At 41.7% G+C, this 140000-nt stretch overlaps 10 protein-coding genes across 23 annotated transcripts in view; 1 reads left to right on the forward strand and 9 right to left on the reverse strand.

Moving 5' to 3' along the window:
- Positions 1 to 10993, reverse strand: part of LOC123511793 (septin-7-like) — a 94593-nt gene extending 83600 nt beyond the window's left edge. Inside the window, exons 1-3 of one of the 3 annotated variants that reach the window (XM_045267800.1) lie at positions 10966 to 10993; positions 6378 to 6401; positions 3753 to 3754 (exon numbers count right to left, since the gene is read on the reverse strand). In XM_045267800.1, coding sequence (XP_045123735.1) covers positions 3753 to 3754; positions 6378 to 6401; positions 10966 to 10978 — 39 coding nt within the window. In that variant the 5' untranslated portion in view covers positions 10979 to 10993. Of the gene's footprint in view, positions 1 to 3752; positions 3755 to 6377; positions 6402 to 9288; positions 9326 to 10888; positions 10920 to 10965 lie in introns of those variants that run through there. The other 2 variants (XM_045267802.1, XM_045267799.1) reach the window with 2 other exon arrangements.
- A 685-nt stretch (positions 10994 to 11678) lies between these two features.
- Positions 11679 to 27251, reverse strand: LOC123511796 (solute carrier family 40 member 1-like). 2 transcript variants are annotated; one of them, XM_045267812.1, is made up of 12 exons: positions 27058 to 27251; positions 25584 to 25698; positions 22622 to 22877; positions 21675 to 21817; positions 21239 to 21478; positions 20272 to 20386; positions 19937 to 20139; positions 19496 to 19751; positions 17246 to 17355; positions 16586 to 16973; positions 15846 to 16044; positions 11679 to 14264 (listed from the first exon to the last, which is right to left on the reverse strand). In XM_045267812.1, the coding sequence occupies exons 3-12, from the start codon at positions 22845 to 22847 to the stop codon at positions 14171 to 14173; spliced, it is 1974 nt and encodes a 657-aa protein (XP_045123747.1). In that variant the 5' UTR covers positions 22848 to 22877; positions 25584 to 25698; positions 27058 to 27251; the 3' UTR covers positions 11679 to 14170. The 2 variants fall into 2 exon arrangements, with proteins under 2 accessions (XP_045123747.1, XP_045123746.1); XM_045267811.1 differs by lacking the exons at positions 25584 to 25698; positions 27058 to 27251 and adding an exon at positions 23392 to 23583.
- A 1932-nt stretch (positions 27252 to 29183) lies between these two features.
- Positions 29184 to 39695, reverse strand: LOC123511979 (F-box/WD repeat-containing protein 7-like). The gene is made up of 12 exons (XM_045268087.1): positions 39550 to 39695; positions 38659 to 38775; positions 37776 to 38458; positions 37551 to 37728; positions 37055 to 37138; positions 36791 to 36949; positions 36063 to 36332; positions 35717 to 35896; positions 35281 to 35462; positions 34872 to 35097; positions 33985 to 34195; positions 29184 to 32475 (listed from the first exon to the last, which is right to left on the reverse strand). Exons 1-12 carry the CDS (start codon positions 39553 to 39555, stop codon positions 32201 to 32203), a joined length of 2571 nt encoding a protein of 856 aa, XP_045124022.1. The 5' UTR covers positions 39556 to 39695; the 3' UTR covers positions 29184 to 32200.
- Positions 39696 to 44623: 4928 nt separating this feature from the next.
- LOC123511797 lies at positions 44624 to 51057 on the reverse strand. Its single transcript, XM_045267813.1, has 3 exons — positions 50086 to 51057; positions 48045 to 48131; positions 44624 to 47495 (listed from the first exon to the last, which is right to left on the reverse strand). Exons 1-3 carry the CDS (start codon positions 50995 to 50997, stop codon positions 47382 to 47384), a joined length of 1113 nt encoding a protein of 370 aa, XP_045123748.1. The 5' UTR covers positions 50998 to 51057; the 3' UTR covers positions 44624 to 47381.
- A 686-nt stretch (positions 51058 to 51743) lies between these two features.
- Positions 51744 to 52739, reverse strand: LOC123511798 (probable protein S-acyltransferase 16). The gene has a single exon (XM_045267814.1). It carries the CDS (start codon positions 52459 to 52461, stop codon positions 51751 to 51753), a length of 711 nt encoding a protein of 236 aa, XP_045123749.1. The 5' UTR covers positions 52462 to 52739; the 3' UTR covers positions 51744 to 51750.
- A 5390-nt stretch (positions 52740 to 58129) lies between these two features.
- Positions 58130 to 79844, reverse strand: LOC123511800 (ubiquitin carboxyl-terminal hydrolase 19-like). 9 transcript variants are annotated; one of them, XM_045267824.1, is made up of 19 exons: positions 79768 to 79844; positions 76174 to 76494; positions 75370 to 75644; positions 74470 to 74849; positions 72851 to 73041; positions 71851 to 71957; positions 71412 to 71691; positions 70735 to 70961; positions 69404 to 69643; positions 69021 to 69161; positions 68329 to 68442; positions 67749 to 67931; positions 67405 to 67626; positions 66664 to 66961; positions 66255 to 66352; positions 65501 to 65625; positions 64925 to 65065; positions 63948 to 64108; positions 58130 to 62973 (listed from the first exon to the last, which is right to left on the reverse strand). In XM_045267824.1, exons 2-19 carry the CDS (start codon positions 76412 to 76414, stop codon positions 62666 to 62668), a joined length of 3732 nt encoding a protein of 1243 aa, XP_045123759.1. In that variant the 5' UTR covers positions 76415 to 76494; positions 79768 to 79844; the 3' UTR covers positions 58130 to 62665. The 9 variants fall into 9 exon arrangements, with proteins under 9 accessions (XP_045123759.1, XP_045123755.1, XP_045123758.1 ...); XM_045267820.1 differs by having other exon boundaries at positions 67381 to 67626; XM_045267823.1 differs by having other exon boundaries at positions 71412 to 71694.
- Positions 79845 to 80428: 584 nt separating this feature from the next.
- Positions 80429 to 97161, forward strand: LOC123511802 (E3 ubiquitin-protein ligase RNF19B-like). 3 transcript variants are annotated; one of them, XM_045267826.1, is made up of 11 exons: positions 80429 to 80546; positions 83061 to 83312; positions 86896 to 87116; positions 87418 to 88030; positions 88587 to 88731; positions 90409 to 90545; positions 91416 to 91513; positions 92585 to 92780; positions 94474 to 94657; positions 95109 to 95259; positions 95396 to 97161. In XM_045267826.1, exons 2-11 carry the CDS (start codon positions 83087 to 83089, stop codon positions 95975 to 95977), a joined length of 2553 nt encoding a protein of 850 aa, XP_045123761.1. In that variant the 5' UTR covers positions 80429 to 80546; positions 83061 to 83086; the 3' UTR covers positions 95978 to 97161. The 3 variants fall into 3 exon arrangements, with proteins under 3 accessions (XP_045123761.1, XP_045123762.1, XP_045123763.1); XM_045267827.1 differs by having other exon boundaries at positions 80438 to 80539; XM_045267828.1 differs by having other exon boundaries at positions 80473 to 80593.
- Positions 97162 to 102647: 5486 nt separating this feature from the next.
- LOC123511801 (molybdenum cofactor sulfurase-like) lies at positions 102648 to 114296 on the reverse strand. The gene is made up of 12 exons (XM_045267825.1): positions 114086 to 114296; positions 112355 to 112511; positions 111248 to 111942; positions 110506 to 110646; positions 109720 to 109920; positions 108934 to 109136; positions 108345 to 108461; positions 106675 to 107311; positions 105636 to 105854; positions 104911 to 105029; positions 104215 to 104319; positions 102648 to 103718 (listed from the first exon to the last, which is right to left on the reverse strand). Exons 1-12 carry the CDS (start codon positions 114183 to 114185, stop codon positions 103518 to 103520), a joined length of 2895 nt encoding a protein of 964 aa, XP_045123760.1. The 5' UTR covers positions 114186 to 114296; the 3' UTR covers positions 102648 to 103517.
- Positions 114297 to 115436: 1140 nt separating this feature from the next.
- Positions 115437 to 126731, reverse strand: LOC123511980 (ionotropic receptor 21a-like; the record flags this gene model as incomplete). The annotated part of the gene is made up of 8 exons (XM_045268089.1): positions 115437 to 116121; positions 117239 to 117635; positions 121304 to 121491; positions 122285 to 122492; positions 124541 to 124688; positions 125451 to 125814; positions 125911 to 126072; positions 126504 to 126731. Coding segments are annotated over 8 exons (1830 nt in total), but the record flags the coding sequence as incomplete, so codon positions are not given.
- A 9810-nt stretch (positions 126732 to 136541) lies between these two features.
- Positions 136542 to 140000, reverse strand: part of LOC123511804 (serine/arginine repetitive matrix protein 2-like) — a 20180-nt gene continuing 16721 nt past the window's right edge. Inside the window, exon 5 of the mRNA XM_045267829.1 lies at positions 136542 to 140000. This exon is cut by the window's right edge and continues 389 nt beyond it. Coding sequence (XP_045123764.1) covers positions 137264 to 140000 — 2737 coding nt within the window. The 3' untranslated portion in view covers positions 136542 to 137263.

Consider the following 140000-nt stretch of genomic DNA (forward strand, 5'->3'; position numbering starts at 1 on the left):
GAGTTTTTTTTTCTTCTTCTAATTTTCTATAACTTTTTTCTACTTTATTTTTCCACGATTCGACTTTTTCTTATATATATTTATTTACTGTTTTAATACAATATGGGTTTTTTTTACAGGAATTTACGAGCTAATCATTAACTTTGTTCTATTATCCATTCCTTTTACATATACAGAAAAGTTGTACTACTTATGCTTATTCAGTTGTCAAGTATTTTTTTCTCTTTTCCTTTCAAGAAAAAAAATAAATAAAAAATAAATACATGATACACTTTTAGTATTCATCCATCAATCAAAGTACGATATATTTTTTTTTTTTATTCTCGTATCCTATTCATTATTTTTTCCTTTCCCCTATTCAAGTCCTTACCATAATCAATTTAATTCTCGCATTCCTCTCATTCCGACACGGTTTAGTTCATTCATTATATTTTTTGTTATAAAGTCTTTTCTCCCTTTAAAAATATCTATCAACTCAAAGCATGAGTTTCTTCTTATATATCATTTGTTATTCATCATTTCCTTCTTTACCATAATCAATTTAATTCTCGCATTCCTCTCATTCCGACACGATTTAGCTCATCTTTCTCTCCAGTGTGAGTGCATTGCTTGGCTACGTGACTCCTGCTCCCCCTTGCTGTAATTACGGCAATGATACGGCTTGTTTACATTGTGATAGCCTTGCATTGCGCCTTTCCAACGGGATAAGGGGAAATTATGTAGTAGTAGTAGTAGTAGTAGTAGTAGTAGTAGTAGTAGTAGTAGTAGTAGTAGTAGTAGTAGTAGTAGTAGTAGTAGTGGTGGTGGTGGTGGTAGTGGTAGTGGTGGTAGTGGTAGTGGTAGTGGTAGTGGTGGTGGTGGTGGTGGTGGTGAAGAAAGGGAAAAAAGGAAAAGGAAAAGAAGAAAAGGAAGATGAAGATGAATTAGAACAAGAACAAGAACAAGAACTAAAAGAACAAGAACAAGAACAAGAACTAAAGAACAAGAACAAGAACTACAACAAAAACAAATAATAATAATAATAATAATAATAATAATAATAATAATAATGACGCACGGCTTTCAAAAGGTCATCGTGATCTAACAACGTAAGTCATAATTCGCCAAGCCAAGCAAAAAGAGTGAAGGAACCTTACCTGACATCTTTTCAGGAGGAGGAGGAGGAGGAGGAGGAGGAGGAGGAGGAGGAGGAGGTGGTGGTGGTGGTGGTGGTGTTGAGGTAGTGGTATGCAAAATCAGCTAAACTCTCTCTCTCTCTCTCTCTCTCTCTCTCTTACTCAGAACTTACACTCGAATTTTTTGTCTGTCTGGAGCTGAATGTACACACACACACACACACACACACACACACACACACACACACTCTCTCTCTCTCTCTCTCTCTCTCTCTCTCATACACACAAAGCAGGTATATTTACCAGTATATAAGTAGTAGTAGTAGTAGTAGTAGTAGTAGTAGTAGTAGTAGTAGTAGTGATGATGGTGATGATAGAGACGAGGAGAGGCGAAAGGAAGGAGGGAATGGAGGGAGGGAGGAAGGGGTGTGGTGTGTGGCACAAACCAACGTGTACTGAGTGAGCACGGCACACACACACACACACACACACACACACACACACACACACACACACACACACACACACACACACACACACAGACAGACATTAAACAGAGACTCTTCACATAACCACGCCCACCACCACCACCACCATCACCACTACTCATTCACCACTATATTGAAATTTATCCCTTTAGCACTTAATCCCGCACGCACGCACGCACGCACGCAAACACGCAAGGAATCAAACACACACACACACACACACACAAATTACGCCATCAACTTAACGAAAACACCGTGAAAACTTAATATCCCACATGACGTCATTCGCAAGGCTACGCGGGAATACTCCAATTTTCCCGCCACTTTCCGTCGTCATGGCAACCCGAGATGTCTGTAGTGTGTTCCCTTCCCTTTGTTTACATTAGGCGGCCCTTCCAACCTACTTCCCTCGCTCACAATTCTTCGTTATGCACTTCAAGTCGTTCTCTCTCTCTCTCTCTCTCTCTCTCTCTCTCGCTATGACTGAAGTAGGCGAATAATAAAGGCTTGCTATTTTAACAGGCAGGGAGGGAAGGAGGGAGGGAAAGTGTGTGTGTGTGTGTGTGTGTGTGTGTGTGTGTGTGTGTGTGTGTGTTATTCACCACGGTCGTCTTCTGCTTGTCACCCAGCCAGTCTTTCCCCTACGGAAAGAGCTCAGAGCTCGTAGTGACCGATCATCAGGTAGGGTGTGTGTGTGTGTGTGTGTTTCACGGATATTTCGTTGCCGCATTGCTTTTTTTTTGGAGAGAGAGAGAGAGAGAGAGAGAGAGAGAGAGAGAGAGAGAGAGAGAGAGAGAGAGAGAGAGAGACTCCCCTTTTGCACAATTCTTCGTTATGCTCTTAAACACACACACACACACACACACGGCCCGGTAGCTCAGTGGTTAGAGCGCTGGCTTCACAAGCCAGAGGACCGGGGTTCGATTCCCCGGCCGGGTGGAGATATTTGTGTGTGTCTCCTTTCACGTGTAGGTGCTGTTCACCTAGCAGTGAGTAGGTACGGGATGTAAATCGAGGCGTTGTGACCTTGTTGTCCCGGTGTGTGGTGTGTGCCTGGTCTCAGGCCTATCCGAAGATCGGAAATAATGAGCTCTGAGCTCGTTCCGTAGGGTAACGTCTGGCTGTCTCGTCAGAGACTGCAGCAGATCAAACAGTGAATCACACACACACACACACTTTGATCTTGCTTCGTTACCAATTACAAACAAGACACTCCATATTAACACTAAAAAAATATTAAAAAAAAAAAAAATACAAAAGCTAAGTAAATCCCAAAACGCTATTCAATTGTCCACTATAATCGAGAACATAAATAAATTAATAAATAAATGAAGGCAGAATAGTAACTTGATTTCTCCTTACGCTCGTTCTTAAGACTCGTGTAAGTGAGACTCGCGCACTGAACACCGATAGCGAGAAAGGGAATGGCAGAAAATGTAAACAGATGAAAGCAAAGTCAAACACACAAGGACAGTATGAAGCGTCCCTTGGTTTGGTAAGTTCGGTAAATATACAAACACTTGACATACAAAAATATACACCAACACATATTGAGTAAAAAAAAAAAACTTATTGAATACAGTAATAATAAAACTCACCTTCAGGTTAATTAGTCATATATATATACACCTGATAACACACAATAGTTAAAGTACACAGATTTAATAATAGCATGTAGTCATTTGTTTTACATTTCCCCTCTCAAGTCTGTTAATCCTTTCACTGCACCAAATGCAATGTATGACCAATGAAATATCTATGAAATTTCTTATAAGCATTTACAAAAAAGAGAGAGAGAGAGAGAGAGAGAGAGAGAGAGAGAGAGAGAGAGAGAGAGAGAGAGAGAGAGAGAGAGAGAGAGAGAGAGAGAAAACAGCAACAGAGAAAAACAGCGACAGAGAAAAACAGACAGAGAAAAACAGAGACAGAGAGAAACAGAGACAGACACACAGAAAGACAGAGACACACAGGACCCATTAGTTTCACCTCTGCAAAGTTTGAGAAATGCATCTTTAAAACTACCATAAAAGAAATAAGCCTTTTTAAAAACTGCAGATGGTTATGTAAAATAGTAACCAGCACTGAAAGGATTAAAGGAAGATATCACATGGCAATAGAAGGAATTAATTTACTTATCTTAACACCTGACAGCTTTATACATGATGGAAAACAAAAGGCAAAGAGTGTTAGAGTGTGTTACTTAACTGAACTTAGACTACTAACCAAGGCTGCACAGGTGTTGGCAAGAGTTAATGAGAGGAGTTACCTTACCTGCCTATACCTCAAGTCTGGCAGGTAAACAACAAACACCTGCTACACACACACACACACACACACACACACACACACACACACACACACACACACACACACACACACACACACACACACACACACTACCAAGACTCATTTACTTTCCCAAACACAGCCTTGCAAAAGTTTCTGTCACACCTCACACTCTCTTTTCATCTTGACATACCTCCTTTAAAATGTTCCTTAATGCTTGAATGCAGTCTCTCTCTCTCTCTCTCTCTCTCTCTCTCTCTCTCTCTCTCTCTCTCTCTCTCTCTCTCTCTCTCCTTTAAAACTGACAACAATCCTCATTTTTAATTCATACTAAGCAAAAAACATGTTTATATATTACAAGACCAAATACTAAATATAACACTAAAACAAAGATAAATTTCCCGCTACCTTTCCACCTCTAAAAGCACACACACACACACACACACACACACACACACACACACACACACACACACACACTTCTAATCAAACCTTCAATCTTTTCCCCTTACAGCAAATACAAACTACAGACACAGACCTTCAATAAACACACCTAATGAATAGATACCCACAAACCCACCTAAGACCAATTTACACCTGGAAAAGCAAAGCAGGGGTAAAGAATAGATTAAAACACTACACAGCCCTACCATAGTGTTACCTTAGGGGCTGAAACATTAGGCTAAGCTCTCAGTCCCCACCAGAAGGCAGAGAATGAAAGATAAGCACAGAAAAAAAATGTATAATGAGGGCTGATGGTGAGGAGATATGCAAAGTGGTGTTTTTACATGCGTATTTGCAGTAGTGGAGGGATGAGAGAGAGAGGGATGAGAGAGAGAGGGATGAGAGAGAGAGAGAGAGAGAGAGAGAGAGAGAGAGAGAGAGAGAGAGAGAGAGAGAGAGAGAGAGAGAGAGAGAGAGAGAGAGAGAGAGAGAGTAAAACCAACCCCACAACATAAGTAAATGCATAATAAATATTTTGAAAGATAAGAGAGAGAGAGAGAGAGAGAGAGAGAGAGAGAGAGAGAGAGAGAGAGAGAGAGAGAGAGAGAGAGAGAGAGAGAGAGAGAGAGAGAGAGAGAGAGAGAGAGAGAGAGAGAGAGAGAGAGAGAGAGAGAGAGAGATACACAAACACACAAAGACAGATAAAGAAACAGAAGGCACAGTAAAGAGAGCAAATAATGAGCTGAAAGACAAGGAGAGGAGAGGCAGAAAGTAAAATAAGATGCTGGGAGGCAAAGAACAACATCATAACTCAGGAGAGAAAAAAAAAAGAGAGAGAGAGAGAGAGAGAGAGAGAGAGAGAGAGAGAGAGAGAGAGAGAGAGAGAGAGAGAGAGAGAGAGAGAGAGAGAGAGAGAGAGAGAGAGAGAGAGAGAGAGAGAGAGAGAGAATCATTACTAGCACCAAGCATTTACAAGTCAGCAGAGGGAGTGAGAGAGAGAGAGAGAGGGAGTGAGGGTGTAACATAGAGGGTCCTTGTCTTTCATTTCCTTCCTTCTAATCTTACACTACTTTCTGTAATCCAAGGCACAGATGTTGCACCACTGCCCACCCAAAAAAGACTCCGCTACACATGACACATTGACACACCCTGGCTATGTGGAATGGTGATGTGATGGCAACAGAAAGATACGTATGTGAAGACTATTATTATTGTTTATTTATTTATGAGGGAGGTAAAGTGTTCAGGCAAATTGTAACTGAAATATACTTGATTTGTGAAGGGTTTTGTAAATTACTGAATGGTAAAATGTTGTTCTTTGTTGTAATATATAAAGGTAACATTCTCCTATTCTATTTGACTTGTCTCTATAAGGAAAGTAAAGTGTTCAGGCAAATTTTAACTGAAAATGTTTGATTCATGAAAGTTTTGTAAAATATTGAATGGTAAAAATTTCTTCTTTGCTATAATATATAAAAGGTAGCATTCCCCCTATTCTTTTTGTCTATCAGGAAGGTAAAGTGTTCAGGCAAAGTTTAACTGAAAAAAATGTTTGACTCATGAAGGTTTTGTAAAATATTGAACAGCATAATTTTGTTCTTTGTCCTAATGTACAAAGCCAGCATTCATATTCATAAAGAAACTAAAAAAAAAAAAAAAAAAAAAAAAAGAAAACTAATCAAACACTGACTCAATATCAACACTTAATTTTGATTCAAGAATTTACAAAGTTATGAACTGTATAATTTTGCTCTGTCCTAATATATAAAGCCAGCATTCATATTCATTAAAAAAAAAGCTAGAAAATAAGAAAACCCATCAAAAATACAAATCAAGTTAATTACACTCTACAATTCCTTCCTAAAAACAAACTAACCAATCAACACATACCTGAACACACCTTACCCCAAAGCATGCCAAATGAAAAGAGCAACAAGAACCCACCACAGAGCACCAGAGGAGACCAAAATAAATGCAGCAAGTACAAAAAATATGCCCCAAAGAAGAAAACAGAACAAAAAAACATATCAGGCAGCAAACTTACCAGCACGGGCACTAGCGTACGTCCCTGCAAAGAAAAGACAGGATGGAGGTGTGAGTGAGGGAGCAGGGGACAGCCGCCTCAGGGAAACCCACAAGAGGGGCACTCGCCACCTCTAGGGCCCGGCTAAGTCTATGGTGCAGTGCCTTGTGCGGTGGTGCGGCACTGTTGTTCCTCGGTGCTCCTGGCTGGTGTGGTGTGGTGTGGTGTTTGGTGGTGTGAAGGGTGTGGTGTGGTATAGTGTGGTTGAAATGGTGTTGTAGTGTGGTGTGGTGCCTGCAGTGTGTTAGTAGGTGTGTGTGGTTGATATGGTGTTGCAGTATGTGAGTAAGTGTGTCTGGTTGAGTGTAGTGTCCATATAGTGTTGCGGTGTGATGTGTGGTATAGTGTCTGCAGTGTGTTAGTAAGTGTGGGTGGTTGATATGGTGTATGTGGTGATGGTTATAATGTGTTAATAAGTGTGGCTAATATAGTGTGCTTATGGTGTTGCAGTATGGTGTGTGGTGTGGTGTCTGCAGTGTGTTAGTAAGCATGGCTAGTTGGATGTGGATGATAGGGTGTTGTAGTGTGGTGTGTGGTGTCTACAGTGTTTCTAAGTGTGTTTGGTATGATGTGCATGACAGTGTTGAAGTGTGGTGTGTGGTGTGTTGGCCAGTGTGATGGTTTCCTATGTGTCAGGATGAAACTGCAATTTGTTTTTCATGCTGCTGATGTGTGATATAGTTCCGAGGATAAAAATTTAGGGTTTCTTAGTGCTGGGATGAACATGTGATCTGATGATGTGAATATGATGATCTTATGCTTTTTTGCATGTGTGTGTGTGTGTGTGTGTGTGTGTGTGTGTGTGTGTGTGTGTGTGTGTGTGTGTGTGTGTGTGTGTGTGTTTCACTGTTTGATCTGTTGCAGTCTCTGACAAGACAGCCAGACATTACCCTACGGAGCGAGCTCAGAGCTCATTATTTCCAATCTTCGGATAGGCCTGAGACCAGGCACACACCACACACCGGGACAACAAGGTCACAACTCCTCGATTTACATCCCGTATCTACTCACTGCTAGGTGAACAGGGGCTACACATGAAAGGAGACACACCCAAATATCTCCACCCGGCCGGGAATCGAACCCCGGTCCTCTGGCTTGTGAAGCCAGCGCTCTAACCACTGAGCTACCGGGCGTGTATTCACCTAGTTGTAATTTTACAGGGCCTGGGTATCATACTCGTGTGGCCCCATCTCCTTATCTACACACATCCAACTTTCCTTTAAAACTATGCACATTCCTCACTGACACCACCCCCTCACTCAAACTATTCCACACCTCCACACATCTCTGTGGGAAACTATATTTCTTCACATCCTTCAAGCATATTCCCTTGGCTATCTTTTTACTATGCAATCTCGTAGTTCTATTTAAATTTTCCTCTCTCAACATCATTTGTTCATTATCCACTTCATCCAAACCGTTCAACAGTTTATAAACCTGTATTAAATCTCCTCTTTCTCTTCTTTGTTCCAAGGTAAGCAAATTCATTTCTTTTAATCTCTCCTCATAGGTCATTTCTGCCAATTCCGGAACCATTTTTGTTGCCATTCTCTGCAATCTCTCCAACTTCCTTATATGCTTCTTTTTATAAGGGGACCAAACCACCCCAGCATATTCCAATCTTGGTCTAATTACCGTACTAATTAATTTCTTCATCATATCTTTATCCATATAATGAAAGGCTAATCCAATATTTCTAATCAAATTATGTTTCTCCAAACATCTTGTCAATATGAGCCTCAAACTGCCCATGGTCTTGTATTATCACTCCCAAATCCTTTTCCTTTTCCACCTTTTTCAACACTACTCCTTCACCCATCTTATATGACCCTCTTGGCCGTCTTCCACTCTTCCCCATCTCCATTACATGACTTTTGCTCAGATTAAATTCCATCTCCCACCTCTTGCTCCACTCCCAAATCCTATCCAGATCTGCCTGTAAAATTTCACAATCTTCTTCACTCTTCACACACCTACACAACTTCGCATCATCTGCAAACAAATTAATATAACTGTTTACTCCCTCTGGCATATCATTAATATGTGTGTGTGTGTGTGTGTGTGTGTGTGTGTGTGTGTGTGTGTGTGTGTGTGTGTGTGTGTGTGTGTGTGTGTGTGTGTGTGTGTGTGTGTGTGTGTGTGTGTGTGTGTGTGTGTGTGTCCATGCTTGAGTGTATGTGCATGCATGTGTGTCTTTTTCAAGAACAATCACCCGGAAGGCACCGAGGAACAACATGCTTAGCATTCAGCACAATGTTTACTTGCTGAGAACATGGGCAAAACAAAACAACCAAATAAAAGAGGCTTGCACAATATTAAAATAAACAAACAAACACATATCTAGTTATCTCTGCATAAGCTCACAAATATAATTAATGCTAAAACACGTGAGGGTTAGAAATAAACAGACAAATGCCAAACCTAAATGCAGTCATTCATACACTGGCCTTACATCTTAACCCTAGTGGTCCGCAGTGCAAGGTTCCTGCTTAACACTGGCCGGGGCACAGTGCTCTGTGACCTCACCATGCAGGGACGCAACACCCTGGAGCCTGCACAGGCAGGTCAGGGCAATATTGGAAGCCTTCAATACCATTTAGTTGTGCTTTGAAATATTTTTTAAACTGTACAGCACAGCAAAGGAAACATTTCCTTGTCATGTTCATCTGTTCTGTCCTTTATTGGAAACTGCTTGATAAATCATGGCAAAGCAAGAACTTCAAGTCATGATGTCACTGTGTGTGTTAATAATCAAGCATCAGAGTTAAAGCATTCCTTGCATTTACCTTGTTAGTTAGTTCATGTAGTCTGCTAGAACCATCTCACACCTGCTCCTTGGAGCAACAAGGCTAAGTGTATAGAGTCAACTTACTTTCACAACTATCTTCTTCCATTTCCAGTGCATTGGGAAAAAAAAGGGATATGTAAAATAAAACAGCATATATAAGTTTGCATAAAATGAGACCTCCTCTTATAGAAAGACCAAACAATAATGACCCTAACTTATAATTCATTAGTGGTCAAATTTATCCATGCAGATAACAAGAGATGGAGGAGACTGGGTCAAGGTACAGGGTATTACCATGATTAGTAATGGATCTTACTGGTTGCTCAAATATGTCACAGATATTCAATGAAAATAATAAGTACGTCCAATGTAAGTGCATTTATTTGTGACATACACTACGGGAGGTGCAATAATGGTATGGAGAGATTACTTAGCTGGTCCTGGTAAGGTAAAGTTAGGTTCTCAGACTATTTTGCTACGCTGGGTGGTTGTTTGACCTGATGACGTACTGCAGCCAGTAACAGCAATGCAACAGATAAATTTGTAACTTCACTTCTTAATGACAGATATCAAAGACACTAAGCCTCTGCTCAGAGGTTGGTCAGGTTAGGCTGTGTTGTGCTGACAGTCCTGTTCAGGGATTACACTGATGTTAAGAATTTTAGTTTCTTGAAAATTAAGTATGTGTGCTCGTATTACATTCAATTCAGCAAAACGCAAATGTACAACACACAGCATATTGCACGAATGAACGAGACCAACCAGTGAGTGCGTGAACACTCAGAACTTATTTTACCGTGACCAGATGACTATCAATTGCCTCAGTGTTACCAGCACTCAGACGTGTTGCTGTCCACGGTGCACCAAACCCTCGCCTCCACACTCCACAAGGGAGAGGTTTGCTGCTCACACAGCCGCTACATTACAGTGAAATGATGAAGTTAGTTATACCAAACATGAAGCATTGAGTGTTACAACAGCATTTTACTTCCTGGCTTTGTTTAATCTAATTGTAGCCCAGCTAGTGTTGTGATGCCATGACTGACCCATCCTGACCTTTGGCTGGTACAATCTTAGCTACTAGCAACTCCAAAGGTTATATCAAATTTGTCTGGGCTTGCAGTAAGTTAAGTTCCACAGTGACATGGCTAGTATTTCTGCCATGCAAACATCTATTCAGAAGGAAGGAGACCCGCGCTGCTGGGTGCACAATACCCGCCATTACACCCCTCAGCACTTGTTCCTCACAGCGGCAGTGGAGAGTGAATGCCATGTGGACTGTGACCTCAATACACACAGATCCTTTGTGTTGGTTAGCTGGCCAAACAAAGAAATGCCACACATCTTGAACCACACTGAGCTCCTTCGTGCGGCATTTCATAGCCAGTCTTCCCCTGGGCTGCCCCTCACTGCCTGCCTAAGCCACAGGTGAGGCCTAAGCTGCCGAGGCACGTTTATTACACCTGGGCATCACACCTCACCTGCTACACCTTCATTAAAACGCCTCACCTGACACCAAGCACGCGCGTCACATCAGGGGAAGGAAATAAAGGCAGTGGGGAATGATTCAGACACAAAACACAATCCAGGACAGCGTCAAAATAATAAGATAAGGCTGACCCCTCCCTCCACCCTCGCCTTTCTACTTTAAAATCCTCTTTTTTCACTCATATCCACAGCTTACCCACGCCTTTCCTCCACACCTTCCACATCTCCTGCACTCCACTCCTCGGAAACACTAGAAGGAAAGTGCTCAATTACCTGGTTTGCTCATTTTCTGGTGTTTTTTGGTGATTTGGCCGCCAACGATCGAACGCTCCACTTGTTTGTTGACACTGAGAAGATGAGGCGCGGGCTGCGTGACTTTAAAACTGTATCTCATTAACACCTTATTTTATGCTTCCTTGCTCCTATACTGTCTCGCAATGGTGCTCTTTTATGGTTTCCTGTTCATTTGTGTGTGTTTCATGCATATGGATCGTGTTTTGTTAGTGCTTTTAGGTATTTTTGTGTGTGTTCTCATTTCTCCTGTTACCGTTCCCTCAGGTGGTTGGCAAGAAATGTTCTAAGTTGCCTGATCACCTTATTAACACTGTATTTCAGGGTTCCATACTCTGTTGATGCATTGCAACAGGGCTCTTTTGAATTTTATTGTTCACTAGTTTTTTTTTTTTTTTCAAACTAAGATTATTGCGATTTTTTTTCCATGTCAGCTTCTCTCATAGTCCAAGAAAAAAAAATATGTTTAGCTTTAGGCAATGACAGCTACCATAGAAAAAAAAAAAAAAGTCTTTTGTTAGAATGATGGATAGGAAAACTACTCCAAGTAGTCTAGTGACAACTGTAAATGCCTCAAGGGAGATTGCAAATACATGAACATTGGCAGCAGTCAGTATTACCTACATAAGTAACATGAAATGCTAATGATAAGCAGCCTCCCATTATTTGAAGGAAAACTACAAAAAACCCTTCTATTTCACAAATAACATGTTTACTCTTTATTAGAAATTTTGTATTAATTTTATGGTGGTACAAAAGTGATAAAAGGACACACATGCTATACTTCACAAAGCACCATTAGAGCTGCAACACAGCCATCTGATACTGTAACCAGTTATGTATGAAAGACACGTACATTGAAGATGTATATACTGTTATGTTGTGAGTACAGTGATGTGTTATAGTACAAGACTTCAATCAATACAAATGGCTACAACTTAGCACAGCTTACATTCATAATAATTCTCCCTTTATGAAACATTATACATGAAAATATACTTATAGAACAGCATGTTTCTCTCATAAACTTTTAATCACATCATTCTTCCTGACAAAGAAAAAACAGTAAATAGGTTAAAATTTTCTTTCTAAATAACAAAAAAATAATGAATCCTGTGATAATTTGAAATACTACTAGAGTGGTTTCCTCCCTCAGCATAGGGGTGGCAGCAGAGGTGCACAGGATGCTGGATACAGACTGTGTTCTCATCACCCATGTCAACATTCTAAATACTGCAACACTTAAACACACATGAAATTCTAAGTTCTAAAAATAATAATATTTTCTTATATCCCTACATGTCTTTTTGTATACTAATAATAAAGAATAAATATTTACCAGCAGAAATAAGCAACAAGTATATTCCTGCCTGAGCAGCTTGCACTTCTGGAGGTTGTGGCACTTACATAATATTACATAGCACAAGGGATTCACAGCTCTGGTATGGCACATTATTGATACAGAATTGAACCATGGAGAACAACCTTGTATGGGCTTCCTCCTTCATAATGGGTACATATACTGATAATCACATTTCTAACAGTATTCATCATTACCTGATTAAAGTGACAATACTATACAGCTTACCACTATACTTTTCATCTTATAAAAGTAAAAATACAGCAGTACAGTGTTCACCTTCTAAAATCACACTAATAGGGGCAGACACCATCTGTGAATCCTCAAGCACACCCTGGCTTAGTTATTGCACACACATCACTAGGTTCTATTGCATCTTTGTTGTGGTATAAAAACATTAAAGCAGAAATTATTAAAACTGGCACTACACATAATTCATGTAATTATGGAGTAAATATCTTGATAGATTTTTTTTTGTATACATGATAAAAAGTATTACCTGTGAGAAATATTGCACACAATTCTCCTGTTGTGAATGACTGGTGACTATGAAATATAACTAATACCTATGACAAACATGCTCTCTTTCTCTCTCTCTCTCTCTCTCTCTCTCTCTCTCTCTCTCTCTCACACACACACACACACACACACACACACACACACACACACACACACAGATGGAGCTACAGATGTATATCATGCTATTTTAGTGTGGAATATTCAATGAATGTCACAAGCACAGAATACATAGAATTCACCAGAATATTTTTGGAAGACATAAAATAGGAACAATTTTATATTTACTAAACTAATTCAAAGTAAACTGACTTAAATAATTATTAAGTGATTTAACCCTTTCATTGCTAGGCAATCTTTTCACAATTACAAACAACTTATGAAAAACTAACTCACATACTAAAATTCTTAAAATAATTCTATAACCTTTAAGGTATAATTTACCTCTATTCTCTCTTTTCTGTGGCCATACAAACATTTCCTGCAATGCACTCTCTCTTAGAAGGCCAACAGTGACAGTTAAGGAGGTATGGAACACAACATTACATCCTCAGAGCTACTCAATGTCTTTCAGTCACACCAGCTTGCCTGCACCTGACTTGTGTGTGAGGCCCAGTAATGCCCTGCAGTGTGTGTGTGGGGGCAGGTTTCTTTGGATTAGATTCAAATAGCACATAACACACATGTGAAGGCAAGTTAATCAATACTTTCAAGGCTACAGTGGGTACTAAGACTTGACAACAGTATATGTCTGTAACTGTTTTCTTTCCTTCTGTGGCTAAGTTAGTGTGTTTTTAGGTCTTTTTCAGCCTTAATTGTTTTACCTGACAGCTCAGTACTGGTCCACATACTCTCTCTGTATCACAAGTCATGCAGTGAACCTTGTTGCTTTATATACTGTGTGATTTTTCTTCACCACTATAGCTACACAATGAATGCTATTACTTTGGAGTGGCATATAGACCATTCTTAATCATTTGTAAGGTAAGAATTAAGCTGCTCAACACTCAGAGCTCCTGCTCCATGCCTTCACTTCACATCCTAACCTATCATTTGGAATTACTTAGACCTTTTACATAATGGTAATTGCAATATATAATTCTACCATTAAAACTCATAAAAAATTACCATATAGGCACTTATCAGGTTCTCTCTCTCTCTCTCTCTCTCTCTCTCTCTCTCTCTCTCTCATACATCACCAGTACCTTTTCTTATTTGGTTCAGCTTCACACCAGCAAGGCTGGGCTATGGCGTGGTGCTGCAGGGACAGTCACTTCCACCACACACACCTGCCTTCCTTCACACCAGGCTTCACACAGGCTTCAGCTGGTGGCCTTCAGGTGTTGCCGCTGGCTTGGTGCTGTTGATCAGGAAGGTCCGGGCATAGGTGGCAAACATGAGGAGCCTGAAATGGATAACAAGATTGATTTTTTTTTTTTTTTTATGTAAGAGAGGAAACTGGCAGAAAAAAAGGCCCACTTATTTACCAGTTCCCTTAGAGATAAGAAAAATAAATAAATAAATAAATGAATAATAAGATGCAAAAATATACAATAATGAATAGCAGGGTATGAAAATGAACTGAGAAAAACGTATCTGATTCTGATGTCACACTAATCATTTCTGTAAAAAATACCTACTGTTACAATCTCACTGCCACAATAGAAATGGTAAGCACTCACAATAATTCTGTACTTTATGTCATGTGCTTGTTCTAAGGAGAGATGTAGCCAAGACAATGTTTCATGTGGGCTGATGGACTTATACTATTTGATCTAAGAGACTTTTTGACTCTGCCTGTGAGTGACAATGTGTGGATGGCTTCTTTTTATTATGCACAAGAGAGACAGACAGAATGGTTTATTTAGAGGAGGAGGAAGAGGAAGAGGAAGAGGAAGAGGAAGAGAAAGAGAAAGAGAAAGAAAGAGGAGGAGGAGGAGGAGGAGGAGGAGGAGGAGGAGGAGGAGGAGGAGGAGGAGGAGGAGGAGGAGGAGGAGGAGGAGGAGGAGGAGGAAGAGGAAGAGGAAGAGGAAGAGGAGGAGGAGGAGGAGGAGGAGAACAAAGAGGACACAGCCACATAGAAAAAGGAGTAGAAGGTAATGGTGATGGCAGAAGATAACAAAAGAGAGTAACACCTAAAACTAAATAAAAATCAAGAAAATCAAGAAAAACTAATATTATGAATGGAGTGCTTGCTAACTGCCTCTTCCAGTAAAGAAAAGAAAACCATGTGCATGGGTGTGGCATCTTGTTTGAGCTGCCCTGGCAATATGCACAAGAGAGACAGACAAGCTATATATGTGTATCAATTTGCCCAATACAACACTTAATGCAAGAGTTACCCAATGTTCTTAATGATTCGTCCCTTATTCTAGTAGTCTCCGAAACTCCCTGCCTGCTTCAAGAGGGAGGTTTTATGACAGTTTATTATTGTTCTTGCTCTCTGTTCAGGGGACCAGTGCCTCAGTTTTGTCTCTTGTTCCTAATCTTTTGTTTTACTTAATCCATACCTAAATTCCACAAAGAATAAGTAAATACATAAACAAATTCATTCATTCACAAGTAATACAAATAAGAAGAATAATCTGTATCACCCAGAAGGAATAAACATCCACTGTTATGATACTACTACCACCACTACCACCATGGAACCTAACCTAACCTAACCTAACCTAACGTAATGTAAACCCAACCTCACCTAACCTAATGAGAGAGAGAGAGAGAGAGAGAGAGAGAGAGAGAGAGAGAGAGAGAGAGAGAGAGAGAGAGAGAGAGAGAGAGAGAGAGAGAGAGAGAGTGCAACACATAAATAAATAAATACACAAATAAATAAATAAATAAATAAATAAATAAATAAATAAATAAATAACCTAACCTAACCAAACCTTAACCTAGCCTAACCCAAACCATCTTAACCTACCACTACCACCTAACCTAACCTACTAACACCACCACCACCACCACCACCACCACCACCACCACTCACGCCATGGACACGAAGAGGAACGAGAGCAGGATGAGGAAGCCAAAGGTCTCTCTCCGTGGCAGGATGATGAGCAGGATAGAGCGCAGCAGGTCAAGACTCTGGTTGAGGGAAGACTGCACCCCGTTGATGGCCCCACGCTGCCCATCCTCCACCCCCTCCTGCAGGATCTGGGTCACTGTCAGGTCAGCCAGCCACAGTCCTGCAAGGTTTGGGGTACTTTAGATTAGTATTTGGTGTACTTACTACTATTATTACTACAACAACAACAACAAAAACTACTACTACTACTACTACTGCTGCTGAATAAAAGAAAATTACCTCACAATATCTACAAGGATACATACTAGCATATCCAAACAATTATAGCTACATTTGCCTGCAGAGTTAGCTTGCACTCCCGCAATCATTACAACAAAGTATAACCAATCTTTAAGCAGGCAAGAAGTAGCAAAGAATAATGATTTTATGACTGAAGTGCTGTGGTGGTGAATTGTACAGTGTGGAGTATATCAGTGTGTTGTTTTGCGTGTCAGTATCGGTAGCTGTCAGGGTATAACTTACGTCTTGGGAAATAAAATTAAAGGATACAATTCATTAACTTCAATAATTCATCATAACAATTACTTTATTACCACAATACTACAACAACAACAACTACAAGTACAACTACTACAATAACTACAGCTACTACTACAACTACCACCACTACCACAACCATTTCACCAACACAAACCACTCACCAAAACGAGACGTGATAACTCCAGTCATGAAGAGGATGACGAACGTGAAATCCTGTTGCTCTTCCTCCTCCTGCGCACCACCAACAGACTCCAGCTGCTCCATTTGCTTCTCTAGGGTTGAGTTGAAGTCCACCACTAGGCTGCGGGAATCACCAAGCATTGAGGAGGCATTGAAGGCGTACTGTGGTGTGGGTGGTGTGGGTGGTGGGGATGGTGAGACAGATGAGGCTGTGGCATTGAGCATAGGTGTCTTTCCAGCATTTTTAACGCCATATATGATTGCAGAGGCATCAAAGGGACTCCCAGGGGCAAAGACAGACGCCACGCACAATATCAGGCACAGAGTCTCACAGCAAAACCCCACCAGGCCTGTTTTTACCAAGCCAACCTGCCAAGGGATTAGGAGTCTTGTCACCAATCACCTATCCTTTCCTCTCTTACACTCTGTATTTAAAAATGTGAGAGAGAGAGAGAGAGAGAGAGAGAGAGAGAGAGAGAGAGAGAGAGAGAGAGAGAGAGAGAGAGAGAGAGAGAGAGAGAGAGAGAGAGAGAGAGAGAGAGAGAGAGAGAGAACCTTAATAAGTAAACATGCTAAGAAAAGAAAAAAAGGAAAATCTGTACAATATTTCATTCAGAAGTGAGCAGCACGACAGCACTGACCTTCTTCCTCAGCAAAGGGAAGGCGAGGGAGCCAAAGATTCCAAACAGAGAAGCCACGGCCGTCAGCAGACCCAGTACAGTCTCTGACACTCCAGAGTCATACACAAAGGCTGTGTGTGTGTGTGTGTGTGTGTGTGTGTGTGTGTGTGTGTGTGTGTGTGTGTGTGTGTGTGTGTGTGTGTGTGTGTGTGTAGACAGATACTTAAGTGAGTGACATAATACTAGCTCATATTTTACAGATATTCAAGCAATGCATACGGACAGTTCTATACAAATCAGGGACATCCTTGCAGGCCATTCCTCAAAAAGAGCAATATCAAAGATGGGGATACTGATGATGACAATCTATACTGACCAATGCAGTATATAGAGCCATTACATTAAGAAGAACCCTACAGAGATGAGTACCTAAGAGACATTTACATACATACAATACATTCATGAGATCCCCTCACACTGTAACCTCCAGAACTCAGTAGGGGAGAAAGGTCCAAACTTCATTGGCTGCACACATACTTACATACATAGCTCTGGGCTACTTGACTATATGAGAAGTTTAAGAATGAAATCTGTTTATGTACAATCTTACAATGTCATGCAAACATTCTCAACTCTTGCACCACACACCATGCAATGAAGCCACTTTTGGGATGTACAAATGGCAGCATGTAGCATCTCTTCACACTACCACATCCTTCAGCTACATTTGTTTGTTTGTAGTGTGCCAGCATCAGGACAAACAAACGATAACAGGACTAAAAGTTGAACACCCTTGCAACCAAAGCACATTATAGGCATGGCACTGTTACACTGAAGTAAATACATACACACACAATTATAGATGTTATGCATATATATATATATATATATATATATATATATATATATATATATATATATATATATATATATATATATATATATATATATGCAACTAAGTATATAAACAAGTCATATCAAAGAGACAATTTGGGTTCAGGACAGGATGGTCATGTATGTTGAACTTATTAAGCTTCTACTCGAGAGTAATAAAAGGACTGGAAAACAGAGATGGATGGGTGGACACAGTATACCTGGACATAAAAAAAGGTTTTTGATAAAGTCCCTCATGGAAGACTACTTTGGAAACTAGAGAACAAAGGAGGACTGCAAGGAACTTTGTTAGAATGGACAAGGGATTATTTGAAGGACAAGGAGATGAAAAGTGTGATCAGAGATTCATACTCATCTTAGGATAAAGTAGCAAGCGGAGTGCCACAAGGGTCAGTGATAGCCTCCACTATGTTTCAGATTTATGTAAACGACATTTACAATGGGATAAATAGTTACATTAATTTATTTGCTGATGATGCAAAGTTGTTAAGAGTTATCAAAATAAGGGAGGATTGTTTACTGTTACAGGAAGATATAAACAAGATCTATGAGTGGAGTAAGAAGTGGAAGAGATGTCACATAATGGAACTAGAATAAAGCAAAAGAAGACCTGTATAGAATTATATGATGGGAGAGGAACAAATAAAGAGGAAAGATCTGGGAGTGATTATACAGGAAAATCTAAACCCTCAAAAAACACATAAGCAAGATATTTAGATAAGCATATAAAATGTTGACTAATATAAGAATGGCATTTCAATTCATAGACAAAGATATGATGAAAAAAATCATTACAAGCATGATATGTCCAAAGTTGGAATATGCAGCTGTGGTATGGTCTCCGAGCTCTACAAAAGATGTAAGTAGATCAGAACGGATACAGACGATTACTACAAAGGTGGTGCCGGCACTAAAGGACCTAACATATGAAGAACGGCTGAAGGAAATGGGACTACCAACCTTACAAGATAGAAGAGAACGAGGAGACCTAATAACAATATACAAGATAGTCAATGCCTGCATTGAAAAGATACTCATAGACAAGGAAGACCTGGTGCTGGTGACAAAAGTTAGAAGGACAAGAGGTCATGTAAAGAAGATCAGGATGAGGCAGTATGTGAAGGATATTGGAAAATACAGTTTTCCACACAGAGCAGTGGAGAAGTGGAATGCATTGAATAATGAAGTTGTTACGGCACATAATGTGCATAACTTTAAGAAAAAATTGGATAAATAGAGTCATGAAGACAGGACACTATGAGCCCCGCTCAAACCCTGTACAACACAACTAGGTAATACACACACACACACACACACACACACACACACACACACACACACACACACACACACACACACACACACACACTTACTCACCTCTAGAGTAGTTATCAAAGGCAAGGACGGTCATGAAGAGCAGTGCCAGACCCAGACCAGCATTCCTTACAGGGTGGTACATGTAGGCCCTCCAGGCACTCCAGGCAACTGCAAGGCGCTCCATGGCCCGGCTCATGCCCTGCCCCTCCCGCCGCCTCTGACGCTCCACCCCCACATCAGGTAACTCTTGGCTGCTTCTATCTCCTTCAGTCCCTTTGTTCTCTTCTCCTTCTCCACTCCTCCCCTCATTGCTTACCTGTGTGTGTGTGTGTGTGTGTGTGTGTGTGTGTGTGTGTGTGTGTGTGTGTGTGTGTGTGTGTGTGTGTGTGTGTGTGTGTGTGTGTGCAGGAAGAACGGCACAATTTCAATTACAATCTCTCTTTGAACAGACACATAGTCAACACACAAGCAGTAATCACCACATTGGCACATTTCACACACCTCTCCCTTGGACTTCTGCAGGTGTGGATTGGAGTAGAAGAGGTGGTGGAGGAGGCCATACTCCACCAGGAGGGAGCCCACATTCCAGGCGGCAATGACAATGCCACCCACCATCAGACCGAAGGAAGTCATCACTGCACCCACGATGACCGGCGCCAGCACCTCGGTACTCAGGTCTACAGTTCTCAGCACACTGTTCATTCCTGAGGGAGAAGACACAGAAAAATTTTAATTCATTTCATTAGGAAGGAAGGGAAAGGCAGCATCAACTGTTCCTACCACAACAAAGAAGTGACACATATTCCATTACATTACAGAAATTTGTGGAGACTCACTTGCCAGTTGAGTTTTATCTCGACCACAGATGACAAGGATCCAGTCCTTCTCAATGGCCAGCTTGGAGCCCAGCGTGCCAATCTGTGCCACACACGCTGTGAGGATCACCCCAGCCTGTGGTGGTTCATAAACATACACACATCATACAGCCCCATCATCTGTTCTGCTCTATAGTAATGTTGTTATCTAAGAACAACCAACTTTCATAAAAAGATTCACTATTTCAATATTACCTAAGACTCTTCATACCTATTATATGAGTCACATTATATTCAGAGGAGCTTCAGTGCTTTTAATTTAGCTTTTCATTTTCAAATGCTCATGACAATGGTCTACAGACTACCTAGATTCTAGATCAAGGGCTCTCAATATTTTTCTCACTAAGAACCAAGTGAGTTATAAGACCATTTACCTGAGCCCCCAGTAATCTGACATCAAACAGAATGCTAATCTAGTGACTGACATTAACTCAAAATGCAATGGTATATAGCAAAGAATACTATATGATCAGCCTTCTAAGTGCCCCTGGAAATCTTGTGAACCCTGGGGGTTTGCAAACCCCAGGATAAGAATCCCTGATCTAGAAAGATGCTGGAAATTTAACATCCTACAAAAATAATAATAATAATAAAAAATTGCTTTACATCCCACAAAAAGCTGTTTTTCCTTTTCTTCATTATCTCAACTTTTCTTCCTCAACCTGTCTGTCTTCCTTCCCATCCTTCATGTAGGTAATCTTTATGACCAACACTGTTGCAGCACTTGTCGCTGCAAATGATGCACTATTCAGGTTGTTCTTACATTTGCTTGTGAATAATTGAAATGAAATTTACCCAGGAGCAGCTGGGACATCAGCAAGATGCAGCTTCCCATCTTCATGAAATCTTTGCTTTTTCATTATCAATTACTGGGCCTGGGAAACACAACAGGTAAGAATACCAGCTAATGTTTTGCTCACAGGCTTACCTCACCCAGCACCAGTGCCCATCCATCCCATGCTCTGAAGAGGTCTGGAGAGGAGGTGATGAGCACCAGAAGTGCAGCACACAAGCACACCATCAGGTTCTGCACACTCAGACTCAGTTGCGCCGCTCGGAGCCGTGACGTACGATCTACCCAGCGGCCGACGGGAGCCCCCAGGACAATGACTGTGAGTGCCAGCGCTGCTCCATAGATAGCGGCAAGACGCAGTGACCCTGGAGTGACCTGTAAGAAAAAAAAGTACTTTGATGGTTGTATTTTACTGTTTTAACATCTTTCTGTGGACTATAAGCATATATTTATATAGAATTAAGCCATATTTCATAAAGTTATTTTTGTTAATAACTCTGTAATAGATTCTGTTATAAAACCAAGCTAAAGAAAACCAAAAGAAAGAAGCAGCAAAGGAAGCATACCACACCTCAAGCAGAAAGATTCCTCCCGCAAACATCCACATCCGGTCACCCCACGAGGAGAGGAAGTGTGAAGCGTACACCTGCAGCCGCTCATTGAAGCAGTGGCAGCACCACCACCGTTCCTCCTCCTCCCCCTCCCCCTCCACACCTGCACCACAAAACACACAGTTACAACCTAAGCGTTCACGGAGAAAACGTCGTGATGACACAATGTTACGGTGGCAGGTTGTGGTGGCTGTGTCAGTGCAGTGGTAACTTGAGTGTTGAGAATTTTTGGTGGAGGCCACTACTAATGAGGAAGTGATGCTCAGACAGCCTTGAGAGAAGATGACAATGACTGGTAAGAGTTTTACTGGTTGCTGGGCAGCTGTGGGCAAAGGTGTAGGTGGTGGGTGTGCAATAAAATCTTGGCAAATTTAGTAATATCTTTTAGAATATCATTCATATTGGCAAGAATCAGATAGTTAAATATTACAGGTACAGAACATTGATCTGTTTTACAAATAACTGAGTCACTTCTACCAGGGTTTTTCAAGAGTAATCTCACTATATTGCTAAGATAAAAAAAAAAATACATTAAGAGATACCACTAAATTTGACATGTAATGTTATGACAGCCTGTACTTCCATGATTTCCATTTTAGAGTTTGTCACTTCCCTCTTGGGCTATATACCCACCAAAGCACAGAAAAATAGATCTAAGTTGGACAAATTCTTAGCTAATGGAAGGCTTTGCCAGGCTGGGAACAAAGCCTTTCACCAGATTAGAGGGTAGTGCCTTAAACATCAGGATGGTAATGATTGCCCAAGGTCACTTTAATTGTGGCTTTTGAAGTCCCAGTCACTAAACTAACATATATAACATATCAACAATAAAACGGTAGTCTCTTCTTTCATAAACTACAAAGCAATCAAGGCTGTGATCTATTGACAGTCCCAAGTCAGCACTCACCCTTCCCTGTGGCTCCTCCACTACCCCCAGCATCATCACAAACTGTCGAATTGCCTTTCTCTTCTGTGTCCAAGCCACCACCTCCCTCCCCCTCCCCTAGACCACTAGAGGGGCATGGTGCCACAGCTGCCACCCTGCTCCTGGAGGTATCACCAGACGTGTCTTCAGTTCCTGCCACATTCACCTTGGGGCACTCCATCACTGCTTCACCTGATGTAGCTGTCATCCCTCATCATATGACCAAAGCCTCAGTCACCTGTAATTTTTAAGGAAAAATTATTCTTTTTGCAAATATTTTGGTATTTGTCTAGTACCAGTACTAATTCACTCCTACCTTCATAACTTGTCTCAGCGTCTAGTATTCCTTGTGCTGAGCATTTTGAGCCCCATGCATGTGTCGTAAGTTAATACTTTATAATAACACTGTCCTATAATTACAGAGTATAGAACCTTGGAGCACACTCTTGAAAAGCTCTGAAACCCAGACATGAGTTACATCTTGGCTCATGTAGCCAGTGCACATCGGTTGCATGCCTTAATACAGCATTTGTATTAACCACGAGATTTCTTAAAGAAACCGGTTTTCCAATAGTTATCCTTCAATACTCTTGTCCATTTGGGCCCTTCTTTTATGAGACGCAATGACATTATTTTACATTACATCCACTCTCCTTCCATAGTTCTGTTCTCTTGTTATTCTTCATAACAGTGATGTGGTCCTAAAATTCTTAACACAAATATCTTCTTGATGATCACGTGTTATAACTTACTTATCCACCAAAGCGGGCACCCAGTAGACCCAGCAGTCTCTAATCTAGCACTACACTAGACTGGTTGAGCTTGTCACTCCCACGGGACACAAATGTTGGGCAGTGAAGGTCATGGCGGCTTGCACAATGCGAACCATGGGCCTCCCCTTGCCTCACGCATTGGAGGCGGCACGGGTACCCAAGACGTGTTTACTGTTTACTGTTGTGTTCGATTCCTCTGCTCGGACCTAAAGGTTTATAACAAATTTACCACGGATCTTGTTGAAGATTAAGATGATTATTTTTTTTTTTAGTCCCTACAAGACCGCTGTATTATCCAAATAGCCGATGTATATCATGTCACAATACAACCAGTGAGAACAGATAACATTCTCCTTGATTATCTCTCGACTTTTCATGGTCACGGCCAACTTTCATAATCTGACATTATTCTTGAGCGCATCACAGATAAATACCAAGGTAAACATGAATAGTTAGATAGATACATACATACATATACATATAGTATTCCTCATTCGCTCACTTTAAGGAACACAAGAGAGCTATGAAAAGGTTGCACACATATGTATGGCTAGCATACAGGTGACCATTCTCGCGATGATATCGCCATAATTTATCTCGATAACGATATCATGCCACTCTGTACCTCACCACAGCTGTACTGTACGTCAGTATGCTGTGTGTATGAAGAGAACTTTGTGTAAAACTTTATTAAACAATGTTCATGGCCAGTTGTTGCATACCTGATGGTCCCTGTATATGAGTTGTCTATATAATTCTATCGCATGTGGGTCTATATATCATTATCTTTCACTAGTAAGTCGTTTATATAATTCTCTTTCGCTAGTAAGTCGTTTATATAATTCTCTTTCGCACGTGTTCTATACAATCTCTCGCATGTAGTCTTCGTAATTCACTTCAAGGTTTGTCATGGGGGCGGGTGCCGGGTGGCGCGGGTCATTAGGCCATGGCATGAAGGGCGTGGCCCGCGAGTAGGGCTGGCTAGGAACTGGTTCTGCTTTAATGATTCCACATGAATACAGATGGTACAGATACGCATGAGTTACAAATCACAAATAGTGTACTATAATATAGTGCTTATCTATAAGAATATTATTTAGGAATCCTTGCAAATGCCAGAATTTACAGATGAACGAAGTAAAGTATAATACAATCATGTGTACTGCAGGCAGTCTTGTCTACATTATTCAAAGAAATTACACGAATAATATATAAAAGTTCGTTCATACTGGTCATTGGCCAATAGCAGGCACCGATTTAGTGTTGCCATATCACCATAATTTCTTTGTGCTTTGATTGGTAGATATCCTATGACATCACAACATAGGGTATTGGTGCACACCCAAACCACTTAAAACACTCAAAACTAACCCAAAACACACTCACAACACCACGCGACACCTCAAAACGTCCCCAATTATACTTAAAACTCACTAAAAACACCCATTATACAGCAAATTCACCCAAAACCACCCAAATACACTCACAAACCGCTTAGAACAATCAAAACTAACCAACAACACACTCAATAAACAAAGGAACACCTCAAAAGGCACCAAACCCACACACGTACAATATTCTCTAGAAAAACCACTATACGCTAAAATCACACCCACACACAAAAACCATTTAAAACACTTAAAACTAACATAAAACATACTCAAAACACCATGCAACACCTCAAAATGCACCAAGACACACCTAGAACTCCCTAGAAACACCCAATATAAACCAAAATCACCTCCACACACCAAAACCACTTACAACACTCACCATCATCCCTTACCACACTCAAAAAGCCATGCAACACCTCACAATGCCCCAAAACAAACCTAAAACTCGGTAGAAACCCAAATCACACCCCTCCCCCAAACACACAGCTTAAAACACTAAAAAATAACCGCCCCCCCAAAAAAAAAAAAAAAAAAACACTCAAAACACCAAAGAACCCCTCAAAGTGCTCCCCAAACACACTCAAGACATGCAAATACTGAAACACATCTCAATCCACATACTCAAGGTACGTAAAATATAACTAAAAGGCCTAAACCACACAAAATGCACCAAAAACATACCCTGTAGCACTACTGAACACTCTTAAAACACCCCAAATATATCCCAAAACCAGAAGTATGTATTATAAAGAAATTAAGATTAGATGGGACACTTACCTAAATATTACACTTTGGCTCCTTCTCCTATTACGCCTCTATTTCTCATTTCCTTTTCATCCTCCTCCATTGTTTCTCCTTTTTCCTTCTATTGCTTCCATCTACACGCCTGAGCCTAGAAACACATAAAAACACTAGATGTTAGACAAAGTATTGAGGAAATGACGGGGTGACTTAAGTATTGTGATTTGGCTGCTGCTCCACTTCCTCTTCCCTTTCTCTTTCCTTCTTCCTTATCTTCCTTTATTTCTCCTTTGTTCCTCCTTCTGCTACCAATATCTACACACCTGAACCTAGAAACAGACGAAAACACGTAGAAATCACTAAATATTAGGCAAAATATTGATGAACTGTGGTGTTGGAAAAGAGGCGCCAGCCTGGGGCTATGATTAGTCACTCACTACCTGGGGCTGTGGCCATCAGAGAAAACGGGAACGGGGGTGACTCGGCTAAATTACGTAAATAATTTGATTTAAAAAATGACTTTTAGAAATAACGAAGCCACGGCCGAATGCATAACATTTTATGACGTGATAAATATTTAAACAAATTTTCAAAATATCAAAATATCCCCAGCTCAATTAGTTTAAAAAATATGTCTAAATTAATTACGTTAGAAGTATAAAACATTTTCAACAACAACTTTCCTAATACGTCCTAGAAAGTCAAGCCATTTTCACTTGGAGAGTGTTTTAACACATTTCACGGAGTCTGAGCTATCTTTTAAGGCATTCTACAGCGAGTTAGACCTAGATGCAGAAACGTGAGCAAATAAGTTAAAGAAAAATAAGACTTTTGTTCAACAGCAACAAACAACATTTCAAAGTCCATATATTTCATTGAATAGATTGATTTCACACTTAAAAGAGCATAGACAATTCTCTGATACCATAAAGGCCTACTTATAGCTTTAAATAAAAAAGCTCAAAATGGGAAATTGAAATTTTTGAGCGTTAAAAGCCTTTAACATACGCCACAAAACACCACTAAACGCTACATATTTGCCCAGTACAGGCGCGAAAAACACTTCAAATGCAACGAAACATTTATAGAAACCATAAAAATATACTGTGGAAGCGTAATATTACCGTTAGGAAATATTTGAAAAAAAGTATTTGACCCCGCAGGCTGCCGGAGAGAGGGTGATGGCTGGGGGGACCACGGGGGGAGGCAGCCCGGAGGCAATACCGGGAACAGCGGTGGCGGGAATCCATATGTTGCCTTTATCCTTTCACCAAGCCCAAATTAAGCCATATAGGGAACTTTTGACCATGGGATATGAAATGATAGACTGGTGGCTGCATTCTGACACATGTTTGGCTTACGATAAGTGAAGGAAACAAATATCAGCTCTTAATACTGACGCCTTGTATTTATAATACTCGTTATATCTTTCACCTTTTAATATATGCATACTGTTTTCACTCTCATATGTAAAGGAAACCTAAAAATAAGTGAATGGCCTTATAAATACCTTTAATTGATGAAAATAAGGCAGTGTGGAGGGTTGTGGCGAAGGCTTGATGCTGCTTGAAAACTCGGTAATATATACAGCAACACTTCACTTCACTTCACTTCCCTTGTGTGTGTGGGTGGGGGAAGTGTGTTTACGAGTGTTTTCGGTAAATAAAAGTGTTTCTTTTTTTTTTTTAGTCTTTATAACTGTGTGTGGGTTTGTGTTGGTCAGTATAGCCCACCGCCACCACCACTGCCACCACAAGACTGCCGTTTTAACCAGTAGCAGAAGGTTATGTCTGTGAAGGCACTACGTGTCTAAAATAGTATGAATGTCTACGATAACTATCTATTATTAAATCTATTATCAATGAGATACTTTACTTGTAAAAATATCACATAATAATTTACTGGTTATTGTGAGATGTTTCTCTTGTTATCGTGTCCAGCTTTGGTTATTTGTAAAAGCAGTATATATATAAAATTGTATCTAGTTGTGCAGCGAGTGTTGGCAACTCCTGCAGGACAAGAAACGAGGTGCTTAATAGGCAGACTATTTCATTTTTCTCAGTGGTCGATAGACTGCTGATTTACCTGACTGAGACCAATTTAATCAGAGAATTGTGATTTATGTGCATATATTTATTTTGTACTGTAAATATTTCAACAATATTATGTATGTAAATAAAAGTATGAAAGTGTGTATGATTTCAGTCTTGCGTGATCTGATGAGAATGCTTTCCCTATTCATGTGTATGTGCAATGCGTAGTGATGCCACCCTATGTGCTTGTGAGTTATCCCTCCCTCCCCCATGCCCTGACAAAGGACTATAGTTTTGAGATAGGAGTAGGATCCCTGTGTGAATGAAGCGTGTATGAAATTGAGTGTGTACATAATGTTATTCAAGGGAGGAAGAGGAATAAACGCTTTTTCGTGCATATTTACGAATTTATCTACTTATCTATCTGCCGACTTATCCATCTGTCTGTTTATCTATCAATCTGTCCATTTAACTATCAACCTATCAAATTACCTGCTTGTTTATCTAAATATATTCACCTTATCTACCTATCTTCACATAAGCATGCTAATGTTAACAAACTGGCATGGATGGGTGGTGGCAAGAGTGCTTGGTGTCAGGGTGTGGGTGCTGAGGGTGGGGAGTATTAATGAGTTGAGTGCAAGAGTTGATCTGAGTATTCTAAAGCTTTCTTTGCTTTCTCTGGTACACTCATGAACTCCCTGCCTGCTTCTGCATTTCCTTTAGAGTTTTACTGAAGTAAGCTAGTCATCCTTTTACATTAGGAAAATGTAATAATAATAGTAATAGTAAGCTTCAGAATCAGCTCTTTCTCTCTCTCTCTCTCTCTCTTGTAAAACCAGTTCACTGATATAATTGAGTAAACACTTTTTACCTTTGTTTTACTAGTTGTGTTGCTCCATCCTGCATAAGACATTTCATCTGGACACAAAAGAATGCAACATTCTCATAAGCTAAATCACACACACACACACACACACATATACATATTGCATAATGTATTGGGATAAATTAGCCATGTTAATACTTCTATCATATATCATGAGCAAGTTTACAACTAACATACTTACAATGAAAAAATATTATGAGAAAAAATGCTTTCTATACATACACATGCATAAACTCAGTGTTTAAGGCACATCAAGTATAGTTTACCATGTGGAACTGTGGATATTTGGGATGACTTCAGTGAGGATATTATTATAACAACCAGCCTGCATACTTAGAAGGAAACATTGGACTGACATAGATATGAAGACAAGACACTTTCATGTAAGTGCTCATTTGAACCTTCACTTACAAACTTTGTAGACATTTAAGTGGAAGTGTATTTCAGAACCTAATTATCAAGGAAATCTCCTCTTCAATTTGAGGAAATCTAAGGAAATCTAGCAACCAATAGAACACCTGCCTTGGCAGTCTGTTCACTATATACTTAACTATTGGCATCACAATAAGGGAGTCATCAGAGGTCAACCCTAAACAGTTCTAATCAATAAATTCTCTCAATACACATGCAATTTTAATTAGACTACATCACAACACAGACCAGCTAGGAGCCCCATCCTGCCCTGCCCTGCTAGGGTGAATCACAGACAAGTCATAAAAAAAAGGAGTAATTTTATTACCACAAGGACCAAGAGTTATGACTCATTTTCTTGTATGCATCTAAGTGGTGAAACATAATTACACAGTAATGACCACATATTCCCAAGTCAAACATTAAGGTTAAGTATGTTCATGTAAATATAAGAAATTGCTTCAGCCCAGTGTTGTGTGGCGCTCACGGCATACAGTGGCGGGACGTGCGACGGCCCTTCCTGTTGCCATGGTGTTCAGTATTATGCATCAAGATGTGTTCTCTGTGTGTTGGTGGGCGTGAGGGTTGTGTTCTTCAGTGTGTGGCGATGAATTGTCTGTTCTCATGCACTTCTTGTATAAATATACAAATATTTATACACATACATGCACATTTTCAAAATAAAGGAATAAAAAAACTTGAGCAATCTCATTTCTCTTCCAAAAGAAAAGAAAAATACTAAACTATTTCTTATCCAGGTTTACAAATGCCCAGCCCTGACGAGGCGTGGCAGGCGAGGCCACGCACCCCTCACTCCTCGGCGCAGATGGGAAAAATAACACATTTTTATATTCTAAACAATGGACGGCTGAGTAAGTGACAAAATGTTTATGAATATTCAGCAGCAGGTAAAGTATGTATATATATACAATATATATACCCACGACTAAGAGACTACGGGTGGTCTTGCAGGCAATATAAAAATGTTTACTCTCTCTCTTTTCTCTCCTTCAGTGACACTTGCAGTATGGAATCACCCAGTAAGTCTGCACAGTTACCCTTGAATGTTACTTCCTCTCACTGGTTGGGTGGCTGTGTGTCAGCCACACACTCCAGGCCCTTAGCAAAACAACCATGCTCCAGGTCACTGTTCATTAACATTCCTCTCAAAAGCGAGGAAGGAACCAATACTACATGGCAACAATTCGTGCTAGTTTCAAGACAGGGACTGGCTTCCAGGGACTGGCTGAGTGACACTACAGTGGAGCAGGAACTCAGTTTAGGCTTACAAGTAGTATTCACTGCAACCCTTCTTATGCTTCACTCCAAAGTATAAACTGAACACAAAGAGCCTCTGCAACCCAACACTGGTTCCATCTAAAAGAGAACAAAAATTATTTCCTGAACAATCAAAACTTTTCAACACAAAATGGAACTGACAAAATATTCAGAATGCACTTTGTCATTTAATAAGCAAAAATGAGTATAATGGAAAGAAAGTGTCAAGCCTCGAGGTAATGACACGAAAACCTGCCACTTCATCCTGGTGAACAAAATCAGTAATGTTTGCAAGTTGCTGCCTAGTTGCTGCACAAACATGCCAGCAGAAGCAAGTACCCATACTGATGAGTGCATGCTTAGCTGCACCACGCCTTCATTCAGCCCAGGGGTACACCAGGCAGTGCAATGCCTCATGTGCCATATGGCTGCCACCACCATCACCACTCTTGCTGCAGAGAGAAGAGGTCCTGAGGAAATGCAATGCTTCCCCTGCAGCCAACATTTCCTTACAGCCTGCAAGCCACGCTGCTGGCATCTCTTCTCACTGTTCCTGTTTTCTAAACCAAAAATTCTCATGAAAAAAATAAAAATAAAATAAAATAATAATAATAATAAGAAGAAAAAAATAATAAAAAGTAACACAGAAATGGCAGACTAGACCTCTATGTATGCTCCATCATAGCTAAATCCTTCCTATAACATAATACAGAACACTGTTCTTTCTGAGAGGGCACAAGACCCTTATAAAAAATAATCTGAGGCATAAAAGAACAGAACATAGAACGAGAACTACAGGAGAGGAAGGTGACAGGGCTCTGGCAACACTGCCACTCATGAATCAATATAAAGGCATCACAGATAAAATTCTGGAATAATTTGCTTCCTGAAACACACCCCAGCGGGTAAGTGTCTCCTAAACATACGCAACATAAAGCCTCTGTATTTCACAAGCTTTGAAAACCATCCTACTACACTACTATATAAACCAAACAAAATGGCATCAGTATGGCCCATGAGTGTGTCAAATAAAAAGTGCTTGATCAAATGATAAACTAATAAAATTGTACATATAAAAATATATATACAACTCGGTTTTTATGCTGACCTTTCATTATCGCTTCTGTGAACTACATCTGACCTGACACGCTGAGCAAGACATTTGGTGATATGTACTTGAGGTGAGAACACTGGTGTGCCTTGAGGTGACTGGCTGAGGCTCCTCCCTGGTCTGGCTAGGGCTTGCTTTTCGTGTTGGGCCCCAGCCATCCTCACCACCAGCCAGACTCTGCCCAAGCAAACATGCCCTCCCTCACACTCTTCCCTTGCTCATCACACAAGCAATCATGCTCTTCCTTCACTCCTCTGCTCATTAGACTTTGGCGCATTAGACTGTTATTGCTGATGATCCGGCAACCAAGCAGTGGCCCAGATAACTGCTCTAGCTTCTCACTCCCTCTCTTACACACACACACACACACACACACACACACACACACACACACACACACACACACACACACACTTGTCTAGGCATCACTAGCTTGGTCTACAAATCTAATCCATCCATTTGCCTCCTTCAAAGAAAAACATGTAAAAACAAAAAAACAATTTCCTTACCAAACCAGAACTCAATCTTCAACTAAGCTTAAAAATACACAAACTAATAAAACACTCAATGAGTTTTGAAGACAAGAGACTCTGTTAAGACCTGAATGCAGGTTTGCCGAAGAACGTACTGCAACAAAGAAAAGCAAGATCAGATGACACTTTACAACACAAGGAAATGACGATGATCTGCTAACTAAACCCGCCCAGTCGAGGTGAACGATGACGATGATGACGGTGAGTGTCTGATGACGACCTTGTGTGTACAGTATTAGCACCAGGGAAATGTTAGTCACCACAAACACTGTCCAACTGACAACCAGAGAAACTATGACCACGAGGTTACTTGGCAGCACAGTCAATATAACATCACTTTGAACTTTGTAAGTATACATGGAGGACAGCACACTGCCTGACACTAGCCTCCCCATGTATCACTTGACGTTGTCGTACACATCAAAGTCCAACACAAGCAGCTTGGTCTCCTCGGTCCCGTTCCTGCTGCCCACCGCACACACCAGCTTAGTGTCTGAAGCTCTGATGCGCCACACCACTCCCCCCGACCCCCCCGACTCCAGGGCCACCAGATTCCTGAGGAACTCCCCGGTCCGCACGTCCCACAGCTTCACTGTCCCATCGTCTGAAGACGTCACCACAAACATGTTGTTGAACTGGAGGCAAGTGACTGCGGACCGATGCTTATTGGGCCCTGTGGGGTGAACACACAAATGAGTATGGCAGTATACACACACACACACACACACACACACACACACACACACACACACACACACACACACACACACACAAAAAAAAAAAAAAAAAAAAAAAAAAAGAACCTGCAAACAAGCATCACACTTACATGTACATAGCTTTCCTCTATAAAACATACAAATACTCTCAATCATGCCCATCCATCCAATCTTCCTTTAAAGCTCCCATGATGATTAAATCTACTATCCTACACCTTGACCCTCAAATTCTGAGGATCTTGTCAACATGATCCTTGTTGTATCTCTACTGCCACTGAAATACATCATGTACTAAGCAATGATCGATGCACTACATGGACCATTTCAACTGTTAGTGGTAATAGGCATGAAAAAAAAAAAAAAAAAAAAAAAAAAAACTTGGATTACTCAGATGTTTCAGATAAATCATACTGGCTTCCCCCCACAATTAGTCTGACATGTGGGGGTTACTCTGGTCTAAAAAACAAATAGGTAAAGTAACTCAATTATCCCATTCCCACTGACATAAAAATTCCAGTAACTCACCTGTGTGTGACCTGAGAGATTACTAGCAAGACTTACAAGTTACAACCATAGCAGGACACACTTACATAGGAGTGCAGCGTTAAACTAGAACACAACAATATCAGAGACAAGTCACTGGAAACACAACACAAGAAGGACAGGCTGTCACAAACCTGAGCATCTTTAACAACACATGACAGACTTGAGGAAAATAAATATACACAACAGCGTACCCATGAGAAGAAAGTGCAAGTAATCACATATGTTTTACCATTCTTTTCCCCTAAACATACATAGCAGTAAGATATAATAATAACAATAATACACACATACATACATACAAAGGTTGTAAGGGAGGTAGCCAAGATAAAGAACACAACTAACATATTCACACTCATTCCACAGCTCTGTCTTGCCCCTTGGCCCATGATGGATAAGAGAAAGTACTCCTGCCCTCACTTTACCATGATCAATCCCTAAGCTTCAACAGTTTAATCCAGAGTATAACCCATTCACACCAAGTACTCCTCCCTACTACACCAAGATTAACAGCAAGCACTCTCTCCTATCACACCAAGTACTCCCCTTACCACACCAAGATCCACAACAAAACTTTCCTACCACATCAAGATTCATAGCAAATCTCTCCTACCACACCAAGCTTCACAGCAAAACTCTCCTACCGCACCAAGATCCACAGTAAAACTCTCCTACCACACCAAGATTCACAGCAAAACTCTCATACCACACCAAGAATCACAACAAAACTCTCCTACCACACCAAGAATCACAGCACCACATCCTACCACACCAAGAATCACACCAACACATCCTACCACACCAAAAATCATACCACTACACCCTACTACACCCAAAATCACACCACCACACCCTACCACACCAATAATCACACCGCCACACTCTACCACACTAGATATCACCAATAACAAGAGGACATTTACCTGAGAGAGTCTGCAGACACCGGCCGGTCACAATGTCCCACACCTTGACAGTGGAGTCAGCATTGCCGGATATAAGGATGTTGTTTTTGAGTTCCATGCCTGATGTGAGGCTCTGGTGTCCCATTAGGGTGTGGCGGCACTGTCCAGTCTCCACATCCCACACTCGGATACTGGTGTCCAGCGAGCCACTCACCACGTGGACACCATCAAACTGTGGGTGTGAGCAAGTGTCTCAGAGAATGTTTGTTTGGGAGGATGGGTAGACTGTGTTAAAATGTCTGTCCTTGGTTTGTTAGTGTAGCTGGGAGGGTATCAAGAGTGAGAATGTGTGATGAGTGAATGTTTATGAATCTGGTGTGTGTGTGAATGTGTATATGAGTAACTGGGAGGATACTAAAAGTGGGAATGTGTGATGAGTGGATGTTTATGAATCTGGCATGTGTGATTGTCTATATGAGTAACTGGGAGGGTACTAGGAGTGATAATGTGTGATGAGTGGATATTTGTGATTAATTTGTGTTTTTTGTATGTTAGAGTAACTGGGGAGGTATTAAGAGTAATAATAATAATAATAATAATAATAATAATAATAATAATAATAATAATAATAATAATAATAATAATAATAATAGTAATAAGCACAATAGCACTATTTGTTGTAGTAGAAGTAACACCAACAAAAACAGAAAAGTAACAGTTCTTGTAATACTAGTAGTAGTAGCAGCAAAATAACAATAACAATACCAAACATTTTGAAGCCCTTAATAGCACCACAAAACCAGCAAAGCAGCAATAATTCTTCCAGCAGCACCAGCACCCATAAGAGTAATAGAAGTCACACCAGCACACTGACTCAACAAGCTCGGCAGAGAATGTAGTGGTGGTACCTGGAGAGAGTAGACCCTGTTGGTGTGTCCCTGCAGGGTGTGGAGACATTCCTGACGCTCAGCATTCCACACCTTCACCATGTAGTCGTACGCCCCGCTCACCACCAGCCTCCCATTGTACTGCACACACCGCACCGCTGCCACATGGCCCACCAGCACACGCTCACAGGCACCGGTGCGCACGTCCCAAACCCGCAGTGTGGCATCCCTGGACCCACTCACCACCCTGAGGGTAAGGCAAGACATGTTCAGAGAGAAAAAATAAATTAATGAATAAAAAAAAGGGAATTGCATCTGGCTGAGCAAGACAAACGTTGAAGTGACTTGTGGTGCTGACATGAATCCTGACAGCACCAGAGAGAGAAAGCAAGATGTGTGTAAATGCTGAGTGAGTGACTTCTGTACTTACTTGTTCCCGTGAAGGTGGAGGCATCTGACGGTGGAGGTGTGGCCGTACAGGATGTGGTAGCACTCACCAGTGTCAGCGTCCCACACCCTCAGCATCCGATCAGTGCTGCCACTCACTATCAAGTTGCCAGACATCTGGGATGACCAGACGCCGCCCGTGTGTCCCGTCAAGGTCCGCATGCACTGGAAAGGTTGCCGTGTGAATGGGTGGTGTGGTGGCATGGTGGACAAGGTGCAGCTGCATTGTGTTGCAAATGAGTTGTGTTCCTCAAGGATCATACCTACCTTGAAACACTGCACTATTACACTGCCTGGTGGTCAGATGAGACAGTGACACACTGGCAAGGCTCAGTGCAGAGACATGAGAGAGTGTGTGAAGGATAGGATAGTATTGCCTCCTGATCAGCACCAAGAAGCATTAACTTTGCCTCTCTTACCTTGCCAGAAGTGGCATTCCAGACTTTGAGGGTGTTGTCATCAGAGCCGGATACGATGGTGTTCCCCGAGAATTGTAGGCAGGTGATGACATGATCATCATGCCCTTTGAGGACCCGTGGGGGCCGCAGGCTGGCCATGCGCCAGTTCATCTCTATCTTGTGTTGCCGCATGAAGGCAGTCTGTGGGAACGAGCAGAAGATTGTGTTTGGCAATGGCAGGAGAGGATAGGAGAGGTTAGCATTAATCTGCAGGAAGGATAGCAGTAACATAACCTCCATACTGGCTGGGACTTAGAACACTGAAAGATGAGCCAGAGGAGAAAAGGCCTTGGAGATACCGACTCACCTTGTATGGAGACACGTGGCTCATGCTGGTGCCCTTGCGGCGGCGGCGGTCCATCACCACCATGTGGTCCTCTATGCCAGCCTCCCGGCATTTCTCTCTCCACAGGAGATTATCAGCTGCCAGGATGTTCCAGTATTTGCAGGTCTGAGCTGCCCTCAGGAGATCCTTCGGGGGGAGGAAGCTTAAAACGTAGAGAGCGAGTTCTTTTGGCAGCAAGGAGATGAAGTCCCGCTGGAACTGGGGCAGGATGATTTGGTGGAGGTGACGCACCTGCAATGGCAACACTGAGGTGAGACAACACTCACCACTGGCACCAACACACTGTCTGTCTGCACCAACACACTACCCATCAACACTTTCAGCACCACTGCTCCATATCAACATGACAGAGATTGACAGGGAAAAAAAAAAAAAATAAATAAAAATGAATAAATAAGAAAATAAATAAATAAAAAGCTAAATAAAAAAAAAAAAATAAATAAATAAATAAAAATAAGCTTAAACTTGTCCTCTGAATAGGCAGGTTTGATTAGATTCTTAACAGATACCTTAACTTCAACTTCAATGACAATATAAGGGAGTTTAATAAGACAGACAGTGACAGTGCCTGATCATCACCACACTACAGGAGTGTGGCACTGCAAATACTTAGTTGTAGTTGTCCTGTGAGTGTGTCTCCAACACAACTCAGCAATAGCCAGCTCCTGCAGCCACCACCCACACCTCACCTCATTAAGATCACAGACGTCGATGAGAGAGTCGAGGGCATAGCGCTTCTGGGCGGGCGACCACGTCTGGTACTTGGCCAGCCAGGACTTGAGGCCGGCCGGGGGCGGCGACACCTTGTGGCCTGCCAGACCACTCACCTTCCTGCGGCTGTTCTCCCACTGTAGAGGAGAGGCATGGCAGTGGTGAGAGAGGCGCATTGGTAGAAGGATGTGTGGCTATAAAACTAACTGACTAGCAAAGATACGCAGGCTCATTGCATACACCCACCTGTGCTCCACTGCCTTGCATGACTTCTTCACAGGACACACACCCTTGGAGTCAGAACAAACCTCTGACTTGCGTTTGATCTGCAGGACAGGAGGATTCATAATAAGATGTAGTGCAAACACACCATAAAACTACTCATTCTTCAAAGAGAAGGAATTGGAAAAAATTTGTCAAATGTTGTTCAATAATTGTTCTTTGAATAATAATAAATAGAAAAAAAATAAATCTACAATATTGTTTGGCACTGAACTGATACTGATGACTGTAGTAAAGCAATTAATGTTGTCTGATAATACTGGTCCTGTGAAAGTACCTACAATGTTGCATAACATTCACAACACACAGATGAAGCATTACAAGGAGACAACAGACCGGCAAGTTGGTCCTCCTTAATTAACACTGAAAGAATAAATAAATGAATAAAGATAAAGTAAATAAATCAGTCCAGGTGTGTGTGTGTGTGTGGCAAGGAAAGGCAGGCCAGGGACTGACCTGCTTCTTGTCCCCTGAGGGTGAGCATGGCAGGTCAACAGTCATGCAGTGGTCACTCTCCTCCTCCAGGCCATCCTCGTCCATGTGGCCCTCCTCGTCCTCCTCATCCTCCTCATCCTCATTGTCCTCGTCCTGCCCCTCGCCCGGCTCCTCCCCGTCAGAGGAGGAGGATGACGAGGAGGAAGAAGAGGAGGAGTCTCCATCAGCAAGTGTGTGTGGGGGGGCTAGGGGAGGCACCTGGAGGGGCAGGTCCGGGGGGGTGTGTCCTCGTGGGGGGTATCAGTACCCAGTCCCCCACTCCCCCCACCACTGCCACCAACACCACCGCCACCACCACCACCACCACCACTCAAAGCTTCACTACACCCACAGTGAAGTTCACGCCGCACAGGTTGTCCCACACAGCTCCCCAGGCCCTCTTCCCCCTCCTGCTCCCCTTCCTCCCCAGGGCCTGTGTTGCTGGGGTCCTGCTGCCCCACTGCTCCTCCTCCCCCACAGCAATCACAGCAGTCACTCCCCTCCTCCTCTGGCACTAAGCTCCTTCCCTCCCCCTCTACTCCCTCCTGGGGAGAGTCTTCCCGGGGGCGGGGGTCTGCCCGGCGGCCGGATCCCGGCAGCCTGGTGGGGCAGGAGTGTTCCCCAGCCTGCTCCCTGGTGGCCCCACGGGACAGCCGGCCACCAGTGACGGGTCCCTCCGCCTGGGGCTCATGCTGGGGCTCCGGGCGTGGCCGGGTGTCATGGGAGGCCCGGCGCAGGCTGCGGCGGGCAGCGGCATGTCGGGTGAGCGGTGCCGTGCCAGCCCCGGACAGCGGCCGGCACACCAGACACACACGGTTTTGTTCAATCAGACTCCGTCCGATGCCCGGCACTGCCAGCAAGTCCTCCACACTGCCGAACTCCACCATTGACTGTAGGCACAGGAGGAAAGGGTCAGCCTCACTATGGGACTCTGTGACTCATACTCTGCCACTCATACTTCATGACTCAAGGAGTGAACATCTGCTGGTCATACAGAGACTACACCAGGAGGCAAGACTAAACTTTCAAATAACCAGTAATCTCTCTTTTGTCTCACACACACACACAACACACACATGCAGGGACTCACAGTGCGGGTGTTAACAATGGCCTCGGCCTTGGCTCGGCCCACACCCACCAAGGTCTCCAGGTCCTCCACTGTAGCAACATTGATGTCCACCACTTGGTCACCCATCATAACACCATACTGTGGAGCAAACAACACCTGCTGTACACCACCTGTCCATCAACACAGTGACCCTAACACCCATCACCACAACACAACACCAATCAAAGAATAATGATAATAATAAGAAAATAAAAAAATGCCAATCAACAGAACCAGTCACTTAGATAAAAAAAAAAAAAAAAAAAAAAGGTGAAGAGATGAAGTAAACAGAGAAAGCACAAAACAACAACCAGAAGAGTGATAAGAGAATGAGAACACCTAACAAACTGGAGAAAAAAAAAAAAAAAAATAAATAAAAAAAAAAAATAAATAAAAAAAAAAAATAAATAAATAAATGAATAAATAAATAAATAAAAAATAAACAAAATAAATAAAAGTGAATAAAACATATAAACAAACAAATGAATAAAAAAAGCCTTTGCCTAAGAAGAGGAGGTGGCAGTGTCAGTGTCAGTGGATATGTCACCATGATTTGCAGTTTCTTTTCTTGAAGGCAAAGCAACTGAATATGACACAAGGATAAGCAAGACTGTTTGTCCTGAGTTCCAAGCAGCTGAGGCCTCACTAACCTTTTCACTTGGCCTTTCTCCTTAGTCTTTTTGTTGCCTTTCCCCAGATCTCACCTCACATGAAAAAAATAAACAAAAATAAAAAAAAAATAAATACAAATGAATAATAAAATACTTCAGAGAGAGTGGTCAGCAAGCACAACTAGATAATTCCTGCCTCTACAGTGTCACCACCACCTGAACTGTCCCTGTCCTGCCATGAGTGTTCTGGATGCCCCATTACCTCCATACAGTGGTGGAGTGTCCCCCATACACTGATACATTGATAGGGACAAGTCAGTGGTGGTGTGCCTCCCAGTGAGTGAGTCAATGACCTGCACTGCTTGCTATGTCTCGGTAGCTCAAACACCCTGCTGCCTGCCCCGTGTCACTGCTGCTTATCTCTCTCCTTCAGATACTACCTATACTATCAAGGCTTGTAGTGAATCATTCATCAGGAGGAAGTTAATCAGTGTTTTTCAAGAGGAACGACAATTATGATGTATTATCTGTGAGGAAAAGAAGTCCACATGATACCAAGACTTGCACAACAACCATGTGGGAAAACAAACCATGAAGATGACAATGGTGATAATGATGATGATTGTGCTGAATTTTTGTAATGATTTCAGGATTAACTTCTAAATGGCAATAAACTACTTCCAAACACTGCATTTTTCAAACATTCTTTCCTATAATAAAGAGACAGTATCTGAAACTTTTCTATGACATATTTCCCTTCAGGTTGAACATGTGTATTGCTACTTGAGCTTGTCTGACATGTAAATACAAGAGTAAGTTGGAAAAAAAAAAAAGACCTATTCTGATAAGTATATAAAAAGGAAAGCAGAAAAAAAAAACAAGACTTGCTCTGATAAGTAAATAAAAAGAATAAGCAGAAAAGAACTCCGGGTTTTTGCTCTGATTAATAAATAAACAGAATAAACAAAATCAATTCAATATTTCTTAGTATATGAACAAATAATCCTGCCAATTCTCAGACAACCCATTCACACACACTACACACCATCCTTTCACTTCCTCAATCCAATTTTATAACACACATTAGTCCACAGTCACAATCTCTCAATCTATAAACCCAAAGGATGAACATGATGCACACTATCCTTTCTGCTTTCCTGTGAACTAAATCTTTATACCATACTTATCAGCCAATCTATCACTTCCCTTGCTTCTTCACAATATGACAGAGTGTGCTGTGCGGTAAGGAGCCTTGAGTTTTGCTGGTCATGAATGGTGCACACACACACACACACACACACACACACACACACACACACACACACACACACACACACACACACTTCCATTCTTTCCTTCTTAAATGTGTGTCCTAGTTTTCCTTTTTTATACACAATGCACTGCTTGTTTCATCATAGCTTCCCTCTGTTTGTTAAGTTGCATCTTTTTTTTGTCAGAGGTGCATTGCTCAAGAGCACCAAAAACACTGAAAAAAGCCAACATTGAGTGCCAGTCCCCAATGAGAAGTCAAAAGAATCAAGTATTGGTGGATGTGTCTTTAAATAAGCTACTGAGTTTGTGAAAAGGCTAATCTGTTTTCAATTTGTCCTATTTTTATCTTTGTCCAAATCTCCCCTTTATTATTCTCTATGTATCTATTGTTTCATCACTGCCTTCCTCCTCTCAATAAGCTGCATCATACAAAGTAGTTTTTACGAACAAGATCAGTGAATTTTCAATAATTTATCTCCTCAAATATTTACCCAAACATCCTCTCACTGTTCTCTACTCCAAGCAGCATTGCTTACACTATCTTTTGTTGTATCATAAGAAGCTGCCAATTTCCAATCTTTTCTCTTTTAATCCCCATCAAAATTTTGCTCTTATTGTTCTCTGCTTCTCTTGCTTTAGGTTTAGTGGCAATAAATAAACTAAATTTTGTCATAAGAATACAAGACAGTGAGAAAACCACTCATTTTACAACCCTTCCTCTTTCCATGTTTCTCTCAAATTTTCCTTTCACTGGTCTGTACGGTTTTCTTGGTTTTAAGTAGCAATGAGTGAACTAGATTTCGTCATAAGAATACAAGAAAGTGAGAACAGCATAGAACCTTTCTTTAAATCTTCGTACAATTTTTTTTCTTACTTTTTTCTTATACATCCCTTGATTCCTCATTTGCTAAGCTGCACTGAGTAAATGAGCCACTAAAAAGATTCAGTGGTGGAAAAACAAAACAGTAATCTCTTTGTATAATTTGTGAAGTAATGTTTTTCCTACTACTGTAGTTTGTGCCTACGTGTATCTTAACATGGATATACATATATCACTAGAATACATTGTGATGAGTCTTTATTTCTGTTATCATCCTATTAGTTTATGGCTGTGTCCTAAACCTTGCATATATTAAAAGCTGCTGTCTGTCCTAGTTTGTGTGTGGTGAGACCCAGAGAGCAAGTCATTCAGCAAAAGTATTCAGTTAGTCATGTGCTGTCAATCATCATCTACATAATGTTTAGAATCTCATCCCTCACTTTGTTGTAGCTTATCCTTACACACACACACACACATTCTCTCTCTCTCTCTCTCTCCTAATTCTGCCTAGGTTTAATGTCCCTTGCATCTACAAATAATTATTCAACATATGTCTTCTTTTAAAGCAGAGAATGACATTGCATAAAAGTCCAACACATAAGAATAATAAACTAAAACTAGGAACAAATAAGACATATTGCATATAAAGGGAAAGTAAAAGAACACAAACAAAAAAAGAAATGAGAAAATAAAATAACAAACAAAACAAGAACAAAGGAAGAGAATGAAAAAAACAGCATAATGACATAAACAAAATGAGGGAACACAGGATAAGGGAAAACAACATAATAACAAAATTAATTAATGGATGGAAATTAAAGAGTAAAGAAATGAAAATATGAATTATAAATGGTAGAAGAATGATTAGAAAGAAAGACAAGTAAATTTTAAAGGAGAGTTGAACAAACAGTGTTATAGCAAAGTTGTAATTTGATAACAGGAAAAAAAAAGTAGGAATATTGGATGTCTTGATAGAAATTAAAGAAATGTTACAAAATTATGAGGTGATTCAGGATAAGGTTGAATTAATGAAAAGTTTTAATATGTTAATGAAAAGAAATTAGTGAGTGTGAGGAATGAAAAGATAACATGATAAACTAAACATTGCTATAGTGACAGATGTACTTAATAAATAATGAAAAAAACTCATTATAACAAAAAAAAATCTCATTCTAAGCTAAAAATTTATTGAGAATATCACAAAGGTTTAGAAATAATTAAAGGTAAGATGAACTACCAAATCTGAAACAAATATATCAATACCACATATATTTCTCCTCTCTCTCTCTCTCTCTTTCTTCACTGCTCCTCCTCCTCTAACCTTTATCTTTCCTTCTTCACCTTATTCTCTCATACAATTTTTTCTTTCCTAAATCTCTCCCACTCACTTTTTGTTCCTAATTACCACTAACTAGCCCCACACTTGTCCCACTCCACCCTAGCCTCACCCAGCCCTGCCTAAACCCTTTCCAGCCCTCAACTAACCAGCCTAGCCCGTCACCTACCTAATTTAACCTAATATAGTCCTTCAGTCTAGGCCTCACCTACCCTGGCCAGCCCCTCCCGTAACCTGCCCAGCCCTAATCTATCTTACTCAGCCCTACCTATGCATTCTCCTTACTATTGTAGCTCCTAAACTAAACAGCCCAGACCCTAATTTGCCTAACCAAACCCACACAGTCCCTCAGTCTAGCCCTCACCTATCCTGGCCAGCCCCTCACCCCAATCCTGCTTACACCCTTTCCAGCCCTCAACTAACTTACCTAGCCCATAATCTGCCTAACCTAACCCAAAATAGTCCCTCAGTCTACCCCTAACCTATCCTGGTCAGCCCCTCCCATAGCCTTCACCTGCCCAGCCCTACTCAGTCCTCCAGCCCCTCACCTGTGCCCTTTCCTAACCAGCCCAGCCCCTCAACTACCTAACCTAACCAAAAATAGCCCCTCAGTCTAGCCCTAACTTGCCTTGCCCAGCCCCTCCCGTAGCCTTCACCTGCCCAGCCCTGCCCAGTCCCCCAGCCCCTCACCTGTGCGGTCTCTCAGAGGGTAGCGGGGGCGGCCGAGCTGAGGAGGGCAGGGCGGCCCCTCCACCCCACCACAGCCTCCACCATCACCCACCACCACACACCACCACAGCTCGCCACAGTTCGCCACAACACAGCCTTGCCCTCGCCTGGTCCCAGTTGCCTAGTATCCTTCGCCTCCTGGTTTCTGTGGCGCCTTTTCCTCCCTCCTGCGCCCCTGGTAGGATGTCCCGGTGGTGTCCTGTGCGGCTGGGGACTCAAGGGCGCGGTAGTGGTGTCCCCGGGCAGCGCTGAGCTCGTGAAGCAAAGAAAGGCTCGCCTGGTGAGAGCAATCACAACAAAGGCGCCATCTTGGATTTCCGGTTACGTTCGAGGACCAGCTGGCGGCGCGGTATTTAAATGGCCACGGAGTCACCCGCGTGTATTCTCGCCTTATTACGCTGGTTTTGCCGATAGGTAACTTACAGAGAGACTTGATAGATATAAGAGAGGCTTAGAATAGATAATATATATACGTTACACTTAGTTTTGAGACATTAGCATCACCACTGTGTCACTTACTTGTGATAACACTTAAATCTGAGACATTATTATAAACATGGCTGTAAAGTCTATCTTCTTTCTAGCATTAAGCCCTCCAGTAATGGGACGTATTTTTACCTTGAGATTTGTGTACGATCAGATCATTTTATTGATATTAGGAAAATTCGAGTCTATGGAGGTCAGAAGATTAATGGCCAGTCTTCACTATTTTAATCCCCCCACATGAGTTTCTGAAACTGTATAAAATCATCATATAGTAAGCAGAATGAATATGGAAACGCGTCAAGGTACTGAAGAGGTTAAGCATAATATATACTGTTTGCAGGAATAAAGCTACTTATCTTGTCCTGTAACACTGTATTCTAGACAATGATTACCATAAGAAATATAAAAAAACCAAATACTGAGAATGCTATCTTTACATTTTTACCATAGTGTGCAATATAACATCATGCAACTGTATATTTTGCATGTGTAACTTATTTATGGTTGGAATTGAATCTGAGACATTATATAAACACCATTATCATCATCAGAGATATAAGCTAATTATATTTACCTAGCTATTTATTCTATATTATAAGTCTTCATTCAAAGGAAGTTGACAAAGGAAGTTGACGAGTGCTATCAGGACTAGACGAAGATTGCATATGTCAGTGGAGGATTTAAATGTCTGGGTGATAATCCCTTTTATTCACTTATCATACAACTAGTTCAGTATAAAAAATAATTGATACAGAAACTTAACTAATATCAATGATGCTTAACACAAGGAAATACATAAACATCACAGTTGCACTAAATCACGAACACTGTCAGTATTGGCCGCTATAAGAGTGGTTCGGTATAAGAAATTAACAGATATGTAACACTTATAGACAACGTAAAAAAAGTGCATGGTGGTTGTTTGTGTAAAAAGTGCAATGGAAGGGAAAAAGATGCATAAAGTTAGATGCAAACACACACACACACACACACACACACACACACACACACACACACACACACACACACACTACCTCTTTACAATACCAACACTATGCCGTGAATGTTTGCCACGCCCCACCTATACAAACACTGCCAGAACTGTCCTCTCACACGTAACAGAGAGTTCAGATAAATATTCTCACATCATCCTTTCATTAACAGCTTCACTTGTGCTCTCTTTAACCCCTTTAGTACCACGACGCGTTTTCATATTCCTTCTGCTTACTATTCAGCGATTTTATACAACTTCAGAAACTTATGTGGGAGATTAAGATAGTGAAGACTGTAGCCATTAATTTTCTGACCTCCATAGACCCTTCCTAATGTATACAAAATCGTTTAATCTCACCCAAAAGTCAAGATAAAAATGAGTATCAGTATTGAAGTGGTTAACTCCTGAAGAAAAGTGAGCTTCTTCCGTCCAACCTCCTGAAGTAGGCGCGGGAAAAAGTCGGGTATGTATATCGCACTCTTTCAACTTTAAATTCTTTCTTCTTGTCTACCAACGCCATTAGTTCTCTAGTTTGAAGGATGCCAGAAAGTAAGAAAATAACCATATCAGCCTTTTTCTCTTAGTACCTCCGATCTATCAATGATGTATAAGTTTTCTAGTTTTAAGAGAAATAAGAGCGCGAGAAAATATAGTAAGAGGTAAGAGATTGTTGTAAGATCATTAACAAAGAAGATAGTAAGAAAATAACCATATCAGCCTTCTTTTACTGCCTTCAATCTACCAACAATATAATATCTAGTTTTAAGAGTTATAAGAGAAGGAGAAAATAAGGTAAGATCTAAGAGTTTTTTGTACGATCATTGACAGAGGAGATCGTAAGAAAACAAACATATCAGCCTTCTTGTACTACCTCCAATCTACCAACAATGTAGCCTATTGGTTCTTTAGTTTTAAGAGTGATAAGAGCGCGAGAAAATATGGTAAGATGCAAAAGTCTTTTGTACGATCATTGACAGAGATCGTAAGAAAATAACCATATCAGCCTTTTATTATTTTTTTTAGTACCTCTGATCTACCAACCATGTATTAGTTATCTAGTTTTAAGAGTGATTAGAGCGTGAGAGAATATGATAAGATGTAAGAGCTTTTGTAAGATCATTGACAGAGGAAATCGATAGATTGGTTAATGAGAAAAGTCGGGTTATATCGCCCACTTTTAGCCTTTTTCTTTCAATAACCTCCGATCTATGTTGTATTAGTTCGTTAGTTTTAAGAATATAAGAACGTGGGAAAATAATGGAGGATGTAAGAGTTTTTTTGTAAGATTACTGACACAAGAGATAAGGAGAAAAACAGGGTTATATCACAAACATTTAGCTTTTTCTTTCAGTACCTCCGATCTATTTTATATTAGTTCACTAGTTTTAAGAATATAAGAGCTGAGAAAAAAAAATCAGAAAATATAGTTAGATGTAAGAGTTTTTTGTAAGATTACTGACAAAAGAGATGAGAAAAATGGGGTTATATTTCAAACTTTTAGCTTTTTCTTTCAGTACCTCCGATCTTTGTTGTATTAGTTCACTAGTTTTAGGAACATAAGAACTGGGGAAATCAGAAAATATAGTTAGATGTAAGAGTGTTTTGTAAGATCACTGACACAAGAGATGAGGAAAAAATAAGGTTATATCGTAACCTTTTAGCTTTATTTCTTTCAGTACCTCCGATCTATGCTGTATTAGTTCGCTAGTTTTCAGAATATAAGAGCTGAGAAAATAATGAAAAATGTAAGAGTTTTGTATAAGATAATTGACGCAGAAGATCGGTATATTAATAAGGAAAACAATAGACGTGAGCACAAAATGATACTGTACTTCTGAAGGAAACGATCGAGACAAGTGCCTGTCCGGTTGTGTTGGGGCGCAGTGGTCACGATGTTGTACTTTCGTCGCCCATCCATAAATGCAAATGAAAACCCAATTTGCAATCTCTTCATTTGACACAAAAAATGAGTACTTACCTGTGATATATGAGATGAAAATACAAATATATAGAAACACTTCATATAAACAGAGGAACACGGGTCACGGAACAACAAAAGCAAGCATAATAATCTGTATGAAGTCAATGGGAGTGTAAATAAGTTGCTTCTTAAAATGGATTATGGCATATAAGATTTTCCCTCTCGTCTGACCTCGAGAGTTAATCCCATGCCATAGTGGTGTGCCAGAGGGTATAGGATATTCTTCTTACCCAACAGTAAACACATTATTGTACCTCGGCCTTCATGAGTGATCCTCGTACCCAAACTGAGTAAACTATTGTGCCTTACCTCGGGAATATTCTTAATGGGGGATCTTCGCATGATAAACAAAGAGATACCTCAAGAATACTGCATCCCCAAAGTAAATAGGTTATAATTGCACCTCTGGAATACTCTCTGTGGGGGATCCTTGTGTCGCAGGTAAACAGATAAGTTGACCTCTCTCTGGGAACACTTTATCTTCCTTGCTCGTACCGCACCACTGACCGGAAGCCTCGCTCGCCATCCGCAGTGTACGTCACCACCTGCAGGCGACCGTCAGGCAGCTGCACGCGGTACTCCCCTTGCACCTGAGAAGGGAAGAACTACTGGGTGGGTGGGTGGGTGGGTGGGTTTGTGGGTCTTCCTCTTGTGCAGCATTTTGACATGAGTGATCAGAGCAAACATTTCGCAAACGATCTTAATAGTATAGAAAAAAAGATGAATAAGTAAATGAATGAATAAGTAGATAAATACACTACAGTTTAATGCACTTTCTTTTAATGCAGCTTTTCTTTCTTTTTCTTCTTTTTCTCTTTCTTTTAAGGTTCAAAGAGAGTACAAATATTGTCTTGAAAGTTGTTAAGGAAAGGAAAGTGGGAATAGTGCCTTGAGGAGAGCGGGAAGAGTGACTTGAAGGTTTTAGGTGGGAATAGCATGCTTTGAAGAGAGTGGGAATAGCAACAAGCAGGTTTAAGGTTCAAGGAGAGTGGAAATAGTGCTTTGAGGAGAGTGGGAACATTGACACGCAGGTATAAGGTTCGAGGAGACTGGAATAGTGTTTTGAGGAGAAAGGGAACAGTGACCGGCAGGTTTAAGGTGGAAGTAGTGCCTTGAGTAGAGTGGGAATCGTGCCTCACCGTGTTCCCGTCGCTGCGTTCGTGGTGGCCGAAGGAAGTGCCGTGGTGCTGGGAGTTCACCTCATATCCGTACCGATAACCACGGCTCTGGGGAAACACAGGAAACACACTTTTTGTTTCCAGCCTCAGCTCATTTTAGAAACGCTCACATGAAGACAAAACGTTACGGAGATTATTAAGTTTGGGTCTCCTTATCTATTTTTTTCATTGATGTTGTAGTATATTAGTTAAACTATTACTACAATCGTGAAAATACACTTCACTATATAGTCTGCTATTAACCCGTTCAATGCTTTGGCGCGTTTTCATATTCATTCAGCTTACTATTTAGCAATTTTATACAGCTTCAGCTTATGTTAGGATTAGAATAGTGAAAACTCTGGCCATTAATCTTCTGACCTTCATAGACCCTTCCTAATGTAAATAAAATCGTCTAATCACATCCAAAAAAAATATGGTAAAAATGCGTCCCATTACAGAAAGGGTTAAAGGTTGCTGAGAAATATACTTTTATCTCCAACAAGTACTAGCATTTTGAAACGTTTTGATATCACGACAACTATTTCCAAAGGCCACAAAGATGATTACAAGGCTTCTCGTTAACGGTTTCTGTTGATAATGTGGTGTTTTTGTCAGACTATCATTAAAATCACAAAAGAGTCCTTGAAAACCTAACTAACTTCCACCGCAACCTGTTCGAAGCAGAAAAGATAAGATTACACTGTAGCCTACAACAATACGCGTTTGTATTTCGTTGCTACATACATACCTTAACGATATCAGAAAATTATCAGTTAGTTATCAAAATAAAAAGAAAAAAGTAAATAACGATTCATTTCAACACTGACGTCTAGTGACTTTAAACAACAGATACGCGTTAATTAATTACCTTGTTGTCTCAAAAAAGCAGAATAAAATAGAATAAATGAAAGAGTTAAACGCACCGCCCTTTTAAACACAAATTTCCTGTTACATGAATTATTAACAGTGCACGTGCGTTAGTTAATTGCCATAATGAATAAACAAAACAAATAAAATGCATCTCTCTCTTAACTCAAATTCTCCATCACATTAATTAACAGATACACTTCCGTTAATTGCTTCAGTGAAAACAAATGAACTAATGAATAAAATGCGCCTTCCTTTTTTAACACACATTTCCTATCACACTAATTAACAGGTGTACACGTTTGCTAATTCCACAAGCAAAATAAATAAATAAAATAGATATTAATAAATAACCAAATAAACAAATGAATATAGATAGTAATGAACCTTCCTTTTAGCAACTACTTCCATTAACCAAAGACGTCTAACCTGAATCGAATGTCATGGCCTCGAGTAATCCTTTCACTGCTATTTGGCTCATTTTTCTTCCGTCACTCGCTACTCTAAAACATTTATTATACTACGCCCACCTCCAAACGGTATGCGAAAAAAAAAAAAAATAAAATAAAAAAAAAAAAAAAAAGATAAAGACATAAAAAGAAAAAGAAAAATACAAGATCCATTACTTTTCATCCCCTCTTCTCTTTTGTGGTTGTTTATAAAGATTTGATACATTATTCTTGGGACCTTACTCTCCCAGAAACTCGAATATTAAAAAAAAAAAGTTTCTAGTTGAGATAAAGACGACATTTTAACCTCTTCAATACTGGGACACATTTTTACCTTGAGATTTGTATACGATTAGACCATTTTATTGACGTTACGAAGGGTCTATGGAGGTGAGAAGATTAATGACCAGAGTCTTCTCTATCTTAATATCTCACATAAGTTTTTGAAGCTGTATACAATCACCAAATAGTAAGCAGAATGAATATAGAAACGCGTCATGGTATACTTAAGGGGTTAAGGATGTTTTAGTGATTCCAGTGATAGATTAACACTAGCTCTACATTACTGACATGAGAAACACCCTTGGAAACCCGGTTAATAATCTATGTGGCCTTGGAAAATAGTCATGGGGAGAGAGAGCAAAGCATTTCTGAATACGAATCTCATGCTGTGATAGAATTAATACACGTATCTAAAGAGTTACCTGTCTCTGAGGCTTGGAGGTGCTGGCGGCGTGATGGTGGTTGTGGTGGTCGCGGTGAGGTAAGTTTTGCTGGATGCTGGTGCTGATCTGTCTGTGCACGGTGCTGGTTGGCTTGTATTTGTCAGGTAACTCATAGGATATCTGGTTGTGACTACTTGGGGGTTTGAAGGTGGTGGTGGTGGTGGTGGTGGTGGTTGGTTTGTAAGGAGGGTTAGTAGTGACGTAGTTACTGTTGTGCGTTGGCGTGCTAGTTGTGATGAGGTTAACGAAGGAGTTGTAAGCTTGGGGTGCAGCTGTAGTGGAATAGGAGAGAGGAGGCTGAGTTAAGTCATCCACATAAATATATTCTGGCTTTTGAGTTGTGATGATAGAATTGAAAACTGGTCTGTAGATATTGATGGCGTTGATTGTATGTAAGGGCTTGTGTGTGGTTGTGGTGGTTATGGCGTGCTTGTATGGCGCCGCACCCCCAAGGCCGTTAGCTGGGGAGAGCAGATACGTGCTGGGCTTGAAACCTGACCCAGTGCAGCAACTCTGAGAACTCGGCGAGGGCTTGAACTGCAGGGGGAGCAGACTACCGTGGTGGACGGTGACACCCGAGGGAGGGCTGAGCGAGGGCGTGTGAGCGTCCAGGCTCCGCGGCACCTTGTTGTTGTTGTTCTTGGCGTGCAGCAGGTGGCGGAGCAGCGCGAGGCCATCATGTGCTGCTGCAGGCGGTGACTGGCCTGACACAAGGGTGAGCAGGTTGAGGTCTGCGCTCACACCCTCCGTGTCCCTACTGCTGGGCGCCGCTTGCTTCTGGTCAGGGAATATCCACGATGCTGCCGCCGGGGCTGATGCCACCAGCACCACCAGGAAGACGCCCGCCTGCACCTGTAGATGATGAAATGTTATTGAAAACCCATGACTCATCCACACTTGTAGAGAAATTCATGCATGGTACTTACATACCCTGGCCATGCGGTAGGAACATCGCGGCGGTCCTAACTCCAGTCCTAACAGACGCAGCCCTCACACCCACCCTGTAATGCAGGCAGCCTCAGGCTCAGACATAAATACCTGTAGACGTACAAGACGAGTATGGCTACTTGTGGACTGAAGTACTACTCTATATAAGTGAAATGATCCGTATATAATATACATTTGCTGAAGAGTGAAGAGTCTGTGTTGCAAGAAAGGCATGGATGGGTCTGGCACAGGACGGCGCGATCGATGGTCTCTCCCTCCTGCCTCGCCGGCAACACAGATGAAGGATTGAAGGAGCTAGGGCTTCCTTCGCTTTCTTGGCAGTTCCAGTCAGGAACACTAGTGGGACATCTATGGCAGACTGCCGCCCTAGGTCTTGGTGAGGACCCTGCATCTTGATGGCGCGTCTCAGCTCACTCTTTATGTCCCTGTCCTTCATGTGTCCCTTGTTGGCCTCCATCGACTCAAACACCTGGTGGTAGTGGTGGTGGTGGCGCTCGTGTTCCTGCCGGCACAGTTGAGTCCGGCTCTCGGCACCGCCGAGATCTTTCACTGAGGCAGTACTGTGGCCAACAAGATACCGAGGCGCGGATATAGTCATCACATTCCTTACGATGAAGCAAATCACATTCCCCCAGGGATAATTTTACGATGCTCTTCCCTGACCTCACCGATCACCGCTATGGAAAGAGTGTTCCGTCACTCAAAGAATATGGGGAACCTCTGCACCATACGTGTGCGGCGATTCCTTACGTAGAGGTACATGTGGGTGCATCCTAAAAGAAGACTCAGACAAATGAAGCCAAGAATCCAGTCAGCATGCTGCAGCTCCCTTTCGCGCAGCACCGCCCCTCCCATCACCACAGCCAGGTACAGGAAGCCGCACGCCGCCGTCAGAATACACAGGAGGTTGAAGGCGTTGATGTTGTCCCTGCCCACACAGTTCCCAATGAAGAAGCAGTGGTGGTCGCGCTCCCAGATACACATCCTGCATACCTGACAGTGGCGAGCGATGGGAGGCACGTCATGTCTGCAAAGCTTACAGGCACGCCAGGTGTTGGGTGCCCTTCTGCCTCCCTGCTCCCTCTCCGACACTCGGCCGGGAGGGATCCAGCTCGAGGCATAGAAACAGAATGAGGTCACGGTCATGGAGACCCAAAGAAGAACTTGAACAGGGAACGCAGACTCGTTATATATACGCGGAATCGCAGTCTTGTGTAAATCCACAAGGAAAAAGATAGCTATCACTGGTGGTAGGAACTGCATGAAGCCCCAGTTCAGCCACATGATGCACCGTAGTGGGTGCGGTGGAGGGCGTGCAGTGTTCTCCCACCGTGTCGCGGCCTGGCTGGAGAGTGTGTCGTATTGCCTTAACATTTCCACAGACACAGAACCTGAGTCGGTAAACATGGTGATGCGAGAGCGTGGGGCGTTGTCCACGTGTTGCTTGTCATCATCGGCCAGTTTGTAGCTTGTTGATTGCGTTATAATGTGGTTCTCCCTGCGAGCCAAGACAGGACAGAGAAGGAAGGTTGGTTGCGCTGTTCTGGAATGCACTGAGCGATATAGGTGAGAAGTACTGTATTGTAGTGGACCTTTATTTCTACAGAGACCTAATAAAAAAAGGAGAAACGAGGAGTGACAACCAGAAGAGGCTGGAAGTGGTTAGTTAGATGTTGGAGGTGAGGACAAGATGCGAGGAGGGTGTGCCGGGCGGGTATTGGGCAAAAAAACCTCAATGGCTATCTATTACAATTATTTGCGATTGTCGTGTGGCATTCATTCTTCTGATACATGTTCGTAGTCTGAAATGCTTTTGGATCTCACCAGTAATATATCTAAATTCCCCAGACGTGAGTGACTATGGGTGGGGTTCATAAGAGTTTTTTTTTCTATTGGAGACGGAAAAAAAAAATTATATATATATATATATATATATATATATATATATATATATATATATATATATATATATATATATATATATATATATATATATCAAGAATCATAAAAAAAAAAAAAATCTTAAACACTAACAATTTTATTTACACTATAATATGAAAATGTCGAACAATACATATTACCCAAGAACGTTATTGTTACGTCCGATGTATTATATGATATGAATAACGCAAAGACTTCCCACACACTACGTCGCTATTCTCTGTTCCAATATCAACTGTTCACACATTATAGAATCTCACTTATCATGCCAAGCGACGAGTAAAGCTTAATGACTTTTGTTCAACCACTCATCCTTCACATCATCCAATCACCTGTTGCTGCTGCCAATATACAAATGAATTCACAATCACACCTCGTCCATCACACCATCACCGCCATCCTTCTTTCCTTTCTTACTACTCATGGGAAAATAAGCCAAGGAAATCTCACGTTTCTCTGCTAAATTGCTCGGGATTAGATTAACGTCATCAAACTCCCTCGTAAAAATGTCGTCGTAGATGAATGAAATGAATGAAATTAATAACGCCCACCGACGCTACACAAGCAGGCAGAGTTCGCGTATCTGCGACATAGCGATAGCGCGCCATAAGGAGGGTTGGTGTGGCGAAGGCGAGGTGGATAGAGAGGGTGAGACAGAGAGGGGTGGACTGGAAGGAGGTAGACGGGGGCTGGCTATATAGAAAGTGGAGGGAATGTGATGAGAGAAGATAATATGCTCACATTGTACGCATCATGACGCAGACAGGTTTGAATCATTAGAGGTAATGGAGCAAAAACTAGGATGGACTTTCACTTCTTGGCTGTGTTGTGTTGTGTTGTGTTCTCTCTTTAACCCCTTCAGTACCATGACGCGCGTTTCTATATTCATTCTGTTTACTATTTGGTGATTTAACACAACTTCAGAAACTTATGTGGGAATTAAAATAGTGAAGACTGTGGCCATTAACCTCTTCAGTATCATATGACGCGTTTCCATATTCATTCTGCTTACTATTTGGTGATTTTATACAGCTTCAGAAACTTATGTAGGGACTATAATAGTGAAGATTGTGGCCATTAATCTACTGACCTTCATTGATCCTTCCTAATGTAGGCTATATAAAAATCGTCTAATCATACCCAAAACTCAAGGTGAAATATATCCCAGTACTGAAGGGGTTAATTGTCTCCTTTCCTCTCTCATACTCCTTCATTGAACAGTATGCATACACTCAAAAGGATATACTATTTTAGAATCTTTATAATTTTCGTGGGTTTGTATGTAGATAAATCTCTCCTTTATTTCACAGGTTATGAACGTATTCTCAGGTTATGCTATTATTCATCCTCTCTCTTGAACTTTCTGGGATTTCTTTATTCTGTAACTTTCGATCAGTTTCTCAAGACACAATTATTCCTCTATAATTTCGTGTAATTCGTATAGCACTTGAATAAATCTCTCCTCCTTTATTTATTTTATTTTTTTATTCAGTTTCTGTTTTACCACTGCATTCTCAGACTGTATTGTATTATTTTTTATGGCTATGCACGTTATGTGCTGCAACAACTTCATCATTCAAAGCACTTCACTTTGCTACCGTTCTATGTGGAAAACGTATTTTCCACTATCCTTTACCCACTGCCTCTCCCTGATCATTTTTGCATGTCCTCTTGTCCTACCAGCTTCTTCTGTCACCAGCTTGTTTATCTTTTCAATGCCATTAACTACTTTATATATTGTTATTAGACCCCCTCTTTCTCTTATATCTTGTAAGTGTGTGTGTGTGTGTGTGTGTGTGTGTGTGTGTGTGTGTGTGTGTGTGTTTAGGAATTTCCTTCTTAAATCTATTTTCTTTTCTAGCTTCTCCCTTCAAATCCCATTATATGTTTGATCCTTTATTTCCTCAGCCTCTTTATTTATTCATTGTAATTTCAAATCAAACATTAATCCTTCCACAATTTCACTTTTATCTTTTTACGTAAGGGTTTTTGTGAGTCGAGGCACTCTCTTCTTTAGTATTCAGAGCAAGACAAACCTTCAACAAACACTGAAAACAAACATTTCCTCACTGTCCATTTAGCAAATCCCTTCATACATATTCGTCACTTTCGTGTATTTTTCTTCTTTTCCCGTTTTGACATTACTCTCCCAGCTTTCACATCAATTTTGTGCTATTTTCATTTTTTTTCATTAATTTTCCTAGTTATGATTTACGTTTTTTGTGGATTACTTTCTTCTTTTCTTTGTTTATTTATTCTATTTTATTCTCTCTCTCTCTCTCTCTCTGCTTTTCCAGATTTCCTCCAGAGATTTTTGAGGATAACTTTCGAATTTTCATCCCATTTCACTCAAACTGATAACCTCCTCTTCATTACACCCCAATAAAACCATACGCCAAAATAAATAAATCCATAACGCCATATATTTACTTTGCTCTACTTCCCAACTTCCATTTATCACAAAGAGGGCCAGAAAATAAGCACCCTGGCACGTTCGGGAGAGGAGTACCTGTGGGAATTTCTCTGCCTGCGTGGTTACAGGGGAAAGTAGAAGAGTAAAAGCGAGAGTTGTATTCCCTGGACTTAATGAGCAGTGATGACAGGTATTGACAATCTGGACCCGCGGGAGGACTGATTCACATAACAAAATCGATGTGGTTTATTTCTCAGCCTTGTGGTCACGTGGTAGCCTGTATGAGATGGCCAGTGTGTGTGTGTGTGTGTGAGGGGAAGGCAGTCGTATATAACAGGTGCGTGAAGGAAATGCAGACGTATAATGAGTTAGATTGTCTTGATACACGCGTGATGCTTAAATTGTCGTGTGAATTAGTGTTAGATTGGGAAGAATGAGGTAATAGGTTGTCTGTCTGTGTCTCTCTCGTTTCCTGCTGCATAATGGATGAAAGTGTCTTGTGATTAGTGAGAGTAGGGAAAAAAAGACTAAACAAAACAACATAATGTATCGTCTGTCTCCACCACCACCACTACTACTACTACTACTACTACTACTACTACTAGTACATGATTAATGAAACTGTCATGATTAGTGAGATTAGGAAAAAGCAACGTAATATATTAAATTTGTCTTTCCTCCTCCTCCTCCTCCTCCTCCTCCTCCTCCTACTACTACTACTGCTACTACGACTACTGAACAAAAGTGAGTGGATGGGGAGGGGAGTTGCTAGAGGTGATTGGGGGGTGGATGGGAGGGAGAGTAGTAGCAACAGGTGGCAATGCTTAGGCGTGGCTGTGCTGGGAAGAACCGAAGCAAATTACAAGCCAGACCTTACGTTTACGAATATATGTAGATGCCACCTGCTACTGTGTCCTTTTCACCACCACCACCACCACCACCGTTACCACCAAACTCTCACGTACTGTAACCTACCACTACCATCGCTACCATTCCCACCACCACCACCACCATCCCCACCAACTCATCATAAGTGACAGTATTTCGATGACAATTAATTATTTTGTGTAATTGTTTCTTCTGGTTCTTCTTTCTGTGTGTTCTTGGTTGGCAAAATACAGTGATCGTGAGTTTGTCTGTTTTCGCAACCCCTGCTTCACCAATTAATTAACTTTATTTATCAAGTGTTTGTGATAATTCGCGTCTATGAGTGTGTTAACTGGCCAATATCAGAGTTTTCCCTTCGTTTTTCTTTTTTCTTTTTATTTATCTATTTATTTATTTATTTATTTATTTATTTTTTTTGCTTGATCAGCGCATTTCACAGTCAACACATTATATCTTCGAGTAGGATGATCAGATATTGTTGAGGATCCACGTCTAGGTTCTCAGGTGAGTTACTATTCACCTTTGTTATGTGCCTCCTGGTCAGCGGTGGTGTTGGAGGCTGTGATGACGAGAGGGCGGCGATGTAACACTATCGTTTAAAGAGATACAGGTGAAGACACACTGCAGGAATCTATTCACGGTGCGTAGTTCTCTTCGCGTAAGGATAAAAAAAAAATAAATAAAAAAAATAAATAAAATAAATAAAGATAAGCTCACTTTCAAGTAATCGCAAGCTTTTTACAACATATTTAAATTCTAAGGCATAAAAAAAACTACCATTAATTTATCTACGACATGTACAATCTTCTTGCACGGATAAAAAGAGCTTCCTGAATTCTGAGTCACGTCCTTTCACGGTTGGTTATTCAGATTTGAGATTTCACGTATAGACACGAGAATGCATGCAGTGCTTCTAAATACACACAGAACCTCACACACACACACACACACACACTCCTTCCATATAGTACACACGAAACCATCCATACAGTACTTCCAAATACACGCAAAACCATCCACAGTCCTTCCTAATACACACGAAATGATCCACACACACACACACACCATCCAAATACACACGCACACACATCTTTCAAATGCAAATGGACACACTCCATCCAAATAATACACACGCACACACACCTTCCAAATGCACATCGACATACTCCATCCAAGTATACACGCACATACATCTTCCAAACGCACATACACACACACTCTATCCAAATACACACACACACCTGTCATATACACATACACTCCATCCAAATACACATGCACATACACCTTCCAAATCCACATAGACACACACCCCAGGCAAATACACACACACACACGTCCGTACATGTTGTAGTAGTAGTAGTACCTGCATGATGAAGGTGCGTCTGTGGTCGGTCACGTGTTGCGGGAAAGTATCATGAAGTGCTCGTTTCTCTCGGCTTTAAATGTGTCTTGGCGCTCGGTGGGTTGGCTAGTCTTTTTTTTTTTTTTACTTTTTTTTTCGTCATTACTTTTTTTCTATTCCACTCCTTCATACCCTATTGTTTGCAGATTTTTTAATTTTTTATTTGTATTAAATTATCATTAGTTTTTTTTTTCATTCTTCCATTCATTGCATCATTCATGGGGTGTTGTAAGTCATTATACATACTAAGTTCTTGTATAAGCTCTCAATTGTTTCAAGTGTGTGTGTGTGTGTGTGAGAGAGAGAGAGAGAGAGAGAGAGAGAGAGAGAGAGAGAGAGAGAGAGAGAGAGAGAACCACTTAATCACCAAATAAGATAGACAATTACTCACTCACACCAACATTACAGTGGTGAAGGAAACACATTGCTCAGGTTGCTAAGTTTAATCATAAATTACTACAGCTTTAATAATAAGTAGATAAAAATAAAACCAAAAGATGCAGTAATGTACAACAGGGGGCCAAGCACTGTGAGGTCTGGTGGTAGCCGGGACAATATACAAAAAAGGCAGTTTCTACCCCAAAACTATCTTTTGTACTTTTTGCTCAGTGCATTGGCAGTAATCAGAGCTTGACATGTTCTTTGGTGTAGAGACGAACGAACCAGCGAGGCAGAAATGTGGGTCTTTGGGTTGGCGGCAGACCTCACGTATGGCTGGCCAGGTATAATTGACACGACCAAGCAGCGGCAGCAGCAGCAGCAGCAGCAGCAACAGCGGCAGCAGCAGCAGCAGCAGCGACAACACACTGATGCGGAAAATTAAAGGACTGAGAATATTATTATTATTATTATCTTGTCATTTCTCTTCCTCTTCTTCCTCCGACACTTGAGATGATTACACAGAATGCCTGGGTATTATCATTATTATCTTGCTATTCTTCTTCCTCCGGCACACACGTGATTATGCAAAACCAAACTAATTGTAATAAATGTCTTGCCGTTGTCTCATCATTCTTCCATCTCTTCCTCTAATATCATTATGCAAAGGTGTAAACACAATCATAGAATTCTTAATGTCCCTTGCAACACTGAGGGAACAGGAATGCTGCCCATGACAGACTCATTGCAGGGAACCTCACTGACACAAATCAGCGGGGTGAGAAAGCAGGGACAGACATAAAAGCCAACTGATGTCCCAAAAGATGTCAACCCAAAGGAGATCTCTGTGACTGACAAGCTCCATTTTTGTGCAATGAAGGTGTGTCAATTAGTGCATGATAATGAATGACAGGAGCTTTGAACCTTAATTCAAAACTGTCCAAGATAATAAATTTTGTTTTAACTTTACATTTTTTTTTTTTATCACACATTGTTCTCTTCAAATTTTTCTTGTAGGATTTCCATTCTCATCCCTTTGTAAGCTTTCACCCTCAACTGGTCCATGTAAAGAAGGTTCCCTCCACCACCTCCACTAACAAGGTTCACACACGCACTGCACGTACACACACACACACACACCTCACTAGGAATGCTACAGCCAACCGGCATTACGACACAGGTGTAGAGATTGCTGCGTGTCATGTTACGACCCAAAGTAAACGACACAGAAGAGAACTTTGTACCAAAATTTACAAGGAGAGTTTATATGCCAAAGACTCACTTCTAAAATGTACATGCTGACGAACTGTAATTTACACATGTTCAAATTAACAATGTACAAACTTGTGAATAAAAACATTTTGTCTTTTCCCACCATTTATAAACATGAAACATAATGGCTAGTGTCACAATCACTTCAAATTATGTGACTTTACTAACAGTACGTATCTTATAATTCTCTGATAATTTTATGCATAACACATACTACATTATCATGTTTCTGACACCAAATCTCACAAATGCATTATATTACATAAAAAGTACTTAACTTAATTTTTAACAAGTGCATCTTGTCTAACAAAAGTGTATTGGAAAACTATTTTATTATACAAATTACATAAAAAAAAAGAGAGAAAAAAAACTATCACTTGTAAACTGCAGTTCGCCTAAACATGCTTATGCTGAACTTCTGCATGCAGAGGAGGAAACAAAGCTTTCTACGACTCAACTGTACCTGCAAAAATGTTCATACATCTGGTGCTTCAAATAAAGTATCCAAGTATCTAAGGGGAGAAAATATATGTATACTGTTTATGTATATATACGTACATATATAAAGCCAAACCACCTTATCTATGGATAACCATAATATTTAGACAAGACACTGCAAGGCATGTTTTTTCCAAATAACATTTACTGAGCTAGAATTTTGTTCAAGGCAGTATTGTATGTAGGCTTGCAAGTCTCCACAACTCTGTGCACTTGTAACTGCCTCCCTGCAGCACACCACAGATAAAGCTTTGCCATCAGCACTGTGTTCCTTGGGTGAGGGTGAGCACTGAGCATGGTCAGCATGAGTGGCTACAATGGTCCTTTAGTGAGGTGTACAAAGTACACGTTATTATGAAGCATCTGTGAAAGAGCACAATGTGGCAATAAAACCTCATAATTATGAGTCACTTGAGAAGCAGTGTGAGGTTTTACTGATCTTTACTCTATTCCATTATCTGGAAAGACAGGAAGAGGTGCTGACTGTGATAAGACAATACTGTCCTACATTATTCTTCATTGTGGATGAATCCCTCAGTGAAACCAGAAACACCCAGAGTTGAATTTTGCTTTAAAAAGATTATATTATCTATGTTATCTATGACAGTGGTGAAGTGAGTGACCATAGTACCAGGTATGGCTCCTCTAGGCACAACACTACACTGCATGATGGATGTCACTCTCGGCACACAGCAAAAGACAACCTCCCAACATAAAGAATACCAATGTGGAGACATGCAAGCATTGGTGGTGCCAACATCGTTATTAAGATTCACTTTCCTAAATACATATAAAGAACATAAATGTGAGCCCAGTCAAATCAACATGTGAATAAAGGAGTCATTTAAAATTATAAATGAATATCTGGTTCTCTTTCCTTGCTTCCTGCTTTTTTAAGGATGCTTCCCTGGAGCAGACATTGGTCAGTAAACATTGTCTAGAACCTCTAAATGCGCGGTGTCCAGTAACTATACACCTTTGTACATCTTCGGGTGTGTTGCATTTGGGAAAAATAAGACCATGGCAAATGTTCCTCTCCTTGTGACTGCTTTCTGTACCCACAAAAACTAAGAATTGATTCATCATTCTGAATGTTATCTCTTCCTCGTGTCACTTTTCAGATGACATGGCAAAAAATGCAAATTTTAACCAATTAAAGAACTTGTTGAAACCCTGAACTGAATGCACTTGTGGCGCACAGCAACCCTTGTCAACTAGGTAAAAATGACGGCCACATTCAGAAGATAGCATTAGTGCCATCCTCACTTGCTTCAGTCATCTGTGAATGAGCACAGGTGTCACACAACTTCCAGACTGTGCTGTGAATATCAAGAAGTGTCTTGACATCCTTATGTCTGTCTGTCTATCTATTTATCTTTCTGTTTCCCCCACGAATGTGAAATCCGTGAGGCCTGAGGTACGCCCTTCCCCTCCCGCTTGCCTGCCAGCCATACTCTGCCTCCAGGCTGTGACGGCCACTACTGCACCACATGCACGACATAAGTCTTATGAAACTAGTATAAAATGAGGTAAAATCCTGGGCGATGGCAGCAGCAGCATCAATATTATTATCGTCACAAGCAGCAAAGTTGATTACAGCCCGAAGGCAGCGGTGCTGGAGGAGGGCAGGAGGGGACATAGGGGTGTGACTGACTCCTGCAAGAGGCCACACACCCCAAGGCAGCCTGTGTTGACGCCCTGAGCAGTCAAGGGCTCGTGAGGAACTGTACTAAGGGGTGCCGAGTGCTGAGGGACCACGGCGGGTGTTGGCGGCGAGAGATTCCAGGCCGAGTGGATGTGACACATACATATACACTATGTTTACAATAAATAAGAGTGGTCGAGGTGGGTGAGAGGTCTGTACCACCTGAAAACTGAGGTATAAAGATCAGCAGGTGTTATGTGAGATGGAGGTGAGAGGTGGAGGTTTGGTTCCTTAGCACACTATAATAAGATCTTGGGGTGAAGGAAGTAACGAATGAGATTAAACTACTTCACACATTTCTTTCCACTCTGATTTACCTTAACTAAAAAGAAAAATACACGCATAAAACCTTTACAAAGACACCATGGGGACTGCAGCAATGTCAGTCATTCATCTACACACTCCATTCAAATTACAGTACTAAAAAATGAACATCTAGAAACGGAAATGATTGCTAAGGTGGAGAAGTTCTTCAGGACAAGATGGAAACTTGTGATGGGTGAGGCCTCAGAGAGCTTGTGGAATGGAAACTATGCAAGCTGAGGAAAAGACAGTACTGGAGAGCACATAACAGAAAATTACACACACACACACACAGAGAGAGAGAGAGAGAGAGAGAGAGAGAGAGAGAGAGAGAGAGAGAGAGAGAGAGAGAGAGAGAGAGAGAGAGAGAGAGAGAGAGAGAGAGAGAGAGAGAGTCATAAGATACAAAAATGGCAAAAAAAACAACATTGAATACAGGCCCCCAAAAAACATGAAAAAAGGTATAATAATTTCACACAATCTAAACAGAAAGTGGGAGATGAAATAGAAAAGGGGGCTCAACTTGCAGAGTCATCACTGAGGTGTGCAAGAGACAACAAGACAGCAGGCTGACTGGGGAGGAGTGAGAGAACAGAACCATCATCAAACATAGTTCAGGAAAGCTTCACTAACCTGTGGTGTGGCCAATGAACGTTAGCAGGCCACGAGAACCGGGAAATGGGGGAGAACTTGGGAGTAACGACATGTGAGAATCAGAAATAAACACAGAACAGATGGATGAGGAGGAAGAGGCAATGGTGATGAACAAGATGAGGAGAAGAGGATGAGAAGACATTGGTGGTAAATGCTAGTCTAGTTCTTCCTGAGTGGTGCTAAGTTGCTCCTCTCCTTCCAAGCTGGAGGAGGAGGGCTGGGAGGAGGAGGACTGCTGAGAGGCAGAGGAGATGGACATAGGTGTGATCTCCTCTGTCTCTAAATGCTCCATGCCATTCTCCTCCTGGGTCACATTGGGGGGCATGGGTGGGGGAGGAGGGGGAAGCCGGTGCAAGGTGAAAGGGGTGTCTCTCCTACGGTAGAGGAGAAGGTACGCTTGTTCATTGACGACGCGAGACTCGGGGCAGAAACTGACTCGGCTGTCGTCAAAGAGTCTCCAATCTGTGGGTGGGAGAAAGAAGGATTTACAAGACTCTTCTCTCTTCTACTCTTTTTCCCTACTTCAAATAATGTAACCCTGATTCAGACTGTTCAAGGACGGAGAAGGAACGATTTACAAGTCTCTTCTCTCTCTCTTCCACCTTCCCTCACTGCTTCAAGGCAACACTCAAGTAATGTAACCCAGATTCTCACTGTTCAAGGTGGAAAAAAAAAAAGCATTTACAAGTCTCTTCTCTCTCTCTCTCTCTCTTCCACCTTCTCTCACTGCTTCAAAGCAACACTCAGATAACATAACACTGACTCACACTGTTCAAGGCAGACACACTTTCCACACAAATGATAAACAGAATACATGTAATCTCTTTGTCTTTTCACAACAAGCACACTCACACACTCAGCTATCCCTCTATACCACTCATCTTTACTCATCATAGTATTCAGTCACACTTTCCTCATATAAAGACACACAATTCAAATACCTACTTTCCTCATCAATATACCACCTGACCACATCTTTTCACCACAAACAAAACCACAAAACACACTGATCTATCTACAGTATTCAGTCACACTTTCCTCATACAAAGACAAACAGTTCAGACACCCACTTTCCTCACCAATAATATACAAACTGACACCATCTTCTCACCACAAACAAAACCACAAACACAGTAACCTATCTACAGTATTCAGTCACACTTTTCTCACACAAAGACAAACAATTCAAACACCTACTTTCCTCACCATCTTTTCACCACAAACACACTAATCCATCTCCAGTATTCAAACAGTTACACTTTCCCATACAAAAACAAAGTTCAAACACCCACTTCCTCACCACAGATACAAAACCTGACCTCACCATCTCACCACAAACACCACACACACATACTAATCTACCTCCCAAACCCATCACCCTTATCCACCACCCACACATACATTCCCGAGCCTACTGCCACCACACCACCACTCACCAAGCTCAGACTGCCTTGTGTCAGCCTTAGAGAAGAGCCTTGCGTAGGAGGTGTAGTGTCCCCCAAGGAGGCGTCCCATATGGTTTATCACACCATAAAGATCGTAAATGGCAGGTCCGTCCTCTGGTTCACAAGACATGTATGGCTGAAGATTGAGGCCTCTGTTTGTGGGGATAAGGATGAGTATGAGTGATTTCATTTTTCTCTTTTTAATGTAAGAGGGGAAAACTGGCCAAGGGTACCAAAAATGATTGAACAAAATGGCCCATGATGCCAGTCCCCGAGCAGGGTTGAGAGTTAGCCAAAAGAATGGAATAAATGCCTTGCTGTATTGAGGTAAGATAGAAAAAAATTAAGGAGGATAAGGAGAAAGAAAACACTGAAAAGTTGGAAAAAGAAAGCTCTGGAAATTAAAAAAGTAATGAATGTGAATATAGTAAGAAGGGATAGCTATAAAAATGAAAGCTGAAAAGGAAGAGGAAGAGGATGTGTATGAGTGATTACTGTAGACATCAGATAAAAAAGTTTAGGAGCAGGAGGAAGAGAAAGAAAAGAGAGGAAAGTTGGAAAAGAAAGTCTGGAAAATAAGAGAAATAATGAATGTGAATACAGTAAAGAGGAACATCAAAATAAAAGTTGAAGAAGAGGAAAAGGAAGAAAGGAAGGAGGAGGACAAGGAGAAAGATCAGTGGGCATGTAGTCAGGGCTGAGTCAATAGGGAGCTTTAAAAGAAGGTTAGATAAATTCATGGATAGAGAAGATAGATGGAATTAGGTAGATTAAGCACACTGAGACTGCCTCGTATACGCTTGGCAGCCTCTTGCAGCTTCCCTCCTTTCTTATGTTCTTATGTAAGATAATTGTTAAGAGGAGGATAATGATGTGGAATGCAAGAAAAAGAAAGTTCTGAAGACAATATATGGAAACAAAAGAACAAAAAGCTGTAAAAGTGAAGGATGAAGGAAGGAGGGACTCACCTGATGGGATACTGCACAAACTTGTCGATCTTGTCTGAGCACAACACATACTTGAAGGAGAAGCGCTTAAGTTGGATGATGAGGATGTGAGGAAGACGCCACACACTCATCTGCTTGGTTGCTTCCACAGGTTTCTTGCATCTGTGGCGGCCGGAGGGTGGTTATGTTAACTCTCTCACAATTATATCATTCCTCTTGTTTTTTTTTTTAATCTCTTATTGTTTTTGCTCCTATTCTTTCGGAGGGTGGTCATGTTAACTCTCTCACAATTACATCATTCCTCTTTTTTTCTTATCTTTTATTTTGTCGTTTTGTTCCTATTCTTTCGGAGGGTGGTCAAGTTAACTCTCTTCCTTCCTATTTCGTTATTCTCTCCATTATCTATCTCTTATTATTCTTACTCTATTACTTTCATAAACACATCATTCTCTTTTTTATTCATCTATCATTATTCTTTGCTTTGTTGCTAGTCCATTACTCCCATAAAAATGTACCTAATTCTCTTCATCATTCTTTACTTTGTTGCTATTCCATCACTTTCACAAACACAATCAGCATTCCTCCTCCTTCTCTTACCTTGGGCACCTCCAGGAGTCCCCTTCAGACAGGTTCTCAGGCTGGGTGAAGAGCTCAATGCACGCCTCAAGAGTGGTGGGCTGGTTCCTCTGTATCGAGTATGAGCCCTCCACTTCACACTCCACCTGTAAATGTGGATAAAGTGATAGAGTTTGATTGGTAAACTGTCGTTTTTCCCTGATTGTGGATGTGGTGTGGTGTGGTGTTGCTAATGTGTCTTCCTCCACCTTACCTCCTTATTCTTGTGTACCTGTAAGTGTAGATAGAGTAAAGTTTGATAGATTAGTTCTTGCATCTTTTCCCTGACTGTGGGTGTTAGTGTGTGGTGTCTTGTGGCTGATGTGTCTCTTTGCTGCTCACCTCCTTGTTCTTGTGTACCTGTAAATGTTGATAAAGTAAAGTTTGATAGATTAGTTCTTCCTTCTTTTCACTGACTGTGGGTGTTAGGGTGTTGTGTGATGTGGTGTGGCATGACTAATGTGTCTCCCTCCAGCAAACCTCCTTGTCTTGTGTACTTGTAAACGTAAATAAAGTATAGTTTGATTGGTTAGTTCTCGCTTTTCCCTGCTGACTGTGGGTGTTAGTGTGTGGTGTGGCATGGCTGATGTATCTCCTTCCAGCTCATCTTGTTCTTGTGTACCTGTAAATGTAGATAAGGTAAAGTTTGATAGGTTAGTTCTGCTTCTTTTACATAAATGTGGGTGTTTGGAGGTGGTGTGGTGTGCTGCTGCTGATGTGTCTCCCTCCAGCTCACCTCCTTGTCCTGGATGAGGCAGTGTCCCCGCAGTGCTTCGCTAGTCTTCCAGTCCATTGCCAGGTACCGCTTGTCACTCAGGTCCAGAGGCTCGTCACCTGTGAGAAGAAAGAGTAAGAAGTGTTAGAAAGGATGATACTTTTGTATTGATGTGTATACAAATTCCATGGCTGTACTTGTTTTCACTACTATTGCTACTATTACTCCCACCACTACTTCACTACTTTCACTAATAGAACTAATGCTATTTTTACCTCTAACAACAGTAAAATGGCTAGAATGAGTGATGGTTTTGTATGATCAGTGCACATTACATTTGCTATTATCACTATCCCTTCTACCAACACTACTTCACTATTTCTACTTCTAATGTCACTTCTACCTCTAACAACAAGGGCAGAAGTCTCACCCTTATCTTCCAGAGGCTCCCCAGCAGGCGGCACCAGACTCTGAGCCCGACTGTTGACAGGCCGGATGACAAACAGCTGCGTGGCGGAGGGTAGCTGCATGGTTCGCTGAGGCTGCACCGCCCGCACGCTGGGGGACGAGGACAGCTGAGGGGGCTCATCATATCCCCTGCTGGTGTCGTTACCCACAGCACCTTCCTTGTTATCCCAGGGGCCAGGAGACTCACCCTGGGAGGACCCATCGCCTGTCATGGGTTCGTCTCTTGCCTCATCTCTCTCCTGGCTCTCCCCGTCCTCTACCTGTGATGGAGGAATGTGGAAGTTGAGGTACAGTCCCACAACATCAAGGCATATGGTGCTGGGGTTATAAGAGATTGGTATGTGCAAGTAAAGGCGTCTTCTTAGTTTTTAAATGTTACCTGAATGTTAGGGTGAGTCATGTGGCGTTTAGTGTACTCTGGCACTGGTTATACTGATGAGGTTTGTACAAATAAGGGTGTTTTTTTTTAGTTTGAGATGTGTTAAAGGACTGTGATTAAATATTAGGATGAGTTCTAGAAGTATTAGGAAAGTTTGCTTAATGGCAGAAGCTTTATTTATATGAGAATGAATTGTTTGCAATGTGTAAAGGAAAGTTAATCAGAAGTTAGGACACTGCTCAGGTATTAGGGACATTTGTTTGATGGAAAGGAAAGGTGTTGCCCGACAGCCACACTCACCGCGTCCCCATCACCACTCCTCACCTCCATCTCATCATTCTCCTCCCCGGACAGGTCTATGCTGGAGGTGCTGCTGCGGTGGGAAGAGGTGGAGGAGCTGTGGTAGACAGGTGGCTGGAAGATGTCCACTGAGTAGCGAGCATAGGCCTCCATGACTCTGGCCAGGCGGGAGTATGTGGCATGGCTCTCCGGCAGGGACAGGATGAAGGGACAACCCACCTGCTCTGGCACCAGCTTGCAGTTCACCTGAGGAGCAGCGGCAGTGCATGAGTGTGTTATTGTTAGGCGAGGTGAACAAGTATGTTAGCTTCACCTTCCTCATCATGATACTGTGCTTCACCTGCCAGCAGAGCAGCACCACCTCTCACCTTGTGACTGTGCCAGTGGTTCCTCTGGCAGTTTTGGTCACAGTAGCCGGCGCGGTAACACTTGGTGCATCGCCGCAGGTTGGAGCCGGGTGCTGCGCTGCGGGAACAGTAGGCACAGCGGGTCGGGGGGCAGGGAATCATCATGCGCTGCACCACCGCCACCTCCACCACCGGCTCTCCCACCTGTCATCACCAACACAGTCCTCATTATCCTTACTCAGCCTCTCTCTCATTACATTCTACATTTCTTACACATACCAGTGAATCATGATTTGTAGATGAGTTGTGTTTCGCAAAGACTATTTGTAAAGTAAATATCAAATAGAGATCAGCTGAAGATCTCAAATTCTTTTCCTTTGATATATTTTCAGTATTCCTACAGCCTAGATTCTTAGAAGCTGTTTTAGCAAGAGATGAGATATGAAGATTCCAGTTTAGATTTATAACTAAAGGACAGACTGAGGATGTTTGGTGTAGAATGAAGTACACAGTGAGGCCAGTCCCAGCCCTGTTCAGCAGCCATAGCCAAAGCCACTGCCACAGCCCACAGTAAGGTCTTCATCCATCCCCCCACACTCACCTTGATGGGGTTGTACACTTCAAAGGCCATGAGTGGATCGTTTGGGCCACCAGAGGACAACATGGACCCCTTCTCATATATCTTGTGGATCTTGGATTTGAGTCGCTCGAAGATCTGCAGGAAGAGACGGAAAATAATGTGGGGGTTAGGACAATGATAAACTGGCCACAATACATGAATATAGGACGAAAAAACAGAATGTCAGAATGTGGGAAAGACTATAACTCTATGAAAAATATCACACAAAAATTTGATGGAAGTAAATAAAGAACAATAAAATGCAAAAAAGATCATGTTGTAATAAATCAATTTCTCAAAAGAAAAAAGTGTAAATTGAAGATAAGGAACCATGGGATGAGTAATTAAAAGGAAATGTAATGCCCAGGAAACACAACTATCAAAAAAACATCAAGTTCATAGAATAAAAATGTGAACTGGAGACAAGGAACTTTGGTATGAATGAAGGGAAAAGAAAATTAAGTAAACATAATGTGGGAAACACTGTAAGTAAGACAAAAACACTGATTTCCACACCAAAGAAGAATAAATAAGAGAGAAGAAATAAGCAAAAACAAATAAAGTATAATTAGTAAATATGAAAAAAAGTAAATAAACAATAATAAATAAATAAGGAAAAAAGAAACAAGAAAAAGAGAAAAAAAGTGTGTGTGTGTGTGTGCGTGTGTACCAACCTGTATGCAGCACGCCTGTACACCAGTGCGCTCACACAGTTCCTGCCGCAAGTCCTCAGCCATGGCACTCGCCGGCACACGAATAAAGAACTTCTTAGGCTTCTGGTACGGGTCCTTCCAGAAGAACACCACTGGGATGACCTGAAGGTGAAGGTGGTGGTGCTCTTATCAATGTGATGCTATTAACTGTTGCTGGAGTTGTAGAAATTGCAGTAGTAGTAGTAGTAAAATAATATAGTAAATTACAATTGAAGAAAATAATATTCCTTCAAAATATCCCTCAGCCTTCATCCATTACCCCCAGCCATCACTCCCTCACCCCAAACACTAGTTATCACCCCCTCAAACCTCATCTCAGCAAGCACTTCCTCACCCCCACCCACCTTCTGGTCCTTGGGGATGGGCACAGACAGACAGCAAAACTCATCAAACTTGACAGAGATCTTTCCGCACTCGTGACACTTGAGCGTTGATTTGAACTGTCCCTTGAAGAGGTCGTCGATGATGCTGTCGTTCCTCATCTTGTGCAGCTTCCACGACTCCTGTGCAGCCTTGCGGTCTGGCCACCCGTCCAGGTCTGGGGGCTCAGCGACGTATGGCTTCTTCTTCACCCGGTTCAGGTCCTGTGGGTGAATGGGTGTGGTAATTAGCAAAGCACTAGTGATGATGGTGATATGATTCCGTATTTAGAAATGCCTTGTCATGTCTATTTTCTAAGGCCATAGAGATGATAAGCAGGGTTTTCAAGAGTGTTTCTCCAGTTAATAACAGAAACCTTGTCAATTTGCCTATAGAACTGTAAAAACACCTTAAAAGCTTGAGTAAATTTAAATAAAGCCTTTTGAAATAAAGGTGAAGCACAAAAGTGCTTGAGAATATGAGCCATGTACTGTGGTGATTATGACTATTAATTCTCTTACTATTATACTATTATGGATGTCTTTCAAATACCAAGGCGCTAAAAATACTTGCATGGCTACAGAATAAAGGGAATGGATTAATTTTCTTTGTTATTGATGGTGATATGACTACAAGTGACATTTAAAATTGGACTGTTTCACATATCTTATTGGTGCTTGCATGAATGATAACCACATACCATTACCCTTTAAAAACTATCCTCTTTCCTCTTTTATGTATAACCAAACCCAACATCAGAGAAGAGATTGAGAAAGAGAGAAAGTACCATCTCCTTTTTTTTCCATATCTAAACTCTAAATCAGAGAGAGAGAGAGAGAGAGAGAGAGAGAGAGAGAGAGAGAGAGAGAGAGAGAGAGAGAGAGAGAGAGAGAGAGAGAGTCCTCATTTCAAGCATGCCATTAAATAACAATATAAATATTTTTCTGCATATCCAAACTATATAAAAAAAAGAAGAGGAGAGTCTGCCACCAATAAAAACTTGAACTCACTAATGAAACACAGCTTTCTCTTTCTTCTCCTCAACTCAATCATACCATCAAGAAGCAACAACATGAACTCTCTGCATATCCAAACCCTAAATGAAACCAAGATGAGAAAGTGTTACAAATAAAACTTGCAACTCTTAATAAATCAAACACAACCTTCTCCTTACCTCATTTCACGAAAATCATCAAGAAGCTCCACCATAAACTTTTCTACATATCCAAACCACACATCAAAAAAAGCAAAAGAGAGTCTGTCACCAATAAAACTTTAACTCACTAATCAAACACAGCCTTCTCTTCCTTCTCACCTCATGCATGCCATCGAGCAGCTCCACCATGAACTCCTGGGCATCGTGCTGAGCAAATCCTGAGAACTGATTGGCTTTGAGGGACATGGTGGCCTTCAGTTTGGTGGGGGCGTGTGAGGGCAGTGAGCCAGACCACAGTAGCTTCATGAGACAGGCAAAGGACACAGCCAGCTTGCCTCCCATGCCCAGCGGGTTGTCCTTGTTGATTTCCTCGTGGTAGTTGTAATCTGAAGGAGGTGGAAGTGTTATGATGTGGAATGTGGGTGAATGTGCTGGTTCTGTGTGTTTGAGAATAGTTTATTTGTGTTTGTGGCTATGGAATGAAGGCCATGATGTTGCTGTTCAATTACTACTGAGTGAATGAGACATGTTAAAGAGTGTATAAATAATGTTATCTTATTGTAGCACATAATGTATATACAAGAGGTGATAGCAGTGAGAGCAGCACTTCAACTGCAGAAGAAACTCAAATATCTATCTACCTATACACTAAATTAGCAACCCATCACAAGATGACCAAGACAAAGCATCAAACATTTGCACACTCACACAATTTGAACTTACAATCTTAATCCTGTCATGCCTTGGTGGAAAGGAACAAACATACATAACCTATCTAAAATAAAAGACAGAACCAGTGTGAATCCAACAAAAGCCTAGAAACTAAACACACTCACCCAAGAAATATTCCTTGAGTTCCTGTGTGTTTATCAGGCACTGCAACACACTGTTCATGAAACAAGTGTTGCCAATGTTGTCTAGGCCTGTGGTGCCCCGCGGAACAACACTGCCTGTTGCCCCATCACACCCACTGGCGGAGTAGGACGGGGAGTAGGAGGAGGTGGAGGATAAGGATGAGGAAGATGAGGTGGAAGAGAAGGAGTTTGAGGAGGCTGGGATACCACTGGTGATGCCTCTCATTCCCTTACTTACTGGAGACACCAGACACATGGGCTTCTGCTAGGGAGAGAGTGAATGTAAGTTAGAGTGATGTATTATACTGTAGCAAGAGGCACTGGGTTAAACATATGTGTAAAAAAACTACGCTAAAACTGTGGGAGTAAGGAACACAAGGAACACTCATAACTCATAACACGGCAATACACTCACACGTGCCTTGTTCTCCAGCACAGGGGGAACAGGAGGGGCAGGGGGAATGCTGGTAGGGGAGTCCATCTTGCTTGCCGCCACCCACGTGTTCTTGGCTATTGTGCCGGTCGGTGCTGGAACAAAGACAAGAGCAATGTTTATCTATCCTCTTATACTGACATTCATATTCACCATTATACTTCCTCATTATGTTTTTTTTATCTTGTTTTTCCCAGTTTCTATTCTTTTTCCTCTTTCATCTGTTATTTCAGTTTTTCTGTCATAATGAATGTTTTCCTTTCTCCTACAAAGACAAGAGCAATGTTTATCTACCCTCTTATACTCACATTTATATTCATTATTATATTCTTCCTCATTATGTCTTACTTTTTATCTTGTTTTTTTCCATTTCTATTCTTATTCCTCTTTCATCTGTACATTTTCTTTTTTTTTTTCCATGCCATAGCAAATATTTTCCTTTGTCTACTATAACCATAACACTTCTCTGCCTCTTCTCAGTCTTCAATATTCAATGATGATAAAAGTAACAAGGCTATCTACTTTCTCTCCTACAAAGACAAGATAAATGTTTATCTGTCCTCTTGTACTTACCTCCATATTCATCATTATATTTTTCTTTCCTTTCTGTCTTTCTATCTCATTTTCCTCAGTTTCTATTCCTTTTCCTCTTTCATCTGTATGTTTTTTTCTCCTGCCTTAGTGAATGTTTTCCTTTGTCTAATACAACCATAAAGCTTCTCCGCCTCTTCTCATCTTCAATATTCAATGATAAAAGTAACTAGGCCCTTCTACTTTCTCTCCTACTGCCTACCTCTCTAATACAAGAGTTAATCAGAATTCTCAACTTTGCATCACATTTTATAAGTAAACTCTGACTTCTGATTACACTTGTTTGAGGACTGGCACTTTTTTCAGCCTTTCTGTTCCCTTAGTCCAATCTTAACAAAAAAAGTAAAGAAAGAAAGAAAAACAAGAAAGCACAACCCTCCCTCTCCCTCTCTCTTACAAGACTCAGCAGGGATGGCAGTGAGGGAGCCCCACTTCTTGTTGGCTTGCTTCCTCAGCTTCATCTCAATGTTGTTGGGCATCACCTTGTACTTGCACTCCTCCAGGACCACCTTGTCCTTCAGGGTCAGTTGCCACTTAAACATTGAGTCCTCACTGGTGCCAGGGTACTGCTGCAGGAACCGGGCATCGCTGGACATTGAAAGATAGGAAGTTAGGATTTTCATAGGATTAACTGAGTGTAAAATCAGTTAATTGTAGGTAATATGTATGTAAAAGTAATTGCATAACCCTGTATTTACAGTGAGACTCAATACTCGAATTTAATTAGTTCCAAATGCCTGTTCGATTATTAAAAAGTTTGACTATTGATACCTATAAATCAGGTAATTCGTTCCAGCCATTGCCAAACCCAAGTTTTGAAAAAAGTAGCAGTTTAATTTTACAGTCACCGCTAGCACTGATGCACAGAAGCAGGATTGGCCTGCCTTTGATTGGCTTGTGTCCTGGCAAACACTTCTCTTCCTTTGCTATATAGGTCCTGTTTGGTATTTTTTTTTTTTTCCAAAACAGGCCAGTTTCATCACAATTAAAGATCTGTTGTGGGTTTAAGCACTCCTTATCCATAGATTTCTTAAATTTAGGCACAAATTTCTCAGCAGCAACTCTGTCAGCACTTGCGGCCTCGCCGTGCCTGACAACAGAATGAATTCCAGTTCTTTTCTTGAAATTCCCAAACTGCCCCTTACTTGCTTTAAAATCATCATTGGAGTCAGATGTAGTATCAGAAATAAGATCAAGATGTAGCAGCCTAGCCTTCACACAAATTATGCCCTCTGACAAAGAATCACCAGCCATCTGCTTTTCGTTTATCCACAAAATTGACAATTTAATTTCTTCCACTGCCGCAGGTTGCTTAAATTGCCTTTTCACACCGATTGCCACATCAGCTCTTTTAATGAGCTCTGTCTTCTTCAGTATTGTGGCTACTGTAGATATAGCCATACAGTACTCAGCTGGAATATCGGTTATTCTTCCTCCTTTCTCGTATTTATCAATAATCTCCTTTTACCTTTCGATGGTTGTCACTACATTCTTTCTTGTAGGGTTATTCTCACCACTAACAAGCCTCTTCGGTGCCATTGTAAGTTTCTAAAAAAAAAAAAAAAAAAAAAAAATCGGAGAGAAAGCGCAGGACAATGTTATTTTTACGATTGCGGAGAATCCACTGGCTGCAGTGGCCAGCTGATGGGGCGTGTGGGGCGACAGGAAGATAAACATCCTTTGTTTACAACCACATGAACGGATGTTTGACTAATAGATATTTTTTTGCGTCTTAAGTTGAACTTTTGCGTTCGACGATTTAGACGTTAAAGTATTGAGTCTCCACTGTAAAAGGAAATATTTATATATACATTTATTTCAGTGGATTTGTACTGAACATGATCAATTGCATTGCGATAAAAGGAAAAGTTTGTATAATGTTTATTCAGATGGGTGTAGATAAGGATTGCATCATATGATTAGTAAATGGTATTGTGATAAGAGGAAATCTTTTTATAATTTTCTTGAGATGGGGATGAATTAAGATTGTCACATGATTAACTGCATTTCTCTTACCTGGTGGAGAAATGCGCAGAGATGGCATCCTCGGAAAATTCCACACAGGCAGTCTCCTTCTTAATCCCCTTCACATAGAGGTAAACCACAAGCAAATTCTCCGCATCTCTCTCCACAAAGTCACTCTTTGCATTGACAACTGGGATCACCTCCACATTATTGTCTGTGGAGGTGGAGGTGGAGGTGAGGGTAGGGGTGGTGGGGGTAGGAGCGGGTGTGGTAGTGATGGTGCTGGCATTGGTGGTGTTGGTGGCGGTGTTAGTGGTAGTTGGAGGTTGTTTCTTCTCCGGTGTTCTGCCTGGAGATGTGGAGGTGGACTTTTTGGAGGGAAGGATGCGGTCTTGTGCCGGGCTTGATGGAGGAGGCAGCTTCTTGATGGCCTGTGTGGAAGATGAAGGGAGTGATGAGGTGGTGATGGTGGTGTTGTATTATGTAAAAAGGCACACACACACACACACACACACACACACACACACACACACACACACACACACAAACACACACACATTATTATTATTATTATTTTGTTGTAAGAGGGTGTGTGTGTGTGTAATTCACCACGGTCGTCTGCTGGTCACCCAGCCAGTCTTCCCCATTACGGAGCGAGCTCAGAGCTCATAGACCGATCTTCGGGTAGGATTGAGACCACATCACACACAACACACACCGGGAAAGCGAGACCACAACCCCTCGAGTTACATCCCGTACCTATTTACTGTTAGGTGAACAGGGGCCACACATTAAGAGGCTTGCCCATTTGCCTCATCCCGGAAGCGAGGCAAATGGGCAAGCCTCTTAACGTGCGGCCCATCTTACATCAAAAGAAGAAGAAGAAGAAGAGGAAGGACACACACAAACCCTCTTACATAAAAAAAAAAAAAAAAAAAAAAAAAAACACACCTCAAGCTGGGGCCACTGCAAGCTGGTATCCCTCTTCTGCAGCCTCACTATGCACCTCTGGCCCTTGTACACAACAGAAGTGGCTCCAGGAACCACCTCGGCGTACAGTTGCGTCGAGAACCTTCGGCCATCAGTCAGGTAAAGGCCCAGTGATGTCTCGTCAGTTCGGATGTCCACTGTCCTGTTGTCCTGGTTCGGTCCCACCACCACAGACACCGACACCCCGTCCCCCTTCTGGCTCCAGTCGTATGAGAGGTCCTGGGAGATGGAGTTCCCTGTGGAGGATATATGGAGAGTGGAGATGTGATGGAGTTTGAGTGTTTTATTTTTTTTTTTATTATCGTGTAGCGTTCCTTTTTTCTTTTTCTTTTATTATTGGGATTGGAGAGAAAGAGGATTTAGTCTTTTCTATAGCTCGATTATTTTATTCTTCATTTGTTTTTCTATTACTGTGCAGCTTTTCCTTTTTCCTTTTTTTTTATTATGACTGAAGAATAAGAGAATTTAGCCTTTTCTTTCCTTTCTTATATGATGAGTGGACACTAAGAGGATGTTTATGTAGCTTGATATTTTTGTTTTCTTATCATCATGAGAGGAAAACATGATGATGTAACTCTCTCTCTCTCCTCATTTCTTATTATTGTTATCAGAAAATAAGATGTATTTTTCTTCTTCTTTCTTTTATCATTGTGACTGAGAATAAGATGATACAGTTTTCTTTTTATTCATTTAATTTGTTTTTTATCATGAATAGAGAATAACATGTAGCTTTTGCAATCTCTCTCGTCTCTCTTTCTTACTTACTGTTCTCTCTGTCCTTCTTTTTCTTGGCTGAAGTCCCCACATCCTGCTTATTCTGCTGCTGCTGAGGTGAATGTGGTGGTACAGGAGTAGTACCAGCAGCAGGAGAGGTGGTGGTGGTGGTGGTGGTCGCAGGAACGGTGGCGGTGGAGACAGAGTTAGTGTTGGCATTGGTGTTGTTCTGTCCCTGGTGGTGGTGGTTGTGGTGGTTGTGGTGGTGGTGGTTCTTCCGGGAAGGTTCCATGGCGCTGGTGGTGCCGTCCTCGCCTGACGAACACCGTCGCTTACGTTCACCACTGATGTGCACGGTGAATCAAACCTGGCCTGGCGGAGGACACACATATGAACAAACACACACACACACATTAGTACTGCCAGGCATGTATTTATGAAGTTCTTGGCTGTTTATGTGTGATTTTTCGGGGAATTATTACACACACACCCACACCTACACACAATGTTAGTACTGCCAAGTGTCTATTCATGAAGTCCTTGGGTGATTATGTGTGTTTTAGGAATATTTTGGTGTTTTTGAGGAATTATTAAACCAAGATGTCAGAGTTGAGATCAGATATACAAGAAAGGACTCAGGACTACTTTCAACCATTTTTGTGCCTTATTTCAATCAAACTTTCAGGCTATTTTGCAGCATTCTTGAAACAGTCAACAAACTATAAATGCAGTAAAAGCAGGTGTTAAGGTCAAAGGATAAAAAATAATAAGACTCAATTTCAAAGCTATTTTGCACCATTCTTGAGATACAGAGTCAATGAACCATAAATGCAAAAAAAGGAGATGAGTATTAAGTTATGTTAAGGTAGAAGGAGAAAGAAAGAAAGAAAGAGAGAGAGAGAGAGAGAGAGAGAGAGAGAGAGAGAGAGAGAGAGAGAGCGAGAGAGAGAATAAGACTCAATTTTGCAGCATCCTTGAGACAATTAACAAATAATAAATGCAATAAATAGAGGTGAGTATTAAGTTAAGGTGGGAGGATAAAAAAAAAAAAAAAAAAAAAAAAAAAAAAAAAAGCTTACAGTACAGTAGAGAGGACCTGCCTGATGTGAAATGGTCTGAACTTCCTACATCCTTATATTCTGACTGTGGAAACTCTAAATGCTGCAGCAATAGGAGGTGAGGGGTGGGGAGGTTATGTAAGAGTTGAGGGGTGACAGAGGGGAGTGAAGGGATGGAATATCAACTAAACCAGTGCAAAAGGATTATAGTACTGGGAAAGGAGACTTAAGGTGGAATGTATTAAAGTAGGATTGAATGCTATGGTGTGTGTGTGTGTGTGTGTGTGTGTGTGTGTGTGTGTGTGTGTGTGTGTGTGTGTGTGTGTGTGTGTGTGTGTGTGTGTTAGGTTAAAAATGAATAAATGAATAGATAAATAGATAAGTAAAATAAAATAAACAAGTAAATGAGGAATAAAGCATAATATAGATACATATAATATACCCCAGAAGATAAAATTAATACAACAATGAATACAAACACTTTCACTTCCCCATCTCTCTCTCTCTCTCTCTCTCTCTCTCTTAAAATATATAATAAATAGATGAGTGAAGCAATGCATATATATATTAAAATAAATAAAACCATAAATAACACACAGAAACAAACATTATGATTTCATTTCCCAAGTAACAAATTATATCTTCTCAGTTCTCTTCTTATTGTTACGTTTGAGCAGCACTTTCTTTCTTACTATCTGCTCCTTGCCTACTTCACTTCAGAATATGACAAAAATAGATGATTGTTGTGTTGTATAGTTTTCTGTTGCATCTTTTCCTTGTGGTGAATCATGTCCCACAAAGAATGTCAGGGAGCTGCTTCTTCCCTTAGCAGGCACCTCGGGAAGCCAAACCAGTGCCACATGACAAATCAAAGCAGGCACGGACACTTAGACGCACACACACACACACACACACATTAACAAACTGTATAATTTTCCTATGTACAATGTTAAGACTCCCCCCAATCTGTTGCATATTTTTGGTACTTATATAATACAAATTTAATAAATCATCAATTATCATTATCTATTATTATTACTATTATCATTATTATTACACACATTAACTACAGAGTTAACAAGAAGGGAAGAGTGTGAATTTTAACTCAACTGCTTACAGAAAAACATATAAAAATAAACCTATCCAAAAATAGTAAATAAATGCATGAACACATATATTGGGAACACACACACACACACACACACTAACTGCAAATTTAACAGGAAAGGGAGTGGGAATTGCTTGCCCGCCCCCCCCAAAAAAAAAAATAAAATAAAAAAATAAATAAATAAATAATAATAATAATAAATAAATAAATAAAAAATAAAAATATAAAAAATAATAAACAAACAGGTAAAACTTTATATATATATATATATATATATATATATATATATATATATATATATATATATATATATATAAAGCCACATCACAAACGAGGACCTCACTCATATCAAGCAGAAGGGTCGGTGGCATTGCTGTTAAGAGAGAGAAGGTGTGGTAGGTGTGTAGTGTGTCCGTAGTACCACTAGGAAATGTGGTAGAAATTCCACGTTTTCGTACATGTAATGTTGTAATTTTTGAGGGGTTTGGCTAGGCTAGGTTGTTTTTAAAAATTAGGTTAGGTTTATATTTTGATTACATTGAGTTAAGTTTTAGTGGGGTTTGATTAGTTTTTTTTTGGGGGGAGGGGGGTGCAGGAGGGGGAAAGGAATGAGGTTCAGTTTATATTGGGTTAGGTTAGTGTCCCAGTCACCAGGAATGCCGACGTATTATTAACAATTAACGATAAATTTATTAATCTGCCTATTGGAGGAATAATGGATGTGCAATGATGATGATAAAAATAACAACAATAATAATGATATTACTACTACTATTACATATGATAACAATTATACACATCAATTTGATCAATTAATGAAGTAAATATTGTCCAATGTAACAAAATATACAAACAAAAATAAATAATAATAGACGTAGTTAATATTAATATTAATAATAATAATAATAACAATAATAATAATGATGATAATAATAATAATAATGGTAAGAAAAATAACGATGATAATAATAATAATAATAATAATAGTAATAACAATGGTATAAAAAATGACGATAATAATAATAATAATAATAATGACATACTAATAGTGTTAAATTTAAAGTGAAGACAAAAATACCAGGATAAAAAAAACACAAAACAAAATCAAGCAACACCAGAAATACAAAACAAAAGAAAAAAAAAAAAAAAATAAAAATCGCATTTACAAACATTTCACTTCTCCCGCCTCTCTCTCCCTCTCTTTTTCGCCTCACCCTCCCTCCCCTCCCTACTCAATTCCCACTACCTCCCACCTGAACTCCCACCACGAGGCAGAGGAAGGAAAAGGAGCAACACTGGGAGGAAAAATGAGACGCAGGGGAGAAAATGTGACAGCAAATGTAGGTCTCTGAACACAACGAAAGACGGTCACCTGTTTCTCTCCACATTTACTCCTCTCCCGGTACTAAATTTACATGTACGTGGAGCTAATGAGCCTGGGAGTTCGTATATGTGTGGTGCAGGGTCATCTTTACTCACCAACTACAAAAAAAAAGGCGGTATTGTGTATCCTCACTGCTGCTCATCCGCCATCAGCCACCGCCGGGTTAGCACTGAGTCAGCCCTATTTATTTTATACACATGTACTTTTTCTTAGTTTATTTGGTGCTTTGTGGTTGTTTTAGTGATAATTTATTATATAAAAATTACGATGTAACTTTTTTCATGGTGTTTAGAACTTAGAAATTGAGATAAATAGTAAATTAAAATGTTAGCAGTTTTATTTACTTTATTAATTTTAGTATATTGGTCTTACTTATGCTCTAGGGAAATAAATGTTATGCATATAAAATGTGGAATAGATTTTTCAGCCTGAAGTCTTTTAAGAGGACTGAAAATAAGGCGGCTTTATTTTGCTTTAGGTGCTTTAAACGAAAATTTCAATAAATTTTTGAAATGAAAATTAGTGCCCTAAAGTACTCAGAAAAAAAATAGTTAAATTAAACACATCAGTAAATAAATGTTTGGAAACAAAGTCACTGTGTGCGTAGGTATAATAAATGGCTCAAAATTTATCTCTTGAAATATCGAGATGAAGATTAATGCAATGTGAGATTTTAGAAACTCTAGATGAAGTAAATACGAAATGAGAAATAATTAGAAATACGAAACCGCTTTGACCGTAGATGAAGTCGATGCCTCGAAATTTTCTTCTATCAAAATAGAGAAGAGCAATGGCGGCCGGAGTGGGAGGTAGAGGAGTGCAGTGACACATTTTCGCCATTTGCTCACCAGTGGAAGCACATACGAGGTTAAATGTGAGAGTGATAATTAACCCCAAGACACTCAGTTCGCAGGAGCAGAGGTGTGAATGTCGAGAGAGTAGCGAGTGAGATGTAAGCGAGTGCGGAGTGACGGGAGGAGAGAGGGACTGGTCTGGCCTTGACTGACACATGTCTAAATATCCTGATAAACCTTCTCTCTGACGTCCCTTAGTCGAGTCAGTGAACCAGGGACAAGGGAACGAAGCCCCTGACATGAACCAGTGCCAACAACCCCCGCTTTACCTGTGAAACGTGAAAAGTACATAGCCATTTAAATCTTTCAAGGCCAAGAAGTGACCTAATATTCACCTGCCACTCGTATTTTCACCTCCTCCTGACCTTAGAGCACCAGGTCAGGTCAGCAGGGGGTGGCAATGGGTCAGGTGAAGTCAGGGGGACAGGTGAGGGGAGAAGTGCATAACAGGTGCTCAGCCAAGGCCAAGAAATTAGGTCAAAGATGTGAAGTGGTGTTCAGGAAGTAGCATTTAAGTGGGTTAGTGTGCGTGGAAGTGGGATCAGTGGGTTGTGGGGTGGGAAAGGGATTATTAGATCTAGTTGTGGGATTAATGGGTTAAGATTGTGTGTGGGTTTAAAGGGATGGGTTCAATAGGTTTTAGGGGAATTCAGTGGGGTCTTGAGTGGGTTTGTGGTTGTAAATGCATTTGTAGGGTGGGAAACGGGATTAATGGGTCTTGTTGTGGGTTTAAAGGGATGGGTTCGATGTGTGTGTGTGTGTATATGTTTGTTTGTTTGCTTGCTTGTTTGTCAGTGAGTAATTAAGTACTTGATCTTTTTCTCCCTTTTATTCTCTCTCTCTCTCTCTCTCTTCTCTCTCATTCTTATTGTTTTCCTCTCGATCTCTGATCTTTTCTCTCACTTTCATTCTCTCTCTCTCTCTCTCTCTCTCTCTCATTTTTATTTTCTCATTCTTATTGTTTTCCTCTCGATCTCTGATCTTTTCTCTCACTTTCATTCTCTCTCTCTCTCTCTCTCTCTCTCTGATCTTTTGCTTACTTTTGTTCTCACTGGTTTCTCTCTCTCTCTCTCTCTCTCTCTCTCTCTCTCTCTCTCTCTCTCTCTCTCTCTCTCTCTCTTTCTCATTTTTATTTTCTCATTCTTATTGTTTTCCTCTCGATCTCTGATCTTTTCTCTCACTTTCATTCTCTCTTTCTTCTTCAGTCTCCAGTACTTTCATTATTCTTTACTCAATAATTCTTCATTCATTGACTCTTATTTTGATTATGATTCAGTTGATTAATGATTTTTATAACAATAGATGTGTGAAGTTTTTCTATTTTGTGATCTATTGACTGACTTCACAAAACTCTTTCATATAATGACTGGCATTTTTATTCAATTTATATATTTTTTTCCATGCATTGTGTGTATTTTTATCTCTATAATGTTTAGGTTCTTTCATAAATACAAAGAACAGATATTATTTATTTTTTTATTTGTGTACATATTTAGTCTTTTTATATTAGATAGGAAAACTGGCCAAGGGCAACAAAATATATCCCTTTCTTTTGGCTAGCTCTTAGACCTGTGAAGGGACTAGCAACTAAGTGGGCCTCTTTTTATTCCTTTCTTTTCCCTTAGCCAACTTTCCCCTCTTACATAAAAGAAAAAAATCTTAAACCAAAAGGTCCACTTGGGTGTCAGTCCCTGAACTTGAAACATTGTATAGATTGAACAATTATGATTTGGTTTTGTCTTTGTTTGGGTCTGGCAACTTAGTGGGCCTTATCTTATTGCAATATTTGTTGCCCTTGCTGATGCTGTTACTACATAAAAAAATCTAGGAACATTTGTGGACAATATAGATCAATTTATAAATCTTTACAGGTGTGGCAATCCTTTTATTTCCATTGTCACTGCAAGTCTTCCAGTAATTTTTTACTATCTTTGTAGTATACTTTTAGTTGCCCTCGCTGGTACCCTTACTACATAAAAAAGAACATTTGTGGACAGAATATAGATCAGTTATAAATCTTTAGAAGTGTGGTAGCCTTTTTATGTAGGAGGGGAAATCTGGCCAAGGGCAATGAAGAAGGCTAAATGAAAAGGCACACTTAGATGCCCGTTCCCGAGCAGGTCCAAGAGAGTTGGCTAAAAGAATGGGATCCTTTGCTATCATGTGTGTAGTAGTGGTGCATGATGGAGGGTAGGATTAACTTACCACCACAAACAGTGACACTAAATTCTTTACAGACGTGGCAGCTTTTGTAGTCAATAGGGAACTGGCACCTTTTTTTTTTTTTTTCCCAATTACAGTTTTTGTTGCCCTTGATTAGTTTAGTTAGATTGTTAGGTTAGGTTATGTGAGGTTTGTGGCTCCAATAATGTTAGGTTAGGTTAGAGACTGGAATATTCTGTGAGACGAGGTTACTTTACGTTAGGTTAGTGACTGAAATATGTACTGCTATGTGAAGCAAGTTGGGTTAGGTTAGTGAGTGCAGTAGAGTCATGTGAGGTGAGGGTGTCAATAAATCATGGGTGTCATTACAGGCTGAGGCGTCACAGTGCACAACACCATGAGTGAGCCATGCGGCGGCGGTGGTGGTGGGGTCAGAACGCGGACCTATCCCTCCGTCAATAGCATGGAGAGAGGCGGCGGTGGCGGCAGTGTGGTGGGTGGCGGCGGTGGTTCCTCGTCCTCCACATCAGGGTTTCCAAGGATGTCGCTCCGCTCGCTGATATTCAACAGTCCATTTTCTATTCGAACGAGGCCCAAAAGAGTCCGCACACCACCGTCCTCATGTGAGTGTGGTGGTGGTGTAGTGTGTTGGGGTGGTGTGGTGGTGTGGTGGTAGTGTGTTGGTATGTTAGAGTGAGTGGTTTGTTGGTGTGCTGGTGGTGGTGGTGTGTGTTGGTGTGATACTAGTATGTTGGTTAGTTAGAGTGATGAGGTGTGGTGTAGTGTGGTTGTTTGGTGGGGTTTGGTGGTGTGTTACTGATGTGATGTGGTGTGTGGTGGTGTGGTGTAATGTTTGTTGTGTAATGGTGGTGTGGTAGTAGTGTGTTGGTGTGTTGGAGTGATGTGGTGTGGTGGTAGTGTATTGGTATGCTAGAATGATGTGGTGTGGTGGTGGTGTGGTGTTCTAATGTGTGTTGTGTTGTGGTGTGGTGTATGTGTTACTTTGTTTGTTTGCTCTTACTATTATTTTATTTATTTCTTTTAGTTTTCTTTATTATTGCTATTGCTCTTGTTTTTATTATCTTCTTCTGTTACTGCTAATATTTTTTGTTACCATGACTTGCTTTTTATATTTTTCTTCTTCATGTATCTTCTTTTTTATCCCAAATTTCATGTATTTTTATTTGTTTAATGATTTGTTACACTATTGCTTTCAGGAATTTTTTTTTTTATTCTATTTTTATTTATTTATTTATTTATTCTTTTTATCAGGAGAACTTTATATATAGGCATGTTTACTTTCACCTGCTTACACATGTACCTTTTATATGACATTTTGTTTGTATTTGATTTAGTACTATATTATTGCTTTCATGTTTCCAGCTTTCCATAGAGGTCATATTTAGTGAAAGTTTTCCTTGTACATATACTTTCACCTTCTCTCTCTGGTCCCTGTCTCAAATATTTCCTTCACTGGAGATGCACAGACAATTCCTGACCTACTGGGTGTTGATATTGTGCCAGGGTGAAGGTTAATGGTTGATAATATTCATCACTTGAGCGTTGAGTCACTTGTTTTTGTATTCCTGTCTCATCCCCTTTGTGTGTTGAGAAAGCTAAGACATGAGTGAGCCAGCACCAACACTGTTGCTCATGTTGTGTTGTTTGGCTTGCTGTGTTGTGTTGGGAAGGGTGGTGCTTTCTTTGTGTTTGTTAGGGACAGCAACTCCTCAGGGTCAGTAATCAGGGCAGGACAAGAAATAATGAGTTCAAAGCTTGATAAAGGTTGAGTAAGGAAAGAGATATGAAGGAATAAGTTTTCTAATATTAATTGATAGGATAGACTCTTTGATTAGGTTATTAGTGCAGAGTCATGGGGAAAGATTAAAAAAATTTATGAATGATAGATGTGTTTAGTATAGAGACTGCCACATGAGAGCCTAATGGTGATGTTTCTAAATTCTGTATTATGTTCAGATCTCCCTATAGATATTCAGATCCTGGGAATTTTAAAGATTAAACATATTTATGAATGATGATTGAAAAATGTGAGTTTGGTATAGAGACTGCAACATGAAGGCCTAATGGTTCCTTGTAGCTCTCCTTATTTTATGCAAAGTTGGTTTTATTTCAATGATTCTAGATATGCTCAGATATTAGGAACTATATAAATCAGACAAATGCATGAATGATTGGTAGAAATAAGTGTGTTGTAGAGACTCGTGTGCAGGCCTGATGGTTTCGTGTAATCTTCCTTATGTTATCTTCAATTTTATTCCAATAATTCTAGATATGTTCAGATACCCCCTATAGATAATTGGGGCGTAGGAAAAAAAAGTATTTCTGAACTATAATAAATATAAAAGACTCTATGATTTGAAGTGAAGTCATAGGCAGCTTTTAAAAAGTAGGCAAGTTTATGAATGATAGGTGAAAATATATGTTTGTGAATAGAGACTACCACATGAAGGCCTTGTAGCATTCCTTATTAAAAAAAAAGAATTTTGTAAGGTTAATCCTATTTCAATGGTTCTAGATATATTCAGATACCCAGTCAATCCTGTTTCAATGGTTCTAGATATAATCAGATCCCCAGTTATTCTTATTTCAGTGATTTTATATATATTCAAATACCCAGTTATCCTATTTCAATGAATCTAGATATATTCAAATCCCCAGTTAATCCCATTTCAATGAATCTATATAAAATCACATACTCCTAAAAATATCAAAATCCTATGAAACTCAAAAAACACATGGGCAGAATATTCCAGAAGCCTAAAGTCCGATACAGCCTGACAGCCTTCCCTCCATGATTCATAGTTATAAAGATTTGTAAACTGGAGATAAGAGTGATAGCTATCTGGGAAAACAACAAGCCGTGATGACAGGCACTACTTATCAGATAGAGAGATAACCATTTGTTAGTCTGGGGTGAGAAATGTTGCTGGAGCTGCTGAAGTGTTTCCCCACCCTGATAATTCTCCTCTAAAGGTGTTAATGGCGGGAATATTGATGACGGGAATGTTGATCGGTTCAGGAATAGGTTTTAATGAGTACTGGTTTAATGGGAATTTTTTAGGAATATATGTTTTTATTTATTTATTTATTTATTTTTGTCTATTTATTTTTTGGGTTTAGTTGCTTTTTATGTTGATTTATTTTCTTGTGGTTTCTGTTTGTTATTCTTATGGTTTATCTAGTACTCTCTCTCTCTCTCTCTCTCTCTCTCTCTCTCTCTCTCTCTCTCTCTCTCTCTCTCTCTCTCTCTCTCTCTCTCTCATATCAAATTAAGTGTTTTGTACTAATTTTCACTTTTGACTAATGTATTATGGTCTTTCTCTTACACCTATGCTTTCTTTATTTCTTTTGTGTCATTTTAGTCTCTATGTTTATTATTTCATTGGTTATTTCAGTGGTTATTTGGTCTATAGATATTGCTTTGTTTATTTATGTCATTTGCATTGATAAGATTTGATGCAATAGTCAGTGAGGAATGTTTACTGCAAAGAGGAGGAGGAATGGCAATACTGTAATGAGAGAATCTTGATAATGAATGATCTTCTTATCTCTGACTCTCTCTTATCTTTATGGAATAATTGTTGACCTTTTTTTTCTGAAGCTGTTTACATTCTGTGGCGAGGATGATGATAGGGATGACACAGATTACGGAGATGACGGCACTGGCACGGCACTGGCACGGAATGTTCAGTTGTTCATCTCTCGCTAAAACTTACAAGCAACATGCATAGCTGAGGTGTTGCTTGCTGTACTTAGTGTTGATGTTTTAGTCTTTCTTTTGCTGCTCAGTCATTGAATTGATGATAAGTTGGTAATGATAATGATGGGGAGGGTAGTGGTATCAGTTGCAATGATAGTATGATAGTTATTGGTGTTACTAAGAGTTCTAGGTCACTTGTTGTTCTCTTTATATCTTTTTTTTTCTTTTTTTTAACCCCTTCTTTGGTAAACTTTCATGCTGGTCTCAGATATTTCTGAAGTGTAGAAAGGCAAAATTGATCTTCATTTTCCTTCTTTTCTGTCCTGTATCTCCATGCAAACCATCTATACAGTCTTAGGAAGGTTAGTGAAAGACAGCCACTAAAAGATCCTTATATTAATTTTTTTTTCCCACACAGGGCTTGATTATTAAAAAAGCATAGTAATTGAATACTCAGAGCACATTTCTACCTTTTTGATCCACAGACAAATTAACGATAGAGTCTGAAGGGGTCAGTGGCGGCGGTGCTGGTAGTGGTGGTGAGTCGTTTGGTGGCGGAGCGAGTGATGGGAGTGTGCCAGGTGACCCTCCCAGCTGGAGCTCCATCCGGCGCCATCATGCAGGGGGAAGGAGTCTGGTGGGGAGCAGGCGGGGGTCTGTGGGATCCCGGGCCGCTGTGAGGGGGGAATCCTGCTCCTCAGAAAGGGTGAGTGTGTGTGTGTGTATTTACCTAGTTGTAGTTTTACAGGGCCTGGGCTTTATGCTCGTGTGGCTCCGTCTCCATATCTACACTTATCCAATTTCTCTTTAAAACTATGCACACTCATTGCTGACACCACTTCCTCACTCAAACTGTTCCAAGTGTGTGTGTGTGTATATGTGTGTGTGTGTGTGTGTGTATGTAATGTAATGTAATGTAATGTGTCCTTTACTATATGACACAGGGAATCATAATGTAACATTAACCAGAACAAGATAATAATTTGTTAACATATGGTGTGTCTCAGGGTGCGTGTGGTGGTGCGACACTGGGCAGTGGTGAGGCTGTGGCAACCCCTGCAGCGGCAAGCGGTGGTGGCCCACACGTCACAGATCCCCCCACTGGTGCGACAACAGCGACAGGAGGGGGAGAGGCAGGCCGGAGGGAGTGCCCGCTGTGCCTGCAAGAGGTGCCTGGGGATGCCTTCCCCACGCTGCTGTCGTGCCCACATTCGGCCTGCCTGGCCTGCCTGCGTCAGTACCTGCGGGTGGAGATCACAGAATCCAGAGTGAACATCAGCTGTCCACAGTGCAGCGAACTCATGCATCCGTCAGACATCCACGACATCGTCGACAATGCACTTCTCTCCTTCAAGTTTGAGGACTTCATGCTGCGCCGTGTCCTCTCCACAGACCCTGACACACGTTGGTGTCCCGCCCCGGACTGCGGGTACGCAGTGGTGGCCTCTGGGTGTGCCGGGTGCCCCAAGCTGAAGTGTGAGCGGCCGGGTTGTGGCAGCTATTTCTGCTATCACTGCAAGGCGGAGTGGCATCCCAACCAGACCTGCGACATGGCCCGGGCACAGCGGTCACCCAACATGCTGCTCTCCTCATTCAGCTACCTGCACGACATCCAGACCAGTGAGTGTGAGGCAGTGGCACCCGGCAGTCTTGTCATTGTCACTCTGTCATGCTGTACTGGCACACTTATTGATAGCTGCAGGAGAGGGAAGCAAGCTCTCTGGACATGTGTATTTTACCTAGTTGTTTACTTAGTTGTGGTTTATGGGACAGGAGCAATCTCATTTTATCCCGTCTCTGTGTCCATTATCCAGTTTTTTCTTAACAGTATGAACAGTTTTTGCATTCACAATTTCCTCACTGAGCTCATTCCATTTGTTTACAATTCTATGAGGAAAACTGTACTTTGTAATGTCTCTTCTACACTTTTCTTTTTCTTTTTGTGTGTGTGTGGCTGTCATCTCTCATCTCTCTTTTTTTCATCTACTTTCTTTTTTATTCTAGGTCTGTAGCATCAAATTGAATACATGCCCAATCCTTAACTACCTCAACACACAACACCTAACTATCCTCCAACCACACACTCCATGACTCGCTCACTCATCTACACAAAGCCAATCCCTATCCACCTTTACCCAATCATAATTCCTCACCCCGTCAATACCTGCCTCTCTAGGTGATGACGTGAAGGCGTGTCCCCGTTGCCAAGTATTGATAGTGAAGATGGATGACGGCTCGTGCAACCACATGACCTGCAGTGTGTGTGGTGCGGAGTTCTGCTGGCTGTGCATGAAGGAAATTTCAGACCTTCACTATCTCAGGCAAGTTGTGGAAAGGTTGTAGTTTGGTTGTGTAATTAACCTCGGTCATCTGCTTGTCACTCAGCCAGTCTTCCCCATTATGGAGTGAGCTTAGAGCTCATAGACCGATCTTCGGGTAGGACTGAGACCACAACACACTCCACACACTGGGAAAGCGAGGCCACAACCCCTCGAGTTACATCCCTTATCTATTTACTGCTAGGTGAACAGGGGCCACACATTAAGAGGCTTGCCCATTTGCCTCGCTACTTACCGGGACTCGAACCCAGGCCTCTTGATTGTGAGTCAAGCATGCTAACCACTACACTATGTGGTGTAGTATGTGTGTGTAGATTGTTGGGGAGAGGGTGTAGAGGTGTGTGTGTGCAGGTTGTAGGTTGTTTTTGTAAGGTGTAGGTAGACTAGCAGTGTGTAGTGTGGTGTATGTGCAGGATGTTGTGGAGAGGTTGTAGGTAGGCTAGGTGTGGGCATAGGTGTATATGCAGGTTGTAGGTTGTGTTTGTAAGATGTAGGCAGGCTAGGTGTGTGTAGAGGGGTGTGTGTATGCAGGTTGTAGTGGAATGGTTGTAGGTAGACTGGGTGTGTGTAGAGTGTGTGTGTGTGTGTGTGTGTGTGTGCAAGTTTTTGTAAGGTGTAGGTAGGCTTGGTGTGTTTGCAGGTCTGAGTGTGGCTGTGGTAAATGAATGCAAATGGGTGGTGTTACTTTTGAGTTTGTTGTTTGTATAGTGACATTGGAAGAGGTGCAATGTTGGGAAGGGAAAGAGGTTTGTGTTATTTGATGTATGTGTGAAACAATGTGTCTTCTCTTATAGTACTAATTCATGGAGCTTGGTTGAATTTTCAGGATTATTATTTTTTTTTTCTATTTATTTATTATTTTTTTTCAATGCTTGAATGTATAATCATGTGTAGCTTTGTGGTGTTTGGTGTTATGGTGGGTTTCTGGATCTTTTGTCAGTGTTAGTGTCTTTTTTTCCTCCCCTTCTTTTGTGGTGGGAGAAAGAAGCAATATGTGTGAAGTGTCTCTGCTTGTGTATGTCTGTACCACATAGCAACTATATCATACTGAGGTTTGATTATTGTCTTTGTATTTTTACTGTGCTTTGAAGTGCTGTTGCTGATGCCACTCTGCATCTAGGAAAAATCATGTTTTAAAGAGCTTTATAGGTTGTACACTGTATTCATGTCTGTGCCACATTGCAACTATATCATGCTGATGAATTATTGTCGTTATATTTTTACTGTGTTTTGAAGTGCTCTTCCTGATGCCACTCTGCATTCAGGAAAAACCACCTTGTTTTAGAAAGATATGTATATGTTGTTCACTGTCTATTTATCTTTCCCTTATCATCAGTGGTCTTTCCTTGATGCTACGTTGCTGAGGGGAAGCCCAGACAAGGGAAATAATGCTTAACCCCTTCAGTAGCATGACCTGTTTTCATATTCATTCTGCTTATTATTTGGCAATTTTACACAGCTTCAAAAGGACATCTTGGGATTATATTAGTAAAGACTCTGGCCACTATTCCTTTGACCTCCACAATTGCTTCTTATTGCAAATAGAATAGTCTAATCTTACCCAAAAATCAAGGTAAAAATTCATCTCAGTATTGAAGGGTTTAAATTATGTTACCTCATCACTATCACGTGAGTCTTGACTTTTTCCTTCACCGGCAGTCCGTCTGGGTGCACCTTCTGGGGCAAGAAGCCATGGTCCAGGAAGAAGAAGATCCTGTGGCAGCTGGGCACCCTGGTGGGAGCTCCCCTGGGCATTGGCCTAGTGGCGGGCCTTGCTGTGCCAGCCATGATCATAGGTAAGCCACCCAACCACCACTAACACACTAATACCTACTACTTCTTACTACTTATCCTGCTGCTGGTGATGATGATGATGATGATACTGGTGGTGGTGGTGGTGGTGGTGCTAGTGCTGCTGCTGCTGCTGCTGCTGCTGCTGCTGCTACTGCTACTGCTACTATAAATGTTAATGGTGTTCTGTGAAGGAAAAATAGTACCAATATAACCTAAGTGAAATGTATAGTCATGATGTCTTCTCCTCCAACTCCTCCTCCTCCTCCTTTTGCTTTTCCTTCTTTTCCTCCTCCTCCTCCTTGTAATTCTATTTAGCATGTATTTTCATTTATATTCATATTCCTCCATGTCCTCTTTCTCCTTTGTGTAATTCTATCAAGTACATATTGATACCTCCTTTCTCCCTCCTTGTAACTCTTGAAGGTGTATGTTCACCCACAAATCAAATATGGAAGAAAAAAAAAAAAATTAAAGTGGTCAGGTGATGAAATCATTAGATTTCTTGATATTTATAAAAATTATGAAAGTTTGTGGGACACAAATAATATAAACTATATGAAGAAAAATGTAAGGGAGCACAGTTTTAAATGTTGGATTAATGAACTGATTAAAGGCTGGTTTTGAGATACATAGTGAAGAGAATTTGAAAAAGAAAATAAAGAACTTAAGGATGCATACAGAAATTAAATTAATAGTAGTAGTGGCGAGTGAAATCGTCTCGTGTGACCAGCTCAGTCGCAGCGACTGTCATCTGGCGGGTACTTGCTGCTACAAGTAGCGGCGAACGAAGTCGCGTCGTGTGACTGAGGCTTTACACTCCTGTCACCCTACATGATCCTCACCATTGACCCTTTCTTTTCTCTCGTCCACAGGCATTCCCATCTGGGTGGGAAGGAAACTCCACGCACGGTACTCCATGAGCAATCCACATCGACGTAACCTAGCTGTGGTGGGCGGAGTGACAGCCTCGGTTAGTGATGGTGGTGGTGGTGATGTGACAGTTTCTTTAGTGGTGGTGGTGGTGGTGATGTGAGTTTCTAGTTTCTTTAGTGGTGGTGGTGATGTGTGTTTCTAGTTTCTTTAGTTGTGGTGGTTGTGGTGATGTGAGTTTCTAGTTTCTTTAGTGGTGGTGGTGATGGTGATGTGACAGTTTTTAGTTTCTTTAGTTGTGGTGGTTGTGGTGATGTGAGTTTCTAGTTTCTTTAGTGGTGGTGGTGGTGGTGATGTGAGTTTCTAGTTTCTTTAGTTGTGGTGGTTGTGGTGGTGTGACAGTTTCTTTAGATGCTGTGATGGTGACAAGTTTGAGTGGTGGTAGGGGTGATGTGACAGTTTCTTTAGTTGTGGTGATGGTGTGTGTTGTGGTGGTGGTGGTGTGTGTTGTTGGTGTGTGTTGTATTGGTAAATGTTACAAGTTTGAGTGTTGGGTGATGGTGATGTGACAGTTTCTAGTTTCTTTAGTTATGGTGATGTTGTGTTTTTATCTTTGTGTGTGTTTGAGAGGCTTCAGGGTTACTGGTTCACAAATGTCAAAATCCTATTCTTTGATGAACATTTGATATAGTCAGTTAATGTATTCATCTTCTAAATATACTTAATTTTTGGTTTGGATCCTCATAGATGCTCATTTTGCTTGATTAACTCTTAAAACACCATTAACAAAACCATTCCCCTTTACTCCTTACTATGATTAACAATTTTAACACTGTAATTCATCAAACCTACAATAAGAGGATGCAGTAAATAGAAACAGATAGAAGTTAACTTGAGTGGCTGATCCTAATACACAGTGGGAATAAATTTGTAAGTTTGTATGAAGAATTTAACAAGCTTTTTTTTTTTTTTTATGGAATAGGGAAAACTGGCTAAGGGCAACAAAAAATAAAAAGAAAAGGCCCACTTGATTGCCAGTTCCCTGAAAGATTAAGAGAGTTAGCCAAAAAGTCTGGGACAAATGTCTTGAAACCTCCCTCTTAAAAGAAGTCAAGTCCCCATTTCCTTCACAAACCCACATACACCTCACAGCATCCATGTCTCCCTGCAGGCTGTCATCTCCCCTGTGCTGGCGGGACTGGCGGTGAGCATAGGGGTGCCCATCCTGCTGGCCTACGTGTATGGTGTGGTGCCCGTGTCTCTGTGTCGCTCAGGGGGCTGCGGTGTCACCACGTCCGCCTCGGGGGTGAGGATAGCCTTCGACGACGAGAACGGGATGGTCTTTGGCCTTCCCGGGAGACAGTCAGGTAAACGGATGACAGACGGAGTGATGCAGATAACTGTCCATTAACAAGTCACACGGAAAACATGCATTGATGTTGAGAAAAAGACAGACATGTACTCAAGAATAGATCATGGACAGGAAACAGAACAATACTAAAAAAAAAGGACAGACAGACATGTACTTAAAAAAAGAAATAGATCATTATGTAAGAAACATTTAAAGATGGTAGACAAATTAATATCTAAAGGAAGACAGGTAGACATGTACTAAAAATAGATCATGAACAGGAAAAGCTTGTAAATAAACTAAACAGTATGTAGAAAAGAGTTTGATAAACAGGTGACAGACTGAATAAATGAGAAAGCAGACTAAGCAATGAGGACTAAAGTGGACTGAGAGAGAGAGAGAGAGAGAGAGAGAGAGAGAGAGAGAGAGAGAGAGAGAGAGAGAGAGAGAGAAGGAAGAGAGAGAGAGATGGAAGAGTACATATGAAAGTGATTGTACCTACTTTCCTCACAGGTAAAAAAATGTAATCTGATATAATAATCAAACTTGTATAAACAGTAAGAGATAACAATACTGGCAGGAGAGGTGGAGTGGCCAGGAAGATAACTGAAGTCATTAACAAATAATGACCCATGAATCCATCTACACGACCTTCCCATTATCACTCCTTATCCATTATTCATTCACATAATTCACTCATTTCTTGTCATTAGCCTAAAAAGTGATCTATGTATTAGCCAATGGTCTTTTTTCCTATCACCTTTCACTCATTTGGCTTTGTTATTGTCTCTCAAATCACCAAATATATTCTCAGTTATGTGTGGTTGTGTATTTGATGTTTTGTCTCTGCCACCCCATATAGAATTGCTTGACAGGTATATAGACAAATCTTCTTATTCCTTTACATTACTTCCTTAGCATTATTCATTCACACTCAGTGTATTCATTAGCCATTCTTGTTTGTTGTCACTTGTCAAGATAATTGATGTGATAGTGCAGATCTTTCCCTTCTCTCCTGACCACCCTTCAGTCTTCAAGATGTGCCTTCTGAATCTGATAGTTTCATATTGACCATATTATTTCCTTTCCTCTATGTCCTTGCCTCCTCCATCTCCTTTGAACACGCTTGGTCATTCAAATGTCACACACGCTGTTTCTTTGCCTTTCTCTCTCTCTCTCTCTTACCTTCATCTTGGTCTGTCAGCTTTTTTTTCACATAATAGGAAATAATATACAAGTGCAAAGCAAAAATAGAATTGTAAACAAAACACTAAATGTAGGTGATGAAGAAAAGAAGTATATATACATAAACATATTAATTTCATATTCCATTCTGTGTAATCAAGCCTCATTCTGCATGATACATTTAAGATAGTGTACAATTGAATTATAATGTTAGATATAAAACACTGGGAAGGAAAATAACAGTAAGAATCTGTCCATCTATCTGTATACCAAACCAGCATTACCTTATGAGTTGGGCCAGGCAAGGCACCACACACTGACACACACAGCATACACACTCGTAGCCCTGTCAGACACTGGTGGAAAGGGACAGTCTTGTGGACCACTCTACTACACTCCAGGAGAAAGTGACTTGATATCCCCAGCATAACAAAAATCAAGCCTCACTTCTCACTCCTCACTGTTCTTTGCTAGTCTGTTCAGTAACCAAGCCTCACTCCAATCTGTTTTCTGCTCCCCTTCAGAGTCAAGTCATGTAGGAGGAGGAACAGCCAGCATCGGGGAGGTGTCGTGTGGAGCGTCCCTCTCGGCTGACTCGGCTGCCCATGCCCTGGCAGAGAGTGATAGAGAGAGTGCCAGTAATACAGCCATTGCCCCTGCTTCCCTGACAGGCTCCATTGCCTCTTCCTGCATTTCTCGAACGAATAGGTAAGTCTCCCTTGTTAATGTGTTGTTTTCTTTGGTGTCTGTTCCTCTCTGATGCTTGGATTGCTTCTTGTGTTTATCAGAGTTTATTGAAGGGATTTTCTTCATTCTGTTTAATAATTTGTTTCAAAGCTCTTTTTGCAGTCTATGGTTTACAGTGCTGTCAGTTTCATTTTACTCTGTTTGTGGCTTGAAACTTGACATGAATTCTTTCTTAGTTAGCCATTGTATTTCCTCACCAGTAACTCAGGATATTTCTCCTGTTATAATGTAGTTCCTCCCTTTTATGTCATCACTTACTAGTAGTCACTGTTTTTCTTACTATGATTTATTTCCTCTCTCATCCATGTTTCCACTTATTAGTATGCTCATAATTTTTCTCTTACTATAATTTACTTCCTGTTCCTCCTTATCCCCACTCACCACCACATGCACTCCTCTCTCCCCATGCCAGGCTGGAGGTTCATGTAGACATAGCACAAGGGACTCGGTCAACAGCCAGTGGAGAGACGGCCTCGCTGGCCATCTCAGAGCGGTCCACTCACACCCTGGACACTGAGAACGCCTCACTGCGTGGCCTGGCTGGGTCACTCCTGCAGTATAAGGTGGGTGGTGGTGCCTCCCCTATCCTGCCAGAGGGTTGGCATCATGGCAGTGTGTGGGCTTTGTTTAGTGTGTGTGTTAGTGTTGTGGATGTTTGTTTGACTTACCTTGTGCAGCGCAACAATGTTTGTGTTGCAGGTGTGTGAGAGTGAGGCAGAGGGAGACCTTGGTGGTGCAGCAGACAGTGCCAGCGGTGTGTTGGAGGGCCTGGGTCCCCACCCTGCCGGCCTGGGTCTGCACTCCTCACTGCCGCCGGCCAGTGACTCTGGCTCGGCTGATCTGCGGCTGGACAGCGTGAGTGCCATCATCACAGCGCGGCAGTTCTCGCGCCGGCACAGTGCCTCCGGCGGCCGGGGTGTCACATTCCAGGGAGACGGGCCAGAGGCGGTGGACCACGTGGCCCTCACCCTGGATGATGACGGGGAGGAAGCCGAGGCACCAGACAGCCCCTTCAGCTTTGAGGAGGGCCAGGCAGCTCCCTCTGCTGGCCCCGCTTCCCTGAGCAGCCAGCCTGAGGTGGAGAGCCAGTCCCCAGCGGCGGCTGCAACGCCACAGAGTGGCTCTCCAGTGTTGGCGGCTGTCCACCACCCCCATGGCCCAAGCGCCCCACACCCGCACCGCCGGGGGCGGCGGCGGCGGGCCTCCAGTGCAGAGGGGAAGTCCAGCCGGAGCTTTGAGCGGCCGGCCCGGTGCGAGTCCTTCCCTAAGGTGGATACGTAGTTCATCTGTGATAACTGTTTCTTCCCTCTTTTGTACACCTCAGCCGGACGGTGAGATGTGGTGCCCTGCCATGCAATGCTCCACATACGGTCTTGCTGGCTCAGGGGCAGGGGGAGGCAGCCGGGGCAGGGCAAATATTGGGGGGAGGCTCTGGGAAGCTTGGGGTGGGGCCCTTTGGGGGGTGGCAGTGACCTGGGACACGACCCTCTGTGGCAGTGTATGGGGGCAGGAGGGAGGGAGTAAGGGGGTGAACACAGCCACACATGGTGCCTGCCCCGCCCTGCCCCGCCGTGGCCTGGTGGGAAGGGCTGCTACTCACCGCACTGGGACACAATTAGTTACCTATTTGACAAGTGAGCCATTGCTTCCACTTTCTGTCCTGATTCTGCTCAGATCAGCAAACCCTTACTGGCTCGGTCAGTATGTTTGCATCTATTCCACACTTTTCTTTTAGTTCTTTATTCACAAAAGATGGTTTTATTTCAAATTAATCTCTTAGGATCTCCAGTGTTCCTATAAAGTTGTTGTTTTTAGTATTGGTATTAATGAGGTTTTATGTCCTGTGATGCTTCAAAGAATCGTCTCTTACAAGAAATATTGATTCCTCAACTTGTGTTGAATTTTCAGATTTTTTATTTTTATTTCATTGTATTTTTTGCTGGTCTGATGGGAACATACAGAAATATTGAATGGGTGGTCTTTCCACCCTCTCAAATATCACATTTTAAAACATCCTGTAGGCTATGGCTTATTTCTCATGCAAGAGGAGTGGCTGAGGGCCAATAAAAAGATAAATGATAATAATAATAATAAAAAGGCCCACTGATAATGCCATTCCCAATTAGTAACCAATTAATAACACTTAGCTCAAAATTCCTTCTTTAAACAACCCAGTGTGTTTGTGTGTGCATGTGTGTGTCCCTCCTTCCCTCCCTCCCCCTGTCCCTTCCATGCCACAACAAAACATTCCAGCCCTGACACAGGGACACCAGGGGCATGACAGACCACTGGGGAAGCAAAGTGATAAAGAAAATAAGTGTGGAGTCTAAGAGAAATTATGGTGCATATTATGATAGTGCCTCCTCCTTCTCTTCCTCCTCCTCCTCCTCCTCCTCCTCCTCCTCCTCCTCCTCCTCCTCCTCTTCCTCTTCCTCTTCCTTTTCCTCCTCCTCCTCCTCCTCCTCCTCCTCCTCCTCCTCCTCCTCCTCCTCCTCCTCCTCCTCCTCTTCCTCCTCCTCCTCCTCCTCCTCCTCCTCCTCCTCCTCCTCCTCCTCCTCCTCCTCCTCCTCCTCCTCCTCCTCCTCCTCCTCCTCCTCCTCCTCCTCCTCCTCCTGCCTCCCCGTGCTGCCTGCTTTGTCCAAGTGTCATGTCTTGTCATCTCAACGATTGCTCACCTCTTCACTTGGCACAAAGAAATGAACTGCCCCAGAATGCACACTCCTGCCCCAACCAATACACCAATACTTAATACCCAATACATCCACATACTCCAATACACACACCTACCCCACCCACCCACCCTCCACTACCCATAAACCTACAATACTCACACTTGTAATACCCACACTTCCTTAAATATGTACCCGAATACCCACACACTATTTATTCACCTTCCTCTTCTTCTGTCCTCCCCTCAAGGCCACATCTCCACAAATACCACCATTACCAACACATACCCTCAATATCCACGCACATATACCTCAATTAATACCACACTGACTACTTTTCCCCATCCCCCTCTTCTTCCTCTTCTCTTCTCTCCACAAGACCACACCACAAATACCATCATGACCAACACACACCCTCAATACTGACACATATACCTCAAATAATGCCACACTAACTCTTTTTCCCTCCTCTTTCTTTTCTTCATCTTCCTCTCCTGACCACATAAGAGGGCAGTAAATGGGCAGTTTCCTTGCCATAAGTGTCTACCATTGGGTATTAATAAGTGGGGATTAGTGTGGTGACTCCCCCTGGATGTTACTGTTTTGTTTTTCTCCTCTTCTTCCAACTTCTAAGTATGTACTTTAGTATACATTACAAGTGTGGCCAGAGGTCGTTCTTTTTTATTTTCTGTCTTTCTTTCTATTGTGGTTTTTCGCTCAAGATGTTTATTTTTCTTTACATGTATCTTTTTTTTTTTTTATTTGTGTTGTCTCTCGTTTTCTCTCTTGTTCTCTTGATCATTATTTTTTTTATATATAAGTATTTTATTTTTTTCATGGAGTGACTGGTTATAGGAAAAGTGTCGTAGGAATTCACTTCATTATTTTGTGATGTGAGTGTCGTCATTGCTACATTCATACAAGCTGCGGAAATATTCTGTCCAAAGAACCCAAAGTTTCATACATTTGTACTGCGTAGTCTCAAAAAAAATTAATAATAATGATAGGAACGTAATTTTACATATAGGCCATGGAGAACTGCTTGCTTCTATGTACAGTGTGTGTGTGTGTGTGTGTGTGTGTGAGAGAGAATTGAGCATACAGGCATACCGGCATTGCAGCAGCTATATTTGCTCCTTGTATTCACCATGTTCTTGTTACAATCTCCATTCTTTTCCTCTTTTCTTTCTATTTAATTGCATTGGTTGTACTATTTTATTTATCATCCCTATCCTTCTCTTTTCCTTACCTCTTGTCTTTTTATATATATTTTTACTTGTGTTCTCTTTGTTACCTCCAGTCTCCCTCATTTTATAATAACCTTCTCCTTCTCTTCCTTTCCTTTTGTTTTTCTTTAATTCTTTTCCTTTCATTCATTCTTCCCTTATATATGTTCTTCTAATCTTCTCTTCTCCTCCATTCCTTCCTTTTGTATTTACATACATTCTCTTCCTCTCCTCCATTCCTTCTTTCTGTATTTATCTTCACTGTTTTTCATCTATTCTTTCACTCCTCCCTTTGTCTTCCTCTATTTCCCTCTCTCCTCACAACTGCTCAATGTAGTAGTGAGCGAGGGACAAATCTTATCCCTCAGTAACCAGGTCCTCTCTATCCCCTCCATTCTGGGCTGATTTCCTGCAGTTTTTCACCCAGGCCAGAATAGGAAAGGTGCAGCTCTGAGGGATTGTTTCAGTGGTGCATTCTTTTGTAGTCTTGGTTTGGTGAGAAGTGACTCGGTGGTGTGCAAGTCAAGTGGAGTGCATGATACCAGGAGGACTGACAGTGTTGTAGCATTTAGTTAAGACGGCAGTGAGTGGCAGTTTTGTCCTGTGTGTGTGCGAGTGTGTTGAAGCCAGGTATGTTTGTATGTATGTGTGTATGTATGTTTTGTGTGTCTGAGTGTGAGTGAGGAAGTAAGCAGATGAGAAGATAAATTAGGAAGTTGATTATAGTGAGTGTGTCAGCCATATTCTCAACCAGACTGTGTAAAACATCAAATCCTGATCATTCCCTCTTATCTTGGAATGTAGAATGGATGTCTTGCCCAAGCAGACTTTCTTATTCCTTGTTTATCACTAATGCTCAAACTTCCTTTTTTGTTTATTTTAGTCTCATGTTAGTTATGTACAAAAGCACAAACAGATTTGAAGACTCATACTATTAGGAACTTCACCATAGTTTTATTTTTCTAGACAAGCAAAGTTTCTCTCATGCAAGGCAGGCCGTCACACACAAGGGTCGGAGCTTGCCACTTTTTTATTGACCTCGCACAATAGTTTCATATTTATTATAGTTAGATTTATTATATATAGAAAATTTTTTGTAGATATATTTATTTTTTTAAGAAGAGGAGTGTTCTCTTGTCACAGGCCTTTCACTGCCAGACTCCAGGGACTTGTGACTCCCAGTTAGTGGCAGCTCCAGCAGCTAATGCTTCCCTTAGCACACTAGGGTTAAAATAGATGACATAGATATTATTACACATTGATTGATAGGTAACATAGATAGTATTACACCTGGACATTGATTCATATCCCAGTTTGTGGCAGTACCATCTGATTTTTGCTTTATTTGCACACTAGGGTTGAAATAGATGATTATACCTGCACATTTATTTATTGCAATCAAAATTACTCGCCACTGAATGGGTCAACTTGCCCACCCTGACTTGCAACACAGGCTGAGAATACGGCTGAGAGAGAGAGAGAGAGAGAGAGAGAGAGAGAGAGAGTGAGTGGTTTAAAGAGACAAGCAGAGCAAACAGTTAACTTTATTCCATTGCCTTTCTGGATTGTCCTTCCTCTGAAACCTTTATTTTTCATCCTCGTCCTTCGAAGGGGTGATGGTCTGGCAGGTGCAGGTGCAGGTTTGGATTGCTGCCTTCTGTCGTTCAGCCACTCCTGTTGTGCTCAAAATAGGAAGCCATCTGTATTGGGTCTTCATTTTCCACTCTTCATTCCTCACAGTGCCCAGTTATATACTTCATGTTATGCAAATGAATGAGTGATGTAATTTTTTTATGTGCGTATGTGTGTTTGTGTGTTATCAATGTGCTCTCTCTCTCTTCCCTTTGTGTCCCTTCTTTTCGTGTTATGCAAATGTTGTCCTTGTTTTTTTACACTTTTTTTTTTCTTTTGTCACGGAAATAAGAGGACAGTGCATATCCTTCTCTTCATGGTGGTTATTATTTGTCACTTCTTTGTGGTGAGCTTGTGTATATAATATTATATTCATGTGTGGAGAAAAAAAAAAACATAAAAAAAACAGAGTATATTTATGTTTGCTAAAAAGTCTGTACCAGTTTCAATATTTCCTGTGATGATGCCTTGACTTGTTGTGTCACTGCCTACTCCACCCAGCCATCCACCCAGCCACTGTGTCCCCTGTCAGCTCTGGTGGTGGTGATGGTGGTGGTGGTGGTGGTGGTGGTGATAGAAATTGGCAAGGTTTGATATTTGTCTTCACTTTTTCTATCACTCATTTTTCTATTGTATTTTGTCACATTCTTTTGTATACTCTCTCTCTCTCTCTCTCTCTCTCTCTCTCTCTCTCTCTCTCTCTCTCTCTCTCTCTCTCTCTCTCTCTCTCTCTCTCTCTCTCTCTCTCTCTCTCAGATATGGTGTCTAGACATAGGTACTGGATTGGACAGTCTTCTCTACCAAAGCAATACTTAAATACCTAAGGGTCAAGTTTCCGTCACTCCTTACGAACACGTCATTGTAAATAGCATTAAATTACTATCACTATGTTTTGTAGCTTTTGAAAGTGTCATCATCAACCCTGCCCTTAGTCTTAGTCCACTGGCTGGAGTGTTTTGCATCTCATATTTCAGGTGAGGTGCAGGAAAATGTGTGTGTGTGTGTGTGTGTGTGTGTGTCTGTGTGTCTGTGTCAGGAAAGCCAGTGTGATTCAGTCCTTGAGTTAAGAGAAGGCCAGGGTTCATACGATTTTCAAAAATCTGGATGAAAAAAAGGCTGTACATTCTATGTCTCCTGAAGCACAAATAATATATAGTTTCCTTTGTATGATTCCTGCCAATATAAGTTTTTGAAGTGATAACCGTGTGACTGCAAGTGAGATCCAGTAAGGCAAATTACCACTGAAAAATATCCATGTGCGCAGAAAGAAAGGCATTTTTTCCATGAATCGCTTACTTATGACTTCCTCAGCGGTGTTGATGATGTATATTTGTGGTTTTTATAGAACTGTGGTGCATCGTTATTTTACCAAGATGTGAATCTATGCTGTGTCTATGTTTAGAGTGGACTTGAGAGAGGGATGACCCGTGTCCCGGCTCTCAGGACAAACCTTGCTCAGCCTCTTAGTGCACCGCCTTGCTTGCATCGACTGTCCCGCCGCGTGAGGCACATTGCGGGGCAGTAGAGGCGTTGGGGTCCAGTGGAGGTGGCCTGCACGCGTCCATTGGCTCTCCTTGCATCTCTGCCGGCGATGCAATGTTGTCACGTCTGTGTTATCCCGAAGGAAAAGTGTGTGTTTCCTCCAGTGTTTAGAGTAACAACCCAGTACTGCCTCTGTTTGTCCTGGGTCGGTCAGCGTGGTGGAAGCCTCGCACCAACTCATTTAGTTATTTGTCTTTTTGTATTATTTCCTCTCAAATTGTGACTTTAAAACATGCCCCTGAATGGATGTATCCTTCATTTTTTTTAGAATATATTCCTGGGAAGACATTTTTTAGGTTATGGTTTGTGGATGAAATGTACATAGCATAAATTGAAGGCACAAATATACGACTGGCTGTGCATGCACTTTTTCTGCAGCTCCAGGCACAAAGCTACCCACCCTCAGGGGTTCCCAGGGAAGCCCCTGCCCTAGTCCAGTGCTGCTATGGGCTGCTGGGCCTCCCGGCCACTCTGTGGAGGGTGGCCGCCGGACCAGGTTGATTTTATACTTGTATGTTGACAGGGAAGGTTTTAATGTGCTGTGGGGTGTGGCAGTGTCATGTGGCCCTGCTCACCCCGTGTGTTGGATGCTTGTTTCATGTTGTGCCCGGGTGAGGCCGTCCTGGGCCTTGGGGCGTCAGTTGCTGTGTTATGTGTAAGGCTGATACTACTGCCATCCTGTGTGTGTGTGTGTGTGTGTGTGTGTGTGTGTGTGTGTGTGTGTGTGTGTGTGTGTGTGTGTGTGTGCATGCATGCATGCATGCATGCTTGTGTGAGTGCATTGGTGGCAGGAGCTACACACAGGAGGAGAGTTAGGAAGGTCCAACATTTACTAAATGTCATGAAACTGGAAGAGTATTATTATTAAAGTGAAACTACATGTCATTGTAAAATAGATTATATTGTCAATAACATGTAAATAACCAGATGTAATGTAAATTTGTCACAATAAATATTGTATAAATTGCACGGGTTTGTATTCTCTGTATATATTTCAAACAACAGGTACAATTTATCACAGAATTATCTTGTACAGGAATGAAACATTGTGGCACATCAATGTGACCTTCAAACTTGATAATAGCTTAAATACAACTTACAAATACAATGAATAGCATCATAAAGAAAAGAAAATATGTCCAAGATGTACTAATATGCACTCTTCTCCACTCAGACCTCTCTCTCATGCTTCTTGTGTAACCTTTCCACCTTTTCTCTGTTCTGCTTCAGCTGCTTCCATACACATTCATACCCATCTCTTGTCTTTCCTTGCTGCATTCCCTAAAAGTTAATATGGACTTGAAATCTTGAGGTAATTGCCATATCTCTTAAGACACACAAGGCATTGTACCTCCTTTCACCTCATGACCACAACTACTACTGCTTCTCTTTCTCAGGCTTGCACTTAACTCTTATTTTATGATCTCTTCTACTGCTACAGCTTCTTTTACTTGGGACTTCTTCAGCTGTCCCTTCATTTCATCTTCTCTTTCTCAGAACTGTACATCTTTCTTATTTCATCACCACTTCTATTATAGCTTCATCTTTTCCATGGACGACATATCTCTATTACAAGGTCATTTCTGTAGCTGGTCCTAAATACAATTCTTTTTTTTTTTTTAGTAATCTTGTACTTCGTTCTTTTACTTGTACTAATGCTTCTCCACACCTTCCTTCTATTTCCTCAAGGCAGCACATCGTTACTTCATCATCACTTTTACCACAATAACTTCATCATCACAGCAATCTCTTTTACTTCATGGTCACTTTTATTGATGCTCCCATGCACAGCTCCCTTTTCTCTTTGGCAGGTGCTGGTGAGGCTGAAGCATGAACCCCAAACAGCATGGAAGACCCACGTGCTGCAGACAGACTCAGCATGGGTTCTCTTGTGCGCTGCCCTGACCCTGACACCACACACACCATCTGGCACCTCCGACAGCATCCCTGAACCTGAAAGTGCCAATGGTGTCAGTTTGTTGGAGATGAGAGGTTTGTAACTGTGTATGTAAATTTTGTGATATAGTATGACAAGTAGATAATTTTTAATGGGAGTACCAGTGAGTAAATACAAAGAAGGAAATTTGTATGTAATGATGATATATATTTAATGCTTTTTTTTAACCAATCACAGTTTCCACTAGCAAAGCACAGTCATTGAAAAGAAAATAGAGTAAATAATGACTAAAAATCTATATACACTAACAAGAAGCAGGGAACTTGTATGTCATGATCACGTAATAAAGATTTGACTATCTTTTAAGCAATCACAGTTTCCATTAGCAAAGCCCAGTCATTGAAAAGAAAACCAAGAAAATAACAAAAATCTTTATCTATAATCATCACTTCATGTATAACGTTATCATATATTTCTTTATCTTTCACACCATTCCCACAAATAAATTCAATCAAGCAAAGCAGAGATTGACATCCATAGTGACTGTCCTACCTGCAAAGTTGTCCCATTTATCGTCAAAGTATCCCAAGAGTCCTCCTCATACGCCTCCCCTCCATCCGTCACCAAGTTGCCTCTAAACCGCTTCACCAATTCATCCTGCAACAAGAACAAGGTGTGGTGGTGAGAGAGAATGATAACAGAGGTGTTTTTATTTACTCTCCTGACATTCATTTGGTTATCACTGCTTCTCTTGTTACTTATTGTCATTGCCCCACCACTTCACCAGTTCAACCCATATCAAGAGTAAGGTGCAGTGGTGAGAGAATGAAGGACAGAGGAGTTTTTATATACTCTTGTCTTTCAATAGGTTGTCACTGTTACTTATTTAGGTGTCACTGCCTCTCCTGTTACTTTATTAGGTGTTATTGTCTCTTCTGTCATTCATTTTGTTGTCACTGCCTCTCCTTCGACTTGTTTAGGTGTCACTGCCTCTACTGTTACTTGTTTGTGTCACTGTCTCTCCTGTTACTTTAGGTGTCACTGCCTCTCCTGAAGCTCATTTGGTTGTCATTTTGTTCTTGTTTATGCATCATTGTTCTGTGTCACTGCCTCTTCTAGTAATTATTCAGGTGTTACTGCTTCTTCTGTCATTCATTCAGGTGTCACTGCCTTTCCTATCATTCATTTAGGTGTGACTCTATTACCCTTGGCACTCTTGTTACTCTCCCATCTAGGCATCAATGTTACCTCAGTCAGCTCCTCTAGTCCCCTGCTCTTGATTTCCCTCAGCAGACTGCGAACACTTGGCCGGTGGATGATGAGGTACTGTGACTCATTGGCCAGTGAAAGGCTCTCCCCTGATGCACCTGGAGCAAGATGGGTATTTCATAGTCTCCTTCACTGTTGTTCCTATTCACTAGTCACTACATGGCATTATGTGGAGGGGTGTGTGAGTGTATCATTTCTCAGCAATCAGGGATCAGTTTGTTTAATGGATTTGTTTTACTTGGTTTTGATTTCTTAAGCTCTGCATTGGATCATTTAAGGAATGCTAGGATGTCTCTACTGCTGCAAAAAGTTAAACAAGGATAATCTAAACCAAAACTGTTGTTTATCTAATAACACTGTATTCATTATTATTATTATTATCATTGTTATCTTATTGCAATATAAAACCAGGCCACAAAAACACTAATTACCTAAACTATACATTATAAATACTGCAGTACAAAACAAAATAGATAATGTGGACTCAAAAGCATTTAGTACTAATGCCTCTCCTCTAATTGACTGTCTTCAACCTCTCTCTCTCTCTCTTAGTCACAATCTCTTGCCATTTTTTACTACTTTTCTCATGCTAGCTCCTCTTCTGGTCTTGCAAGCTTTTTTTTTTTTTTTTTTTTCTTCTTTTTCCCTTCTTTAGGACAATGATTGCCTTACATAAATAATCCTCCAGCATATCTCCATCTCACCTGAGCCTCCATTGCCAAGCTTCCCTGGCCGATGACTGGTCTGCATCATCAGCCTCAGGTCAGGCATTCCCAGCATCCGGGAGAGCCAGTCCCCCGCCTCCTCCCCACAGTCCAGGCCTTGCACCCTCACCCCACACACCCGACCCCCACACAGGGATGCCCCCGTGGTATCTAGAGGCTCTGTGGGGTTCAAGGGGATGCATAGTTCCTCTGCCTCTCCTGAAATACATGGTTATAGATAGAGTTTGAGGCAGAAAGGGATGTGATAAAGCTAATATAATTGTCTTCAGAAGTGGAAGAAGAGGAGGCAATTGAAATGTAGGGAAACATGAAAATGTTTGTGAAGGGAATGCATAGTTCAACTGAAATACATACATACAGTTATAGGTACAGTTTAAGGCAGAAGAGATGGTATGGGATGAAGCTACCACATAATTTTTTTAGCTTCAGAAGTGAAAGAAGGAAAAAGAGAATGATTTGTAAGGAGACAGAAGAGAATGTCAGTGAAGGGAATGCATAGCTTCTCTCTCTCTCTCTCTCTCTCTCTCTCTCTCTCTCTCTCTCTCTCTCTCTCCTGAAATAGATGGTTATAGAGAGAGTTTGAGACAGAAAGAATGAAAAGGCTTAATCTTTCATAATTTTCATCTTTAAAAGTGAAAAAAATAATGATTTTTAGGCAGACACAAGAGAATGTATACGAAGAGAATGCATAGCTCTCTCTCTCTCTCTCTCTCTCTCTCTCTCTCTCTCTCTCTCTCTCCTGAAATGGACAGTTATAGATAGAATTTGAGGCAGAAAAACTGGAATGGGATAAAGCTAACATAATGAAAGAAGGAATAGAAGAAGTAATACACAGGAAAGCCAAACAGGAGGAGGAGGAGAATGGTATATAGGGAGCAAGAGAGAGAGAGAGAGAGAGAGAGAGAGAGAGAGAGAGAGAGAGAGAGAGAGAGAGAGAGAGAGAGAGAGAGAGAGAGAGAGAGAGAGAGAGAGAGAGAGAGAGAGAGAGAATGTGAAAGCAAAGAACCTCTCCACTCACCTTCAAAAGACAGCACTAGTTCACCACACTCCAGATCAAAACGTGGGGAGATGAGAGCCATGTGGGGGAGCCTCTTCTGGGTGAGCGTTGCCCCTCCACCAGTCACCACCATCCACTGCCGGTCCAGCCACAGCCCCGACCCGCCCAGCCACCATGCCTCTACCCGCACTCCACCACAGGACTTCACAGGGTACACTACTATATCTGTGAGTCTATAGGGGGAGTCCTGGAGGTGTGAGGCATTGTGGGTAAGGGGGAGGGAAGATGGGATTGTGTTTCTGTGATTTGGAGGGTTGGTTTTGATGATGCAACTATTTTTATTACTATTTCCATTCTTGATATTGTTAGTTTGTCTCTCCTTAGTGGCTGTTACTCCTTCTCCCCTTTCATTATCATCACCCTTTTCTCCTTTATCAATTCCTCCTGATCCTTCCTCCCGTCTCATCCAGCTTAGGTCAACCTCCCCCTCCATCCAGCTCAGGTCAAACGTCATCGGCTGCTCCACAAAACACTCCTGCACCATCCTCAGCAGTAGATCAGCATCGTTGTAGGTGCTGCAGTAGCCAAAGCTGACCCGAACCGACCCAGTGGGCTCCCCGTCAACCAGGTCAAGGGCATCTCCACACACATGACCAGCCTGTTGAGGGATGAGGTCAGGTCAAGGCAGGTCAGGGTAGGGCAGGTTAAGATTGGTAAGGTTAATGTTGCTTTGAGTTTTCTTTTATTATTTTTTTTTTATAATGTTGGTATTATTATTGTTATTATTATTGTTATTATTATTATTATTATCATTATTATTATTTGACTTGTAATTTGCCTTTTAATTTTCTTATTCTGGGATTATATTAAGAAAAGGAGGAGGAGGAGGAGGAGGAGGAGGAATAATATAACTTTTCATCTGAGGAAGGCAATACAAAAATAGGAAGATGTAAAAAAAAAAAAATAAATAAATAAGAAAAATAAGATAAAAGAAAACAAGGAGAAACAGGAGGAGAAGAAAGATGAGAAGGAAAACCAAGCATATTAACCTTGACATAGAGAAAAAGTAGAAGAAAGATAAGAAAACTAAGAAGAAAAAACTAACCTTGATACAGAAGAAGAAAAACTGGACAAAAGAGAAGGAAAAAACAACAACCTAGAAGAAAAAGAAGAAAAGGAAATCTAATAATGATAGATAAGAGAAAGTAGAGAAAAGAGAAAAAGAGAAGGAAAAACAACAACCTGGAGGAAAAAGAAGAGAAGAAAAACTAGAAGAAAAGAGGGAGAAAAGAGCAACAACTTAGAGGAAAAAGAAGAGAAGAAAAGTAACAATGAAAGAGAAAAGAAACTAGAGAAAAGAGAAGGAATAAAACAACAACTTGGAAGAAAAGAAAAAAAAAACTAACAATGAAAGAGAAGAGAAACTAGAGAAAAGAGAACGAAAAAAGCAACGACCTGGAGGAGAAAGAGAAGAAGAAAAAGCATGACAAAGAAGAGAAACTACAGAAAAAAGAAGAAAAAAAACAACAACCTGGAAGAAAAGAAGAGAAGGAAAGTAACTGTGACAGAGAAGAAAAAAACTAAAAAAAAGAAAGAAAAAAAAACAATCAACCAACTGACCACAGAGAGACAGAGAAACAGGATGAGAAATAGGAGGAAAGACAACAAAACCAACAACAGACTAAATTTACCTTGAACTGGCCAATAAGCTTCTCATGGGTGATGCCGAGGTATGCCTGACACGCCCCGGGGTTGCAGACACAGCCGGTGCGGAGGTGAATGTTGTACAGTGACGCAACTCTTTCCACCTGCAACAGTGAGGGGAAAAGAAAAATAGAGAAAAATGGAAGAAAATGGAAAAATAAGAGAAAAGTAAAAGAAAGAAGAGAAAGAAAAATAAGAGAGAAGTAGGAAGAGAAAGAAAAATTAAAAAAAGAGGAAGAAAGAAGAGAAGGAAAAATAAGAAAATAGAGGAAAGAAAAGAAAAAAATTAGAAAGGAGAGAAGGAAAAATAAGAGAAAAGTAGAAGAAAGAAGAGAAAGAAAATAAAAGTAATAAAAAAGGAGAGAACAAAAATAAAAGAAATGGTAGAGGAAAGAAGAGAAAGAAAAATAAAAGTAAAGAAAAGAAAAATCAAATAAAAGAGATAAACACACACCAAAAAAAAAAACACACACACACACATTAAAACTCATTACAGAAAAAAAAAAGAAAAAAAAAGTCAAATACAAACAACACCAACCAAAACAACAAGAACAACACACCAAACTTCACCATCACCTGAGCATATCCGACATAAGAACCATCGGGATTCTTGAGGTTGAAGTTGACAATAGAGCCATGAGAGTTGAGTCCCCAGGTGTCGCCCGCGGCCAGGTAGAGGCAGGCCACGGGTGTCCCCCCAGCGTGCCTCATGCTCCTCAGGGTGTGGTGGGTGTAGCGGGCTAGGTGGTGGACGTGGGCCTCGATGTGGTGCATGCTGCCTGGGGAGTGTCTTGGGGTTACTTTGGGTGTATTTTGGGGTATTTTGGGTGTGTTTTGAGTGTTTTGTGTTAGTTTGGGTGTTTTGAGTGTTTTGGGCTAGTTTAGGGGTGTGGTGGTGGCAGTGGTGATGGTGATGTGTTGTGTTGTGTTGTGTTTATTATCATTGCTGGTGTTATTATTGCTGTTATTGTTATTGTCATTATTTCTTTATTGTTATCGTTACTGTTTCTTCATTATTATTGCTATAACTAATATTATTGTCATTAGTAAAAGTACTAGTAGTTGTGATAGTACTAGTGATTATAATTCTCCTACATATTTTCATCTAAACATACATTTCATCTAAACATACAAGAAAAACCCTCAATTTCATATTACTTCTTAATAATGTACTGCCTGCTTTAATCTCTCTCTTATTTGTGCTACATTACTAGTTTCTTTAATAATTATGTATATCTCTTAAACATTACTATTCTTCCCTTTGAACTTAATTTCCACATTCACTTCAGGCAGCAGCTCAAGAGACACATCTTAGTGGAGTGTGGCATAGCATTCCTCCCTCCCTCCCTCCCTCCTACCCACCTGTGAGCCTCTCGATGGTGTTCAGGCCGTGTCTCAGCGCCGGGATGCTCAGGAAAGGCAGGGAACCGTCCTCAAACCTTTCATGAAGTGTTGGTCTTGGCACAGTCACAATCGCTCTTGAGTCTATCATTAACACTGTGCCTCCTCCCTGATATGTCTTCCGCAGCTGTCCCCACGCCCGCCGCCCCACCAGCAGACAGCCTGAAATAACAGCAAGACTGGAATAAACTAGTCTCTGTGTATGAAGTAAGTAAGTGTTTGGTTATGAAATATAGAGGATTCTTGGAAAATTAATCTCTCTCTCTCTCTCTTTTGATTCTCTTCTATGTGCTTAATATTCTTAAATTCTTCCGCTTTTATCTTGTATTCTGTTCTTGTATGTCTTCTTATATATCATAGTTTCTTCCTCTATACAATAACTAATAATTTCACTGATACTTTAGCTGGTGCAGAATAGTAAAATCTGGCAGCCTTTTTGGTACACAGTTAATAGCTCAGTAATAAATCTACATACTTCTCACCATATTTAGCATTTTTCTTAATCTTAAACCCTCTGGTCCACTAAGAACTTATCAGCTGTCAGGTTTTATTACTAGACTGCAAGAAATCAGAAAACTTGATACTGAGAGAGAAAAATAAAGAGAAGGAAAATGCATAAGATTAACTGACTACTACCTGCCACTATACTTAAGATGCCACTACTGTATGAAATTCACTTGCATTCATTTCTATCTTTAGTCTTCAGCCACACTCTCTCACACTCTCCACAGTCTCCCCAACACACACCTAGACCAGTCGGGTACCCAAAGATCTTGTAGAAGGACACTGAGACAAAATCAGGCTTCCAGCGAGTGAGGTCGAGGGGACAGGTGGCCACAAGACTTGCTGCATCCAGGACCACATACCAGGTGGAGTCTTGGGGGCATCCTGCGGGGAAGGAATGAAGAATGGTCACCTGCTGTGTTTGGATTATCATTATCATTGTGGGTTTTTTTTTGTAATGTGGTATGATGGTGTACTAACCCTTTCAGTACCATGACATATTCCTATTGATTTTACTTACTATTTGGTGATTTTATACAGCTTCGGAAACTTATGTGGGTATTAAAGTAGTGAAGACTGTGGCCATTAATCTTCTGACCTACACAGACCCTTCCTAATCAAATTGTCTAATTATACCTAAGAATCATGGTAAAAATATTCCCCAGTACTGAAGGGAACTGGAATAGTTTTGATAGCACCACTATTAATTATCACATTCTTAGCTCTTTCTATACTGGATAATTTTTTTTCTTATTCTCATATAATACATACAACTTTTTAAGACATTTATTTGCACTACAGTCTCTCAAATGTAAGACAAAAAAGTCAATAATCAATAAGAAATAAAATAAAAGACAAAATCAACCATTTATACTCTCTTTTTCCGTCCATGCAAACAATTTTTACAGCAATCAGGATGACAAAATAAAGTCGACAGCAGCAAAAAGAGTTAACACCATAGAAGAACGCCCACTGACCCACTGACCTCTGCTTTCAGTGTTGCTCCTCCCTGCTGGCTGCCTGTTGATGGGTGGTGTTGAGAGGAGGCCATGTAGAGCCCCTTCCTGCACCCTCCTGATCCACTGCAGGGGTGCCTTGCTGCCAGAAAAGTTACACTGGGCACTATATGCAAAGAGACAATTCCTCCTCTTGGCTGGCCCTTGTGACTTGTGTGGTGAGGGTGAGCAGGCTTCTTTAGTGGAGGATCCTGGGCTGCTGGAGTTTTTAGGATGATTTTTACATGATTCTAATGCATTTGGGTCATCACAGCAATTTTCACCATTCTTACAGTCTGTAACAAAACCTTCCTCTGCATCAGTACTGTTCGTGATATCCTCCTTGAGCAGATCTCTTGCCTCTGTGGTGGTGAGGCAGTAGACATCACATCCAGCTTCATGAGCAGGTCCTCTGATGCCCAAGACAGAGGTGTGGTTCTCCTGCACATACACAAAAGCTCCCGCACTTGATTCCTCCTCCTTGTTCTGTTCCCAGTGTTGTGACTTGTTCTTCAGCTCTGTGGTGTCTCTCTCTAAGGTGCTGAGTGCTGTGGGGTCTTTTGGTGCTGCTGTCTGTCCAGGGTTCCAGTCAAAGTGTTCTGCTACAAGTTTCAGGGCAGCTGTGGCACCAGATGTGAAGATTAAGTCATATTCTTCCTCTGTGGTGTTGAAGTGTCTCAAGATCCTGAAAGAATGACAAGGTAGAACTTGTTACAACTACCCTGAAGAAAGTAATGATTGTGGTGTTAAGAGTTCAACAAATAAGGAATGTGTAAAGTGAGTGATGTGCATCTCATATACATATTTCACACACTTTATGACATAGATTATACATGCCATGTTTTTTTCTCATTTATGAATGTTTTGTACTATTCTAAATGACTTACAAGTACCTCATAATTACATACCTCATGCCATGTTAACAAAATTAATCTAAATTCAACATTATTTCCACAGAACTAAAATAGTATTGACTTCAACCTTTGCATTTCATAACATTCAAACAAGTTCAGATCCCACACAGTCTCAACAAAATATAAACAACAAATTAACACCATATACAGTAAACAAATATAAAAATGCATCATCCATCCTACCTATGTCTGACAGCTTCTATATTCTGGGTGGAAGTGTCGCTGGGGGCATGACGGGAGTGAGGATTACCCAGGAGAGACCTAGACAGCTCCTTCACCACCTCCTGCACCTGTCCCTCACTGTACAGGGTGGTGCTGGCATGGTCAAGGTAGCACTGGCCTGTGGGAAGGATGGGGTGAGGGGAGGCAGATGGGTAGCTTTAGAAGGTTGCACAGTGAAGGAAGTAGATGCAATGTTTAGGAAAGGGAGTTGGCTGAAATATCTTAAGAGTGGAAAAATGTGAAATATAGTGAAGGGAGGAAAAGTTGAGAGAAGATAAAAATGGGGTGAAGGTTAGCTTTAGAAGGTTGCACAGTGAAAGAAGCAGAAGCAATGTTTAGGAAAGAGAGTTTGGTGAAATATCTGACAAGTGAAAAAATATGAAATAGAGAGAAAGGGAGGAAAAAGTTGAAAGAAGAGAATAAACAGGAAAATATGAAGAAAAGGTGATATAATTGGAGGATAAACTGAGGAATAATACAGTGTCATAGAAGTGTGAGTGTCAAATATTGTGAAGGAGGGAGGAAAAAAAAACGATGAGGATTAAGAGGGAAAAAAAAGGTGAAGAAAAGGAGATAATAATTGGAGGAGGATCTGAGAAGCAAAACAATGCCATAGAAAAAAGAAAAAGAAAAGAAATGGAGAATGTGTGTGTGATATATAGTGAAGGAGGGAAGAAAAGTACATAAGATAAAAAGGAAAAAGGAGATGAGAAAAGGAGAAGGGTGAACTAAGAAGCAACACAATGCAGTAAGTCACAAAAAAAGGAGGATGAGAATGTGGGTTACTGAGTTCAAGATAAAAATATTGCAAGACAGATAATTAATTGCAAGAGTTCCTAAAATAACTGGTGATGATAAGGACATGATAAGAACAAAAAAACATTTCAGCTTACTATCAAATACATGTAAATAACTTCCTTTGACTTAAATTTATTAGTTTATCATAAATAAAAATATACTTCAGAAATTAATAAATAAATGTGTACCCAACTCATTAGTCTATATACATTTAATTTTAGTAAGAGTGTGTCAGGAACTACTAATATGAAATGAACTAAAAAAAAAAAAAAAAAAAAAAGCATTGTATGTTTCAAGGACATTTTGTTTTTAAGTATATAGTTGTTTCAGGGTTGACATAAAAAATCTAAAAATGAAAACACGTGTGACTGCAAAAGAATAATAAATAAATAAATAAATAAATGAAAATAAATAGATAAATATGAAGGCAAACACAAAAATCTAAAAATGAAAACACATGTAACTGCAAAAGAATAAATAAATAAATAAACAAATAGATAAATAAAAAATAAACAAATATGGTGAACAAAAATCTAAAAATGAAAATCGTGCCTGCAAGAAAAATAAATAAATGAATGAATGAAATAAATAATAAATAAAGAAGGATAAGTAAATAAATAAGTAAAAAAAAAAAAACGACAACTCGGATTCAAGCAAACTAATCTAAATATACAGCTAAGAACCTCACATTTTTAAGAAGCAAAACCTCATAATTATAACCTTTAACAGTACCGAACACAACAAAACCCACAAACTTTAATAAAAAAAAAAATCACACAAAAAAAAAAAAATAAAATCGAACCACTTAGAACTCCCAGTAATAAAATAAAAGAGTAAGAACACACTTTTTAACCTAACCTTGAACAACACGACTAAAGGATGCCAAAACCTCACCTTTCAAGCGACTAAACTCATTAACCACAAGTTCCTCCACATTATAGGACGCAGGAACTTTCAGGGAGGAGAGAACATGTGAACCTCTGCCCTGCTCCATCCTCCTCGCGGTCCAGGGGAGGAACAGACTAATAAAGTAAATGTCATCTCGCAGCCTTCATTCAACACCAGTCAGCTGATTTTGCTCTTACATCACAGCTGCGCCACGTGGGAAAAACTGTCGTACCGGAGGGAGAGGCTGAGGAGTGTGGTACCTCTCTCTCTCTCTCTCTCTCTCTCTTGATATTGTTGTTGTTGTCTAATTATGTGATTTTTGCTGTTGTGTGGTGTTGTTTATATGTGTTTTTCTATGTTTTTATGTTTTTTTCCCCTCTCTATAAATTTTTGTGGTTTTATTATCTGATTATAATTACTGCTACTACTACTACTACTACTACTACTACTACTACTACTACTACTACATATCAATGGTGACGATAGGTGGTGATATCAGTGATAATGATAATGATAAATGAAGATAGGGGTTATCATTTAAAGCCGGATAACGACGAGGAGGAGGAGAAGGAGAAAAAGATGATGATATTGATATAAAAAGAAAAATAGCAATAATAATAATAATAATAATAATAATAATAATAATAATAATAATAATAATAATAATGATAAGAATAAGAAGAAAAAAAACAGGAACAAAAACTGGATGAACAAAAACAGTAGCGTTAATAATAATGCTAATAATAATAATAATAATAATAATAATAATAATAATAATAATAATAATAATAATAATGACAGTAACACACAATACAGCCACTCTACATTAATATCACAGCTAAAAATTATGATACGGAAACAACTACGGCGTTAGAGCGAAGCGTGGCTGAGAGGAACAGAGGCGGCTTAAATTTCCATCATCGTGACTTTCATTCCTGCCATAGTGGAGGGTTGGGTGGGTTGGTCACTGGTCTGTCTGGCGCTTGGGTACGGTGGAAACCCTCATGGCCACCTGCTCTACCCGCTCCACCCAGCCCGCTTTGGAAATGCGGGTACGTGTGGGTCGTGGTCGTGGAGGGAAAGGTGACATTGAAAGAGTCGCGTTGCTTTATGGAAAGACTTTGCTTCACTGTAATGGTGTTTTTAGGTACTGTGTTGTTGTTGTTGTTGTTGTTTTTATGCATCTTTTTTTTTTTTTTTTTGTGTGTATGCATCGGAGGGCGTTTAATTTTAAGTGGTAACAATAATAAAGCGCAATATGTATAGGCTGTACCGAGGCTTTTTCATATTCAGTTTGTGTCTTCACTGTTCATAAACATTCATAGCTAAGGTCACAAACATACATGGCAGTGCTTGTATATTTATTTGTGAAGGGTATTTTGTTTAGTAATCTCGTGTTGGTTAATCCTTTCGTTCTACTACTTAGACAAAATTTCCGTAATTATCTCATTTTTTAATTGTATATTGATCGTAATGCATTCTGTAATAACTGGAGGAGATACAAGTAATCATATTTTTTCTGTGTCAGCGAATACAACATTAGTGTTTTGAAGTTTTCCAGAATCATTACAACTTCTAAACAGTTTTGTAAGTTAGAGAAGACCAAATTACCTGTCTTTTTTTTCTTTTTTCTTTTCATCCATGCAAATGAACTATACCCTGTTCGAGGACTGGCATCTATGCGAACTTTTTTGTTTAATCTTTTTTCGGTTGCTCTTGGCCAGTTTTCTCCTCTTACATAATAATAATAATAATAATAATAATAATAATAATAATAATAATAATAATAAAACTACATTAATCTCATCTCTTTCCTATATCTATGCACACAATGTCTTCCATCAATAGCAGGATGAAGGTAAACAAGTGATCTGTGTTTGTCTTGGCAGGTGAGGGCAGGACGGACGCTACCTTGACCTCCCTCCCTTCCGGTGTTCAGTGAGGAAGACCATGAGAGCGACGCCCAGGCTGGCCCCGTAGAGGAGGAAGGCGCCCTGCAAGTGTGCCAGACCCAGCGGCTGCGGCCTGGACCCTGCCTCGTCCTGGATGATGATAGATAAGTGTGTTTCAGTTTCTCTTTATCTATTTATCTGTTCTACTTTACTCAATTTGATTTTGTGTATTTCCTTTAGTTCTTCCATTTATTTTTACCTATTTACTTTTTTTTATTTATTTTTATTTTATGACTCATTTTGATCTTGTATATTTCCTTCTCGATCCAATACGTCTTCTGTTGTATATTTACATAAATCTCTGATACAGAAACACACACACACACACACACACACACACACACACACACACACACACACACACACACACACACACACACTACTTACTTTGATTTATTATTCATATTATCTGTCTTTAATGTGGTGACTCACTGAACGAAGGCTTGTGACACAGTTTTGAGTCCTTCTGATTCGCATCCTGAAGAACTCGGAGACAATATACGACTAACTTTGGGTTAAAAACTAATGCTCGGTTAATTTTTGTTCGGTATACCTACTCTTTTCCTCATAGTATTTACCGTATAGCCTTTTCATCTTTGTTTTCTAGTATTTGGCGAGTTTCACAAGTGGGTGGGTTCATTTCTCTCAGCCTCGGAGCGAAGTATTAGTGTTAGGAACTAGGAAGCTTTACCATCCTCACTGTACGTATGGGGTGTGTTGCTGCTAGCGTTCATGTACACAAGTGGTATATTTTTTTTTCATCTGACCGATTATAATGTTGTTTAAACTTAATATTTCTTATTTTTTAGGTGTATAGCAAAAAGCCCAGGGATCTTCATGTAAAGTCTCTGCTCCTGTATGGTTTCGTAATGTTTACTTACTAATTCTATGCTTACTGCTACTACTGTCATTAAAAGAGAGAGAGAAAAAAAAATAAAAGATGGAATATTACTTCAGATGAATATTACCGTCATCTGAACGTGAGAAGTCATTAGAATAAGCTGCTAAATTAGTGCTGTGTAATTAGTACCCCTAACAAACTAACGAATACAATCAAGTTCTCTTTATCTATCAATTATTCTTTACTTAATTTAGTTCTTCATTTTTTGTATTTACTCATTTATTTTCGTATTTCTACGACTCAATTTGATTTTGTATATTTTCTTCACGACCCAATACGTCTTTTATTGTACATTTATATACTCACCTCTCGCCCCGTCATGCCAAGGCCCTCGAGAATATCTGCCTGCCACTTCTCCACAAAGCCTGCCTCTATCATGGCGCGCATCACACGGTCCACGGCAGCTACCCACGGTGTGTGCTTGCGGAAGAAGAAAGCTAGGTTCCCCTCATACACCTGCTCCCTCATGATATAGACGCGATCCCCGAGACCCATGTCCACGTAAGTAATCTTGAGGTAAGCGTAGGTTTCCACATGCGCACTGACGCCAGCTAGTACCCGTTCCGCGCATGCCTCCTGCCCGTAGAAGCCGACGTCTGTGGTGGGGGAAAGGTCCATTCTCTCACCCAAAGTCCTCATTACTCTGTCTTCTGAGGCCAAGAGAGCGTCAGGAACGAATTCCCCGTAGTCTAACATACACAGTCTGTCGGAGGAGGAAGGGGGGCAAATGAGGGATGATAAAAAACGAAGGGAAAAATAGAGGTGACATGTTTGCTGTTGATGTGAAAAATGTTTATGGTTATTTTTTAGTATTATAGCGTTGGATATAAAATCCCTATAGTCTAGACTCTAGAGAGAGAGAGAGAGAGAGAGAGAGAGAGAGAGAGAGAGAGAGAGAGAGAGCTCCACATGCAATATTACCGATACAATACTTTTTGGTGTTAATGTAATGCAATCATTCAATCTTGTCCCATCGATCGTGGTTCATTTGACATTTAGTAATAGCCTATCCTTGCCATCAGCTGACCTAGAATAATGACACAAGTGGGTTATAATAGATTAGTTGTAGCATGGTTCTGTTCACGGCTAGCGCAGGTGGTGGTGGCGGTGGTGGTAGTGGTGTTAATGGTATAATGTTAGTAGTGATGGTCGTGGTGGATCTAGAGGTGATAGTGGTGATTGTTATGATTCTTGTGGTGGTGGTGGTGGTGGTGGTGGTGGTAGTGTTAATGGTATAATGTTGGTAGTGATGGTCGTGGTGGATCTAGAGGTGTTGATGGTGATTGTTATGATTCTTGTGGTGGTGGTGGTGGTGGTAGTGATTTTTTTTTTCTACGTTATGGCCTATAGCGCCTGTAGGCATACTTGAAGAGTATATGTGCGAAACGCTGTTCAGCTTCCGCCCATTAGTGGCGCAGGCAATTTTATTTATAGTGGTACCCATATTAGGGCTCATATCACCACCCAAGCGCATCTTTGGTGTAACGGTAATAGTGGTAGTGATAGTAGTGGTGTTGATTCTGGTTCTAGTAGTGGTGGTGGTGGTGGTGATGGTTTTACATAGCTATTGACAAAGGTATTAGTGGTTGTAATAATAATAATGATGGTGATGATGGTGTTCGTCATTTTGATTCTAGTATCGATGGTGGTGGTGGTGATGATGTGTTCTACGTAGCTACTGACAGTGGTGTTGATGGTTATACTGATGGTATTGATGGTGAAGGGATGGTGTTGGTAATAATGGCCTGCTACTTTGGTATGTGGTCCTCGTGTCATAAAGCTCCTTTGGTATGCGGTCCATGCTTCATCTTGTGATCTACAACAAGAAGAAATATATTTTTTCCTTTTGATTCTTAAGAGATATGGAAAACACTTGTCCTGGTTTCGAGGACTGTCTGGCTAGAGAATCTGAAACATGAGTGGGATGTCTGTTGGAGTGTCAAAGCTCCTGTCCAGACTCAACAAGGTGCCATACGCACAGTACACGTGATGCAGAACACTTCATTCCGGCATGGACAATGTCTCGATATGTGACCTGTGCTCCCTTCAGTGATTTTGTCTATTACTTATTGGCATTTGCGTATCCAAAGAGCCCTTCAGATGTTAGCTCAAGGGTATATTATACCGAGGTCACAGTAGTTTGCGAGCTTTCTCTATGGCAAATTTTAGAATAATTCTTTTATTTTATTTCATTCAAAATATCTCATACCATTCGGTGCATGCATTAACAAGTAGAGCTGCCGAAGCAATCTGTGATTGGATTAATGTTTCTGTCTAGTGACATGAACATGCGCATATTTACGGCAGGAAACATGCAAGGTACTCTCTAATACTCTGGACCAAATCTGACTCACCTTTTATCATTGTCAGCTGACTCTTGCACACTTTCAAATCAAAGCCATTTTTCATTTACCATCGATGATTTTATATTCGGATAAAAATTTAAAAGAAGTCTGACAAATTTCGGCCGGAATTGGTTGCGGGCCGCGTGGAAACTCGCACCGTTATCTCCGTCACGCGCATCGTAATCATCGTAATTTATTTATCTATTTAAATTGGCTTTCATTATTTCGACTTAGTACATAACTCCTATGATACTATATCCAGCAGTACAAGTCCGCTATGATAAAAAGTCCAGCAAAGCTTGATACTTTTTTTCTAAAACATAGCTGTTGTATAATTTCTGGAGATGAAATAGCTACATACTTTTCCCAGTCAATGTGAAAGTGTTAAAATTTCTTACATTTCCACATTTCATTTGAAAGACGCAATAATAGTCTTCTCATTGGCGCTGTAATGTATTTGTAATGCAAGTATCACCTCTGTCTCTAAGTACGTTTCACTGCCTCTTTGCTTCATAACAACTGATGTGGTTATTATTATTGTTATCACTATTATCTTTATTAACTCAATTTTTGGTAAATGCATGTATGTATAGAATACTCTGTTTAGGTTATAATGAATCAATGAAACATGGAGATCGCATACCAAAGTAGAATTTGGCTCAGGTAGATCGTATTGACTGTGTAGATCACATACCAAAGAAGTACCTCATAATGATTCTAGTAGTGGTGGTGGTTGTAATGACAGTAGTGATGGTGGTGATGGTGGCAAAGATGTGAAATAGTGGTGCATGGCGATAGTGATGTTTACACGTGGAAATTTATAATGATGATAGTGATAGTGGTGTTGTGATGATAGCAACACTGATTTCACTGATACAAGTACAGTACACGTAGTGGTGTCATCTGATACGTATCTAACTAAGTGGTGATGACTGATACTGACCTACAAACATTTTAATCAGGCAGGTGTGAAGCGGGTTATCTCTATAGGGGGGTGAAGGGAAGGGGGTGGCAATGACCTCACACCTTGCCTGCTTGTTTGTTGTATGGGGTGCCGGGGGAAGGGGGAGGGAAGGGTAAAATGACTGGATTCTTTTGTATCAGTGATTGGGTTTGTTTGTTTTCATTGTTACGTGTTGTGTGAGGGGAAAATGTAGCTTTATATTTACTTATTTATTTATTTATTTTCTTTGTTTGTTCCTTTATTTCTTTCTTCCTTTCTTTTTGTTTGTTTATTCGTTTCTTTCTGTCTATTTATCAGTCATTCTATTAATTTATCTATCTATCCATTCACCTATCTATCTTTTTATCTATCTATCTATCTGTCTATCTATCTGTCTATCTGTCTATATGTCTATCTATCTATCTATCTATCTATCTATCTATCTATCTAGTATCTAAAAATGATAATTATTGGAAAATAAAAACACTCGAATTGAAACAGTCAGAACACTCACGTAATACAGAAGTACCTAAAAAAAAGTTACGGATAATTGTAAAAAAAAAAAGAAAAAGAAAAGAAAAATTGAAACCGTGAAAAATGAACAATCCAAATAAACAAGACAAATAAATAAACACCAAGATGAAATAAACAACACCAAACAAGTATCAAACGAGAGAAAAAAATAAACAAATACAACATAAACAACAGTGAATGAAGTACCACAAAGCTTCCTCCTTCCTCTCACTCCTATATATTCTGTCCACTTCTCTAATGCAACAGTCAATTAACCAGTACTCTCAATCATTCATTACCTTTCTCTGGTAAACTCTGGAACTCCCTGTCTGCTTCCGTATCTCCATCTTATTATGACTTAGCTTTATTTCAGAGAGAAAGTGAAACAGAGAGATTTCAAGGCATTTATCCCTTTCTTTTTTTTGGCTAACTCTCAAACCTGTAGGGAGACTGGCAACTAAATGGACCTTTAGTATATTTGTTGTTGCCCTTTACCAACTTGACCCTCTTGCATAAAAAATAACAAAGGATGAACTACACTATTATTATCATTACCACAAGACGCCTTACCTGTTGTGGCTAAGGGATAGGTGAGAGAGGGCGTGTATGCGAGCTGGATAGGAAGGCACGGTCAACACAGCAATGAGGCAGCCAGTGTAAGCGATATCCACCACGAAGGCAGTTAACCACCAGCCCCCGAGGAACACACGTACTGACCAGGCCCCGGGTACTCTCGCCTGGGCTTGGCTTACTAGACCCTGGTGGTAGCGGTGGTTGTGGTGGTGGTGGTGGTGGAATGGTGTGAAGGAACGTGTTAATCCCTTTAGTACTGCGACGCATTTTTACCTTTTTTTTTTTTTTTTGGGGGGGGGTATGATTGACGATTTTATTTACATTAGGAAGGGTCTATGGAGGTCAGAAGATTAATGGCCAAAGTCTTCACTATTCTAATCCCAACATAAGTTTCTGAAGCTGTTAAAAATCGCCAAACAGTAACCAGAATGAATATGGAACTGAAGAGATTAGGAAAGTGTATGTTTTATTTGTATGTTAATTTTTGGGGTATGTTAAATGAGTGAACTGTATGGGTTAGTCAGTTAGCCATAGTCAGTTTGTCAGTTAATTAGTCAGGTATAGTCAGTTTGTCAGACAGTCAATCAGTAGTCAGTTAGTCAGTCAGTCAGTCAATCAGTAATCAGTCAAACAGTCAATCAGTATCCTAGTCAGTCAGTCAGTCAATCAGTAATCAGTCAAGCAGTCAGTCAGTATCCTAGTCAGTCAGTCAGCCAATCAGTAATCAGGCAGTCAATCAGTCAATCAGTAATCAGTCAAGCAGTCAATCAGTATCCTAGTCAGTTAGTTAGTTAGGCAATCAATCAGTTAGTCAGTTAAACACATAGTCAGTCAGTCAATCAGTCAATCAGTCAGTCAGTCAGTCTCTTTCATCTTTTCTTTTTAATATCTTCTATTCATTCAAATTTTTCTACTCTCTCTCTCTCTCTCTCTCTCTCTCTCTCTCTCTCTCTCTCTCTCTCTCTCTCTCTCTCATACCTTCATGATAAAGGCGAGGGAGGGGGCGGGACCAGCTGGGGCGGGGTGGGTGGGGTGTGGGTGGCGCTGCAGGGCGGAGAGGAGAAGAAAGGCGGCAGTGGCGGTCAGAGTAGCCCCGCCCACCGCCGCCCACATGTCCCAAGCGAAAGGGTACACCAGCTTGGTCCACTTGGGAAGCTCCGGGGGTATGGGAAGGGCGAACCCGAACCTGAGAGAGAGAGAGAGAGAGAGAGAGAGAAATGATGGGTAGAAATGAGAGGAAGGAGTAGAGAGGAAGAGGATTATATAAAAGGGATTAGAGAAGAGAAGGGAAAGAAAAGATGAAAAATTACAAAATAAGGAAAGAAAAGAAGTGTTGATGTTTTTTGAGGAAGAGAGAGAGAGAGAGAGAGAGAGAGAGAGAGAGAGAGAGAGAGAGAGAGAGAGAGAGAGAGAGAGAGAGAGAGAGAGAGAGAGAGAAGTGAAGAAATGGAGGAAATAATGAGTAGAAAAGAGAAGAAGAGTAGAAAGAGGGGAGAAAAATATTACAGAGGAGAAGGGAAAAGAAAAGATGAAAAAAAAAAATGCTCAGTGAAAGACAACGAGAGGAGTGAATAGATGTTTTAAAGTAAGAGGTCACTGGCTGAAGGCAATAGAATGAACAAAAACAACAACAACAGCAACAATAACAACAACAACAAAAAAAGACATTTGAAAGACAATTCCCAAACAAAATGATACACTATTGATGAACTAGTGTGTGTGTGTGTGTGTGTGTGTGTGTGTGTGTGTGTGTGTGTGTGTGTGTGTGTGTGTGTGTGTGTGTGCTCTCACCTTTCATGATAAGCCTATCACTAATTAATAATGTCTTAAAGATCATATAATGTTACCCACAATGCCGTCCTTGTATCTCCTTTAGGCCAGACACCGGCATCTCCTCCCTGCTGTCTCTTCTCCTCCTCCTCCTTCCTCTTCAACCTCTTCCTCTTCCTCCTCCTCCTTCCTCCTCCTCCTCCTCCTCCTCCTCCTCCTCCTCCTCCTCCTCCTCCTCCTCCTCCTCCTCCTCCTCCTCCTCCTTTATTAACTATTACTACTACTACTAACTATTACTTTTTTTCGTGATACCTTTTATTTCCCAGCATTCCGTTACTTTTACCCTGATGCTTTCGCTCCCATCATCACAGTAACCTCACAGCAAATACATTCACCACTACCTCATCACCAGAACCATTACTTCTTTTCCTATACAAAACTACTACTATTAATTTTTTTTCGTGATATTTTTTTCCTAGAATTTCGTTGCTTTTACCCTGATGCTTTCCTTCCCAGTACCACAGTAACCCCACAGCACTTACCGTCACCACTACCTTATCACCAGAACTATTACCGTTTTCCTATATAAAAGTACTACTATTTACTTTTCCTAGAATTTCGTTACTTTTACCCTAATGCTTTCCTTCCTAGTACCACAGTAACCTCACAGCACTTAGCGTCACCAATACCTTTTCACCACAACTGTCCGCCGTGGTACAGTGGAACCATGCGTGATTTGGGGTCCGAAGGGTCTCCAAGCGCATGGGTTCGAATCCTGTCCACGGTCCGAGTGTAGGTTGGGCTTCCTCACTCGGGGCAACGGTTTCCTAGCGGGTGGGCTTTGAGATAGGAGGTACCACAAAAAGTATCCCCTTTAGCCCAGAAATTCCCGTGAAAAGCCCACATGGTATAAATGAAAACTATTATTTTTCTCATAAACAAAATTTCTACGATTACTTTTTCACGATATTTTTTCCCATAGCATTAAATTATTGTAGTCTCCCTCTTTAGTGTATTTTCTTCGGATCGTCTTCTCTTTTCTTTCTATCTCCTGTTTTTTCTATTTTTTTTCCTTTTTTGTCAAGCCTTCGTGTGTCACTCTTGTTGTGTCATTTGTATATCTCTGCTTCCACTTGTCAGTCTCTTTTGCTTCTTCCCTTTTTTTCTTCTCATTTTGCTCGTCTCACCGTTTTTCCTTATCTCCATTGCTCATCTTCTCTTTCTACTCCTCTTTCTCTTTTCCTCCTCCTCCTCCTCCTCCTCCTCCTCTTCCATCGCTTCATCCTGCCAATCCTCATCATCCAGTTTCCTCCTCTCCACTTCACCACACTATCGAGAAACGAAGGAAGATTTTGGCCACAGAGAGAGAGAGAGAGAGAGAGAGAGAGAGAGAGAGAGAGAGAGAGAGAGAGAGAGAGAGAGAGAGAGAGAGAGAGAGAGAGAGACACCAACTCGATCACTTACCCTTCAGTCAGATAGGACACGGAGTAATCGAAGTACTGCGCCCTCTCCTCTGTGATGGTGAAGTAGTTGATGGCCAGGTGTTTGTTGCCGCGGTACACCTCCCCCAGTAATCCCACCCATGTACCGTTCTCCATCTCCCCCCACTTGTCTGAGGAGAGGTGAATAGGTAGGTAGCTGGGTGGATAGATAGGTAAGTAGGTGGATAGATAGATAGATAGATAGATAAGGTTTTTTTTATGTTGTGTCCTATAGCGCCTGTAGGTTTTACTTGAAGAGTATGGGAAGCGTTGTTTAGCTTTTACCCATTAGTGGTACCCATATTATAGGGCCCATATCACCACCTAGAACCTGGGTATCATGGTGACATACAGGTAACTTTAAACCACTCCACAAATGGCATAGTTTCAAAGCGGTACGTGGTGGGATTCGAACCTACGCGTGGACGTCTGCCCGATCCACGCTCACCATCATATCCACTGCGCCACCGCCCCCCTATGGTGGATAGATGGATAGATAAATAGATAGATAGGTTGGTCGGTAGATGGGTAGATAGATAGATAGATAGATATAGATAGACAGGTTGGTGGGCGGATAAGCAGGTAGGTAGATAAATAGTCAGAAAAATGGGTAGTTATTCTTTGTGAAGTAATAAAGAAAGGTAGTGAAAAAAACGAAACAATAAAAGATTAATTAGGGCAGAAGTGTCTTAAAAATCCCTCTAGAGAGATAGATAGATAGATAAATAGATGGATAGATAGATAAACTCACTCCCTGATTCACTCCTTCACTCATACACTCACTTCTTCATTCACTCATTCACTCATTATCTCGCCCCACAAACTCATACTTCCTTCATTCATTCACTGCTTCTCTCTCTCTCTCTCTCTCTCTCTCTCTCTCTCTCACTCACTATCGGGCGCCCTATCGGTGAGTGTGTATGTGAAATTCATCCGTTTGGCTATCACGTCGAGAAGTCTTTTGCTGGTCCCGTCAAACTTGTCTTCCTCGTCACGAAAAACCAAGGGGGCGTCATCCATGTCACTTGCCACGCCCACCACCGCGCCTCCGAGGGATTCAAACCGCCTGGGGAAGAGTGAGTGGAAGGTAGGGAAGGCTTGCTCACTCCACGCCCCCAGGGAAAGGAGTCTTGGCCCCCCGGGGAAGTAGGGAAGCCATGTCATAACTCTCGTCTCTTTCTCCTTCTCTTCTTGATCTTGTTCTTTTTTGAGTTCTTCATCTTTTGTTCTTCCTTCGTTTATTAGTTTCGTGCTTTTCTTTCCGTCATTTTTCCCTTTGTTCTCGATATTTTCCTTTTCCTCCTCCTCCTCCTCCTCTTCCTCCTCCTCCTGCCGGGACAAACACAGGAGGGCCAGGGCAGGTGTGCGCTGTGCTAAAGGTGTCTGCAGTAGCCTTCTCGCCTCACAGCCTCCCACCTTCATGAGTAGCAGGGCGGAGGGGGACCAGAGGGGCGGGGGGCGGTGCAGGGGCCACGGCACCAAGCCCTCCACCACGGCCACGACTGCGCCTGTGGAGGGAGGAAGAGGAGAATGAAGAGGAGGAGGAGGAGAAGGAGGAGGAGGAGTTGTAGAAGGAAGAGGGTAGGAAAGACAAATAGTAGACGAGGGAACTACTGAAGAAGGAAGAGGAGGAGGAAGACTTGGAAGAGGAGGAAGAGGAGGAGGATTTGAAAGAGGAAGAGAAGAAGGAGGAAGACCAGAAAAAGTAGTAATAAAAAGCGTATGGCTAAGGAGAAGGAGGAGGAGGAAGAGAAGGCGAAGCAGAAGAAGGAGGAAGATCTAGAGGAAAACGAAGAATGAGGAAATTATTGAAGAAGAAGAAGAAGAAAGAAGGAAGAATATAGTAAAAAACAACAACAACAACAAAATAAAGAGAAGAACCACACACACACACACACACACACACACACACACACACACACACACACACACACACACACACACTCACCTCCTACCCTTCTCTCCTCCACATCCTGCTCCTGATCTTGCGTGTCCTCTGAACCCCCCAAGGACATAACCACAGTGACATCCTTCCTTATCCTTCTCAGTAGGACATTGGCATCGTAGGATTCATTAAGGTCTTCCTGCAGGATAAGAGTTACTGGGAGTCCTTCGAGCGGCCCCTGTAGGACTTCCTGTAGTGTTCTTACGAGGGAGTTCTGTAGTGTGCGTCTTTGGGTGGTGGTGGTGGTGGTGGTGGTGGTGGTGGTGGTGGTGGTGGTGGTGGTGGCGGTGATGAAAAGATACAATAATGTTTTTAGTTTTGACATTTTCCGTGGAAGAGAGAGAGAGAGAGAGAGAGAGAGAGAGAGAGAGAGAGAGAGAGAGAGAGAGAGAGAGAGAGAGAGAGAGAGAGAGAGAGAGAGAGAGAGAGAGAGAGAGAGAGAGAGAGAGAGAGAGAGAGAGAGAGAGAGGAGAAAAAGGCGTAAAAGAGAGAGAGAGAGAGAGAGAGAGAGAGAGAGAGAGAGAGAGAGAGAGAGAGAGAGAGAGAGAGAGAGAGAACCAAACCAAACACCTAGCCAGACAGAGTAACAAAAAACAGTCAGCCAGTCAGTCAGTCAGTCAATTCCTCAGAGTTCAGCTTTAAGACTCCTTGACAGACAGCTCTCCTTAACCCCACCACTGCCAGGCACTCTCTGACCCCCTCCCGCCCTCCCACGCCCTTTATATAGGAGCCATGCCAGCCAGCAGTCGCCAGATGTCACCAATAAAAATTCTCTGTCATTTTTTTGTGTGTATTTTTCATATATATTTTTTTCAAGGGCAAAAGAACGCGAAGATAAAAGATTATTCGTCACACTAGGAAGAAAAGGTCAGAGGAGGTCATGTGAGAGAGAGAGAGAGAGAGAGAGAGAGAGAGAGAGAGAGAGAGAGAGAGAGAGAGAGAAAGGATGTTTTTAGTGAATGTTAAAGGGAAAATGAAAATAAAATAATGTTAGGAAAAGTTTTATTGTACGAAGTTGTGTTTGTGCGTCGACCAACCGCTGGAAAACAAAATACGCGAACAGGTGTGGGAAGGCAAACGAAAATTTAAAGTGAAAGCAACGCGGTAAATGTTTGTATGTATGTATGTATGTATGTATGTATGTATGTATGTATGTATGTATTTACCTAGTTGTGTTTACCTAGTAGTTTTACAGGGCCTGGGCATTACGCTCGTGTGGTCAAATGTATGTATATATGTATGTATGTATGGAAGTATCTACGTGTGTGTGTGTGTGTGTGTGTGTAGTGTAGAAATTTTTGTATGAAAGTATGTTTTTCCAGTTTCGTTTATTTATTTATTTATTTATCTATTTATTTATTTATTTATTCATTCATTCGTTGAGTGTCGTGTCATTTTTGTCAGTTTTCTTTTTCTTTTTTTATTTAGTTACTGTAGTTATCATTTTCTATTATTTACCTTTATTGTTCCATTTCATTTTATTTAATTACTGCTACTACCACCACCACCACCACCACCACCACCGCCACCAATACTACTACTACTATTACTTCTACTACTACAACTACTACTACTACTACTACTACTACTACTACTACTACTACTACTACTACTACTACTACTACTACTACTACTACTACTACTACCATTGCTATCAACATTATTACCCCTAGCACTGTCATTATCCTCTCTCTCTCTCTCTCTCTCTCTCTCTCTCTCTCTCCCTCAGTGGCAGTAAAACACCAGAGCTAAGAGAAGCTTTATTATTTTCTTATCATGTGTCCACTACAAAAAAGGCATTAAGTATATCCTATAATGTCGGTTTCCCCTTCGTTAGGTACTCTTTTTTTTTTGTCCTTGCATGAAATGGTATTCTGTATATGACGCCTTGTGTGTGTGTGTGTGTGTGTGTGTGTGTGTGTGTGTGTGTGTGTCTAGATTTTGTCCTTTCCTTTGTTTTGTTACAGAATAATATTGGTTTTGTTGTTGTTGTTGTTATTATGATTATTATTTTTATTATTTTTATTGTTATTATTATTATTATTATTATTATTATTATTATTATTATGAATACACACACACAGACAGACAGACAGACAGACAGACAGACACACACACACACACACACACACACACACACACACACACACACACACACACACACACACACACACACACTGAGGTCATCATATAATTTTTTTTTATCATTTCACATGCAAGTTTTTTTTCATTTTAGTTTTATTTTTCTTTTATTTCCAAACCCACTCTTGTCCCAGTGATCTTTCTTGGGGTGATGGTGGTGGTGGTGGTAGTAGTAGTAGTAGTAGTAGTAGTAGTAGTAGTAGTAGTAGTAGTAGTAGTAGTAGTAGTAGTAGTTGTGATAGTAGTAGTAATAGTAGTAGTAGTAGTGGTAGTAGTAGTAGTAGTAGTAGTAGTAGTAGTAGTAGTAGTAGTAGTAGTAGTAGTAGTAGTAGTAGTAGTAGTAGTCATAAGTAAAAAATAACACCGATTCTTATCACTTACAATGAAAGACTACAATTTTTTTCTCACATCTCACTATGAACTAACCACTACATTCACTATCACCGCCACCATCACCATCACCATCACCATCACAATCACTATCTGTCCCCGACCATTCACAACTACCACCACCATCACCACCACCACCACTACTACCAAAACTACAAACTACATGAAAATTATCACAATCAGCTGATTTATCACGTTAACTACCTTATGCTCGTTAGAAATGCTCTCCTCCTCCTCTTCCTCCTCCTCCTCCTCCTCCTCCTCCTCCTCCTCCTCTTTCTCCTCCTCCTCCTCTTCCTCCTCCTCCTCCTCCTCTTTGTCCTCCTTGTTCTCTTAAGCCAATAATCAACACAAACAGGTACAATAAACACAAAAATCCTCTTTACACAGCATCTGATACCACAAACTCATACGTTGTGGTGTTGAGTATCATTAACAAAACATACATACATAGGGCACTGTGTATAGGCCACTCAGAAGCCTCGATATGTACAGGGTATCCTCTCATCACCACCAGCTCCTCTATACTGTTAAAGGGATTGGATTCTGTATATAAAGGTATTGGATACTCTATTTAAAGGATTGGGTACTGCTTGTTATGGTGTTGGATTCGCTATTTAAAGGATTGGTTACTGTGTTACGGTGTCAAATCCTCTACTGTATGTTATGGTGTTGAGTTCTCTACTTGAAAGGTTCGGATCGTGTTTATAAATCATACTGGAGTGTTACTAAGTTTAAGATTGGATTTGGGTGGTTATATAAAAGGGATTGGATTATTTTTAAGTACTAGAATGGTTTTTTTAAGTAGGATCTGCACTTAGCATTAGGACTGAGACGTATTAATAAGGAGAGAGGGGTGTTAATGTAAAGTGTTGGAAAATAAGAGGGTTGGAATGCATTCAGGAACATCATTGCTTTGTTTTATTACCAGATTCTTTGATGGAGAAAATAGAAATAGATAAATAAATAGATAAATATATAGAGTAAATAATTGAAAGGTAAAAAGTGAAGTTATTTGGAAGAAAACTTTAAAAATGTAAGATTGTGTAAGATTGAAAGATATGATACGAGGCTGATGAAAATAATGAGAGAAGGAGATTATAAAGTGAATGCCAAAAATGCTGTCGAAAGAAGAAAACGACAAAATTTAGTGCAAGTGAGTTGGAAGGTAACTGAAATAATGTAAAAGTGAAAGATATAATGCGAGGCTGATGAAAATAATGAGAAAAGATGATAAAATGAGTGACAAAAATGCGATGTCGAAAGATGAAAACGTGAAAATTTAGTGGAAGTGATTTGGAAGGTAACTTAAGAATGTAGGACTGAAGGATGTAATGCCAAACTGATGAAAATAATGAGAAAAGGAGATTATAAAGTGAATGACAAAAATGCGAATTCTAAAGATGACATGCAAAGATGATGGAAACAATAAAGAATAAGACTACAAGATGCTGAATGGAAAGATGAAATGAGAATGCTGAAAATGGTTTGTTGAAAAAAAAGGGGTTTATGAAATTAATTAAGAAAAAAGCGAAACTGGAAGGTAAGAAGAGAATGGTGAAAGTAATCTGTTGAGAAAAAAATGGGATTATGAAATTAATTAAAAAAAAAGCTAAACTGAAAGACAAGAAAAGAATGGTGAAAGAAAAAAAAGGGGTTTATGAAATTAATTAAGAAAAAAAGTTAAATTGAAAAGCAAGATATGAATGGTGAAAGTAATTTATTGAGAGAAAGAAAAATATGAAACTAAATAAAAAGAAAAATACAAAATTGAAATAAGAAATAGAAATGTTAAAAAAAGATAAAAAAACATTAGGAACTTATAAATTAGAATGTAAGATTGAAATGCATTAGAATACCGTCATTATTTTTTTTATAAAGACATGAGACTCACAAAACTATTAGATCGTATTATGAGTAAAGAATCTGATCCTCTTATCAAACCTAACCCGACTGTCTTTTGTTCACTTTGGTCTCTTTTTCAGCGTCAATGGCACAAAAATGAAAAGATTGAGTCATTTAAATAAAGAAATGCAGCGACTTGGTTTTTATTTCATTTATTTCATTTATCATCGTTAAGTATTTTAATATTATATGATTTAATTGTCACCAGTGTGTGTGTGTGTGTGTGTGTGTGTGTGTGTGTGTGTGTGTGTGTGTGTGTGTGTGTGTGTGTGTGTGTGTGTGTTTACATGAAGGGTTTACATTAAGATCAAAAGTTTTAATTGAGTTAGAGTAAACACTATAATTGTTTGTTTATGTAATTATATGTATAAGTACCCTACGAGAGAGAGAGAGAGAGAGAGAGAGAGAGAGAGAGAGAGAGAGAGAGAGAGAGAGAGAGAGAATTATTACGTATGTGTGTGTGTGTGTGTGTGTGTGTGTGTGTGTGTGTGTGTGTGTGTGTGTGTGTGTGTGTAGAGTCATAAGTGGCTGTGAATAATTAACATCATCATCATCATCATCAATACAGACATAATCTCTCATCCGCTCCATTCCTGTAATATATTAACTATTTTTTTCTTCCTCATATATAATTTTTAGAATGACTATTATTTACCTAACTATTAATTTATTCACCTAGTTTTTTTACGAGCTAAATTTCTTTCCTTAAAATTACATAATGATATAATATAAGTCTTTTCTTTCATTTATATATAGTTAATCTTTTTTTTTTAGCTTTACTTAAGTGTCAAATCAGTCACTATTTCTCTCTGCCTTTATCTCGCTCATTCTCTCTCTCTCTCTCTCTCTCTCTCTCTCTCTCTCTCTCTCTCTCTCTCTCTCTCTCTCTCTCAGTCTTACACTTAATATCACCTTCAATTAAGCTCACAATTCCTCCATTTCCACCGGGATTATCGTCTTTAAGTGCATGTGTGTGTGTGTGTGTGTGTGTGTGTGTGTGTGTGTGTGTGTGTGTGTGTGTGTGTGTGTGTTCTATAGACATATATCCCTATTACGTGTTTAGTTCTTCTATTTCTCCTATTCCTTGTGTTTCTTCTTGTTTCTTCTCCTTCACTGACTCAATCAATTTAATCTATCTATTTATTTTATTTATCTATTTATTAATTTCTCCTTACCAGTGATAGAAATAAGAGTGACTTTTCTATATTAAACTCTATGGTAAGGACACACCTAGAGTCACTTTCCTCTGCCTACATCCACTTGGGGTTTTACATTTTCTCCGCTTTCTTGAATGCCTTATATTATTGTTTTTATTATTATTTCAAGTTTTTTCTAGAGTTCATGTTTTCTGCTATTTTTTTTATTTGTAGGCTTAATTTTAGCGTCTTTTTTTTCTTTTAGTTCTTTCGGTAGTTTTCTTATTTCTATTCACTTATTTCTTTTCATCTTACGTGATTTGATTCGATTTTCTTGTATTGATTCTAACGATTTTTTTTTCATCTTTTTTAATATTAAGGGAAGACGCGAGTATCTTTTTGTTTTCTGATCTCAACAGAAAGATAAATGACGCGAATTTTGGTTCATAAGAGACGCGTTCCTTTAAAGTCATGTAGAATGGTAGGAAGATCTTGTTATTTACAATCCTTGGGAAAATACATGTATTCAAATCAATATAAAAATAATTTGATTTCTCTTTATTTTCAATCCTTAGAGGGAATTTCGTTATTTCAGGTCTGTAGAGAAATTAATGGAAATATCTTATAATTTCCAATCATCGAGGAAAACGTATTATTTTAGATTAATGAAAAGCAAAGTTGATTTTTTTTCATATCCAACCGTAAGATGATATCTAATCGTTGAAATTTATAAAGAAATTCAGGTAATTCCTTTGAAATTCCAGTGGTCAGAGGATGCGCGTTCCTTTAAGTTTATACACAAAGGCAGGTACATAATCTTAAATTTTATCCTTCCTTTAATTTATATATACAATGAGGTAATTCATTCTATCTTCGGGAAAAAAATATGTATCGTAAGTTTTAATCCCAAGAGGTACGTTCCTTTAAGTAAAAAATATAAAACTCGTAAAATTTTTGTAAAGTTTTATCCCTCATAGAAAATGTATTCTTTAATTAAAACGTAAAGGATTAATTTTCTTTAATCATTTCACTTCAAGCCATGAGGAAGAATGAATAGCAAATGTCTGACTCCCAGGAAGACACACTCGCACTCCAGGTCATGTCTCAGTCCCCAGGAAATTAATGTTTCAGTTTGTGTCCCCAGGGAAGACGTGTACTTCTGTCCCACGTGCCAGGGTACACTCGTGGCTGGGAGTCAGGCAACCCATGCGCTCACGTCCACCGCTCGTAGTTCCCTTGATAAACTTAAACAAAAAAAAAAAAAAAAAAAATTCTCATGACTTTTTTGGACACTTTTTTTGTGCTAAGTTCTTGTAAATACTTTTATAAATACTTCTGTAGTATAAAAGGGCAAAAATAACTTGTTCTCTCTTTCCCTTCCATGCGACTACAGCAATAGAAGGGAGAGAGGAAACACGAGACAGCAAGCGTACATGGCCAGTGTTCTGAAACGCTTCGCTCTTACACCACGACTATTTTCAAACGCCACAGGAATAATTAAGCGCGTTGTTAAAAGTGTTTCTTCAGTTTGTGATGTAGAAATAGTGTTTATCTGCCACTGGATTCATAGAAATACCACTAAAAACCCGTGTAACTTCATGATAATTCTTCAAAGCCAAAGATGATTAGTCGGGTTTTCAATATGAGTAGTATTCCTCCTGTTAAGAGAGAAGAAACTGCGTCAATCTGCTACTGTAACTGTAAAAAACATCATAAAAAAAACGTGTAACTTCAACTAGACCCAGAACTGCTTAAAGACATCCTTAAAAACCCGTGTAAATTCAAAAAGACCCTTTTGAATGTAGTAGAGGTGAGGCGCTTAAGTGTTTCAGAATTTGGTCACAGAAAGTTATGCTTGACTTTTGCCACGACATGTGCGTTGGTTCTTTTCAACTTGGCCGGTATTGAGTTGCCATTTCAGGGACGTGTGTGTGAGCTTGTCTGTTTTTTTTTTTTTTTTTTTTATTAGTCTTTCTTTCGTTTTGTGTTTTTTTTTTCTGTTGTATGTTTTTTTACTTGTATGTTTTTTGGCACGTACTGAAAAAGGAAGCTGAGCAGGTGTGTGTGTGTGTGTGTGTGTGTGTGTGTGTGTGTGTGTGTGTGTGTGTGTGTGTGTGTGTGTGTGTGTGTGTGTGAGTGAGTGAATTTTGTCTTTCTTACTATTTATTTTATTTTTCCTTTTCTCTCTCATTTTACTTTTATATGAGTTTTTCTATTCTTTCGTTCCGTCTTGCATTTTCTTTGTTTTCTTTCCTTCTCTCTACTTTCCTTTTGTCTTCACTTTGTCTTCCTCCGCTTTTTCCTTCCCTTCGATTGCCTGCGCGGAAAATATAAGTGATAATTGACCCTCTACCATTCATTATTATTATTATTATTATTATTATTATTATTATTATTATTATTATTATTATTGTTATTATCATTATCATCATATCATCGTTATCATTGTCACCATCATTGTCGTGGTCTTCCTGCGGCGTACCCCCGCGCCTCTGCCTGGGGGGCGGGCGTGGGGTGGGGGAGTGAGTGGGTAGTGGTGGTGGTGGTGGTGGTGGTGGTGGTGCAAGGGAGGGATGGGGGCGTGGTCTTATGGAAGGGGCAGCTCTGACCTTTGTGTCGGTGTTCTCAAGGACCTCCCGCCCCGCCCCATTTCGCCTCGCTGCTGGAAGAGGAAGAGGAGGAGGAGGAGGAGGAGGAGGAGGAGGGAGGATGGTAAATGGTGAAAGGGGGACTGGTAATTGGTTAAGAGAAGTTTTGAGGATTCATGGAAGGGGATGGTGCGGGACGAGGGCGGGCTGGGCGGGGCGGGCGTGGGTGCCTCGTATAAAGAGAGCCATTGAAAAAAAAAAGTGAGGGGCGGGGCAAGGTGGGGCGGGACGTGTCACTGGTGGTGGGGAGGGCGTGCCCCGCGCGCCAGGGAAGCATGTGGGTGTCACAGGTGGGTCATTTCGTCACGGGGGGGCGGAGAGCGCCGCGAGGCCCCCAGACAGTCTGCCAACGAGGCGGCGCGTGAGCGGCGGCGTGCGGGGGGCGCGCCGTCCCCCGCCAGGCTGGAGTCCGAGGCGGCGGGGTGCAGGGAGCGGGGCGCCAGCAGGCTCTCGGTGCTCTTGGGCTTGGCGAAGAGGCAGGTGTGCAGGGGCGGCGGGTCCAGGTTGAGACAGTCACACGAGAAGCACGACCCGTCCAGCGGCGATACCAGGTTCTCCGAGGAGCGTGGCGCAGGACGCACGCCCCCGCCGCCCACCGCCACGCCGCCCGATCCCATCCCCGCCCCAGGCCCCGCACCCGCCGCCATGTTCTCCTTGTCCTCGTCCCGCAGGCGGTGTGTGCTGTAGGACCGCACCTTGTCTCCGCCCCGCGTGGCGCCCCGCGGCGGAATGGTGTCGATAAAGCCGTAGCCAAAGCCGTAGCCGCCGATGCCCCGCGCCGACAGCAGGTTGTCCCAGGAGCGCGGCTTGCACCGCTGCCACTGCTGCTGCGCCACGCTTTGCAGCGATCCCGAGGGAGTGCGCAGCGCAGGTGACGGCGACCCACACTCAGACGATACCCTGGAGCGGCGCCCCGCCCCAGGGGAGCATGTCAGCTGCAGGTACTGCTGTGGTGGCTGCTGCTGCTGCTGCTGCTGTGACTGTTGCTGCTGCTGCTGTTGTTGCTGTTGCTGCTGCTGTTGTTGCTGTTGTTGCTGCTGTTGCTGCTGCTTGCGGTGGCCGTGGTGGTGGTGGTGGTGGTGGTGTGGTGAGGGTGACGGGGCGTGGGGCTGCGGGGTGGTGCATGGGGTGAGGGCGCCCCCCCAGTGATCCTGTGGGGGCCTGGCAGGATTCTGGGAGGCACTACAGGGGCTGGCGGGAGGGATGCGGTACTGGAGGGGGGGAGGCAGCACCCTGGAGGAGGTGGCGGGCAAGGGAGAGGAGGTGGTGCTGGAGGCAGGAAGCGGCTGCCGGTGGCGGTGGTGGTGGTGGTGGTGCTGGTGGTGGTGGTGGTGGTGGAGGTGGTGGTGGAGGTGGTGGTGGAGGTTCTGACGGCCAGACATCGTGTGGTGAGGGATGCGGTAACCCTGGGCCGTCCAGGCTGGGGAAGAAACCAGCAAGGCGGCATGAGGCGTCTGTTCTCTAGGCCCCGAGCAGCTGTCACGCGCGCCCGCCCGCCCGGACCCACGCCCGCGTCCGTCGCCCTCCTTCCGCCACCACCACACACACACACACACACACACACACACACACACACACACACACACACACACACACACACACACTCACTCACTCACTCACTCACTCACTCACACACACACACACACACACACACACACACACACACACACACACACACACACACACACACACTCACTCACTCACTCACTCACACACACACACACACACACACACACACACACACACACACACACACACACACACACACATCTCATTATTGATGCCTTTGCCTTCATTCATACATTTATTCATTCTCTCTCTCTCTCTCTCTCTCTCTCTCTCTCTCTCTCTCTCTCTCTCTCTCTCATTTAGCCAGGGGGAGGGACAACGTAAGGCAAAGAGGCGTAACCTTAGTCCGTATATTTCATTGGGTCATCACGGAGGTCAAGGGGTCTTTATCCATAAGTGTTTCTCATGAGTTAAAAAACATGCAAATATTTCGTTCTCTTGTGTTCGTTGCTACTGACGAAGGAGGAGGAGTAGGAGGAGGAGCGGTCTCGGCTGCGTGAGGGAGGTGGGCGGGGCGGCGCCGGTGGGGCGGGGCGGGGCGGGGCGGGCGTCGCATCACGGCCGCTCTCAGCCGAAGGTTTGAGGTTTACAAGTTCAAGCGTAACATGTCTTGAACATGTAACACGTGTGAGACTCTGACTTTATAATAAAAATGTATTAAAAAAGCTTGGGGTGTGCGTTATAAATATTTACAGTGGAGGGAACAGTAACGAGGCTGAGTACCAAAAATACTGGTCCAGTAAGTATAGTAAGTATAGTAAGTATAGTAAGTGGTGATTGAGTAGTGAGTGAGGGAGCGCCACTGCCTGCTGGACAGTGGCTGACTGGCTGCCTGCCTGCCTGACTGCTCCACGGACATGCTGAGCTACGGCGGAGAAAACATGCTGAAAACAAACACATGCCACAGATAAGTGTGAAAACGTTCTCTAGAACTAAGAGGAGTGGCGGCAGGGGGCCGCGGGGGCCGCCGCTCAGGCCAGGTGGGTGCGGTAGGCGGAGAGAGAGGCGGCCAGCGCTCCCACGGTGCGGCTCACCTCCCCCGCAGGGAACCACTCGCTGCCCGAGGATTCCTGGGGGGAGGAGGCCGCCCGCGGAGGCATGGCGGGCCAGGGAGGGGGAGGGAAGGGAAGGGCAGGTGGAGTGAAGGCGCCCCTGATGTCCCCCGGGGGACGGGGCGCCTCCTCGCCGGGGCGGGCGCCCTGAGACTTCCTGCGGCGTGGCGGCAGGTTCCTGCGGGGCCGCGGGGCTGCGTCCAGGTCGACAGAGGCCTCGTCGTCTGAGAGAACGCCATGGTCCTCGCCGCGGGTGGCCAGGTACTGCCTGGGGCGGGGCGTGCCGTACACCGAAGACTCGCTGGACACCTCTGAGGGGATGCTGTCGTAGGCGGGCGTACGGGCCTCTCCGGGCCGCTCCTCCAGGGAGTTGTCTGACGACCAGCGAGCCTCGAGCGAGTCTGACCTCAGGCGAGGCTCCTGTGGCGGCGGGGCGTAGCGGTAAACATCGGCGACAGAGGCGGCGGTCTCGCGGGCAGGCGTGACGAGGGAGTCTGTACACAGGGAGCGGGAGCGTGCCGAGATGACGGTGCGCCCTGAGTGGTCGGAGGTGGCGCCGCTGGCGCGCTCCTCGCTGCCCGCCCAGGAAAAGGAGGAGCTGGAGCGGCTGCGGCGCGCTGGCTGCTGGGGCTGCGGGGGTTGTTGAGGTTGTTTGACAGTCTGCTGCTGCAGGGGCGGCTGGGGCTCCTGCAGCCGTGATTTGTGCTTGACCTGAGACTTAAAGGACCCCTTCCTGGTGGCCACCCACCCACGCGCCTCCTCCGTCGCCGTGGAGGCGGCGATCCAGCTGGCGGTGAGGCTTTCCCGCCCCTCCGCGTCACGCTCCCGCCTCGCCCCGCCGCCACTCTTCCGCCGCATCTTCTCAGTTGATCCGCTGCTCCACTCCGGTCTGGTGGGCGGCGGGGGTTTCCGCCAGGCCGAGCTGGCTGTTATGTCCTCTGACTTGGTGTGGGTGACCGCCAGGCGGTTTAGGATGAAGGGATCCGAGGCTTCGGTGCTGCTCTCCTTGGCCTGCATCCTGACCAGCTGTCGCGTCTTTGTGCTGTGTGGACAGGACGCCTTGGAACATTCCCGGGCGGGCGGCGGCCCCGCCAGGGACTGCGTGGACAGCCGGAATGACTCGGAACGACTGATGGCCGGAGTCTTCTTGGGCGGACTCTCCCTTTTGTCAGGCGGCGGCTCGCACAGGGACTGGCAGGACCTCTGTTTGGCTGTCTTGGGGGGCGCGTCGCGGCCCGGAGTACCTTCGCTACGGGCTGGCTGCGAGAAGCTCCAGTGGCGTTCCCCCGAGGCGGGGCGGGGCCGGTGTGGCTCGGTGAAGGAGCCGCCACGCACAATGCCAGGCTCTGGCGTGGAGACGGCTGGACGGCCGCCGCCGAAGGGCAGTGAGAGGAAATGGCGCAGCTGCAGCTCGCTGGGCCGCACGTGGGACGACACCTCCTCTGGTTCGTCCTCCAACCCGTACTCGATCTTGTCCTGGCCGTCCTCGGGGCCCGACAGGTTGGTGAGCTTGTCCTCGTCCAGTGAGGAGGACTTGACCCGCGGCGCCGAGGTGGATTCTCGCTTCTTCTTGGCCCGCGCGGCTCGGCGGTGGGGCAGGCTGGAGGTGCAGTAGTGGAACACGGAGCGCCGTGTGGGGCGTTTGGGGCTGTGGTCGTACACCTCCAGCCCACACAGCCCAATGGACGCCGGCGGTGATGGCGGCGCCGGCGGCGTGACGGGTTCCTTGCGGGGTGTGGAGCGCGGCGTGCCCTTCAGTTCCCGGATGACGGAGTCGTAGCCGAGGCACTGGTCACCGGGCACGCATGAGATGGAGTACGCCTTGCTGAGCCGAGCAGAGTTGGACCTACGCAGGCCGCCCTCCTCGCCGTCAGGTGTCCTGCTGCTGCGACTGCTCTGCTTCGCCGCCTGCTCCTTCCTCGCCCCGCTGCCTCGGCCCCCGCCTCCCGCCTGAGGCCGCCCCGGCACGCTGGAGTCCAGGGCGGGGACCTCCGGGCCGGCGCGGGACTCCCTCAGCCTGGACAGCTCCGCCTCGTGCCAGGAGTCCGTTTCGTCAGGCGCGCGCCACGCCTCAGCGCTTAGGGCACGCCGGTGGCTGGGGAAGCCCCGCGCCTCGCCCTTCTCCCCCGCCCGGCCTGGCCCGCGGCCCCTCGACTCCCTCTCCCCCGGCGTCATCGGCCCGCGACGGTCCTGTCTGGAGGCGTGGCCGCCGCAACACATCGGGTTGGTGCAGGCAGGTGGCGGCGGCGGCGGAGGCGTGTAGGGCAAGTCGGTCCCTGCCGCGGGCAGGCTACGCAGGTCAGCGGGAGGCGTGTTAGCGTAAAGGCGGCGAGCTCCCCAGGGCAGGCATGCGCTGCCGGCGGGGCTGCAGAGAGGCAGGGCGTTGGGGTTTGTGTAGAGGCTAAAGTGGAAGTCTGTGGAGGGCAGCAGGCTGGTGGGAGGGGCAGTGCGCGGGGGGATGGGCTCGGGGCTCCGCGCCTCGCGCCGGGGCGGCAGGGTTGGGGGAGGCGGGGGCGTGGGCGCCATGGCGCTTGGGCGGCGCCCCGGCTCCCTCCCTGACTCCCCCGCCAGGGCCCCGCCCCCCTCCTCCCGCGGTGTGAGGGCGGGAGTGTGGGGCAGGGGATGGCTGTGTCCCGAGTGCCTGCAGCTGTGTGAG

The sequence above is a fragment of the Portunus trituberculatus genome, chromosome 32 (genome assembly GCF_017591435.1).
Source record: "Portunus trituberculatus isolate SZX2019 chromosome 32, ASM1759143v1, whole genome shotgun sequence".
NCBI classification, from domain to species: Eukaryota; Metazoa; Arthropoda; class Malacostraca; order Decapoda; family Portunidae; genus Portunus; species Portunus trituberculatus.

Excerpts from the sequence above, each read along its gene's own strand:
- LOC123511796 (XM_045267812.1), bottom strand. The coding sequence starts at position 22,847 with ATGACAGCTACATCAGGTGAAGCAGTGATGGAGTGCCCCAAGGTGAAT. Across the intron at positions 20,387-21,238 it reads GGGCACTGGTGCTGGGTGAG|GCTGGGGTGATCCTCACAGC; the intron begins GTAAGCCTGTGA and ends GAACCACCACAG. Across the intron at positions 19,752-19,936 it reads TGCAGAAGTCCAAGGGAGAG|GTAAGCAATGAGGGGAGGAG; the intron begins GTGTGTGAAATG and ends ACACACACACAG.
- LOC123511979 (XM_045268087.1), bottom strand. Across the intron at positions 35,897-36,062 it reads GCCACGTGTCTCCATACAAG|ACTGCCTTCATGCGGCAACA; the intron begins GTGAGTCGGTAT and ends TCGTTCCCACAG. Across the intron at positions 35,463-35,716 it reads GGAATGCCACTTCTGGCAAG|TGCATGCGGACCTTGACGGG; the intron begins GTAAGAGAGGCA and ends CAACCTTTCCAG.
- LOC123511797 (XM_045267813.1), bottom strand. The coding sequence starts at position 50,997 with ATGAGTCATGGGTTTTCAATAACATTTCATCATCTACAGGTGCAGGCG. Across the intron at positions 48,132-50,085 it reads CCTCCAAGCCTCAGAGACAG|AGCCGTGGTTATCGGTACGG; the intron begins GTAACTCTTTAG and ends GTGTTTCCCCAG. Across the intron at positions 47,496-48,044 it reads AACGCAGCGACGGGAACACG|GTGCAAGGGGAGTACCGCGT; the intron begins GTGAGGCACGAT and ends TTCCCTTCTCAG.
- LOC123511798 (XM_045267814.1), bottom strand. The coding sequence starts at position 52,461 with ATGTTTACCGACTCAGGTTCTGTGTCTGTGGAAATGTTAAGGCAATAC.
- LOC123511800 (XM_045267815.1), bottom strand. The coding sequence starts at position 76,414 with ATGGAACCTTCCCGGAAGAACCACCACCACCACAACCACCACAACCAC. Across the intron at positions 67,627-67,748 it reads ACCACTGGCACAGTCACAAG|GTGAACTGCAAGCTGGTGCC; the intron begins GTGAGAGGTGGT and ends GCTGCTCCTCAG. Across the intron at positions 65,066-65,500 it reads GACTCCTGGAGGTGCCCAAG|ATGCAAGAAACCTGTGGAAG; the intron begins GTAAGAGAAGGA and ends CGGCCGCCACAG.
- LOC123511802 (XM_045267826.1), top strand. The coding sequence starts at position 83,087 with ATGAGTGAGCCATGCGGCGGCGGTGGTGGTGGGGTCAGAACGCGGACC. Across the intron at positions 83,313-86,895 it reads CCGCACACCACCGTCCTCAT|ACAAATTAACGATAGAGTCT; the intron begins GTGAGTGTGGTG and ends TTTGATCCACAG. Across the intron at positions 87,117-87,417 it reads AATCCTGCTCCTCAGAAAGG|GGTGCGTGTGGTGGTGCGAC; the intron begins GTGAGTGTGTGT and ends GGTGTGTCTCAG.
- LOC123511801 (XM_045267825.1), bottom strand. The coding sequence starts at position 114,185 with ATGGAGCAGGGCAGAGGTTCACATGTTCTCTCCTCCCTGAAAGTTCCT. Across the intron at positions 108,462-108,933 it reads CTTATGTCGGATATGCTCAG|GTGGAAAGAGTTGCGTCACT; the intron begins GTGATGGTGAAG and ends TCACTGTTGCAG. Across the intron at positions 105,030-105,635 it reads GCTTGGCAATGGAGGCTCAG|GTGCATCAGGGGAGAGCCTT; the intron begins GTGAGATGGAGA and ends ATCTTGCTCCAG.